Source organism: Oratosquilla oratoria, chromosome 17 (assembly GCF_046742065.1).
Source record: "Oratosquilla oratoria isolate Oo_2021 chromosome 17, ASM4674206v1, whole genome shotgun sequence".
NCBI classification, from domain to species: domain Eukaryota; kingdom Metazoa; phylum Arthropoda; class Malacostraca; order Stomatopoda; family Squillidae; genus Oratosquilla; species Oratosquilla oratoria.
In genome coordinates, this window is record NC_134793.1 from 11,209,060 (window position 1) to 11,353,238 (window position 144,179).

General features: G+C 40.1%; 6 protein-coding genes across 16 annotated transcripts in view; 2 read left to right on the top strand and 4 right to left on the bottom strand.

Moving 5' to 3' along the window:
- Window positions 1-24,142: 24,142 nt before the first annotated feature.
- Window positions 24,143-32,304, bottom strand: LOC143034407 (protein GVQW3-like). 2 transcript variants are annotated; one of them, XM_076200409.1, is made up of 2 exons: window positions 31,789-32,304; window positions 24,143-27,530 (listed from the first exon to the last, which is right to left on the bottom strand). In XM_076200409.1, the coding sequence occupies exons 1-2, from the start codon at window positions 32,167-32,169 to the stop codon at window positions 27,144-27,146; spliced, it is 768 nt and encodes a 255-aa protein (XP_076056524.1). In that variant the 5' UTR covers window positions 32,170-32,304; the 3' UTR covers window positions 24,143-27,143. The 2 variants fall into 2 exon arrangements, with proteins under 2 accessions (XP_076056524.1, XP_076056525.1); XM_076200410.1 differs by lacking the exon at window positions 31,789-32,304 and adding an exon at window positions 29,457-31,710.
- Window positions 32,305-37,103: 4,799 nt separating this feature from the next.
- On the bottom strand, window positions 37,104-44,618 carry LOC143034405 (uncharacterized). 3 transcript variants are annotated; one of them, XM_076200408.1, is made up of 3 exons: window positions 42,195-42,288; window positions 40,876-40,962; window positions 37,104-38,076 (listed from the first exon to the last, which is right to left on the bottom strand). In XM_076200408.1, the coding sequence occupies exons 1-3, from the start codon at window positions 42,231-42,233 to the stop codon at window positions 37,660-37,662; spliced, it is 543 nt and encodes a 180-aa protein (XP_076056523.1). In that variant the 5' UTR covers window positions 42,234-42,288; the 3' UTR covers window positions 37,104-37,659. The 3 variants fall into 3 exon arrangements, with proteins under 3 accessions (XP_076056523.1, XP_076056521.1, XP_076056522.1); XM_076200406.1 differs by lacking the exon at window positions 42,195-42,288 and adding an exon at window positions 42,761-44,618 and having other exon boundaries at window positions 37,109-38,076; window positions 40,397-40,962; XM_076200407.1 differs by lacking the exon at window positions 42,195-42,288 and adding an exon at window positions 42,295-42,366 and having other exon boundaries at window positions 37,110-38,076; window positions 40,397-40,962.
- A 10,919-nt stretch (window positions 44,619-55,537) lies between these two features.
- On the bottom strand, window positions 55,538-61,069 carry LOC143034408 (protein GVQW3-like). Of its 2 annotated transcripts, none has more exons than XM_076200413.1 (2): window positions 58,791-59,884; window positions 55,538-56,494 (listed from the first exon to the last, which is right to left on the bottom strand). In XM_076200413.1, the coding sequence occupies exons 1-2, from the start codon at window positions 59,151-59,153 to the stop codon at window positions 56,108-56,110; spliced, it is 750 nt and encodes a 249-aa protein (XP_076056528.1). In that variant the 5' UTR covers window positions 59,154-59,884; the 3' UTR covers window positions 55,538-56,107. The 2 variants fall into 2 exon arrangements, with proteins under 2 accessions (XP_076056528.1, XP_076056526.1); XM_076200411.1 differs by lacking the exon at window positions 58,791-59,884 and adding an exon at window positions 60,611-61,069 and having other exon boundaries at window positions 55,540-56,494.
- Window positions 61,070-64,628: 3,559 nt separating this feature from the next.
- LOC143034409 (uncharacterized) lies at window positions 64,629-99,479 on the bottom strand. Of its 5 annotated transcripts, none has more exons than XM_076200414.1 (2): window positions 98,920-99,479; window positions 64,629-66,989 (listed from the first exon to the last, which is right to left on the bottom strand). In XM_076200414.1, the coding sequence occupies exons 1-2, from the start codon at window positions 99,409-99,411 to the stop codon at window positions 66,483-66,485; spliced, it is 999 nt and encodes a 332-aa protein (XP_076056529.1). In that variant the 5' UTR covers window positions 99,412-99,479; the 3' UTR covers window positions 64,629-66,482. The 5 variants fall into 5 exon arrangements, with proteins under 5 accessions (XP_076056529.1, XP_076056531.1, XP_076056530.1 ...); XM_076200416.1 differs by lacking the exon at window positions 98,920-99,479 and adding an exon at window positions 70,428-70,820; XM_076200415.1 differs by lacking the exon at window positions 98,920-99,479 and adding an exon at window positions 69,297-70,094 and having other exon boundaries at window positions 64,630-66,989.
- An 18,381-nt stretch (window positions 99,480-117,860) lies between these two features.
- On the top strand, window positions 117,861-124,878 carry LOC143034410 (uncharacterized). The gene is made up of 4 exons (XM_076200419.1): window positions 117,861-118,617; window positions 120,697-120,869; window positions 121,731-122,609; window positions 123,957-124,878. The coding sequence occupies exons 1-4, from the start codon at window positions 118,422-118,424 to the stop codon at window positions 124,278-124,280; spliced, it is 1,572 nt and encodes a 523-aa protein (XP_076056534.1). The 5' UTR covers window positions 117,861-118,421; the 3' UTR covers window positions 124,281-124,878.
- Window positions 124,879-135,292: 10,414 nt separating this feature from the next.
- Window positions 135,293-144,179, top strand: part of LOC143034411 (mitochondrial mRNA pseudouridine synthase Rpusd3-like) — a 10,967-nt gene continuing 2,080 nt past the window's right edge. The window contains exons 1-5 of one of the 3 annotated variants that reach the window (XM_076200420.1): window positions 135,293-135,424; window positions 136,433-136,626; window positions 138,965-139,061; window positions 139,429-139,627; window positions 143,197-143,392. In XM_076200420.1, coding sequence (XP_076056535.1) covers window positions 136,438-136,626; window positions 138,965-139,061; window positions 139,429-139,627; window positions 143,197-143,392 — 681 coding nt within the window. In that variant the 5' untranslated portion in view covers window positions 135,293-135,424; window positions 136,433-136,437. Of the gene's footprint in view, window positions 135,425-135,589; window positions 135,648-135,712; window positions 135,735-136,432; window positions 136,627-138,964; window positions 139,062-139,428; window positions 139,628-143,196; window positions 143,393-144,179 lie in introns of those variants that run through there. The other 2 variants (XM_076200421.1, XM_076200422.1) reach the window with 2 other exon arrangements.

Consider the following 144,179-nt stretch of genomic DNA (forward strand, 5'->3'; position numbering starts at 1 on the left):
TAGTAGATAAATCACTCATATGATATGAACCATTGGAACTGAAAAAATGCTTATACAACGCCCGGGCACCATAGGAAATAGCCTGTCGCTACCGGGCGTTGCCGGGCGTCATTTAGTAGCACCGCTGACGTTTTGTTTTACAGATTTGTTTTAGTTTAGTTTTCTTGTGTTTATTTTCTTTGCACAATGCCTTTACCGTAATAGAAATATATATGTCTTAATGTGTTATTACGAAGATACCAATAAATCAATATTTCTGCATTGCAATCACCGTACATGCTTGAAATTGGTGATTCGAGTTTGATTTTTAGTTGGTCTCCAATCTTGAAAGTCTACATTGTGGAGAGTTTGTACACGAGATTAGAAAAGTGTATACGTGAAATGTTCTTTTCAGGGGTCTCACTAATCGCCGACCAAACCAAAACCATGACGGTTTTTGCTCAAATGCACAATTTTATATAGAAATTTAGCATATGGTTACGTTATTTGACATATTTTCTTTAAAGTGTGTGATTCCCATGTAATTTGATCAGAGAAGTTACATTTTTATCCTCTACAAAATTACCGACTACAGCAACGAATGCCCTTCGACTCACTAATAGCCGACCAACCCCGATCAAGGACGGTTTTTGCTGAAATGCACTATTTTATATATATAAAAAATATATAGCATATGGTTGCATTACTTGACATATTTTTTTTTAAATGTGTGATTTCCATGTAATTTGATAAAAAAGAAGTTACGTTTTTATCCTCTACAAAATTACCGACCACAACTACGAATACCGTCAGACTCACTAATAGCCGTCCAACGCCGACCACACCCGAACAAAGACGGTTTTTGCTAAGCCTCCTTCTCTCTTATCGTGGCTCCTCATGGATGCCAGGTCAATCCTGCATCTCACCTTTTGCCCTGTCCAAGGACACTCCATGGTCTAGAAATTAATTTAAGGATGCTATCCTTGATGTCATACAAACAATATCAAGAATAGTATCCTTAAATTCATTTCTAGCCCTTGCAATGTCCTTGTCATTAGATTCAAACACCCAGTCCTAAGAAATGTCTAATCTTCTCATCAATGTCAAAGCACCATCGATTGAGGAGAAAAGCGACACACAAGACCAGTATCATATAATTTTGAAAATAGTAAAGATGTTTTGGATGATGAAAAGTGGTGAGGGTAAAGAAAGATAACAATTAAGAATTCACTAAGTACTGTAGTTTTATATATATATATATATATATATATATATATATATATATATATATATATATATATATATATATATATATATATATATTACAAGGAGAATCAAATGGATATTTTCTTTTTTGCCACAGAGAATAGGATACCTAGTCCCATCCCTCTCCCTTTATCACATATAAATTGATGTGTGGCTCTGGTCCATAGGGGCAAATACCTTCATAATAATTGCTCAGTATTTATATCATTTACAGTACCTAATTGGGGATGGTTCAAGGAGGGAGTCACAAAATGTGGAAAGATGGTGTGTAGAACAAGGAGGATGGGAGGAAATAGAAGGAAAGGTAGTGAGTGGTAGGATGAGGAAGCAAAGAAGGTTGTAGAAGAGAAATGAGTATTCACATATTGGTTACAAAATAGGACGAGGGAATCATATGAGAGGTACAAAGAGAAGAGAAGTAAAGCATATGATAAAGAGGAGAGCAGATGTGAAATGGGGTAAGAGTATTACAAAATTTTGAAAGTAATAAAAAGATGTTTTGGAAAGAAATTGAGAGAGGAAGAGGAGGTGAATGAAATAGAGAAAGGGTGCAGACGGAGAGATGATAATGGAAGAGACAGCAGTAAGAGGAAGATGGGCAGAGTATTTTAGGGAGTTGCTAAATTTGAAGGAGAATAGGGAGGATAAGGTAGTTGCAGTGGGAAATACTAAGAAAATAACAGTGATGAGTTAGGAAAATGGAGGAGAAATAAGGAAAGATGAAGTGAAGGCAGTTAAGATGACAGCAGGTAAGGCACCTGGGTTGGATGGGTCTCATGCAGAATGTCTAAAAAAGGAGGTAAAATCATGTTAGACTGGTTGTCGAGTTTAATTTTTGTTTAAGAGAGGGTAGAGTGCCAGAGGACTGGAGGAGTGCCTGTATAGTTCAACTTTACAAAGGAGAAGGGGACAAGTGTGAATGTAGTAGTTTCAGAGGGATCAGTTTAAGTGTAGTTGGGAATGCTTATGTGAGGGTCTTGATTAAGATGATTAGGAGAGGAACAGAGGGAGTAACTGGAACAGTGTGGGTTTAGGACAGGTAGGGGTTGCATAGATCAGATTTTTTAGATAAGTGAGAAAGCTTTAGGAAAAGGTAAGGATGTTCTTGGGCCTTTATGGATTTGGAAAAGGCTTATGATAGGGTAGACTTGAAGGCACTGTTGGAGGTATTGCAGATATATGGGATAGGAGGAAAGCTTTTAAGAGTAGTCAAGAGTTTTTATGACTCCCAGGAGGAAGTTGAAGATGATGCACCACGAGGTGGAGATGCAGTTGGTTTTCCTTCAGCCCATTCCAGGATCAAAGGCCAAGAGATTTCAAAACAGTATTCATAAAAGGTAGAAACCTCAACCCCATGAACTGTATGGAGAGGATTGGGAGAGGTACAGAAAGTAACTGAAGAAGAGCAGTGTGGGTTGAGAAGAAATGAAGATGCATAATAATACTGGTAGTATCATATAAAAGAGGGTGAAGTGAAACAAGGTGAAAGGCCAACAGAAGCGAACTTGGGAGGTGTTTGACATAACTTGGAAAAGAATAAAAAGATGTTTTAGAAGGAAGTAGAAAGTCTGAAGAGGAAAGGGTGGTAAACAGATTAAAGTGATTTTATTATTTTTTTCACTGATGGCCAGTGCTGTATTCATAGCTGTTTCATAATGTCTTTTTTTCTGCCTCGGATACATTTAATCAAATCAATGTACAAAATTACAGTATTATGAGGGTGAACTAAAATTAAAAAATAAAAACACTAGCAAAAGTATATTTTATCCTTAGCATCATAACTATACAATCATGTTCTCTTTTTACATGAAACTCTCATTCCTCCTTAACAAAGGTAAATACATATGATTAGATATGATTAATTGGATAACAGGAGATAGGATCCAACAAGCATTGCTCATTTCCCATATACAACAATTAGGTACAATTCAATAAATGAGATCTATTCTGACGGTCATTCACTCACTCTTATTTGGGAGTCTTGTACCATAACCTGTGGACCCAAGGTAGCCAACAACAGTCCTCAAACCACTCCATAGATCTTACAAAGGACTACAAAAGTGGATAGAAGATATTGTTCTATTGCTTGTACCGTGCTTGAGGCTACTTCTGTCTCTAATCTTGACAAGCAGTTGCTGACTCCTTGTATCTTAAGAAATAAAAAGAGCTACACTGCCAGGTGGAGGCTTTGGAGACGAGCAGGGGGGAGATGGTCCTCACAGGTATCTGTCCAAAAAGACCATGTGCAAGTACCGGTCATCAATCTTTTTTCTGTTAGTTCCACTAAATAAGGACTCATTCACACTCTACCATTGTCACCTGGTTCTTGTTTAATATACACTCTACCACTGTCATCTGGTTCTTGTTTAATATAAAAATTGGTGTCCATGGGTTCATTCCTGTTGTGCAGAATGCCCTCACCATTAGTTTCAACATATATGTATTCCTGGGAAATATCAATCTTTACATCAGTATCATCCTCAATTTTTATATATTTCCTCCAATCACTGGCACTGTGCTCCTCAGTATCACTCATGGCATGTTTTCCTCTTATTGAGTCTTCAGGATCCTCAGCCACATCAACATACACTTGTGGTTCACAGTCACCCAAACTAATGATACCATCTGCTCCTGCTCTGCTGACCCCTGCCTTATCCTGTAATACAAATACAATATGTTTAAAACATGAAGCAAATGTATATTATATGGTTTTGGCAAATTATTGGACTCCTAAGCAGTAAACAATCCACTGATGGCTGGTAATGAGTGATATGCTTATTGTCAACACCTGATTCTCCTTTGGTGTTAATGTTGCTAATTTTGAAGGTGAAAACATAAGGTATGACATGGTAAAGTTAGTTTCAAACAGTGTTCAAGGCATAGTAACCAAAAACATTGGCAAATGTTAGGCAAAAACTCTGATCTGTAATGTTTTAAGTGATGAGGATGATGTATCGGAGTCCATGATTGTGAGAAATTTATGCTTGGAATCTATCTGATATCAGGAATAAGCTGAAATTTGTGTGTGTGTGTGTGTGTGTATATATATACATATGTATATATATATACGTTATATATATATATGTATATATATATATATATATATATATATATATATATATATATATATAAAAGAGTTTGGTATTTTTAGAAGTGCACTCCTAAGTGATATGGCATTGGAAAATTATTCATTTTGCAAATTTGTAGTAGAAATTTGTCGAGTCGGTATGCAGATGAACATCAGCAATGACAAAATGCTAACAGCATTCCACTTGGGAAAGAAGAGTGGAAATGAAACTGCAGCACAGGCAAAACCACGTACATTACTTGTTGGTTTTGAAAGTCTGAGAACAAAAATTGAGGCACTAAGAAATTTGAAAGTGGGTAAAGAAATAGAAAAATATAGCCAAGTATATATGCAACAAGACCTATCTCCTGCCCAGATAACTGAACTGAAGCATCTGGTGGAGCAGGTCAAAGAAAGGGAAATGAATAGTACATCAGGATTTTTTTTATACAGAGTACAAGGACCCTCAGGACACATGTGGATGAAAAAATCAGGAAGCACCAAACCTAACATCAAGATCATCTAATATAGGATAACTAATGTGCACAAACTCTTATGCAGGTATAAAAAATGCAGACTCATTGGTAAACAAACCAGATATAGCAATAGTGAAAGTGAAACCTATGATGACAAGATCTAAATTGATTAAAGCTGAAATCCAAATACAATACAGACGCTCCTCTACTTTCATTCGTTTTACATTTGAACTGTTAAAAAAAAAAAAGTAAAATTTTGAGTTTAGCGCGCTCTCTGTAGTATGAGACGTTCAAACGATACTTACGCATGACGCTGTGTCCATTGATTACATGGCACAAACGACAGACTGAACGTGCCTTGCCTCCTTCTCCTCCACCATCTCACTTTATGTTGCTTGAATTTAATTTATTTGAAATTAATATTATTGTTTTACAATGTTATGTTTATAATTAATGATTTAGGGGTATTTTATAAGATACGGTAATAGAATTTATGGATGTATAGTACAGTATGAACGGTCTTACATTACCGGAACGTACAGTAACAACTAACGTTCATTTTCACGTTACGTTCGGCCGTTCGGAATGTAACTAAAACGGAAGTTGAGGAGCGTCTGTACACAGTTATTTATTCTATATGCGCACTCGTCTCACCTCTTCCTCCGACTCCCGGGCACTCGTCACCAGCCGCTCTTGTCCCCAGCCACTCTCCGGCTCACTTGCCTCTTCCTCAGACTCCCGCTGTCCTTCCTTGACCTGCTCTCCTTCCTCTTCCTTCACTGGCTTCATATTGAAGAACTGACTTTGTTTTGTCTGCGTTGTCACTTTTTTCTTTTGAGCTAGCATGATTTTGTAGCAGTTTATGTCAGCCATGACTTTTCTTGCAACTGTCGTACTTCTATCACAGTTCGGATCGTTGGCTTCTAGGATGTCAAGTGCGTCCCTTATCAATGAAAGAGCTTTCTCCAGATCCTTTCTGGTCAACACTCTCTCAGTCTCTGGGGTTTCTGGTGTAGACCGAGACTCTGCTGTAGACTGAGACTCTGCTGACTGTAGCTTCTCCCTCTCCAACAGTTCTTCATTTGACAAGTCCACACAGTGTGATTCTAGGAGTTCAGCGATGTCTTTCTCCTCAATTTCGTGAAATCCGACTTCCTTGGCCTTGGCGAGACATTCCCGGTTTGACTGGGAAACTGTTTCTTGGATGTAAAACCCGGTAAAATTGTAGACCAATTGAGGACAAAGATTTTTCCATACTCCGTTGAGGCACTTCCTTGGCACTTGCTCCCAAGATTCTTTGATGAATCCGATAGCATCTCTGATGGTAAAGTTCTTCCAATATTCCTTCACAGTCAGCTTGTATTTGTTTGTCCTCTCAACCATGTCAGTAAGAGTTGAGCGTAGGTAATATGACTTGAATGTCTTGATTACCCCCTGGTTCCATGGCTGAATCAGAGACGTGGTGTTTGGTGGCAAGTAAGCAAGCTGAATGTTGCTGGATAGGTTCTCTACAGATGGAGGATAGCTGGGGGCATTGTCCAGGATTAGGAGAATCTTGAAGGGCAGGTCTTTCCTCTTGCAGTAGAGTTCCAGTTCTTTCTCCATTTTCCGGAGGTAATCCTTGAATATGGTGCCCGTCATCCATCCTTTGGGGTTGGAGTACCAATGACAGGGGAGGCTCTTGACGTAGCCCTGCGAATACACAAGAACAAACAAAATTAGTTTACCCTTAATTGTGGGTTGGTGACACCGTTTTTTTCTTTTTTTCTTTTAGAACAGAATACAAGAGTTTACAATCTCGAACTAAATTATTAATTTCTCTGTAAAAATTTTTCAAGCTTTTATGACTTATAATTACGGTCCATACATTTAAAAATTAGTTTACCATTAATTGTGTGTTGGTGATGTCAGAATGAAAAGCTATCCTCCTAATATTTTAGATATACTTAGAAATTGATTCATCATCCAGCTCTAATATCTTTAAATTACTATTGTAATAATTAACATTAATTATAATGAAATTAATAAAAAAAAAGGACTTTATTAGTCAACAAACACATGTAAAAATTTTACTATGTCAAATATATATTCCTACTCGCTATCGGAAAGAAGGGATCAAAAAAGTTTTCGATGTTTTGATCAGACACACGTGGTCTGAGAGAGAGATGCCACGTAGGCACTCCAAAACAGCCAACCCAGGCTATTAAAATCTTCGTCAAATTATCCCTTTTAAAAGGGAACCAGTATTGGGGAACAGAACGAATCTGGTCTCAGAAACTAGTCTTGGAACTAGTAGGAGACTGAATGGGACATAAGTTCTCAATTCCCTCCCTTCCCCGGTTTGGGAAGCTTGTAGATGAGGTTAGAAGAATAAGGGTTGATTCACACTATCGGTCCGGTCGCGCTCCACTCCCGCTCCGCTCTCGGTCCGGTCCAATATTGTCTCATTGATTTCAATGGAAGCATTCACACTGGCGCTCTCGCTCCAGTCTCGCTCCGGTCACGGTTCCGTCAAAATATATTTTTACTGGAGCGAGACTGGACCGTGAGCGCCAGTGTGAACTCAGTTGCCACGGTCCTGCTCCACTCCAGTCGAGATTCAGCCTTCATATAAGCAAGTAGTGTTACCCTCTGTCCTACCAAACCATGGATAATTCAAAGGAAACACCACAATGGGATCATGAGAAAGTTAGAAAAATGATAAAAATACATTTTCTTTTTATTCATCACTGATACAATGACAATGCGTACATCGAGGCTATTCATAAGCACCAACTGAATACAATATAACCTACAGAACTTACTTTAATTTTGTGGATTTAGATGAAATGCTAATGGAATTAGTCAAAAGGTAAACCAGAGCTGTATGACCTGACTTCGCTGCACTACAGTGATAATGTTTGCATACTTATCATATTGCCAAGGTACTGAGAGAAAAAAATACACATTATTAACCGAAGAAAAAAATTCCATATGTATAATAACAACCTATTATCCACTGCGGAAATACATCTCCTTAGCTCACTCAACAAATATTCCTACACAAGTTTGTTTGTCTACTTATATTTTATCATTTTGCCAAGGCATTGAACCAGCTGGGGAGCTGAAATAATCTTTCAGTGTTTCTCTCGCGCCAAAAGCCTCCTTTGTAGCATTTCCCCCTCTTCCTCTCATTGGACGTATTGTGTTTGATGGAGGCATGACAACAGTATCTGGTAATGCAACAGCATTTGGGTGTATCAGATTGTGAAGTATGCATGTTGTTGTAATGATTGCATTAGCGTTAGAAGGCATAACTTTAAGTTTCCTTAAATATATTCTGAAGGTTTGCACTAGAATACCAAATGTGCACTCAACTATCCTCCTGGCTCTAGATAATCTATAATTAAAAATCCTCTTCTCTATCTTATGTTCAGTCTGTGAACCTGGGTAGGGCCTCATCAAATTTCTCTTCAGCGGGAAAGCCTCATCTCCCACTATAACGTATGGTGCAAGCACATCAGTGCCAGGAAGTGCAGCATCTTCTTGTACATTTCAAGTCATCCTCAATTTTGGATAGTATTTTCTCAAATGTTCCTTTGTTCATTCTGAAATAGCTGTGGAATTTACTCTCAACATCAATAAGACGAGGATACAGAGTATGAAATTCTCCTTCAGTCTTCCTATCTTGCAACATAGGATGAACCCACAATCTCTTTCTTTTTCTATTTTGTTTTCCTTCTTCTTCTTCTTCATCAAGTGCAATAGCGAATATTGCCAACTCGGCGTCAGAAAAGTCACACTTCCTTCGTAACTGATGGTAAGACTTCTACTGGTATCGAGGGAGGGGCGATGACGGGAGCGAGAGCGGACCGTACGTGTGAATGCCTCAGAACCGAGAGCAGACCGAGAGTGGAGCGTGACCGGACCGATAGTGTGAATCAACCCTAAACGAACCAATGACGGTCGAGTTTCCATTCAACCAAGAATGGAAAGCGGACTAGGGACCACATACCCACAGGTCCCATGCTCTACCAGACGACTAACCTGCAGCCTAGTACAACTCCTCATCCTTCGGTTTGTCATTGGCTGTCAAGGAGTGGCGGAAAAATGATCACTTCCTCCAGTAGATGGGTGGCAATCTGTAATATCTGAATTGTTGATCTACATTTTTTTTTGTCGCGGTTCGCCACGACAGAATGGTGGCAGCTGTTCGGATTCTTTAGCTTTATGCTATTGATTCCATCTTACCCACGAGACCTAATTACAGTAAAGAAGGTCACATAGTGTAGTAGTAGAAATTTCACAAATAGTTTTTCTTGAGCTTGATCATTGTGTTATGATTTATACTTTGTATTCCTCTCAAGTATTGTTATTGAATAGATGTCTTATGTTATATGTTCACCTTCTAAGGAAATTATTGGTATAAGTGGCACATGAAAAAAAATGATGCCTCATGGTTTGGATGACTCTTTTACGGAATTAATTCAATTGGAAAATGAAGTCCAACAAGCTGTAACAGAAACACAAAATCTTACACAGCCCCATCATGGAGTTTGTTCACAAGTAAGGAATTTAACACAACAGATTAACAATATGGACAGGGAGATGTCTTATCTACAGGGGACAATGCAACACTTAATACAAATACATAATAACGCAACCACTAGTAACACCAACACCACATACACCTCACAATCCATACAACCCCTCTGCAAGTGGACCCCTCAATACTGTAAAGGGCCCCATTCACGACAACGATTTTCAACCCCAACCCAGATTTCGAACATGGTCGGGGTTGGAGTTGTGGTTGGCGGCTTCGCCACTCACTGCAACAACCAATTGTCCAATTTTTCGCAGTTGATCCGCAGTTCTATTGTGATAAGATGTCTGATCTCGACTCTGGTGATCTTTTTAATATTGCTGTTTTTTAGAGGCAGATAGAAAGCGCAAAAAAAAAAAAAAAAAAGTCAAAGTGGTGTAGCTTCAAAAAAGAAACAAGCTATCCCATAATCAATTATTAGAGGAACTGAGACTAGAGCCTAAAGACTATATGAACTATTTAAGAATGGATGAATCCACATTTTTAGAACTTCTGTCCTTGGTAACACCAATCATAAAAAAAACAGGATACGATGATGAGGAAGGCTATTACACCTCATGAACGTCTCGTATGTACATTACGATTCCTAGCAACAGGGAGGTCATATGAAGACCTCAAATTTTCTTCACTCATATCGCCCCAAGCACTAGGAAGAATAATTCCTGAGACCTGTGATGCAATTTATAAGGTTCTTTTAACTTTCCATAGACATGGATGTTGACGGTATATCTCAATAATCTCTTACGAAATCTTTACTGTACGCTTCCATTTTTTTTAGTTAGGCAGCACAACTATAGCTATAAACGCACGGTACGAAATTTTGGGCACAAGTGATAGATTTGGTTGTCCGCACCCATCGACCACTCCAACCCCAACACAGACATAAAGCTCCGCCCACAAAATATCAGGAAAATCTGAACGACTCCAACCCCAACCACGACCTGCAAATCGGGGTTGCGATGTAGGTTGTTGGAGCCCATCCACGAGAAAATTTGGTCTGGGTTGGGGTTGGAAATCTGGGTTGGGGTTGAAAATCGTTGTCGTGAATGGGGCCCTTAACAGGGACACCACAATCCAGATCCCCAGGACCATCCCTCAGCAGGATGGGGAATCAAATCTGTTCCTAGTTGTAAGGATTTACTATTTTTGCACCTTTATACTTTTGTACTTGTTTGTATCTTCTGTGTAGTTTCATAGAATTATTCAAAGTGGATGATATTCTTTTAGGTTTATGTTGGAGGAAAAGAAGTCTGTAATAAGAATTTGTAATGTATGGCAGAAAAGTGTCATAAATGTGAATGTTTTAGTGATATTATGGATCTTGTCTTAAGTCTTGCTCTTGTAGTACCGGGTTGGTACATTTCCTAGGATGGAGTGCGCCCCTTTCCAAACCCCTTTGAAACTCAATTTTTACAAGTTGTTTCTGGCCAGGAAGTCTGGACAGATAGTCATTAGGACGCCTCGATAGGAGCCAAGTTTGTCTTCTTAAATGGAGAGCTCTTTTGAAGTAGAGTGACGTGATCTCCTGTGTAAGTGGAGTCAATCCAACCCCAGCATTAGGCCAGGCAAAGCTATTAGGAAAGCAGTTTGAATGCACACCCATAGGGTAGTGTCCACATTTAAGTGCTCCAATATATCCATGTTTTATGTTGTTACAAGAGTAAAATAATTTTTTGTGTTCTAGACTGAGATTGATAGACAAAGATCTGTATTCCACTGGGGCAGACACATAGTAAAGGTTATGCAAGTCCATGACGGAAAGTGGCTTGATATTAGAGTGGACATGAATCAATTTTTCCCCAAGAGAAAAACTATGTCAGAGTGAAAAGCTATCCTCCTAATATTTTGGATATACTTAGAAATTGATTCATCATCCAGCTCTAATATCTTTAAATTACTATTGTAATTAACATTAATTATAATGAAATTCATAAAAAAGGACTTTATTAGTCAACAAACACATGTAAAAATTTTACTATGTCAAATATATATTCTTACTCGCTATCGGAAAGAAGGGATCAAAAAACGTTTTCGATGTTTTGATCAGACACACGTACACACGTACACTAACCAGTCAGTACTGCAACTATCCTAAGGCCTAACTTAAATTTACGTTGAAATCGGTGAATTATTTTTTACACCAATTTACTGAAATAGAAAAATGAATAAAGTATTTTTACTTTCAAAGGAGTTATTTTGTTTAATCATGTTAGCTATAATCATGACAATTTGAATAAACAGCCTTATTTCAACACCTCATATCTGTTATCATCATGAAACCAAGAGGAAACTTTAAATCTAGCCTCTAGACCTCTACTAGTCTTGAGACTTCTCATGGTCATGGACATGGTCCATGACATGGAATACTGACTATATTATTAATAGTTATTTAATGTATTTGCTATAGCCAGCTATGTAATATGTATAGCATAGCCTGTCCATCTTAAAATTCATACCATAACAATATAAGTATTATTTGTGAACAACACCCTCTACGACTACTACACGTAGTATCCCCGACAAGTCATGTGTTACCAAACACGACTAAGTACAGGTAGTCCTCGATTTATACGGTAGATGCGTTCCAGAAGGTAGTGGTGGGCAGATACCGGTAAAGATACAGGTTTTATCGGTAACAACCATTAACGGTAGCTTACAGGTAAAAATTCTAGTACCGCTAAGGTCTCGGTAATTTTTTACCGTTAAAACCGTTTTTCGGCACTTTTTTCTCAATAGAATTAATATTATTTCTGTGATCAGCATACGAAACTATATTGATTGTTTAAGTTTCATCGAAAAATTCCGCGTGCCGCCAAACGAAGACCTGAAGTGGGTTTAGTTCGGTATGGACAAACCAGTGAAAATTACTCACAATAACACTTAAACTAAGGTTTAATGGTTACTATGCTCGGAGGGAACGGACGTAGTCTCGTTGGGAGAAGGTCCGGAGTGAAGGCCTCAACAAACGTCGTGGCTGTGGGCGAAGAGCCACAGGAGGGAATGAGACGACTTGCTGGAGAGGACTGGTCCCGAGGCCTCTTGCTGGAGGGAACTGCTGCTTGGAATTGAGCCCGGGAGAGATCTGTCCATCTCGGCGAAACGTCGACCTTTTAAAGGAGGCTGGCGGGAACGTGGGGAGCTTTTCAAGTTCCTGATTGGCTGACCAGCGGCGCGTCACCACAATACCTGATTGGCTGACCAGCGGCGCGTCACCACAATACCTGATTGGCTGACCAGCGGCGCGTCACCACAATACTCCCCCACTTCTTTGGGAGCGAGCGCCGCTGAGGTAGGGCGAGGCGCGAGTGATGTGGCAGAATCGGCTGCAATGGCGACAGCGGCGGTGGCTACGGCTGCAATGGTGACAGCGGAGGTAGGGCGAGGCGCGAGTGATGTGGCAGAATCGGTTGCAATGGCGACAGCGGAGGTGGCTACGGCTGCAATGGCGACAGCGGAGGTGGCTGCGGCTGCAGTGGCGACAGCGGAGTTGGCTGCGGCTGCAATGGCGACAGCGGAGGTGGCTGCGGCTGCAATGGCGACAGCGGAGGTGGCTGCGGATGCAATGGCGACAGCGGAGGTGGCTGCGGATGCAATGGCGACAGCGGAGGTGGCTGCGGCTGCAATGGCGACAGCGGAGGTGGCTGCGGCTGCAATGGCGACAGCGGAGGTGGCTGCGGCTGCAATGGCGACAGCGGAGGTGGCTGCGGCTGCAATGGCGACAGCGGAGGTGGCTGCGGCTGCAATGGCGACAGCGGAGGTGGCTGCGGCTGCAATGACGACAGTGGAGGTGGCTGCGGCTGCAATGGCGACAGCGGAGGTGGCTGCGGCTGCAATGGCGACAGCGGAGGTGGCTGCGGCTGCAGTGGCGGAGGCTGCGGCTGCAGTGGCGACAGCGGAGGTGGCTGCGGCTGTAGTGGCGAGAGCGGAGGTGGCTGCGGCTGCAATGGCGACAGCGGAGGTGGCTGCAGTGGCGACGCGGCGATGACTGCAGTGGCGGCAGCGGCGGTGACTACAGTGGCGGCAGCGGCGATGACTGCAGTGGCGGCTGGTGAGAGCAGTCCGGGCCTGGGCAGACCGGATCTGCGGGGCTGGGCATGCCTGGGCGTGAAGTTTAACTTGTGGGCCTGCCATCTTCCTGGTTGTCCTCACTCGGGGTCACCACTTTGTAGTGGGTTTAGTTCGGTATGGACAAGCCAGGGCAAATGAGACTCAATAACACTTAAACTAAGGTTTAATGGTTACTATGCTCGGAGGGAACGGTCGTAGTATCGTTGGGAGAAGGTTCGGAGTGAAGGCCTCATCAAGCGTCGTGGCTGTGGGCGAAGAGCCACAGGAGGGAATGAGACGACTTGCTGGAGCGAACTGGTCCCGAGGCAGCTTGCTGGAGAGGACTGGTCCCGAGGCCTCTTGCTGGAGAGAACTGCTGCTTGGAGTTTAGCCCGGGAGAGATCTGAATTCTGAATTCCTAGGAAAGACCACCCGCTTGCGCGGAATCGGATTTTGTGGGAGGGGAAGACTGTCTGTAAGAAAATGAAAAGATAGTAGTGTATAAAAGAGGGCTATTGCCACCGGGCGAATTAGCGAGCGATTAGGGGCTGCTGGTGGTCGTGGCTTGGGAGAAATGGACTGGGAACTTGGACGGCGGCGCCGACGCCGGGATTAGGATGACCAACAAAAGTGTAGAAAATGGTAGGAGGCGTAGTAGTAAAGGTGGAAAAACGGATTTTTTTTTAGTGGGAGGTGAACTGAAATGAGAAGATGTAGTATAAGAGAAAGTTAGAAAGGAAGCGAATTTTAGTCGAAGAAAAAGTAAGTGTAGATGTTTGTGCGTGTGTCGTGGCTATGTTCGTGAGAGGTGTGTGTGTGTGTATCTTACGAGAAGAGAGTAGAGTTCACTTCCCGCTTGTAGAGCGCGTTCCTGATAAGGCACAGGTGGGGCCTGAGTAACCTGCTTTTCCCCAGGTTGGGTTTGAGATCCTGTAGAGTTGATTCAGTGGCGGTGCGGGGGGGGGGGGGTTGCAGGCGGGCGGCGTCAATGAAGAGGTCGGCCTGTGCCAGACCGGCAGCAGCAAAGGAGATATATCTCCTCGCCACCACCGGCGAACGCGTAGAGCGCGTTCCTGATAAGCGACAGGTGGGGCCTGAGTAGCCTGCTTTTCCCCAAGGATGGGTTTGAGATCCTGTAGAGTTGATTCAGTGGCGGTGCGAGGGGGGGGAGGGCAGGCGGGCGGGTGTTGTATTATCTCTCTCCTGAGGGCGAAGAGCCACAGGGAATGAGACGACTTGCTGGAGCGAACTGGTCCCGAGGCAGCTTGCTGGAGAGAACTGGTCCCGAGGCCTCTTGCTGGAGAGAACTGCTGCTTGGAGTTGAGCCCAGGAGAGGAGTCGGGAGAGATCTGGATTCTGGATTCTGGATTCCAAGAAAAGACCACCTCGCTTGCGCGGGATCGGGTTTTGTGGGAGGGGAAGAATGTCTGTTAGAAAATGAAAAGATAGTAGTGTATAAAAGAGGGCTATTGCCACCGGGCGAATTGCGAGCGATTAGGGGCTAGTATGTTGTCGTGGCTTTAGGAGAACTGGGCTAGGAACTTGGACGGTGGCGCCAATGCCGGGAGGAAGAGCATATTATATCACCAACGAAAGTTTGGAAAATGGTAGGAGACGTAGTAGGAGAGAAAGGGGGAAAAACGGAAAAATCTTTAGTGGGAGGTAAACTGAAATGAGAAGATGTAGTATAAGAGAAAGTGAGAAAGGAAGCGAATTTTAGTCGAAGAAAAAGGAAGTGTATATGTTTGTGCGTGGGATGCGGCTATGTTCGTGAGAGGTGTATGTGTGTAATTTACGGTTAGTGAGTAGATTTCACTTCCCGCGTGTAGAGGGCGTTCCTGATTAGCCCCAGGTAAGGCATGAGAATTCCTGTTTTACCCCAGGTCGGGTTTGAGTACCGATATTATTATTATTATTATTATCATTATTATTACCATTACTATTATTATTATTACATCATTGCGGTTATCACCAGTCAAGCTGGTGAAGGGGTGTGTTACTTGTTGGTGCGGTTATACACGTTTTATCGTGTACACCGCACGTGGGACGGGCGCAGCTGACAGATAGTCTGTACGGTGTGGTCTAGGTGTAATATGTTGTATCAGATGTTTGTGTTTGGCGTGCAGTTTTTCTAGGTGTCTTGAGTGAAGTTTGAGTTTGTGTTGGTTGAGTGGACGGATGTTGGAAATTTGGTGTAGAGACTCAGTGGTTCTGAAGTCGCTCCATCGCGAGCCCGTGATGAACTGGACAGCGGCATTCTGAACCTTCTGATGCTCGTAGTTATTGGTGGCACATGTCAGCTGGCTTAGTCCCGGGGACTGGCACAGAATCGGTCTGACGAGGGCTAGGTACAATCGACGTTTGGTTCTCAGTGTTGCAGTTTTGAAGCGTCTGAGCTTACCCAGCACAGCCCTAGCCTTCGCTCCCTGCTTGCGGAAGTGTGGGGTCCAGGTAAGGCCATTATCAAGTGTGCTACCCAGCACACGGGTATGGTCCTTCGCTGGGATGTTTGTGTTGTTTATTTTAAGAGGAGTGTTTGTGATTGTTCTGTTGGTTCGTTTGCAGCGGAAGTGTACAGCATTGCATTTCGACGCGTTGGTCTTAATTAATGCGCCACTGTTGCTCCCACGCGTGTGCCCCGTCTAGGATGTTTTGCATTACGTGTAACGCTCCCTGCAGCGTTTTGTGTCTGCTTATGTGGTTAGTGTCGTCCGCATACGAAAGAGTTAGAGCCTGGTTGCGAGGATAAGCCGGCTCTGGCAGGTCATTCGTATATAGATTGTACAGAGTGGGGGCAAGGACTGACCCTTGCGGCACTCCAGCCTTCGGCACAAAAGGTTGGGACAGACAGCCCCGCCACTTTATTCTAATTGACCTGTCGTCCAGGTAGTTGCAGAGCAACCTTGTGAACGGCAGGGCAAAGTCGAAGTTGTGGTACAATTTGTACTTAAGACCTTCGTGCCAGACAGCATCGAATGCCTTCTCCACATCCTTACAAACCAAAATGGCCTTACCAGGGCGACCGTCTGGCGGTCTTTGAACCCATTGAGTGATTATGGATATTACGTCTTCTGCACCGCGCCCCGGCCGAAAACCAAACTGGCAGTCCCTCAGCACATTCTCCGTCTCTAGGTACACGGTCAGGCGGCGGCTTAAGACGTGCTCGAACACCTTTCCAAAGTACTCCAGAAGGGAGATGGGCCGATATGAAAGGGGGGCGGAGGCGGGTTTCTGGGGTTTAGGAATGAGGATGGTATGGGAGGCCTTGAATAGTTGTGGGAAGTACCCAGAGGCTAGTGAGCTGTTATATAGTGTCGTCATGTGTGAGATTATGTTGTCTGGTATACGTTTGAGTATGTGTGCATCGATGCCTGAAGGGCCAGGGGATTTTAGTTTTAATGCCGAGATAACCCCCTTTACCTCCTCCAAAACGATGGGGCAGATAAGGGGATCATCCTCATCTAACTGAGAGAGATCAACAGTCTCGTCGGGAATGAGGTCACTACAGCTGTTCATGAAGGAGTTAACTCTGTGCAAGGTGCTAAAGCAATGTGGTCCTTGCACAGGATGGGGCTTAAAGACCTCACTCCATGCTGACGCCAGAAGGTCAGCTTGGTGTTGGGGGGAGTGTGCAGAGTGGTTAAGATGGTTGATGACCTTGGGTGGAGGCACAGAGCACTCCTCCAGCTCACGTTTGAGGGACCTCCAGAACTTGGAAGGGTCCTTCTCACAGGCGCCGGAGAGCGAGGCCATCAGTTGTTCCTCCTCTCGATGTGAATCGATGTAGAGGGACTTCTTCAGGCTACTCTGTAGCCAGTGCATGTCTCTTAGGATGGCTACAAGGGCCTCTAGGGGTGCTTGTAATAGATCTGTAGATCTGTTCTGTACTGCAATGCGTAGTCTGTTAGTGCGCATAGAAGCGGTGAACGTGGCAATCTTTCGGTGCTTTGTTCTAGGAATGTGCTTTTTTACAGCGTTTTTGACAAACTTTGTAAGTGAGCGCCATTCCTGCTCTATCGCCGCTTGTGGAGTGTTGTCCATATTTGTGTTGGTGTATGTCGTGAGAGTGTTTTTGAAGCCTTCCCAGTCGGCCTGACTGTAACGTAACCGAGGCTCACTGGGGATAAGGAGAGATCTGCCCATCTCGGCAAAAAGCCGACCTTTTAAAGGAGGCTGGCGGGAACGTGGGGAGCTTTCCAAGTTCCTGATTGGCTTATCAGCGGCGCGTCACCACAATACCTGATTGGCTGACCAGCGGCGCGTCACCACAGACCCATATATGTATATAAAAAAAAAAAAAAAAAAAAAAAAAAAAAAAATATATATATATATATATATATATGTGTGTGTGTGTGTGTGTGTGTGTGTGTGTGTGTGTGTGTGTATGCTTAAGTGATGAAAATGCCAATATGCTTGTTTCTAAATAAGAATATGAACTAATATGTATGAAAAAATAATTGAGGAAATAAGTAAAAAACATGCTGACAATGAAATCTAATATATCCTTGAGTATTCACCTTGGTCTTTGGATCACGTGCTGGGCTAATTTGTTTGAAATAAGTATTAAAACCAGGGAGCATAAAAGTTTTTAGGAAAACATTTATTACAAATCAGTCAGGTTAAGTTAGGTTAGATTTATTTTGGGGGGAAAACATTTATTACAAATTAGTTAAAGCTCATTATATGTGTATGTGTATTAACAAAACTCCCACTCCCACATGCACCCTCCAAACATGAACCCATGCATGCAGACAGACGTGGATGAAAGTTTGTACACCACACCCACCCTCAGACACCCTCCATCGACTCGCGCGGTAGATAGCATACTATAGTAGCACCAATTAAAGTATGACCTTTTCCCTTTACAATGACATAACAATAAAAATAATATGTAAAATAGAACCAGAGATATAACTTATTAAAGGACAAAAACATTGATTTTTCGAACTCGACTCGAACTTGGGACGTCACTACTACTTGACGAGTCTTTTACCGGTAAAATGCCGGTAATTCCGGTAGCTGTCTTGTTGATTACAGGTAATTTCGGTATTGAAATTAGCGGTATTTGCCCAGCACTACCAGAGGGGACCGTATAAAGCAAACAAATCGTATAAAGTAAGGAATGCATACCCGGGTCCTACTAAATGCCGTCCAAATCTAAATTAAGCCATCTTTTTTCATCATAATGCCTTTAAATGGTATATTCTTCAATTCACTGCAAGTATGCCTAATTTCAGCGAGTTTGGTTGAAGATTGATAAAGCTATCTGCACCGATACCAAAGACCGTCCAACTCAACTGTCGGGGGGGGGGGTCTCACTAATTACCGACAAATCCCATACAAGGACGATTTTTGTTCAAATGTACAATTCTATATAAGGTGTGATTTAATGTAATTTGATCAAAGAGAAGTCACATTTCTAGCCTCTGCAAAATTACCCATCACACTACGCATACCGTCCGACTCACCGAATACCGACAAAACCCGAACAAGGACGGTTTTTGCTCGCATGCACAATTTTATATAAAAAATAGCATAAAGTTGCATTATTTCAACTATTTTGGTGAGCAAATGTCCTATTTGTCACTTGTCCGGTGAGCAACTGTCGTACACTCAATGATCATAGATGGCGGGCTGGACGAATCGTAGCTTTGGTCGGTAATTTTGCAGAGGATAAAAACGTAACTTCTCTTTGATCAAATTACATGGGAATTACACATCCTAAAGAAAATAGGTCAAATAATGCAACCATATGCTAATTTGTTATGGTATTCGTAGCTGTGGTCGGTCATTTTGCAGAGGCTAAAACAAATTCTCTTTGGTCAAATCACATGAAAATAACACATTTTAAAGAAAATAGTTGAAATTATTTATCCATACCACCAGCGATCATAGATGGCGGGCTGGACGAATCGTAGCTGTGGTCGGTAATTTTGCAGAGGAAAAAAAGACATAACTTCTCTTTGATCATATTACATGGAAATCACACATTTTAAAGAAAATTGTTGAAATAATGCAACCATTTGCTATTTTTTATATAAAATTATGCATTTGAGCAAAAACCGTCTTTGTTCGGGTTTTGTCGGTATTTAGTGAGTCGGACGGAATGCGTTGTGTGGTGGGTAATTTTGCAGAGGCTAAACGTGATTTCTCTTTTATCATATTACATGCAAGTCACACATTTAAAAAAAAATGTGTCAAATAATGCAACCATATATATAGAATTGTGCATTTGAACAACTATCGTCCTTGTTTGGGTTTTGTCGGTAATTAGTGAGACCCCCCCCGACAGTTGAGTTGGACGGTAAGCTGGTCTTCGGTATCGGTGCAGATAACTTTATTAATCTTCAACCAAACTCGCTGAAATTAGGTATACTTGCTGTAAATTGAAGAATACACAATTTAAAGGCATTATGGTAAAAGAAGATGGCTTAATTTAGAATTGGACGGCATTTAGTAGGACCGATGCATACCCAAGCCCGTAGAACAACTCTTACCTTGAGGGCTCTAGGATTCTCGGAGTGGTATACGAGCGCTGGCTTGAGCTTGCAATCGCCTTCCGCGTTTGCCCCCAGCAACAGCGTCAATCGGTCCTTAGAAGCTTTGAATCCTGGGGCAGAAGCTTCTTCTTTCGAGATGTATGTCCCATTTGGCAGTTTCTTCCAGTAGAGGCCAGTCTCATCAATGTTGAACACTTGCTTAGGGGAATACTCGCCGTCTTCTATAATTTTCTGCAGTTCAGCAGGATATTCCGCCGCAGCTCGAGCATCTGCTGAAGATGCTTCCCCTACCATCTTCAGATTGTGGAAACCGTGCCTCTTCTGGAAGTTGTTGAACCAGCCGTTACTGGCGAGGAAAGGCTTCTTCTCCCCTTCGATGGTGTCGTAGATTGACACAGCCTTTGCCTTAATTAGTGCCAAGCTGATGGGCACACGGGTCTTATTTTGGTGCTCAATCCATGTAGCTAGCATCTTCTCCATTCTCTGCATTTCCACAGGACGAGTGTAGGACGACTGGCTACCTTTGAGTGGAGTTCCTGCTTTAGCTGATTCTCGGATCTTCGTTGCGTTGCGTTTTATGCACCTTACTGTGGCTTCATTCATGCCCAATGCGGCCTGAATAACACTGTTCCGCTGGCCTTTTTCTACCCTGTCCAAGACTTCCAGCTTTTCCTCCAGTGTATAGGTCTTTCTTGCTCTCTTAGGCGTATCACCGCCAGCTGGAGATGTAGATGGGCGCTTGGGAGCCATGCTAAACACTGGACATTGAAATCACTTTTCACGAGAGAGAGAGAGAGAGAGAGAGAGAGAGAAAGAGAGAGAGAGAGACGTTGCCACAACCACGTGTAGGTGAACAATGAGCTTGGCGCGCGGCCAGGGTGAGAGGGATGCGGGTGGCGGGAAACAGCTAGCTAGCAACACCTTGTGGCTGCATTTCTGAACTAAATCGCCGCGCGAATTTTAACTTTCTTGAAACCGTATATTTCTGAGGAATTCGTACAATGTGATGAATAACCCCTATTTTTGGACACCGGGTAACTCTGAATTCGTATAAAGTAAACTCGTATAAATCAAGGATTGCCTGTACCGGAGAACATGTCTACATGTTGACAGTTTAGGCACAATGTCTTATTAGCAACGGTCTGAAAATCTTTCGTTTTAGCGACAAAATAGGCTAAGAAATACGAATATAACATTAAAATATTCATATATAAGTGCCTTATTTTTAAATGTTTACTTGAAAAACTAATTTGGAACGGGTCGCAAAAAGATGGCGGTGTTAACATTACATCCACGATAGTTTCGACGATCGTGGATTCGCGCATACATTCCAACATGTCACACGTTCAGGCTCATTTGTGCAAAGTTCCAACGCTCTTAAATTGCTCATTTCCAAGAAAAAACAACATGAATATAACAAAAACATATTTATATAGTTGCCTTGCCTTTGGGTTTTTACTCGGAAAACTAATTTGCCAAAGGTGCTTTTGAAGAATTGCGCATACACTTCCAGAAACGCAAGACAATTTGAATATCATGCGCATGCGCTGAATGCACCAAACATTCAAACTAAGCCAAACAAAATGCAACGGGCCGCAAAAGATGACGATGTAAACAGTACACGCGCGATGGTTCGCCGCGCGTTTCTCGCGCGTACCTATTTTATGACTTATTATCACGGTCCTTACCTTTAAAGCTCGTGGATTTTTGGAATGGTAGACAAGGGCAGGCTTCAATTTGTAGTCTCCTTCAGCATTGGCACCCAACAAGAGAGTAAGGCGATCCTTGGAGGCCTTAAATCCAGGCGCTGTCGACTCCTCTACCGAGATGTATGTCCGACCTGGCAGTTTTTTCCAATATAGACCAGTCTCATCTATATTAAATATCTGCTTGGAGGTGTAGCCACCTTCCTTGATGATGGTCTTGAGGGTAGCTGGATAAGCTTTAGCTGCTTCTACATCAGCAGAGGCAGCTTCCCCAGTCATCTTCAGATTGTGGAATCCATAGCATCGTTTGAAGTTGGAGAACCACCCAGAACTTCCTTGGAATGTCTTGCATTTGCCTTCCTCACTCTCGTCTTGTATATCCTTGTAGAGGCTTACAGCCTTAGCCTGTATAATGGCCATGCTGATGGGGACATTGGCCTTATTCTGGTGCTGTATCCACTGCATCAACATCTTCTCCATCCTCTCCATCTCTGTGGATCTTGCATGGGAGCACCATGTGGAAGAGACTACTGTACCTGCGACAGCACTAGCACGAATCTTGTCAGCATTTGCCCTGATGGTGTGCAACGTGCTCTCATTCAGTCCCACAGCATGCACAATCACAGAAGTCTTTTCTCCCCAAACATATCTATCCAACACTTCTATTTTCTTTCCAATTGTGAGAGTCTTTCTTGATTTCTTAGGAGCACTTTCCTGTGAGGTGGAAGGACGCTTGGGTGCCATAGTTACTAGTAACCTTGTAAACACACTTTCACTCACAGTGCGAGCTAGCTTCAGACTGAGATCAAAACAGAGCGTGTTAAATCGAAATTGTCGTGTTATTAAAGAAAAACTTAAAAATTAACTCGTGTTAAATTGAAAACACGTAAGTTAAACTCGTGTTAATTGAGAGTTGACTATATGGATTTGGGGGTCGTTCGTGAACAAACAGACAGACAGAGGCTACTTTACTATAGTAGATTCGGATTATTTATACTTTCACCCAACCAACGATTTTGTCATGTGGCTTATGTGTTTCTAGTGAGACTTTTTATGTATTGAATGATGGTGTACATCATTTCCGTCGCAAATGCGTACTTGTTAAGTAATGATTGATTGAAGTTATGCACTTTGGCCTACATCTCCCCAACGATATTGGGGGACCGGTGGGAAATCGGGGCTTTTGGGTGAGGAAAACCAATAAATCGAGCAATGCGCGTTGCCAAACAGGTCTAAAATCAACAAGAACACATAACAAATATATGAAAATACACAAATTTCACCTTTCAGGGCCGGACTGGCGTCGGCTCACGCGACCGCCATGTTATTGTTCAGCAACCATGCATACAATTTTTATATCAAATGTAGGAAGTTCAATAATTATAATAAAAAAAAGATATATGACATACAAAAATGAGTTTCTCTACCCTTAGGGTCCATGACCCGAAATTGTAACATGGTGGACCCTAAATATGTAACCATAAGACCTATTATAAAAGTCACTCACTGTTACCTTAAGATTTTCCAGTAATCGGTGAAATCAACATAAACACTCTTCAGACCATTCCAGAGATCTTCCAAAGGTTGTTGCTTATACTGCATGCATGGATATTTCATCTACAAAAAGTATGACAGCAATTCCTAACTGGCTGGCTTCCGTAATATATATATATATATATATATATATATATATATATATATATATATATATATATATATATATATATATATATATATATATATATATATATATATATATATATATATATATATATATATATATATATATATATATATATATATATATATATATATATATATATATATATATATATATATATATATTATATAAAAGGGGGACTTTCTCCCCCCTTACCAAGGAGGTAGCCAGAATCAAAAGGCATAATCCACTCACACCCATTCCTCTTCTATCTGCCAAGCCTCCATCCCTCTTATCTTGGCTCCTCATGGATGACAGGTCAATCCTGTATCTCATCTTTTGCCCTGTCCAAGGACACTCCATGGTCTAGAAATTAATTTAAGGATGCTATCCTTGATGTCATACAAACAATATCAAGAATAATATCCTTAAATAAATTTCTAGCACTTGCAATGTCCTTGTCATTAGATTCAAACACCCAGTCCTAAGAAATATCTAATCTTTTCATCAATATCAAAGCACCATGGACTGAGAAGAAATGAGACACACAAGACCAGTATCATGTAATTTTGAAAATAGTAAAGATGTTTTGGAAGATGAAAAGTGGTGAGGGTAAAGAAAGGTAACAATTAAGAATTCACTAAGCACCATAATTTTATATATACATATACATACATATATATATATATATATATATATATATATATATATATATATATATATATATATATATATATATATATATATATATATATATATTGTGGTTGAAATCAGCTGCACTAGTTGCTTTAACAATCTTCAAGACTGTATTCTTTAATCTGGAGAATACTTTCCTATTAGCAACTGAGAGGGACTGGAAGTAGTCATTCATGACTCTCAAAAGAATATACGCAGTGTATGCCAACTGTTATATTTTTGCATAGTAATAGTATTGAACAACTATTGACTCCACCGAAACTATAGTCTTTCGCCTCGTCGTGAGGCGTCTTCAGGGTGAGGGCTGCTTTGTAGGATGCTCTGCTATATTGAAGGTCTTCCAACGAATAATGACCGCTGGTTGGATGGGCTGGCTTATAAGGCTCAGCCTGCCTAGCTCAGATGGAATACTGGCCTCTCATTGGCTGAGAGGGGCAGTATGACATTTTGTCCCGGAGCCAAGGGGGTGGGATTTTGTCTGGGAGCCAAGGGGGTGGGATTTTGTCTGGGAGCCAAGGGGGTTGGATTTTTTTTTTTTTTTTTTTTTTTGACAAGGATACATTAATCAAATCAATATACTTTTTTTTTTTTTGTGCCACAGAGAATAGGATACCTAGTCCCATCCCTGTCCCTTTATCACATATAAAATGATGTGTGGTTCTGGCCTGCTGGGGCAAATACCTTCATAGTAATTGCTCAGTATTTGCCTGATTTACAGTACAGTACCTAATTGGGGATGGTTCAGGAAGGGAGTCACAAAATGTACAAAGATGGTGTGTGGAACAAGGAGGATGGGAGGAAATAGAAGAAAAGGTAGCAAGTGGTAGGATGAGGAAACAAAGAAGGTTCTAGAAGAGAAGTGAGCATTCACAGATTGATTACAAAATAGGATGAGGGAATCATATGAGAGGTACAAAGAAAAGAAAAGTAAAACATAATATAAAGAAGAGAGCAGATGTGAAATGGGGTAAGAGTATTACAAAATTTTGAAAGTAATGAAAAGATGTTTTGGAAAGAAATTAAGAGAGGAAGAGGAGATGAATGAAATGGAAAAAGGGTAAAGGGTGCAGATAGAGAGATGATAATGGAAGAGACAACAGTAAGAAGAAGATAGGCAGAGTATTTTAGGGAGTTGCTAAATGTGAAAGAGAATAGGGAGGGAAAGGTAGCTGCAGTGGGAAGCACTAAGAAAATGACAGTGATGAGTTAGGAAAATGGAGGAGAAATAAGGAAAGATGAAGTGAAGGCAGTTGTTAAGAAGATGAGAGCAGGAAAGGCACCTGGGTTGGATGGGTCTCATGCAGAATGTCTAAAAAAGGAGGTAAAGTGATTGTGGACTGGCCGGTGAGTATAATTTTTGTTTAAGAGAGGTTAGAGTGCCAGAGGACTGGAGGAGTGCCTGTATAATTCTACTTTACAAGGGAGAAGGGGACAAGTGTGAGTGTAGTAGTTTCAGAGGGATCAGTTAAGTGTAGTTGGGAATACTTATGTGAAGGTCTTGATTAAGATGATTAGGAGAGGAACATAGGGAGTAATTGGAACAGTGTGGGTTTAGGACAGGTAGGGGTTGCATAGATCAGATTTTTTAGATATGTGAGAAAACTTTAGGAGAAGGTAAGGATGTTCTTGGGCCTTTATGGATTTGGAAAAGGCTTATGACAGGGTAGACTTGAAGGGACTGTTGGAGGTAGTGCAGATATATGGGATAGGGGGAAAGCTTTTAAGAGTAGTCAAGAGTTTTTATGAGAGTAGTAGAGCTTGTGTTAGAATCAGAAATGGAGAGTGAGTAGTGAGGTAAAGGTGAGACGCCTACAGAATTCATGGCTAGGGCAAGTTGATTGAGCCTGTCAAGAGTTGTTTGGAGTGGGAAAGATGGTTGAATGGGAGCTTGCTCAGAGGGACTGGAGACTAGTACCAGCAAGTAAGTGAGGCATTGTGCTCTGTGACATATGCCCCAATTGATTATGATACTATCATTGTATGACTATGTTTTGGTAGAAAATAGGCCAGTCAATATTTTGTTTAATATGTTAAATTATAATAGGTTCTCAGGTATTGGCAGAGAATTCTCTCAGCATAAGCTCCCAGGAAGATGTTGAAGATGATGCACCACAAGGTGGAGATGTAATTGGTTTTTCTTCAGCCCATTCCAGGATCAAAGGCCAAGAGATCTCAAAACAGGAGTCATAATAGGTATGAAACCTCAACCCCATGAACTGTATGAAGAGGATTAGGAGAGGTACAGAGAGTAACTGAAGAAGAGCAGTGTGGGTTGAGAAGAAATGAAGATGCATAATAATACTGGTAGTATCATGTAAAAGAGGGTGAAGTGAAACAAGGTGAAAGGCCAACAGAAGAGCACTTGGGAGGTTTTTGACATAACTTGGAAAAGAATAAAAAGATGTTTTAGAAGGAAGTGAAAAGTATTAAGAGGAAAGGTGTAAAGGGTGGCAAACAGATTAAAATTATTTTATTATTTTTTTCACTGATGGCCAGTATATTCATACCTGCTTCATAATGTTTCTTTTTTTCTGCCTTGGATATATTTAATCAAATCAATGTACAAAATGACAATATTATGAGAGTGAACTAAAAAAAAAATAAAAACACTAGCAAAATTATATTTTATCCTTAGCATCATAACTATACAACCATGTTCTCTTTTAACATGAAACTCTCATTCATCCTTAACAAAGGTAAGTACATATGATTAGATATGATAAATTGGATAACAGGAGATAGGATCCAACAAGCATTGCTCCTGTCCCATATACTACAATTAGGTGCAATTCAATAAATGAAAATTTATTCTGACAGTCATTCCCTTATTGTTATTTGGGAGTCTTGTACCATAACCTGTGGACCCAAGGTAGCCAACAACAGTCCTCAAACCACTCCATAGATCTTACAAAGGACAACAAAGGTGGATAGAAGGTAAGTTGTTCTATTGTTTGTACTGTGCATGAGGCTACTTCTGTCTCTAATCTTGACAAGCAGTTGCTGGCTCCTTGTTTCTTGAGGAATAAAAAGAGCTACACTGCCAGGTGGAGGCTTTGGAGACAAGCAGAGGGGAGATGGTCCTCACAGGTATCTGTCCAAAAAGACCATGTGCAAGTTCCTGTCATCAATGTTTATTCAGTTAGTCCCACTAAATAAGGACTCATTCACACTCTACCATTGTCACCTGGTTCTTGTTTAATATACACTCTACCAGTGTCATCTGGTGCTTGTTTAACTCTACCACTGTCATCTGGTTCTTGTTTAATATAAAAATTGGTGTCCATGGGTTCATTCCTATTGTGCAAAATGCCCTCTTCATTAGTTTCAACATGTATGTGTTCCTGGGAAATATCAATCTTTACATCAGTATCATCCTCAATTTTGATCAATTTCTTCCTATCACTGGCACTGTGCTCCTCAGTATCACTCATGGCATGTTTTCCTCTTATTGAGTCTTCAGGATCCTCAGCCACATCGACATACACTTGTGGTTCACAGTCACCCAAACCAATGACACCATCTGCTCCTGCTCTGCTGACCCCTGCCTCATCCTGTAATACAAATACAATATGTTAGAAATATGAAGCAAATGTACACTGCATGCCAGAATTATATGCAAATCAATTTTTATGTCCTAACTCCGATAGTTTTTAATAAAAATTAGTGAAATTTGGCATGTTATATGGCAACACTAACACATGCGCAGATCTAAAATTTTAAGCTAATCTGCGCAATAGTAATCAAATGGCAGCCATTTTGGTGACTTGCAGCTTGTTTAAGCGTGCCAACTTTATATGCAAATCATTGTTAAAGTGTCAAATATGGTGAAGTGGTGACGGAAAATTAAAACATTGATTATTTTAGGAATATGTAATCTGAGAACAACAATAATACAGAGCAAACATGTTCAATATGGTTTCATAGTACAATCAATATTGTATGTAATTGACATTTTTATTAACAAGAGAAAAAAAACTTTGGTCCATTGAAGATGTCAAACTTTCGATTTCATCTGATGAAATTTCCTTGGCAGCAGTCATAACGGCATTCCAGAGGTCATCCTTGGAGGTGTACTGCCTTCCTCCAGAGTAAATCTTCCTTTTCAAGATGCTCCACAGATTTTCGATGGGATTTAAATCTGGAGAACAGGCTGGCCATTGCATTATTTTCCCATGTCTGGCAAAAATACTCTCCAAATATTCAGTGGTTATGCTTGCGGCATGAGATGGTGCATTATCATGCATGAATACCATCTTTTTCTGGAATGACAAATTCTTCTTCTTGTGCCAGGGTTCGAGGTGTTCCTTAATGAAGTCAATATAGAGTTTGGTGGTCATTTTCACTCCATCTGTGACTCTAGGGTTGCCAACTCTGTTAAGCTACAATAAAGGACATAAAAACTTTATTGATATTTATTTAAGTGGCTATAGATCATAATAGATGCCAATATTAAATGCAGTTCAAAATTACATTTCTCTTACCTAAATGAAAATACAAAAACAAGAATGAGAAGACATTTATTTTACCTTGATCAAAGGATTCTAATCTTTAAAACTATATTTGCCCTGGCTTTTTGCTGCCTTCAGAAAATTTGTATCATCTTTGCTGTTTTTTAGCAAATTCCAAACAACTATCTTTTCTGTTAAAATGTATGAGAAGCTCAATCTTAGTTCAACAGAGCATCAATTCCTATCGTATTGCCATTTAAATAACATTAAACTAAAAAGTCTCACAATAAGATGATGTTCCAGGAATTTATACAGTAGTACAAAAGAAACTATTTTGAAAACATTGATACATTTAAAGTCCATAGATTTAAAAATAAAATATCACTTTCTGGTTGTTGTTTTTGAGCTTATGAAGAGTCCAGAGCTTTTGATAGTGTTGAAGTGTCTTTGAATTAATACTACTTCATCAAAAAGTTCATCCATCTTTATGCTTTTCTTCTAGCTTCAAATGTTCTACTACTACAAATTTCTGAAACTTTGGGAAATGAATGGCCTAAGAAGGGTTTGATAATTTGCCAAATGTTGAATTTCATTGAAATGTATTCTGTTTTTCCAAATATCTGTAGAAAACATGAAATATTGGCACTACTATTACAAGTTTTCTCATAGATTTCATTATTCTTCTGGTGTTTATAACAAATCATGGCTCAATTTTGTGAAAGGTCTCATCATTACATTGTTGTATAATACATCATATTTGTTTTGGTTCTTAACAAGTTCAGTTGATAGGCGGAAGTATTGCCTTTCCAAATGTCCAATGGCAGAATGCAGAGTTGACAGAGTCTGCACTCTTACAAGAAGTAAACGCTTTTGCAACCATCACATTTTGAGAGCAGAAAATTGAACTACCATCAAACGATTTCAAAATAAAGGACAAATAGTGTCATTGCAAATTTCAATAAAGGACAAGGACAAATAGAGCTGAATAAAGGACTGTCCTTTGAAATAAAGGACAGTTGGCAACCCTACCTTTAATGGAGGGCGAACCTCTGGCTTTCCACATTTTGCAACCGTCCTCAGGATACGGCATCGAGTTGATTTGGGCACATCAGGAACGCCAGCGTTTTCAAAAACTTTTTTGCTAGTTTCAAGAGGGTTACAGTGGACTTCTCTCTCGATCCTACTCATGGCTCGACGCGACACAAGTGCTTTCTTATGAATTTTTCCTTTGTCAGAACGTCCGTTGCAAAGCTCAGGGTTAGTAACAAATTTTTTAATTGTACGATGATCACGGTCCAATTCTTTGGCTATTTCTAAGGTAGATATCTTATTATGAATACTTTGGACAATTTTAGACTTCTCAGCTTGACTCAAAGCACCTTTACGTCCCATCTTGCATATAAAGTTGGCACGCTTAAACAGGCTGCAAGTCACCAAAATGGCTGCCGTTTGATTACTATTGCGCAGATTAGCTTAAAATTTTAGATCTGCGCATGTGTTAGTGTTGCCATATAACACGCCAAATTTCACTAATTTTTATTAAAAACTATCGGAGTTAGAACAAAAATCGATTTGCATATAATTCTGGCACGCAGTGTATATGGTTTTGGCAAATGATTGGACTCCTAAGCAGTAAACAATCCACTGATGGTTGGTAATGAGTGATATGCTTATTGTCAACACCTGATTCTCCCTTGGTGGTAATGTTGCTAATTTTGAAGGTGAAAACATAAATGATGACATGGCAAGGTTAGTTTCAAACAGTGCTCAAGGAGTAGTAACCAAAAATTTTGGCAAATGTCAGGCAAAAACTCTGATGTGTAATGTTAAAGTGATGAGGATAATGAGAAACTTATGCTTGGAATCTACCTGATATCAGGAATAAGCTGAAATTTGTTAAAAAAAAGTGTGTTTTTTCTAAGTGCACACCTATGATACAGCATTGGTAAATTATTCATTTTGTAAATTTGCAGTGGAAATGTGATGCGCCAGTATGCAGATGAACATTAGCGATGACAATATACTAACAGCATTCCACTTGGAAAGGAAGAATAAAAATGAAACTGCAACACAGACAAAACCATGTTAATTACTTGTTGGTTTTGAAAGTCTAAGACAAGACCTGTCTCCTGCCCAGAGAACTGAACTGAGGCATCTGGTGGAGCAGGCCAAAGAACGGGAAACCAATGATACACCAGAAAATTTTCTATAGAGAGTACGAGGATCTCCAGGACACATGTGGATTAGAAATAAATAAATAAACAGGAGAACACCAAACCTAACAAGATTATTGAATATCAGACATAGGATAACTCATGTGCACAAACTCTTACAGATGTCGACTCATTGATAAACAAAATGGAAGAACTGAAGTTAAGAATAACAAATGCCCTTAGAAAACCAGACATAATAGCAATAGTAAAAGTGAAACCTATGATGACAAGACTTAAATTGGTTAAAGCTGAAATCCAAATACAAGGGTATGAATTGCTAACCCAAGACCTTGCACAAGGAACGGGTAGAGGGGTCATAATGGATGTAAAAAATGATATCTATGCAAAGGACATATAATACTTTTCCATGATTCACTATGGGCCACTAAATAATTGATGGTAAATGTTCAGTTGTGCACCTGGACTCGCTATTAATTTTGTAAATTATAATGTATGAACGTAATTTGCAATTTTCTTGGCGGAAAAAAAAAAGTTGCTAAAACAGATTTTTTAGCTAACGATGTCGCGCCGGACGAATGGTACGCTTTGTTTATGATAAATGCCGACGTCGAAGAAATGAAAGGTTGATAAATTCCTTTAACCTAACCTAACGTGTAATTAGTAAATCAGTAACTGCAATTTAAAGTCATCCAGATCGTCGTCGTCTTTACGGATGTTGGCGGCCTGTTCAATCACTCTCTGATTGCGGGGTATATAGGTTTTTCATAGCTTGAAGGGATGCATTGTTTCAACTCCTTAGCATTCCTTCAAGAATATAAATTTCGTGAAGTATTGGCAGATGTAGCAAGGGTGCACCAGGGCCCAACTGGACCGGGCAGACACTTCACAAACGACAAGATGGCATCCCGGTCCTATGCTAACGACTTCGTTCGTTAGTATATATGCTTGTAGCAAGGTATTTTTTATTTTTATTTCCGCCAAGAAAATCGCACATTGCGTTCATGTATTATAATTTACAAAATTGATATTTAATTTTCTATTGCTATATCGCGTCCATGTGCACAACTGAACAAAAACCCAAATGGTGATAATCTTTTGATTGGTGTAATATACAAGAGTCCTACAATTACTGTGAAGAGAGTCTGATGCATATGTTTAGAGGACTAGCAAATACTGAGTATTCTCACATTCTTCAGCAGCTTCGGCACGAATTTCGCCGCCACTCTCTTCATGGCCAAATCTTCGGTCACAATGGAATGTGCCGAAAAAGTGCTGATGCCCACCTCTTCTGCAATTTCTCGGATGGTCACACGACGGTCCCGCATCACCACAGCGTTCACTTTGGCAATGACCTGGTCATTTCGGCATGTTGATGGCCGACCGGAGCGTGTCTCGCTCTCCACCGTTGTACGGCCGTCTTTAAACCGGTTGTACCACTTCTTAATCTGTGTTATGCCCATTGCATCGTCACCGAAAGCCGTCTGAATCTTACGAATGGTTTCCACCTGGCTGTCGCCCAGTTTCTGGCAAAATTTGATGCAGTAGCGTTGTTCCAGTCGTTCCGTCATTTCCTTGCTATGAAAAACCGCCGAGAGCACTACACACTACCTCACGCAAATGCTGCTCGCCAGCAACTGACGCTATCGACAGGCAGGGAAAAAATCAGGCATGCGCACGAAGGTTCAAGGTCGGCTCATGCAAGCGCGCTTGATTCAAATCCATCAGGTTTTTGCAATAAATATATAGATAAATAAATAATAATAATAAATAGATAAATCAAAATAATCAATAGAATAAGTAAACAAATAAATAGAATAAAAAATAAAGTCGGATACTTTTCTAACAGACCTCGTCTGCATATTTTTTATGTCGGCCCTTCCTAAGTTTGCACGCCCGTCGTTTACATCTTTGTCAGTGTTTAGACTCAGGAGTATAGAGCCTACGTGTCACAAACTCTCCCTTCTCTGCTATTACCTTTCTCGGCTTGAGCCCAGTCGTGGGTTAAAGTTTCATCTAAATCAAATGTACGTGATCCATCAACGAAAGAAGGGTGTCGATTGTAGACCTCTCTGCTTTGCATAAACTAAAGTGTTCGTCTATTATGTTTGTTGAATACAGTAGATCTTGAAAGGCTGTGACTCTCAGGAATTCGTGTACTCAGTGAAGTGTCTCTTTTCATAAATCTCTTCTTCTTCATTTGAAAATACTCTGCGACATGCATAGTTTGGATGTAGTTTGGCAGTTTCACCTTCAGGCACATTTTTACCCTTTGCACATATCTATGCAATGTGTTCCGTTCTACATTATGCATCTCAGCAGCTTTTCTGATGCTTGATTCACTCATGACAATGGCTACATGCAGCTTGTTCCATTGTTTCAGCAGAATATTTTGCTATTGTGGTTTTCCCTTTTCTATTCCGAACCATGTGGACCTGAAATATGGGAAAATGATCATATAAACTTAGTAAACTGTAGTTATGATGTATCATAGCTGGCAGCAAGAAATAGAAATGACTATGCATGTGCTAATTTATAAATCAGCTACAAATTACTATGTATTAATAAACAGCTATGGTCCATGAAATATAATATATAAATGGTACTGTTACTAGTGCGTAAAATAAGAACTAATATGATGAACTTTTTTCCTATGGGTCATTGTAGCTGTCCCACATGAGTCTCACTAATTACCGACTAAACCCGAACAAGGACGATTTTTACTCAAATGCACAATTTTATATAAAAATTAGCATATGGTTGCATTAGTTGACATATTTTCTTAAAAATGTGTGATTTTCATGTAATTTGATCAAAGAGAAGTTACTTTTTAGCCACTCCAAAATTACCGACCACAGCTACGAATACAGTCCGTCTCACTAATTACCGACCAAAAGCGACCAAACTCGAACAAGGATGGTTTTTCCTCAAATGCACAATTTTATATAAAAATTAGCATATGGTTGCATTATTTGACATATTTTCTAAAATGTGTGATTTTCATGGCATTTGATCAAAGAGAAGTTACGTTTTTAGCCTCTGCAAAATTACCGACCACAGCTACGAATACCGTCCAGCCCGCCATTTACGATCACTTGTGGTATGGATCAAACTATACTCTATTAAATTTCTTACTATTATGTTATTAATGTAATAGATTGCATATAGTTGAATTATTTAAACTATTTTCTTTAAAATGTGTGATTTTCATGTAATTTGATCTAAGAGAACTTATTTTTTAGCCTCTGCAAAATGACCGACCATAGCTCAAATGCACAATTTTATATAGAAAATTAATATATGGTTGCATTATTTGAAATTTTTCTTTAAAATGTGTGATTTTCGTGTAATTTGATAAAAAAGAAGTTACATTTTTAGCCTCTGCAAAATTACCGACCACAACTACGAATACCGTCCAGATCTATGATCACTGGTGGTATGGAGCAAACTACACTCTATTAAGTTTCTTACTATTGTGTTATTAGTGTAACCATAATTGATTGCATATAGTTGAATTATTTTAATTTTTTTTTTTAAAATGTGTGATCAAATTTGATCAAACAGAAATTATGTTTTTAGCTTCTGCAAAATGACTGACCACAGCTACAAATACCGTAACAAATTAACATATGGTTGCATTATTTGAACTATTTTCTTTAAAATGTGTGTTGTTCATGTAATTTGATCAAAGAGAAGTTATGTTTTTAGCCTCTGCAAAATTACCGACCACAGCTACAAATTTACCGGCCAAACCCGACCAAAGACGGTTTTTGCTCAAAAGCACAATTTTATGTAAAAATTTAGCATATGATTGCATTGTTCGAACTATTTACTTTAAAATGTGTGATTTTCATGTAATTTGATCAAAGAGAAAATAGTTCAAATAATGCAACCATATGCTAATTTTTTACGGTATTCGTAGCTGTGGTTGATCATTTTGTAGAAGCTAAAAACATAATTTCTCTTTGTCAAAATACATGAAAATCACACATTTTAAAGACAATAGTTTAAATAATTCAAATATATGCAATCTATTACTCTAATAACACAATAATAGGTAACTTGATAGAGTGTAGTTTGATCCATACCACCAGTGATCATAGATGGCTGGCTGGACGGTATTCGTAGCTGTGGTCGGTAATATTGCAGAGGCTAAAAATGCAACTTCTCTTTGATCAAATGACATGACAGTCACACATTTTAAAGAAAATATGTCAATGCAACCATATGCTAATTTTTATATAAAATTGTGCACTTGAGGAAAAACAGTCCTCATTGGGGTTTTGTTGCTTTTGGTCGGTAATTAGTGAGACGGATGGTATCCGTAGCTGTGGTCGGTAAGCTAATTTTGTAGAGGCTAAAAAGTAACTTCTCTTTGATCAAATTACATGAAAATCATACATCTTAAAGAAAATTGATCAACTAATGCAACCACATGCTAATCTTTTATATAGAATTGTGCATTTGAGGAAAAACCGTCTTTGTTTGGGTTTGGTCGGTAATTAGTGAGACTGGCCCACAGTGCCCCAAGCGCACTTATTCATGTAAATGAAACTTTTGTCAACAATCATGGAAGCACATGGCTATACAAGGATTTCATATTGTAAACACAGAATTGTTGTATATAGCCAACAGACACATCTTCAAGATGCTGAATACACGTGACATAGAGACACTTCCATACCTACAGCCAAAAAAGAAAAAAAAATTGTCTGCAGAATCATGACATCAATCTATAACGTCAGAAGAGTTACTGGGAGATTTGTTTCCTGTTAGGAATTACCATATGCAAAGTTGCCAGATACCTGTAGAATCAGTGTTGTCCCACTGTGCCCCATCTTCTCCTACAGGTCTTCCACAGTGGAAAAAAAAAAAAATAGTAGTGTTTAGGATATTCACTTCCTGGTGCCATTTGCAGCCTCATCTAACATGTTCACATTTTTAGGTTCATAACAAGTGGAACTTTTCCACCAACCCTTACAGTGTAGGGAATCTTGAGGGCTGCAACGCCTATTTTCGTACCAGTTTCATAAATATTTTTGGCAGCATCCTTATTTTTGCGTGTGTCCACCACAAGCTTTCGTCTTGCTACTCTCTCCAGATAACATCATAGTAATATTTCAATTTTGCTTATATCCTTCACCTATGTAATGAGTACAATTGATCTTGGATACCTAAGGGTTTCTATGAATTTTGTCATCATCTCTTCATATATACAGTGAAAAACCACTATAAATATTCTTCAGCGGTCCATATGTCTTCTACAGTTCTGCTTCTGGGTAGGCAAGATACACATGGGCCCTGATGTGCTCACAGTTCTAGTTATCATCTCACATGATTGACTCATTAATCTCAAATCCTTAGCCTGCATTGCTTTTCATCTCACCCCTGTCTATCAACTTCACAATTTCCCTTACTATTGCTGGTGCATTAGGTTGGGCAATGATGGGTTGGGAACAGGGTATAGCAGCCACTGCTGCATTACTGCAAAAGGTTTGAAGTTTTCCATTGTTTTGTTGTGGAGCAATGTGCACTAACAATGACAGGGAAGGTAAGGTGTGTACACACATTAAGTGTGTTGCCAATTACAGTGACACTACCCATGTCATAATCAATTAGCATGTGAATTAGTGATTGCTAATCACCCAGATGCAATAGTGGTGTTTCAGAAGCCACAATAGCTGAAATACAACAGCTGGAGTTGTCTCTACAAAAGACAGCCCTTAATGGAGGAGATGACGGGGACAGCTACAGAATTCATGGCTAGGGCAAGTTGATTGAACATGTCAAGAGTTGTTTGGAATGGGAAAGATGGCTGAATGGGAGCTTGCTCAGAGGGACTGGAGACTAGCACCAGCAAGGCAGTGTGCTCCCTGTTGTATGCCCCCAATTCATGATGCTGTTTACACTGCATGACTATGTTTTGGTAGAAAATAGGCCAGTCAATATTTAGTTTAATATATTGAATTATAATAGGTTCTCAGGTATTGGCAGAGAATTCTTTCAACATAAGCTCCCAGGTTTAAGTTGAAGACAATGCATCATGAGGTGGAGACACATTTGGTTTTCCTTCAGCCCATTCCAAGATCAAAGGCCAAGAGATTTCAAAACAGGATTCACAAAAGGTATAAACCTCAACCCCATGAACTGATGGAGAGGATTAGGAGAGGTACAGAGAGTAACTGAAGAAGAGCAGAGTGGGTTGAGAAATAACTAAGATGCATAATAATACTGGTAGTATCATGTAAAAAGAGGGCGAAGTGAAACAAGGTAAAAGGCCAAACATAGGTGTTTGACACAACTAGGAAAAGAATAGATGTCTTAGAAGGAAGTGAAAGGTGTTTGGAAAGGGTAAAGGGTGGCAAACAGATTAATGTGATTTTATTTTTTTCACTGATGGGCAGTGATTTCTTTATAGATCTTTTATATACGTCTTTTTTTTCTGCCTTGGATACATTTAATAAAATAAATCAATGTACAAAATGACAATATTATGAGGGTGAATTAAAATAAAAAACACTAGCAAAATAATATTTTATCCTTAGCATCATAACTATACAACCATGTTCTCTTTTAACATGAAACTCTCATTCATCCTTAACAAAAGTAAGTACATATGATTAGATATGATAAATTGGACAACAGGAGATACGACCCAACAAGCATTGCTCCTTTCCTGTATACTACAACTAGGTACAATTCAATAAATGAGATTTATTCTGACAGTCATTCACTCACTGTTACTTGGGAGTCCTTTACCATAACCCAAGGTAGCCAACAACAGTCCTCAAGCCACTCCATAGATCTTACAAAGGATTACAAAGGTGGATAGAAGGTAGGTTGTTCTATTGTTTGTACTGTGCATGAGGCTACTTCTGTCTCTAGTCTTGACAAGCAGTTGCTGGCTCCTTGTTTCTTGAGAAATAAAAAGAGCTACACTGCCAGGTGGAGGCTTTGGAGACAAGCAGAGGGGAGATGGTCCTCACAGGTATCTGTCCAAAAAGACCATGTGCAAGTACCTGTCATCAATGTTTATTCAGTTAGTCCCACTAAATAAGGACTCACACTGTACCACTGTCACCTGGTTCTTGTTTAATATACAATCTACCACTGTCATCTGGTTCTTGTTTAACTCTACCACTGTCATCTGGTTCTTGTTTAACTCTACCACTGTCATCTGGTTCTTGTTTAATATAAAAACTGGTGTCCATGGGTTCATTCCTGTTGGGCAGAATGAACTCTTCATTAGTTTCAACATATATGCGTTCCTTGGAAATATCAATCTTTACATCAGTATCATCCTCAATTTTGGTCAATTTCCTCCTATCACTGGCACTGTGCTCCTCAGTATCACGCATGGCATGTTTTCCTCTTATTGAGTCTTTAGAATCCTCAGCCACATCGACATACACTTGTGGTTCACAGTCACCCAAACCAATGACACCATCTGCTCCTGCTCTGCTGACCCCTGCCTCATCCTGTAATACAAATACAATAAGTTTAAAACATGAAGCAAATGTATATGGTGTTGGCAAATTATTGGGCTACTAAGTAGTAAACAATCCACTGATGGCTGGTAATGAGTGATATGCTTATTGTCAACACCTGATTCTCCCTTGGTGGTAATGTTGCTAATTTTGAAGGTGAAAACAAAAGATGACATGACAAGGTTAGTTTCAAACAGTGTTCAAGGAATAGTAACCAAAAATGTTGGGAAATGTCAGGCACAACTGATCTTTAATGTTTAAAGTGATGAGGAGTCCATGATTGTGAGACCCTTATCATGCTAGAAATCTATCTGATATGAAGAATAAGCTGAAAAAAAAAATTGTTTAGAAGTACACCTATGTGATATCACATTAGAAAATTATTTTGTAAATTTGTAGAGGAAATATGTTGCATCAGTATGCAGATGAACATTAAAAATGACTATATACTAACAGGATTCACCTTGGGAAAGAATAAAAATGAAACTACCACAGACAAAACCATGTCCATTACTTGTTGGTTTTGAAAGTCTGTGAACAAAAATCAAGGTATTAAGAAATTTGATAATGGCTTAAGAAATAGAAAAATCTATATGCAACAAGAACTGTCTCCTGCCCAGAGAACTGAACTGAAGCAGCTGGTGGAGCAGGCCAGAGAACAGGAAAGCAATGATACATCAGGAAATCTTTTATACAGACTACAAGGACCTCCAGGACACATGTGGATAAAAACAAATCAGGAAGCACCAAACCTAAGAACAAGATCTTCGAGTATCAGACATAGGATAACTAATGTGCAAAAACTCTTATGCTGGCATACACATGTAGACTCATTGGTAAACAAAATGGAAGAACTCAAGTTTAAGAATAAAAAATGCCCTAAGAAAACCCAGATATAATAGCAATAGTGGAAGTGAAACCTAAGATGACAAGATTTAAACATGGATTCAGAAAAAGTAAACTGCCTACGGTACCTCAAGCCTGCGTTTATCAAACGCTGACCTCCTACTTTTCTTTTTTGGTTTCGGCGTGGAATGCTTTGTAGTGGCTGCAAAAATTGAGGGCACGGCATCAGGTTTTAGGTGTCTCCTGGTCTTCTCCATAAATCCAATCGATAACGCTAGATTCATTTCGAAGCATTCCTCTTCGAAGTGGTCAGAGCAAAGTTTTGAAAACTTCGAAGGCTCCCACAGTTTGCCCGGTCTTTTGCCTGCTCTGCTCACCTTTCTTATCCATTCCGATCGTCGGCCTGGCTCCGTAGGAAATTGAAAGAAACTCTTCCCACTTCCACTACCATTGTTGCAGCCTACAGCAATGCAGTACACCATTATTATCACAATTTTGTGACAATAAAATAAAAAATTAAATTGAGACACTCAAGAGATGACACACGACTGACAATGGCAAAATGCAAAAGCGATACAATGCACTCCCAGAATAGCAATATTGTTTGGCAACTGTGACATCACGAACACGGAATTCCCCGAACGTTTCCGAAGCGCACGGGCGGGTTGTTTCAAATAGCAGACGACGCAATGGAATAAAGACAAACAACTGTTTTTTGCCAAATTTGATAAGATGTAGATGGTGGAATTATATAGAATACTGTCAGAGGAACAGATATACCAAGCTTGTTGGATCTTGTAATTATAAATGAAGAAGATATGGTATACACTGTTGAGATTATGGCACCATTGGGCAAGAGGGATCACAGTATGTTCAAAATTAACTATAACTGCTACACTGAACGATATCGAAATACTCGTAGAATGTACCTATATGATAAAGGTAACTACTCTGCCATGAAGGATCTGTCAGGAGATTGGGTACACTAGATTAGGGAAGCAGATGGCCTAGAAAATCAGTGGCTGCTATTCAAGGAGAAAATTAAAGAAACAGGGACAAGACACATACCAACTAAAGTATTCTCTGAACTTTCAGTGATGAAAGACAAATCCAATTTAGACAAAATTACTATAGAAGCTATAAGAAACACAGATGCTGACAAAGATACATGGAAACTTGGGATTGTAACAATCAAGGAATATGCAAGGCAACAAAATAAAATTAAGAAATTGCTATGTAATAATAATAAGATAGAAAACTGTGTAGTGCAAGAAGCAAAAACAAATCTTAAGAAATTTCAGAGGTATGTCAAGGTTAAACTGAAGAACGCAACTAACATTCCTGACCTTGAAGATGAAACTGAAGGGAGTAAGAACCTGTACACAAATGATATACAGGAAGGAATAACATTATCCAAATTTTTTGCATCGGTCTTTACAAGGGAAAGTGACACTAATGATCTGACCTTTGAACAGCGAATTCCAGAATCATTCTGGGTTTTTCCCAGAAGGCACGCAGATAACAATTTGTCTGAGGTCAGCCTCTTAGGGTACGGAGCATACTGCATAGGGTTGATGCTAGGAGTGTTATACTTCTTGAGAACTTGCATTATTTCGCATCTGCATTCCAATTTCGCCGAGTCTGGGGCAGATTTCACATATGGTAGAAGGGACATGAGAAAATCTTTGTCTGCATCTTCCTTTGGCTCTTGAATCTGCTTATAGATGTTTGCTGAAAGTGCGCCAATTAAACTGTCCTCATGAGACACTTTCTTCTTTTTCGCTTGAATCTTCGGCAAATCCTGGCTGCACTCACTTCTTGCTGTTTGCACGTCAGTATCTTCCTCTACTTTATCGCTACTCTTTTGAGGCCTAGTCTCTACGGTCGACGACAAAAATGACAACTGGGAATAGTAGATATATTCTTTTTTCGCTGAAGACGCACCTGATCCACTCTTTTCAGTTTTCCTTCTAGCGCACTCCTTCCTGTAATGATCTCTGATGTTCTTCCACTTCTTCTGAAGAACAACCACTGTGGAAAAGAAAAGAAAATATAATTTTTCCAACAATTCAAATACAGATGACATTCATTCTGTGATATAAATGGTATATTTATACTTATATATATAGTGTATTTTGACCTCCTGAATCCGAATCCGTTTTTGGGGGTCGCCCCTAGTTTTTGAGTTATAGGGGAAAAACCGTAAAAATTACCCTAAAAAACGTTAAAAATGGACCGATCTTGATGAAATTTGCACAGTGTATGTAAAATTGAATTCTAAGAACATTTTATTCATGAACATTTTCCTGTTTTTTCAATATTTTTTGAGTTATAGGTTAGTTTAGGGTTAGGTTAGTTTAGGTCAGCTTAGGTTAGTTTAGGTTAGATTATTTTAGGTTAGTTTCATTTCATCGGGTAATTTCCTATGTAAATACAGTACATGGTAACTTGGCTATGACTTTAAAACTAGAGCCGACCCCCAAAAACTGATAACGGATTCGTAATCTACACCCAAAAATTAGTATATTAAAAAAAACACCCTTTTTTATGCCAATAAAGTAAAAAAATTCCATATAAATAACTAATTTTGCTTGTCCGTATGTTTTTTTTTTTGTTTGATCGATTATTGTTTGAAAAAAGAAGCCTGCAATTTGAACGGGTTCTGCTAGTATGTATAATTTATTTACTAAAAATGTTGAGCTATTCATAATTTCGTTATGAAATAAATTTGATAGTTTATATCATATCCTTTATATCGTCATGTTTTTATATTAATCATATTTCGTATTTCAGGTATCTAGCTTCAGGATGTTCCTTCACTGATCTTCACTACATATACAGATGTGGAAGAACGACAGCAGCTGAAGTTGTGAAAGAAGTGTGCGTCAACATTTGGATAATTTTGAAGGAAAAGTGCATCCCGACCTTGACACAAGAAGACTGGCTCCACATCTCAGATGAATTCCAACAGAACGCAAATTTCCCTAATTGTTTGGGGGCCCTCGACGGGAAACACATTCGAATGAAGCAACCTAGTGACACGGGTAGTTTGTACTATAACTATAAGAATTTTTTTTCCATTGTATTGTTTGCCTCATGCGATGCTAATTATCGCTTTACATTTGTAGATGTAGGTTCTTATGGAAAGTGCTCGGATTCAAGTATTTTCAAAAATAGTGAGTTGTATAAAAAGGCTTCAGAATATTACTTTAAACGTGCCAAATAGTAAGCCAATATGTAGCAATGGTGAAGCTATGCCTTACGTCTTTGTGGGAGACGAAGCTTTCGGGATTTCTGATCATGTTCAACGCCCTTAAGGAGGAAAGAACTTTAATCACAAGAAAAAAAAAAAAAATCAATTACCGTCTCTCGCGCGCTCGACGCTATATCGAGTGTACATTCGGTATTCTCAGCAATAAATGGCGAATATTTCACAGGCCTATTGACGTGTCGTGCGATTTTGCAGAAATACTAGTCAAATCTTGTTGCGTGCTCCACAATTTTGTCCATGTAAGGGACGGGCACAATTTCGAGGAAACTTTGAGAATAGTGGGATTTGAAGATACAAATGATGTAATCAATATTGGACCTGGTCGTGCCACAGCAGTTCGTGATAAATTTGCTACGTACTTTGTCAGTGAGGAGGGAGCAACACCTTGGCAAAATAACATGATTTAGTCCACAAAAACCATTACATGTCTATGTATGTATGGCAAAATTGTACAATTTAATTAAAAAACCGGAATCTACACCGGAAATTACACATGATAAGTCTGAAAACAGTTATCTTTTGTGTACTAATCAATAATAAAGGTGAAAAATTACATACCTTCTTTATTTTTGTCATCCTTCTCCATATCTTGGAATCCATCAATAAAAAGTTCACACAGTTCTTCCCAAGCTTTATTTTTTTCACATTTGTTTGAATAAGATTTCGAGCTCACATCCCAAATGGTAGGACGCAGCTCTATTTCGCATATAAACTTTTCAGTATCGAACATAGTTGCTCACAACACAGCCACGTCTTCCCTCTCCTGTGGTTCAGCCAGCACTGGCGGCCGCGGCGGGTAAACCTCTCGTCTGACATAGCCAGGCAGGCTGGCCGCGGCGGTTTCAAGTGGGGAAATGCGTCTCACCCGCCGCGGTCAGGCGGGTAGACCGCCCGTGTGACATCAGCCAGTGTTTTACATAGGAATCAATATAAAGCGGTTCCGCGGCGGCTGACCCGCTTTGCACCCGCGGCGGCCAACCCGCTCGTCTGATAGGGCCTTTATATTCACCCAACACTCTCTGACGTAGTTCACTTGGTAATACGAAGCTCACTTTCATAGTTTTGTGGGATGGAATGGGCTGGTCATTTGCAATTGCTCTTTGATAGAAACAATAACTGTCTTTTGATTGAGGGCATAATTGTTGTGCGTTACTGTCTGAGGAAGAACAGTGCAGGAATGACGCTAATATGTCCCTTCTCATACCCTCTACACTCCCTCCAACGTGTCGCCTAATTGCTGCACTGTAATATTTTTGCGATTTCATTATTACCACATCAGTGAGCTTCCCTTTACCTCCCATCTCTTTCACTCGTCTTATTTTTCCCTTTTCTTTTTCTTTTCTGCCACAACTTGATCACGTATTTTTCTCAGTGCTGTGCCTAATCTTTTTCCTACGTGATTGATACATTCTCCTTTCTCCACATTTACACCGTCATATGGTCCTTTTCCATCATTCATTGCACAGACAGCATTATAGGCTGAACTATCACTATCTGATATGAAAACAGTGTGCTATCTAATATTTCTATCTAAACTTCTACTGAACAGAGTCACAGCTGCTGCAGCTTCCATCCCACCAGAACTACCTACATAATTTTTCAGGCACGCACTCTTATGATCAGACAGCCACTTATCACGCTGTTCTTTGCTTATTTTTCCATGTTTCATACTATTTCTTTCTTTGTACACTGTTCGCAGAGTTTACTAATTGTCTCATAATCAAGAACACACCCAGTTTCGGCTTCTATCACAGCCCCGACTCCCAGCTTGCTTGTATGCCCACATTTTTGCCACGACCCGTCAAAAATCACGTTCATATAATAAATCCCATTTTGGTCAGCAGAATAATGCTGTTTAGTAGTTTCTATACTACTGTTCAACACTTCTTTCACCTTTTCTTTTGTACAATCAATTACTACTGACTAATATTTTGTATACTGATCAGGAGCGCTTTTCATGCTCATGTTTCCAGAGAAATTGTTATATCCAACCCTCCCTAATCCTACGTCCATTGTGCTATATACCACCAATGTTGTAATAGGAGTTTCATTCACCTGTGAGTCTATCAGTCTTTTTTTACAGTCTTGACACTGTAAATCAATTTTATAATCCATATATTTATTATGGAAGCTTAAGTTCAGCTTCCCAAAGCATTCACTGCACACGACTTTCGAAAACACTTCCTGGAGGTAGCTTTTCCTAAATATAATGTTTTCGTCTTCAACTACTCTCTTTTTCTCTGTGTTTGATGAATGTGAAATTGCCAATTTCCTCTTCGTAGCAGATGAGGTTGGGGTTTCAGCAGATATTGTTGAGCTGGACCCAGGGCGAGTGATAGAGATGTCTTCTCGTAAAGCTTTTTTTGCATTTCCTTGCAAACTCTGCTTTTTTTCTCAGCTGTAAAGTGCTCTTCTTCACCCCACCCATGGTTACTGTTGGTAGAATAAATGAATATTGGTTACTGATGGTATAATAAAATGAAGATTATGATATTGCATGGGATGCTAAAGGCAACTCCAGTTTGCCAGATGTCGCCAATAATTTATCTATTTCATTTTATATATAAAGAAAGAAACTTAATTGAGCTGTAATATTTTGTCAATGTGTTACCACTATTATAGAGAATCTTTTGAAATGCTTACCTGTTGGTAGAATGAAATAAGATGATACGATCGCGTGCGTGAATTGAAGTTTCGTAGGAAGCTACTGTTGTAAATATAGGTACGGGCACAAAAAACAAAACAAAAAATTAACCCTTAAATTATTGTTACATATGAAAGACAACTTTATCAGAAACAAAATGCTTTTTAAAATTTTGAAATGGCTTAGAAAATAAGGAAGATACGATTTTTTGAATTATTTTTTTAGCCCGCATTTTTGGCTAGACTTTACCATAACAAAATGTTAGAAGGGTGGTAATTTTTAAGGATTTCGGTAAAGAAATACACATTAACTCTAAACCACCGGTCCAATTTTATTAAAATTCGGAATACATGGGTTTTATGGATCAACAAATCACATGAGCATGTCAAAAACAATGTGAAACATCTCCATCATACCATATTTGCCTTTTCATGGCAACCATGAAGTTGTCAATTTTCAGATTATCATCAATAAAATCCAAACCACTGGTCCAATTGACATGCAACTTGGCATGTGAAGGTTTTATGGGCCAATAAATCACCTGAGCATGTCAACAGCATTGCAGGACCTTTTTCTTATACCACTCTTACTAACATCTATCATGTTGCCATGGCAACTGTTGTCAATTAAGAAATAATCAATAAAGTCCAAACAGCTGGCCCAATTGACATGCAACTTGGCATGTGAAGGTTTTATGGGTCAACAAATCACCTTGCAGGGCCTTCTTCTTATGCCATTCTTACTAACACCTATCATGTTGCCATGGCAACTGTTGTCAATTTAGAAATAATCTATAAAATCCAAACCGCTGGCCCAATTGACATGCAACTTGGCATGTGAAGGTTGTATGGGTTAACAAATCACCTGAGCATGTCATTGACATTGTAGGACCTTCTTCTTATACTATTCTTACTAACACCTATCATGTTGTCATGGCAACTGCTGTCAATTTAGAAATAATCAATAAAATCTGAACCGCTGGCCCAATTGACATACAACTTGACATGTGAAGGTTTTATGGGTCAATAAATCACCTGAGCATGTCAACAGCATTGCAGGACCTTCTTCTTATACCATTCTTACTAACACCGATCATGTTGCCATGGCAACTGTTGTCAATTTAGAAATAATCAATAAAATCCAAACCGCTGGCCCAATTGACATACAACTTGGCATGTGAAGGTTTTATGGGTCAATAAATCACCTGAGCATGTCAATAACATTGCAGGACCTTCTTCTTATACCATTCTTACTAACACCTATCATGTTACCATGGCAACTGTTGTAAATTTAGAAATAATAAAATCCAAACCGCTGGCCCAATTGACATGCAACTTGGCATGTGAAGATTTTCATAAAGCCCGATTCTTCAAAAGCAAACAAATATTCACTGATTCAAACGCAAATTTGGTTATCAACCTCGGCATATTAGTTTTCCGAGTAAAAATATCAAGGTAAGGCATCAATAAGATATTATTTTGATGTAAGAATTTTTTTAACCTATTTTCTCCCGGTTATGAGCAGCTCAAGATCGTTAGGTATTATACACTTGCAATTTGTTGACCCAGACACCTTCACATGCCTAGTTGCATGTCAATTGGGCCAGTGGTTTGGATTTTATTATTTCTAAATTGACAGCAGTTGCCATGGCAACATGATAGGTGTTAGTTAGAATGTTATAAGAAGAAGGTCCTGCAATGTTAATGACATGCTCAGGTGATTTGTCGACAAATAAAAACTTCATATGCCAAGTTGCATGTTAATTGGGCCAGCGGTTTGGATTTTATTGATTATTTCTAAATTAACAACCTATAATGTTACCATGGCAACTGTTGTCAATTTAAAAATAATCAATAAAATCCAAACCACTGGCCCAATTGACATGCAACTTGGTTGATTGATTGATTTATGGATTTTTTTGGCTTGAAGGCCAAATGCCGGAGCCGGTAGGCCATTCAGCGCACATGCAACTTGGCATGTGAAGATTTTTGGGTCATTTCTTGACCAAGTGTATATTACCCAACGATTTTGAGCTGCTCATATACGGAAGAAAATAGGTTAAAAAACAGTTGTCTTACATTACAATAGATTATTATTGATGTCTTACCTTAATATTTTTACTTGGAAAACTAGTTTGCCGAGGTTGATAACCAAATTTGCGTTGGAATCGGTGAATATTTATTTCCTTTGAAAGATTTGGGCATACACTTGTATAATAACAAGATAATTTGAATGTCCTGCGCATGCGCTGAATGCTCAAAACATTCAAACTAACCCACACAAAATCAAACTGGTCGCAAAAGATGGCTTTGTAAACAGAACCAGCGCGGTGATGACGTCATGATTGTTTTCGCGCGTACCTAGTAAATAGCTGATTATGAGTGTACAATTGGTCAAATTGTCAGATACCTCCATACAAGTTGTCAGATATCTCCATAGATATTAATTGCAATAAACAAAACAAAACTGGCTATTGAAATTTTGACTTTATTTCAATATACAGAATGTTTTTTCATGCAATGGGGTTGCCAGAGGTCGCCAAAAATTTATTTTTTTGTGGCTATGGCTCCCTAACCAGCTCAACCAAGTTGAAGTATAAGAGGAAGTAGTGCAGCAACACCTGACACACCTGAAAATTGACAAGTCACCAGGACCTCACTCAATTCATCCAAGAGTGCTTTGGGAGATAAGACATGAGATAAGTAAGGCTCTAACTATTATCTATAACAACACTCTCCTAACTGGCAAAATACCAATGGACTGAAAGACAGCCAATATTACTACTGAAAACTACAGATCAATAAGTCTCACATGCATTACTTGTAAAATATTAGAAAAACAATAATCAGATCAAATATACTTAATCATATGGAAAAAAATAATCTGCTAAGCATTGAACAATATGAATTTATTGAAGGGCATTCCATAACTACAATTACTTAAGGTGCTTGATATATGGACATTAACTCTAGAAAGTGGTAACAGTGTGGATGTGATGTATCTGGACTTTATGAAAACATTTGATGCAGTCTCCCACAACAGACTATTGACCAAACTAAAAATGTATGGAATAACTGGACAAATATACAGATGGCTTAAGACATTCTTACTTGGAAGAAAGTAAAGAGTTATTGTTAATGGAGAAGAATCTGAATGGCAAGAAGTGTTAAGTGGGATACCACAAGGAAGTGTTTTAAGGTCCTGTGCTTTTCATCATCTACATCAATGACTTGCCAGATGCCATAAAATCTGATGTTTATCTTTTTGCTGATGATACTAAACTTTTCAGAACTATATCAAGTCCAAATGACAATAACATATTCCAAAAAGACATAAAACACCTCTATAAATGGTCTGACAAGTGGCTGCTAAAACTACATCCAGGTAAATTTAAAATAATGTATTTAAGTGGGCAACAGACTGAAAACAATTATGATCACAGATATAGTACATATAACTGCTCAGATGGCATAATTCCATCAGAATTAAAATATACACAAGAAGAACAAGATCTAAAAGTATTAGTGGACAATGAATTAAAGTTTGAAGGCCATATACAATGCTAAGTCAACAAAGCCAATCAAACTCTGGGTGTGGTACTCCCCAAGGTAGGCGTAGCTCCCTCTTGGGGATCGGTGCCACCTGCGTAGAGCCGGTAGCCAGGGGTAGATGCTGCCGTTTGGCCCCCTGCATGGGCTCCTAATCTCAGTGAGACACACCACAACACCCTTCAAATCATACAAAACAAAGCCCTAAAAACAATTACAGGCTGCACAAATACAACACCTACAGACCATTTACACCATGAAACAAAAGTCCTCAAAGTCAAGGACCACCTCGACATGAGAGGCACACAAACACTTGCCGCAGCCACCACAAACACATTACACCCGCTACACTACATAGCAGAACACCCACACACACCAAGAAACATTAAAACAACACCCAAAGACCTTTATCACGCACAGATACTCTCTTCTCTTCCTCCACAACCACCAAATACCAGCCTCCAGAAACATATTCATAATCATATCACTCACCGCTCCATTAACACACTGAAAGACAACACACTGCTGCATGCCAGACCCCCTGATATCCACCCTTCTGAATCCTCTCTCGGGACTGCTCGGACAGACAGTCAAGGGAACGACAACAACAACAACAACAACAACTCTGGGTGTCAACACATGGATTTAAAAATGTTTCATTTGCTGTTTATAACTATGGTAAGACCCATCTTGGAATATGCCCAAGCAGCCTGGAGCCCTTGGAGGAAAAAAGATATTAGAGCTATAGAAAATGTCCAAAGAAGATCCACAAAGATGATTCCCGGTTTGAAGAACCTAACATATGAGGAAAGACTGAAAAAAATAGATTTACCATCATTAGTTTATAGAAGAGCTAAGAGAAATATGATAGAGGCATATAAGATGATGCATGGCAAATATGAATAAGAAGCAACACCACTTTTGATGACTAGGGAACAAGTAACAAGGGGACATGGTTACAAGCTGTACAAGAGGAGAGCCAAAAATATGTTGGGAAAGAAATATTTTACATATAGGATTATGGACGCCTGGAACAGCCTGCCTACCCATGTTGTACATGCTCCTACTAAAGCTTCCTTTGAATGTCGTCTGGACAAGTACTGGGACACACAAAATGTCAAGTTTAATTTTGAAGCAACTCTCAATGTCACCAGAAAAACGATCAACGAGGAACTGGATATAGGGGCCTAATGGTTTGCACCCAATAACAGCATAACCAATAGCGACAATTTTGCTTATTCACGCTTCTAGAAAGGTGGAAGTGGGCCTCGCCACTGCTGAAAAAAGTTGACGGTTCGGGGATGTGGTTCAACATTTCCTGGCAGCAATTCCTGCGATTTTCAAAGTCAATGAGCTTTAATTCTTGAACAATCATTATTTTGTATGGATGGAACGATAAATCGTAACGCAATATCCGCCTTAAAGATCGGTTAGACATGGCCAATGCAAGTGAATGCTTCCAGGCAGAGCGTCTTGGTGACTGTTTGACAGCTGTTTTAACTAAGGCCACATTTTCCGGTGTTCCTCAGTTTTTGGTCTTCCACTACCCCTAGATCTTCTTGTGGAACCAGTATCTTCCAATGCTTCAACCCAACGCCTGATTAGCTTGCCATCAGGGATGGGACCATGACGTGGAATGTTGAAGTGCAGGCGGAAGGCGCGCTGGGTGGCGACGACAGAACGGCCATTTTCGAGATACGTGCGTACTGCAAAGCTGCGATGTTCACCCAAGGCATGGCTGCTACTGAAAACGGCGGGGTTTGGTGGTCACAACGAGACCACACACATCTTACTATCACCACCACAGCCGTTTCGCGCGCCTTTCAAAACTCGGGCATTTGATTTGCCCCACCCTGTATTAATAAGTAAACACAGCAAAGTAATATAATTTTTTCATGACAAAAATCAATAACAAAAAACCTTGTTGAAAGGAAATATACTACCGAACGAAACAGCGAGCATAGCATCGAGACGCCATGTTGTCTGTCCAGTCCACATTGTGCACCGGCTATTCTCCAACTCCAGGTGACGTTAATAAGCGCTGTTACATAGGCAATAGGGCTTCCTTCAAGGTATGCAGCAACTCTATTTCCCACAGTCCGATCGAATAATTAATCAGGTCGTCAGCATCCGTGACGACGACAACGACCCGGATGATCTTTAGAATTATTGGTACCGCATTACTAAATACCGATTAAGTTACATAAGTTAGGTAGGTTAGAATAGACGAATTTGTCATAATTTCATTCTTCGATCTCGGCATCTATCAACACAAACATGGTGTATCATTCTCCCACCGCGACTTTTACTAACGAACGAAGTCGCGGCAGCTGAATGATTTGCCAAGTTTGTTTTGATAGATGCAGAGGTCGAAATGAAAGGATGATAAATTAGTATATTCTAACCTAACCTACCTTGCCTAAACTGCGTAACCTAACCTGTATTAACTAATTCGGTAACTGAAATTCTAAACATCATCCTGGTCGTCGTCGTCACGGATGTTGACGGCCTGAATATTATTGTACCTCGAGCAATTAACAGACGATAGCAGAACCCTGAATTCTCTCATAAAGTCCAAGGAAGCCCTATTGCTTTTGTAACAGCGCTTATTAACGTCACCTGGAGTTGGAGAACACCCGGACCACAACGTGAAAGCTATCATCTGATAGTGACTGGACTGGCATGGCGTCCGTACCGTATCCTAGCGGCTTCGTTCGTTAGTAAATTTGCTTGTAGATTTTTTTTTTTCCGCCAAGAAAATCTCATATTACGTTCATGTATTATAATTTACAAAGTTAATATTTAATTTTCTAATTCTATATCGCGTAGGTGTGCACAACTACAATAATACCATAAATCTGTTTTAGCAACTTTTATGTTATTAATTCCCGCCAAGAAAAACGTATATTATGTTGATGTATTATAATTTACAAAATTAATTTTCTATTGTTATATCGCTGAGGTGTGCACTTTAAAATTTTACCAAAGGTTCTCACATTTATGGGCTCCGTAAGATTAAAACGCGTACAGCTTCGATATTCTGTGAAGTACGAGCATCTCTCGGTCGTCCAGTCGGTTTCTTTATTACTAAGAGCAGATCCAGTCTCTTCAAAGTGTTCAATCCAAGTTTTTATCTCCTGTTTCGAGGGAACCCGACCATGACGTCCTAGGCTGAAAAAACGTCGAAACTCCCTTTGCGCCCCTTCCAAACTATCATTGTTTTTGTAAAACATTTTTATGGCGTAAGCACGATGTTCACCGTTCCACTGCTCCATGATTACTAGATGGAGTGTGTCTGTTTAGTGTTTACTGTTCAAGGCTCCTGTTCCGCAGTGCTGCCAACTGTACATGGCTGCCACTACGCATTTCAAAAGTTCCTGTTTTTCTGTGTCGCCCTCACCTTGTCTGTGTGTGCGTATATATATATATATACATATATATATATATATATATATGTATATGTATATACATATATATATATGTATATATATATATATATATATATATATATATATATATATATATATATGTATATATATATATATATATATGGGGTGGAAGGATGGGTAAAGTGGCCACTCTAAAGGTTTAATGAATTTTGTGAACGTTTTAACCAACAATATGATATAAAACATACCAATAGTAAATTCAACATCTGAAGTTTCAATGGCTATTGTATTTTTCATGTTTATATTTGTTTCGGTGTACATGTTACTTAAAAAAAACTATAAAGTGGCCACTTTGCCCATCTAGGTCGGGTAAAGTGGCCAGAGTGTGGCCACTTTACCCGCATAGGTTAATGAAAAACTCAGCCCCGCCACTGCCACCACTTCAGCCACAGCCCCGCCACTGGGTCCAGCCACTGCCACCTCTACAGCCAAAGCTCCGCCACTGGGTCCAGCCACAGCTCTGCCACTGAGCCCATCCACTGCCACCTCTTCAGCCAAAGCTCCGCCACTAGGTCCAGCCACTTCTTCCTCTTCTGTTGAAATTTGTTCATTTTCACAGTCTGCTTCGTCTTCAGCAACAATGAGATCATTGTTCTGAGGGTTCATCAGAATGTCAGACACTTCTGCAGCTACAACATCAACATCAGAAAACACACCAGGCTCCAAAGGGAAGGATTCCGCTCTTGCGAAACCCATTGAGAGCTGTAGCAGGAACAGCTGCGCGCAAAAATGCCTCTGCAAGAAGTCTACTAAATTGGAACTGTGTTATGGTCCTTCCAGGGTTGTTGCAGAGGAACTTCTCACAAGTTTGAATATAAACCTTGAAGGGAGCTATAAAAGACACATCTAGTGGTTGCAGCTTATGGCTACAGTGGGGAGGCAAACATACCACTGTTGTGTGATTTTCCCTGGCCTTTTCAATAAACACCATGTTCTTAGTGTGGCTGGCATGACCATCCAAAATTAGAAGAGCTGGATCTTCTGCTGAAGGCTTGGCATATTTCAAAAAATGGTCAAACCATTGCAAAAATATATCTGTTTTCATCCAGCCACTGGGATTGCAGGCAAACTCACAACCAGGGGGAGCTCCATCTGTAAGCTCTGCCTTCATTTTTTTCTTGGGAATATAACAAATGGAGGAATAAAAGTGCCCCCAGCAGACATGTAGACTGCAAATGTCGAGAGTAAGCCTTTCTCTGCAGAAGTTATTGCCCCAACCTACCTTCTTCCTTTCAAAGAGAATACTTTGGAGTTATGAGTTTGAACAGTCAGAAGGCCGTTCTCATCGACATTGTACATCCTATGAGGAGGATGGAAGTGGTTGTCTTGCACTGTTTTAAGAATGTTAAAAAAAAATTACATAATGTTTATTAAAACCTTGTGATGTTGCCATGGTAGTAGCTTCTGGTTTTCTCAGAGTTAGGTTAGGATGCCTCTTTCTAAACGAAGCTACCCAATCCTTGCCTGCCATCTCTCTGTTAATTGGGTGAGGAATATTTTTTTTCTAGAGAACACGCCAAGTAGCGTAAATCATTGAAGGAAATACCAGAGAATCGTCGTTCCATGTCAAATAAATGCTAACAAAATTCCATTTCCTGTTGGTCAGTACACATTTTTCTTTATTTACCTAGAATTTTCTTATCTTCAATTGCATCATGATTTTTCTTCAGAACTCTCTTTTTGAGGGTGTTTCTTGAAACATTGAACTGTTTTGCTGCATAGCATATGGCATCTTGTCTCTTCTTACAGCTTCTATAGCATGTTGCATCGCCTCCACATCCCAGGACTGTTGTATTGATTTTCTGACGTATTTGTAGGGCATTTTGGTGTCCTGCAACAATGGAAAATGGGTGTAATTCGATTTTGCACTGTAAAAATATTATTAGGTCTATAGGCTTAATTTAACTCACATTCAACTGTAAGTATATGTATTTTCAAATGATTAGAAACATGAAATCACATTTACATAAATGCTATTTCACTGTTACATAGTATAATGTTGTAATATCAGTTGCTAAAAATGAGTTGAGTAACATTTTATTATGTGTTGTAAATAAAAAAATGTTGTCGGGCAAAGTGGCCATCTGGCAGTCTGTGTTGTGGCCACTTTGCCCGGAATGACGCTATTACGAAAACTCTGGTCCACTCACACCTACACCAAGATCTAAGAATATAAGGTCTAACCACTTCCGACCGAATTTCGAGGGAGTTGGCGCAGCGGGCCCGTGAACGTCACCTGGCTGTTCAAAGTGGGGTTAGCGGGTCCTATAGCTGTCAGTTGAAGCTGGTCCGTCGTTCGAAAATGACGTCGCCTTCGCTCGCATCGCTCCACGCAATTAGTTATATTCTGACAAATATTATATAAAATATATATATAAATATATATAAAATATTATAGTTCCTGTCTATATATATGAATATATAATATATATGATATATAATATATATAATATATAAAATATTATAGTTCCTGTCTTCCTTGGCGTTTCACAGTTTTCTTTAGTGTATCACAAAGAGAAAATGGACTCAGCCAAATGACGTCAGAAGCTGCGCAGAAGAATGTAAACGGTCTGACCTGTATATTTAGACCTTGACCTACACAACTTAGCATTTTCAAACCATCGAACAGCACAAGAGCAAATAATTATAACACTACTTATTATTTAGCTATAATCAACAATTTGTACCATGCATACATATGGATATACCAAGGCTTTTTCCCCCTTTCAAAGAAGGTAGCCGAAAAGAAAAAGGCATAAAATTATTCCCACCCATTCCATCCCTAAATACACTCCCCTCCACCCTCCCTCTTATCTTAGCACCTCCTGGATGACGGGTTATCCCTGCACCTTGTCCACTGCCCTGGGTTAGAGGCAGTGTCGCAAGTCACAGCACATCAACAGTGCCTCTGACCCAGGGCAGTGGTGCCAAGATAAGAGGGAGGGTGGAGGGGAGTGGAGTGTATTTACGGATGGAATAGGTGGGAATGATTTTATGCCTTTTTCTTTTTGGCTACCTCCCTTGAAAGGGGGAACAAGCCTTGGTATGTATGTATGGTACCACTTACCTAAAATCAGACATCCGAAAAACGTAAACATACGTAAACAATCCTTTGTAATACTGACAGCATCAGCTGCGACTGTTTCGCACGGCTCTATGCAGTGGAGAAAAATGAAATGGCCAGTTTTCCCGCACTGGCCACTTTACCCACCTTTCCCTTGTGTGTGTGTGTATATATATATATATATATACACACACACACATACTGTATATTCTTATGTCGGCCATTCATAAGTTTGCACGCCCATCATTGACAGTGTTAAGAATGGTAGAGAATATAGAGCCTACGCGTCACTAACTCTCAGTGTGGGTTGAGAAGAAATGAAGATGCATAATAATACTGGTAGTATCATGTAAAAGAGGGTGAAGTGAAACAAGGTGAAAGGCCAACAGAAGAGCACTTGGGAGGTTTTTGACATAACTTGGAAAAGAATAAAAAGATGTTTTAGAAGGAAGTGAAAAGTATTAAGAGGAAAGGTGTAAAGGGTGGCAAACAGATTAAAATTATTTTATTATTTTTTTCACTGATGGCCAGTATATTCATACCTGCTTCATAATGTTTATTTTTTTCTGCCTTGGATATATTTAATCAAATCAATGTACAAAATGACAATATTATGAGGGTGAACTAAAAAAACAAAGAAAAACACTAGCAAAATTATATTTTATCCTTAGCATCATAACTATACAACCATGTTCTCTTTTAACATGAAACTCTCATTCATCCTTAACAAAGGTAAGTACATATGATTAGATATGATAAATTGGATAACAGGAGATAGGATCCAACAAGCATTGCTCCTGTCCCATATACTACAATTAGGTACAATTCAATAAATGAAAATTTATTCTGACAGTCATTCACTTATTGTTATTTGGGAGTCTTGTACCATAACCTGTGGACCCAAGGTAGCCAACAACAGTCCTCAAACCACTCCATAGATCTTACAAAGGATTACAAAGGTGGATAGAAGGTAAGTTGTTCTATTGTTTGTACTGTGCATGAGGCTACTTCTGTCTCTAATCTTGACAAGCAGTTGCTGGCTCCTTGTTTCTTGAGGAATAAAAAGAGCTACACTGCCAGGTGGAGGCTTTGGAGACAAGCAGAGGGGAGATGGTCCTCACAGGTATCTGTCCAAAAAGACCATGTGCAAGTTCCTGTCATCAATGTTTATTCAGTTAGTCCCACTAAATAAGGACTCATTCACACTCTACCATTGTCACCTGGTTCTTGTTTAATATACACTCTACCAGTGTCATCTGGTGCTTGTTTAACTCTACCACTGTCATCTGGTTCTTGTTTAATATAAAAATTGGTGTCCATGGGTTCATTCCTATTGTGCAAAATGCCCTCTTCATTAGTTTCAACATGTATGTGTTCCTGGGAAATATCAATCTTTACATCAGTATCATCCTCAATTTTGATCAATTTCTTCCTATCACTGGCACTGTGCTCCTCAGTATCACTCATGGCATGTTTTCCTCTTATTGAGTCTTCAGGATCCTCAGCCACATCGACATACACTTGTGGTTCACAGTCACCCAAACCAATGACACCATCTGCTCCTGCTCTGCTGACCCCTGCCTCATCCTGTAATACAAATACAATATGTTAGAAATATGAAGCAAATGTACACTGCATGCCAGAATTATATGCAAATAGATTTTTATGTCCTAACTCCGATAGTTTTTAATAAAAATTAGTGAAATTTGGCATGTTATATGGCAACACTAACACATGCGATGATCTAAAATTTTAAGCTAATCTGCGCAATAGTAATTAAATGGCAGCCATTTTGGTGACTTGCAGCTTGTTTAAGCGTGCCAACTTTATATGCAAATCATTGTTAAAGTGTCAAATATGGTGAAGTGGTGACGGAAAATTAAAACATTGATTATTTTAGGAATATGTAATCTGAGAACAACAATAATACAGAGCAAACATGTTCAATATGGTTTCATAGTACAATCAATATTGTATGTAATTGACATTTTTATTAACAAGAGAAAAAAAACTTTGGTCCATTGAAGATGTCAAACTTTCGATTTCATCTGATGAAATTTCCTTGGCAGCAGTCATAACGGCATTCCAGAGGTCATCCTTGGAGGTGTACTGCCTTCCTCCAGAGTAAATCTTCCTTTTCAAGATGCTCCACAGATTTTCGATGGGATTTAAATCTGGAGAACAGGCTGGCCATTGCATTATTTTCCCATGTCTGGCAAAAATACTCTCCAAATATTCAGTGGTAATGCTTGTGGCATGAGACGGTGCATTATCATGCATGAATACCATCTTTTTCCAGAATGACAAATTCTTCTTCTTGTGCCAGGGTTCAAGGTGTTCCTTAATGAAGTCAATATAGAGTTTGTTGGTCATTTTCACTCCATCTGTGACTCTAGGGTTGCCAACTCTGTTAAGCTACAATAAAGGACATAAAAACTTTTTTGATATTTATTTAAGTGGCTATAGATCATAATAGATGCCAATATTAAATGCAGTTCAAAAGTACATTTCTCTTACCTAAATGAAAATATAAAAACAAGAATGAGAAGACATTTATTTTACCTTGATCAAAGGATTCTAATCTTTAAAACTATATTTGCCCTGGCTTTTTGCTGCCTTCAGAAAATTTGTACAAATTCCAAACAACTATCTTTTATGTTAAAATGTATGAGAAGCTCATTCTTAATTCAACAGAGCATCAGTTCCTATCGTATTGCCATTTAAATAACATTAAACTAAAAAGTCTCACAATAAGATGATGTTCCAGGAATTTATACAGTAGTACAAAAGAAACTATTTTGAAAACATTGATACATTTAAAGTCCATAGATTTAAAAATAAAATATCACTTTCTGGTTGTTGTTTTTGAGCTTATGAAGAGTCCAGAGCTTTTGATATTGTTGAAGTGTCTTTGAATTAATACTACTTCATCAAAAAGTTCATCCATCTTTATGCTTTTCTTCTAGCTTTTAATGGTCTACTACTTCTACAAATTTCTGAAACTTTGGGAAATGAATGGCCTAAGAAGGGTTTGATAATTTGCCAAATGTTGAATTTCATCGAAATGTATTCTGTTTTTCCAAATATCTGTTAATAACATGAAATATTGGCACTACTATTACAAGTTTTCTCATAGATTTCACTATTCTTTCAATTTTGTGAAAGGTCTCATCATTACATTGTTGTATAATACACCATATTTGTTTTGGTTCTTAACAAGTTCAGTTGATAGGCGGAAGTATTGCCTTTCCAAATGTCCAATGGCATTCTGTTTTTCCAAATATCTGTTAATAACATGAAATATTGGCACTACTATTACAAGTTTTCTCATAGATTTCACTATTCTTCTGGTGTTTATAACAAATTACGGCTCAATTTTGTGAAAGGTCTCATCATTACATTGTTGTATAATACACCATATTTGTTTTGGTTCTTAACAAGTTCAGTTGATAGGCGGAAGTATTGCCTTTCCAAATGTCCAATGGCACCTCCTTTCTTTCTCTAATGTTTTTCTTTTCTTTTTTCTTGGTAGTGGTATATTTAGTAACAAGTTTACTATTTTCTGGTTTTCCCAAAATGAGTGCCTTTTTTTAACGGAAAATTGAGTTATACATAAAATGAGTCTAATTTAACACCCTGGTCTGCAGTCTGTTGCTCTCTGCATTTGGTATTGTGCAGAATGCAGAGTTGACAGAGTCTGCACTCTTACAAGAAGTAAACGCTTTTGCAACCATCACATTTTGAGAGCAGAAAATTGAACTACCATCAAACGATTTCAAAATAAAGGACAAATAGTGTCATTGCAAATTTCAATAAAGGACACGGACAAATAGAGCTGAATAAAGGACTGTCCTTTGAAATAAAGGACAGTTGGCAACCCTACCTTTAATGGAGGGCGAACCTCTGGCTTTCCACATTTTGCAACCGTCCTCAGGATACGGCATCGAGTTGATTTGGGCACATCAGGAACGCCAGCGTTTTCAAAAACTTTTTTGCTAGTTTCAAGAGGGTTACAGTGGACTTCTCTCTCGATCCTACTCATGGCTCGACGCGACACAAGTGCTTTCTTATGAATTTTTCCTTTGTCAGAACGTCCGTTGCAAAGCTCAGGGTTAGTAACAAATTTTTTAATTGTACGATGATCACGGTCCAATTCTTTGGCTATTTCTAAGGTATATATCTTATTATGAATACTTTGGACAATTTTAGACTTCTCAGCTTGTCTCAAAGCACCTTTACGTCCCATCTTGCATATAAAGTTGGCACGCTTAAACAGGCTGCAAGTCACCAAAATGGCTGCCGTTTGATTACTATTGCGCAGATTAGCTTAAAATTGCAGTGTAAATTTGCAGTGGAAATGTGATGCGCCAGTATGCAGATGAACATTAGCGATGACAATATACTAACAGCATTCCACTTGGAAAGGAAGAATAAAAATGAAACTGCAACACAGACAAAACCATGTTAATTACTTGTTGGTTTTGAAAGTCTAAGACAAGACCTGTCTCCTGCCCAGAGAACTGAACTGAGGCATCTGGTGGAGCAGGCCAAAGAACGGGAAACCAATGATACATCAGAAAATTTTCTATAGAGAGTACGAGGATCTCCAGGACACATGTGGATTAGAAATAAATAAATAAACAGGAGAACACCAAACCTAACAAGATTATTGAATATCAGACATAGGATAACTCATGTGCACAAACTCTTACAGATGTCGACTCATTGATAAACAAAATGGAAGAACTGAAGCTAAGAATAACAAATGCCCTTAGAAAACCAGACATAATAGCAATAGTAAAAGTGAAACCTATGATGACAAGACTTAAATTGGTTAAAGCTGAAATCCAAATACAAGGGTATGAATTGCTAACCCAAGACCTTGCACATGGAACGGGTAGAGGGGTCATAATGGATGTAAAAAATGATATCTATGCAAAGGACATATAATACTTTTCCATGATTCACTATGGGCCACTAAATAATTGATGGTGAATGTTCAGTTGTGCACCTGGACTCGCTATGGCAATAGAAAATTAATCATTAATTTTGTAAATTATAATGTATGAACGTAATTTGCAATTTTCTTGGCGGAAAAAAAAAGTTGCTAAAACAGATTTTTTAGCTAACGATGTCGCGCCGGACGAATGGTACGCTTTGTTTATGATAAAAGCCGACGTCGAAGAAATGAAAGGTTGATAAATTCCTTTAACCTAACCTAACGTGTAATTAGTAAATCAGTAACTGCAATTTAAAGTCATCCAGATCGTCGTCGTCTTTACGGATGTTGGCGGCCTGTTCAATCACTCTCTGATTGCGGGGTATATAGGTTTTTCATAGCTTGAAGGGATGCATTGTTTCAACTCCTTAGCATTCCTTCAAGAATATAAATTTCGTGAAGTATTGGCAGATGTAGCAAGGGTGCACCAGGGCCCAACTGGACCGGGCAGACACTTCACAAACGACAAGATGGCATCCCGGTCCTATGCTAACGACTTCGTTCGTTAGTATATATGCTTGTAGCAAGGTATTTTTTATTTTTATTTCCGCCAAGAAAATCGCACATTGCGTTCATGTATTATAATTTACAAAATTGATATTTAATTTTCTATTGCTATATCGCGTCCATGTGCACAACTGAACAAAAACCCAGAGAGTCTGATGCATATGTTTAGAGGACTAGCAAATACTGAGTATTCTCACATTCTTCAGCAGCTTCGGCACGAATTTCGCCGCCACTCTCTTCATGGCCAAATCTTCGGTCACAATGGAATGTGCCGAAAAAGTGCTGATGCCCACCTCTTCCGCAATTTCTCGGATAGTCACACGACGGTCCCGCATCACCACAGCGTTCACTTTGGCAATGACCTGGTCATTTCGGCATGTTGATGGCCGACCGGAGCGTGGCTCGCTCTCCACCGTTGTGCGGCCGTCTTTAAACCGGTTGTACCACTCCTTAATCTGTGTGATGCCCATAGCATCGTCACCGAAAGCCGTCTGAATCTTCCGAATGGTTTCCACCTGGCTGTCGCCCAGTTTCTGGCAAAATTTGATGCAGTAGCGCTGCTCCAGTCGTTCCGTCATTTTCCTTGCAATGAAAAACCGCCGAGAGCACTACACACTACCTCACGCAAATGCTGCTTGCCAGCAACTGACGCTATCGACAGGCAGGAAAAAAATCACGCATGCGCACGAAGGTTCAAGGTTGTCTCTTGCAAGCGCGCTTGATTCAAATCCATCAGATTTTTGAAAAAATAAAAAAATAAATAAATAATAATAATAATAAATAGATAAATCAAAATAATCAATAGAATAAGTAAACAAATAAATAGAATAAAAAATAAAGTCGGATACTTTTCTAACAGACCTCGTCTGCATATTTTTTATGTCGGCCCTTCCTAAGTTTGCACGCCCGTCGTTTACATCTTTGTCAGTGTTTAGACTCAGGAGTATAGAGCCTACGTGTCACAAACTCTCCCTTCTCTGCTATTACCTTTCTCGGCTTGAGCCCAGTCGTGGGTTAAAGTTTCATCTAAATCAAATGTACGTGATCCATCAACGAAAGAAGGGTGTCGATTGTAGACCTCTCTGCTTTGCATAAACTAAAGTGTTCGTGTATTATGTTTGTTGAATACAGTAGATCTTGAAAGGCTGTAACTCTCAGGAATTCGTGTACTCAGTGAAGTGTCTCTTTTCATAAATCTCTTCTTCTTCATTTGAAAATACTCTGCGACATGCATAGTTTGGATGTAGTTTGGCAGTTTCACCTTCAGGCGCATTTTTGCCCTTTGCACATATCTATGCAATGTGTTCCGTTCTACATTATGCATCTCAGCAGCTTTTCTGATGCTTGATTCACTCATGACAATGGCTACATGCAGCTTGTTCCATTGTTTCAGCAGAATATTTTGCTATTGTGGTTTTCCCTTTTCTATTCCGAACCATGTGGACCTAAAATATGGGAAAATGATCATATAAACTTAGTAAACTGTAGTTATGATGTATCATAGCTGGTAGCAAGAAATAGAAATGACTATGCATGTGCTAATTTATAAATCAGCTACAAATTACTATGTATTAATAAACAGCTATGGTCCATGAAATATAATATATAAATGGTACTGTTACTAGTGCGTAAAATAAGAACTAATATGATGAACTTTTTTCCTATGGGTCATTGTAGCTGTCCCACATGAGTCTCACTAATTACCGACTAAACCCGAACAAGGACGATTTTTACTCAAATGCACAATTTTATATAAAAATTAGCATATGGTTGCATTAGTTGACCTATTTTCTTAAAAATGTGTGATTTTCATGTAATTTGATCAAAGAGAAGTTACTTTTTAGCCATTCCAAAATTACTGACCACAGCTACGAATACAGTCCGTCTCACTAATTACCGACCAAAAGCGACCAAACTCGAACAAGGATGGTTTTTCCTCAAATGTACAATTTTATATAAAAATTAGCATATGGTTGCATTATTTGACATATTTTCTTTAAAATGTGTGATTTTCATGGCATTTGATCAAAGAGAAGTTACGTTTTTAGCCTCTGCAAAATTACCGACCACAGCTATGAATACCGTCCAGCCCGCCATTTACGATCACTTGTGGTATGGATCAAACTATACTCTATTAAGTTTCTTACTAGTATGTTATTAATGTAATAGATTACATATAGTTGAATTATTTAAACTATTTTCTTTAAAATGTATGATTTTCATGTATTTGATCTAAGAGAACTTATTTTTTAGCCTCTGCAAAATGACCGACCATAGCTGAAATGCACAATTTTATATAGAAAATTAGTTTATGGTTGCATTATTTGACATTTTTCTTTAAAATGTGTGATTTTCCTGTAATTTGATCAAAAAGAAGTTACATTTTTAGCCTCTGCAAAATTACCGACCACAACTACGAATACCGTCCAGATCTATGATCACTGGTGGTATGGAGCAAACTACACTCTATTAAGTTTCTTACTATTGTGTTATTAGTGTAACCATAATTGATTGCATATAGTTGAATTATTTTAATTATTTTCTTTAAAATGTGTGATCAAATGTGATCAAAGAGAAATTATGTTTTTAGCTTCTGCAAAATGACCGACCACAGCTACGAATACTGTACCGTAAAAAAGATAGCATATGGTTGCATTATTTGAACTATTTTCTTTAAAATGTGTGATTTTCATGTAATTTGATCAAAGAGAAGTTACGTTTTTAGCCTCTGCAAAATTACTGACCACAGCTACGAATTTACTGACCAAGGACTGTTTTTGCTCAAATGCACAATTTTATGTAAAAAAAAGATAGCATATGGTTGCATTATTTGAACTTTTCTATTAGATATGTGATTTTCATGTAATTTGATCAAAGAGAATAGTTCAAATAATGCAACTATATGATTTTTTACGGTATTCGTAGCTGTAGAAGCTAAAAACATAATTTCTCTTTGGTCAAATTACATGAAACTCACATTTTTAAAGAAAATAGTTTAAATAATTCAAATATATGCAATCTATTACTCTAATAACACAATAATAGGTAACTTGATAGAGTGTAGTTTGATCCATACCACCAGTGATCATAGATGGCTGGCTGGACGGTATTCGTAGCTGTGTGTCGGTAATATTGCAGAGGCTAAAAATGCAACTTCTCTTCGATCAAATGACATGACAGTCACACATTTTAAAGAAAATATGTCAATGCAACCATATGCTAATTTTTATATAAAATTGTGCACTTGACGAAAAACCGTCCTTATTGGGGTTTGGTCACTTTTGGTCGGTAATTAGTGAGACGGATGGTATCCGTAGCTGTGGTCGGTAAGCTAATTTTGTAGAGGCTAAAAAGTAACTTCTCTTTGATCAAATTACATGAAAATCATACATTTTAAAGAAAATTGATCAACTAATGCAACCACATGCTAATCTTTTATATAGAATTGTGCATTTGAGGAAAAACCGTCCTTGTTTGGGTTTGATCGGTAATTAGTGAGACTGGCCCACAGTGCCCCAAGCGCACTTATTCACGTAAATGAAACTTTTGTCAACAATCATGGAAGCACATGGCTATACAAGGATTTCATATTGTAAACACAGAATTGTTGTATATAGCCAACAGACACATCTTCAAGATGCTGAATACACGTGACATAGAGACACTTCCATACCTACAGCCAAAAAAGAAAAAAAAAAAAAAAAAAAAAATTGTCTGCAGAATCATGACATCCATCTATAACGTCAGAAGAGTTACTGGGAGATTTGTTTCCTGATAGGAATTACCATATACAAAGTTGCCAGATACCTGTAGAATCAGTGTTGTCCCACTGTGCCCCATCTTCTCCTACAGGTCTTCCACAGTGGAAAAAAAAAAATAGTAGTGTTTAGGATATTCACTTCCTGGTGCCATTTGCAGCCTCATCTAACATGTTCACATTTTTAGGTTCATAACAAGAGGAACTTTTCCACCAACCCTTACAGTGTAGGGAATCTTGAGGGCTGCAACGCCTATTTTCGTACCAGTTTCATAAATATTTTTGGCAGCATCCTTATTTTTGCGTGTGTCCACCACAAGCTTTCGTATTGCTACCCTCTCCAGATAACATCATAGTAATATTTCAATTTTGCTTATATCCTTCACCTATGTAATGAGTACAATTGATCTTGGATACCTAAGGGTTTCTATGAATTCTATGAATTTTGTCATCATCTCTTCATATATACAGTGAAAAACCACTATAAATATTCTTCAGCGGTCCATATGTCTTCTACAGTTCTGCTTCTGGGTAGGCAAGATACACATGGGCCCTGATGTGCTCACAGTTCTAGTTATCATCTCACATGATTGACTCATTAATCTCAAATCCTTTGCCTGCATTGCTTTTCATCTCACCCCTGTCTATCAACTTCACAATTTCCCTTACTATTGCTGGTGCATTAGGTTGGGCAATGATGGGTTGGGAACAGGGTATAGCAGCCACTGCTGCATTACTGCAAAAGGTTTGAAGTTTTCCATTGTTTTGTTGTGGAGCAATGTGCACTAACAATGACAGGGAAGGTAAGGTGTGTACACACATTAAGTGTGTTGCCAATTACAGTGACACTACCCATGTCATAATCAATTAGCATGTGAATTAGTGATTGCTAATCACCCAGATGCAATAGTGGTGTTTCAGAAGCCACAATAGCTGAAATACAACAGCTGGAGTTGTCTCTACAAAAGACAGCCCTTAATGGAGGAGATGACGGGGACAGCTACAGAATTCATGGCTAGGGCAAGTTGATTGAACATGTCAAGAGTTGTTTGGAATGGGAAAGATGGCTGAATGGGAGCTTGCTCAGAGGGACTGGAGACTAGCACCAGCAAGGCAGTGTGCTCCCTGTTGTATGCCCCCAATTCATGATGCTGTTTACACTGCATGACTATGTTTTGGTAGAAAATAGGCCAGTCAATATTTAGTTTAATATATTGAATTATAATAGGTTCTCAGGTATTGGCAGAGAATTCTTTCAACATAAGCTCCCAGGTTTAAGTTGAAGACAATGCATCATGAGGTGGAGACACATTTGGTTTTCCTTCAGCCCATTCCAAGATCAAAGGCCAAGAGATTTCAAAACAGGATTCACAAAAGGTATAAACCTCAACCCCATGAACTGATGGAGAGGGTTAGGAGAGGTACAGAGAGTAACTGAAGAAGAGCAGAGTGGGTTAAGAAATAACTAAGATGCATAATAATACTGGTAGTATCATGTAAAAAGAGGGCGAAGTGAAACAAGGTAAAAGGCCAAACATAGGTGTTTGACACAACTAGGAAAAGAATAGATGTCTTAGAAGGAAGTGAAAGGTGTTTGGAAAGGGTAAAGGGTGGCAAACAGATTAATGTGATTTTATTTTTTTCACTGATGGGCAGTGATTTCTTTATAGATCTTTTATATACGTCTTTTTTTCTGCCTTGGATACATTTAATAAAATAAATCAATGTACAAAATGACAATATTATGAGGGTGAATTAAAATAAAAAACACTAGCAAAATTATATTTTATCCTTAGCATCATAACTATACAACCATGTTCTCTTTTAACATGAAACTCTCATTCATCCTTAACAAAGGTAAGTACATATGATTAGATATGATAAATTGGACAACAGGAGATACGACCCAACAAGCATCGCTCCTTTCCTGTATACTACAACTAGGTACAATTCAATAAATGAGATTTATTCTGACAGTCATTCACTCACTGTTACTTGGGAGTCCTTTACCATAACCCAAGGTAGCCAACAACAGTCCTCAAGCCACTCCATAGATCTTACAAAGGATTACAAAGGTGGATAGAAGGTAGGTTGTTCTATTGTTTGTACTGTGCATGAGGCTACTTCTGTCTCTAGTCTTGACAAGCAGTTGCTGGCTCCTTGTTTCTTGAGAAATAAAAAGAGCTACACTGCCAGGTGGAGGCTTTGGAGACAAGCAGAGGGGAGATGGTCCTCACAGGTATCTGTCCAAAAAGACCATGTGCAAGTACCTGTCATCAATGTTTATTCAGTTAGTCCCACTAAATAAGGACTCACACTGTACCACTGTCACCTGGTTCTTGTTTAATATACAATCTACCACTGTCATCTGGTTCTTGTTTAACTCTACCACTGTCATCTGGTTCTTGTTTAACTCTACCACTGTCATCTGGTTCTTGTTTAACTCTACCACTGTCATCTGGTTCTTGTTTAACTCTACCACTGTCATCTGGTTCTTGTTTAACTCTACCACTGTCATCTGGTTCTTGTTTAATATAAAAATTGGTGTCCATGGGTTCATTCCTGTTGGGCAGAATGAACTCTTCATTAGTTTCAACATATATGTGTTCCTTGGAAATATCAATCTTTACATCAGTATCATCCTCAATTTTGATATATTTCCTCCTATCACTGGCACTGTGCTCCTCAGTATCACTCATGGCATGTTTTCCTCTTATTGAGTCTTCAGGATCCTCAGCCACATCGACATACACTTGTGGTTCACAGTCACCCAAACCAATGACACCATCTGCTCCTGCTCTGCTGACCCCTGCCTCATCCTGTAATACAAATACAATAAGTTTAAAACATGAAGCAAATGTATATGGTGTTGGCAAATTATTGGGCTACTAAGTAGTAAACAATCCACTGATGGCTGGTAATGAGTGATATGCTTATTGTCAACACCTGATTCTCCCTTGGTGGTAATGTTGCTAATTTTGAAGGTGAAAACAAAAGATGACATGACAAGGTTAGTTTCAAACAGTGTTCAAGGAATAGTAACCAAAAATGTTGGGAAATGTCAGGCACAACTGATCTTTAATGTTTAAAGTGATGAGGAGTCCATGATTGTGAGACCCTTATCATGCTAGAAATCTATCTGATATGAAGAATAAGCTGAAAAAAAAAAAATTGTTTAGAAGTACACCTATGTGATATCACATTAGAAAATTATTTTGTAAATTTGTAGAGGAAATATGTTGCATCAGTATGCAGATGAACATTAAAAATGACTATATACTAACAGCATTCACCTTGGGAAAGAATAAAAATGAAACTACCACAGACAAAACCATGTCCATTACTTGTTGGTTTTGAAAGTCTGTGAACAAAAATCAAGGTATTAAGAAATTTGAGAATGGCTTAAGAAATAGAAAAATCTATATGCAACAAGAACTGTCTCCTGCCCAGAGAACTGAACTGAAGCAGCTGGTGGAGCAGGCCAGAGAACAGGAAAGCAATGATACATCAGGAAATCTTTTATACAGACTACAAGGACCTCCAGGACACATGTGGATAAAAACAAATCAGGAAGCACCAAACCTAAGAACAAAATCTTCGAGTATCAGACATAGGATAACTGGCATACACATGTAGACTCATTGGTAAACAAAATGGAAGAACTCAAGTTTAAGAATAAAAAATGCCCTAAGAAAACCCAGATATAATAGCAATAGTGGAAGTGAAACCTAAGATGACAAGATTTAAACATGGATTCAGAAAAAGTAAACTGCCTACGGTACCTCAAGCCTGCGTTTATCAAACGCTGACCTCCTACTTTTCTTTTTTGGTTTCGGCGTGGAATGCTTTGTAGTGGCTGCAAAAATTGAGGGCACGGCATCAGGTTTTAGGTGTCTCCTGGTCTTCTCCATAAATCCAATCGATAACGCTAGATTCATTTCGAAGCATTCCTCTTCGAAGTGGTCAGAGCAAAGTTTTGAAAACTTCGAAGGCTCCCACAGTTTGCCCGGTCTTTTGCCTGCTCTGTTCACCTTTCTTATCCATTCCGATCGTCGGCCTGGCTCCGTAGGAAATTGAAAGAAACTCTTCCCACTTCCACTACCATTGTTGCAGCCTACGGCAACGCAGTACACCATTATTATCACAATTTTGTGACAATAAAATAAAAAATTAAATTGAGACACTCAAGAGACGACACACGACTGACAATGGCAAAATGCAAAAGCGATACAATGCACTCCCAGAATAGCAATATTGTTTGGCAACTGTGACATCACGAACGCGGAATTCCCCCGAACGTTTCCGAAGCGCATGGGCGGGTTGTTTCAAATAGCAGACGACGCAATGGAATAAAGACAAACAACTGTTTTTGCCAAATTTGATCAGATGTAGATGGTGGAATTATATAGAATACTGTCAGAGGAACAGATATACCAAGCTTGTTGGATCTTGTAATTATAAATGAAGAAGATTTGGTATACACTGTTGAGATTATGGCACCATTGGGCAAGAGGGATCACAGTATGTTCAAAATTAACTATAACTGCTACACTGAACGATATCGAAATACTCGTAGAATGTACCTACATGATAAAGGTAACTACTCTGCCATGAAGGATCTGTCAGGAGATTGGGTACACTAGATTAGGGAAGCAGATGGCCTAGAAAATCAGTGGCTGCTATTCAAGGAGAAAATTAAAGAAACAGGGACAAGACACATACCAACTAAAGTATTCTCTGAACTTTCAGTGATGAAAGACAAATCCAATTTAGACAAAATTACTATAGAAGCTATAAGAAAGAAACACAGATGCTGACAAAGATACATGGAAACTCGGGATTGTAACAAACAAGGAATATGCAAGGCAACAAAATAAAATTAAGAAATTGCTATGTAATAATAATAATAAGATAGAAAACTGTGTAGTGCAAGAAGCAAAAACAAATCTTTAGAAATTTCAGAGGTATGTCAAGGTTAAACTGAAGAACGCAACTAACATCCCTGACCTTGAAGATGAAACTGAAGGGAGTAAGAACCTGTACACAAATGATATACAGGAAGGAATAACATTATCCAATTTTTTTGCATCGGTCTTTACAAGGGAAAGTGACACTAATGATCTGACCTTTGAACAGCGAATTCCAGAATCATTCTGGGTTTTTCCCAGAAGGCACGCAGATAACAATTTGTCTGAGGTCAGCCTCTTATATTCACCCAACACTCTCTGACGTAGTTCACTTGGTAATACGAAGCTCACTTTCATAGTTTTGTGGGATGGAATGGGCTGGTCATTTGCAATTGCTCTTTGATAGAAACAATAACTGTCTTTTGATTGAGGGCATAATTGTTGTGCGTTACTGTCTGAGGAAGAACAGTGCAGGAATGACGCTAATATGTCCCTTCTCATACCCTCTACACTCCCTCCAACGTGTCGCCTAATTGCTGCACTGTAATATTTTTGCAATTTCATTATTACCACATCAGTGAGCTTCCCTTTACCTCCCATCTCTTTCACTCGTCTTATTTTTCCCTTTTTTTTTTTCTTTCTGCCACAACTTGATCACGTATTTTTCTCAGTGCTGTGCCTAATCTTTTTCCTACGTGATTGATACATTCTCCTTTCTCCACATTTACACCGTCATATGGTCCTTTTCCATCATTGCACAGACAGCATTATAGGCTGAACTATCACCATCTGATATGAAAACAGTGTACTATCTAATATTTCTATCTAAACTTCTACTGAACAGTGTCACGGCTGCTGCAGCTTCCATCCCACCAGAACTACCTACATAATTTTTCAGGCACGCACTCTTATGATCAGACAGCCACTTATCATACTGTTCTTTGCTTATTTTTCCATGTTTCATACTATTTCTTTCTTTATACACTGTTCGCAGAGTTTACTAATTGTCTCATAATCAAGAACACACCCCGTTTCGGCTTCTATCACAGCCCCGACTCCCAGCTTGCTTGTATGCCCACGTTTTTGCCACGACCCGTCAAAAATCACGTTCATATAATAAATCCCATTTTGGTCAGCAGAATAATGCTGTTTAGCAGTTTCTATACTACTGTTCAACACTTCTTTCACCTTTTCTTTTGTACAATCAATTACTACTGACTAATATTTTGTATACTGATCAGGAGCGCTTTTCATGCTCATGTTTCCAGAGAAATTGTTATATCCAACCCTCCCTAATCCTACGTCCATTGTGCTATATACCACCAATGTTGTAATAGGAGTTTCATTCACCTGTGAGTCTATCAGTCTTTTTTTACAGTCTTGACACTGTAAATCAATTTTATAATCCATATATTTATTATGGAAGCTTAGGTTCAGCTTCCCAAAGCATTCACTGCACACGACTTTCGAAAACACTTCCTGGAGGTAGCTTTTCCTAAATATAATGTTTTCGTCTTCAACTACTCTCTTTTTCTCTGTGTTTGATGAATGTGAAATTGCCAATTTCCTCTTCGTAGCAGATGAGGTTGGGGTTTCAGCAGATATTGTTGAGCTGGACCCAGGGCGAGTGATAGAGATGTCTTCTCGTAAAGCTTTTTTGCATTTCCTTGCAAACTCTGCTTTTTTTCTCTGCTGTAAAGTGCTCTTCTTCACCCCACCCATGGTTACTGTTGGTAGAATAAATGAATATTGGTTACTGATGGTATAATAAAATGAAGATTATGATATTGCATGGGATGCTAAAGGCAACTCCAGTTTGCCAGATGTCGCCAATAATTTATCTATTTCATTTTATATATAAAGAAAGAAACTGAATTGAGCTGTAATATTTTGTCAATGTGTTACCACTATTATAGAGAATCTTTTGAAATGCTTACCTGTTGGTAGAATGAAATAAGATGATACGATCGCGTGCGTGAATTGAAGTTTCGTAGGAAGCTACTGTTGTAAATATAGGTACGGGCACAAAATAAAAAAAAAATTAACCCTTAAATTATTGTTACATATGAAAGACAACTTTATCAGAAACAAAATGCTTTTTAAATTTTTGAAATAGCTTAGAAAATAAGGGAGATACGATTTTTTGAATTATTTTTTTAGCCCGCATTTTTGGCTAGACTTTACCATAACAAAATGTTAGAATTAAGGGTGGTAATTTTTAAGGATTTCGGTAAAGAAATACACATTAACTCTAAACCACTGGTCCAATTTTATTAAAATTCGGAATACATGGGTTTTATGGATCAACAAATCACATGAGCATGTCAAAAACAATGTGAGACATCTCCATCATACCATATTTGCCTTTTCATGGCAACCATGAAGTTGTCAATTTTCAGATTATCATCAATAAAATCCAAACCACTGGTCCAATTGACATGCAACTTGGCATGTGAAGGTTTTATGGGCCAATAAATCACCTGAGCATGTCAACAACATTGCAGGACCTTTTTCTTATACCACTCTTACTAACATCTATCATGTTGCCATGGCAACTGTTGTCAATTAAGAAATAATCAATAAAGTCCAAACAGCTGGCCCAATTGACATGCAACTTGGCATGTGAAGGTTTTATGGGTCAACAAATCACCTTGCAGGGCCTTCTTCTTATGCCATTCTTACTAACACCTATCATGTTGCCATGGCAACTGTTGTCAATTTAGAAATAATCTATAAAATCCAAACCGCTGGCCCAATTGACATGCAACTTGGCATGTGAAGGTTGTATGGGTTAACAAATCACCTGAGCATGTCATTGACATTGTAGGACCTTCTTCTTATACTATTCTTACTAACACCTATCATGTTGTCATGGCAACTGCTGTCAATTTAGAAATAATCAATAAAATCTGAACCGCTGGCCCAATTGACATACAACTTGACATGTGAAGGTTTTATGGGTCAATAAATCACCTGAGCATGTCAACAGCATTGCAGGACCTTCTTCTTATACCATTCTTACTAACACCGATCATGTTGCCATGGCAACTGTTGTCAATTTAGAAATAATCAATAAAATCCAAACCGCTGGCCCAATTGACATACAACTTGGCATGTGAAGGTTTTATGGGTCAATAAATCACCTGAGCATGTCAATAACATTGCAGGACCTTCTTCTTATACCATTCTTACTAACACCTATCATGTTACCATGGCAACTGTTGTAAATTTAGAAATAATAAAATCCAAACCGCTGGCCCAATTGACATGCAACTTGGCATGTGAAGATTTTCATAAAGCCCGATTCTTCAAAAGCAAACAAATATTCACTGATTCAAACGCAAATTTGGTTATCAACCTCGGCATATTAGTTTTCCGAGTAAAAATATCAAGGTAAGGCATCAATAAGATATTATTTTGATGTAAGAATTTTTTTAACCTATTTTCTCCCGGTTATGAGCAGCTCAAGATCGTTAGGTATTATACACTTGCAATTTGTTGACCCAGACACCTTCACATGCCTAGTTGCATGTCAATTGGGCCAGTGGTTTGGATTTTATTATTTCTAAATTGACAGCAGTTGCCATGGCAACATGATAGGTGTTAGTTAGAATGTTATAAGAAGAAGGTCCTGCAATGTTAATGACATGCTCAGGTGATTTGTCGACAAATAAAACCTTCACATGCCAAGTTGCATGTTAATTGGGCCAGCGGTTTGGATTTTATTGATTATTTCTAAATTAACAACCTATAATGTTACCATGGCAACTGTTGTCAATTTAAAAATAATCAATAAAATCCAAACCACGGGCCCAATTGACATGCAACTTGGTTGATTGATTGATTTATGGATTTTTTGGCTTGAAGGCCAAATGCCGGAGCCGGTAGGCCATTCAGCGCACATGCAACTTGGCATGTGAAGATTTTTGGGTCATTTCTTGACCAAGTGTATATTACCCAACGATTTTGAGCTGCTCATATACGGAAGAAAATAGGTTAAAAAACAGTTGTCTTACATTACAATAGATTATTATTGATGTCTTACCTTAATATTTTTACTTGGAAAACTAGTTTGCCGAGGTTGATAACCAAATTTGCGTTCGAATCGGTGAATATTTATTTCCTTTGAAAGATTTGGGCATACACTTGTATAATAACAAGATAATTTGAATGTCCTGCGCATGCGCTGAATGCTCAAAACATTCAAACTAACCCACACAAAATCAAACTGGTCGCAAAAGATGGCTTTGTAAACAGAACCAGCGCGGTGATGACGTCATGATTGTTTTCGCGCGTACCTAGTAAATAGCTGATTATGAGTGTACAATTGGTCAAATTGTCAGATACCTCCATACAAGTTGTCAGATATCTCCATAGATATTAATTGCAATAAACAAAACAAAACTGGCTATTGAAATTTTGACTTTATTTCAATATACAGAATGTTTTTTCATGCAATGGGGTTGCCAGAGGTCGCCAAAAATTTATTTTTTTGTGGCTATGGCTCCCTAACCAGCTCAACCAAGTTGAAGTATAAGAGGAAGTAGTGCAGCAACACCTGACACACCTGAAATTGACAAGTCACCAGGACCTCACTCAATTCATCCAAGAGTGCTTTGGGAGATGAGACATGAGATAAGTAAGGCTCTAACTATTATCTATAACAACACTCTCCTAACTGGCAAAATACCAATGGACTGAAAGACAGCCAATATTAGTGCTGAAAACTACAGATCAATAAGTCTCACATGCATTACTTGTAAAATATTAGAAAAACAATAATCAGATCAAATATACTTAATCATATGGAAAAAAATAATCTGCTAAGCATTGAACAATATGAATTTATTGAAGGGCATTCCATAACTACAATTACTTAAGGTGCTTGATATATGGACATTAACTCTAGAAAGTGGTAACAGTGTGGATGTGATGTATCTGGACTTTATGAAAACATTTGATGCAGTCTCCCACAACAGACTATTGACCAAACTAAAAATGTATGGAATAACTGGACAAATATACAGATGGCTTAAGACATTCTTACTTGGAAGAAAGTAAAGAGTTATTGTTAATGGAGAAGAATCTGAATGGCAAGAAGTGTTAAGTGGGATACCACAAGGAAGTGTTTTAAGGTCCTGTGCTTTTCATCATCTACATCAATGACTTGCCAGATGCCATAAAATCTGATGTTTATCTTTTTGCTGATGATACTAAACTTTTCAGAACTATATCAAGTCCAAATGACAATAACATATTCCAAAAAGACATAAAACACCTCTATAAATGGTCTGACAAGTGGCTGCTAAAACTACATCCAGGTAAATTTAAAATAATGTATTTAAGTGGGCAACAGACTGAAAACAATTATGATCACAGATATAGTACATATAACTGCTCAGATGGCATAATTCCATCAGAATTAAAATATACACAAGAAGAACAAGATCTAAAAGTATTAGTGGACAATGAATTAAAGTTTGAAGGCCATATACAATGCTAAGTCAACAAAGCCAATCAAACTCTGGGTGTGGTACTCCCCAAGGTAGGCGTAGCTCCTCTTGGGGATCGGTGCCACCTGCGTAGAGCCGGTAGCCAGGGGTAGATGCTGCCGTTTGGCCCCCTGCATGGGCTCCTAATCTCAGTGAGACACACCACAACACCCTTCAAATCATACAAAACAAAGCCCTAAAAACAATTACAGGCTGCACAAATACAACACCTACAGACCATTTACACCATGAAACAAAAGTCCTCAAAGTCAAGGACCACCTCGACATGAGAGGCACACAAACACTTGCCGCAGCCACCACAAACACATTACACCCGCTACACTACATAGCAGAACACCCACACACACCAAGAAACATTAAAACAACACCCAAAGACCTTTATCACGCACAGATACTCTCTTCTCTTCCTCCACAACCACCAAATACCAGCCTCCAGAAACATATTCATAATCATATCACTCACCGCTCCATTAACACACTGAAAGACAACACACTGCTGCATGCCAGACCCCCTGATATCCACCCTTCTGAATCCTCTCTCCCACGAAAGGACAGAGTCCACTTGGCCAGACTGCGGTGCGGTCACCACCCAGCACTTCTAAGCTACCAGAAGAGGCTGGATGACCGCATTGTGAACAGCTGCCCAGGATGTAACACTTCACCCCATACCATACAACACATAATGGAAGACTGCATTATACACAATCATGCACGCAAACAACACAACATACGCTCTATAAAGGATTTGTGGGAAAACCCAGTTTCGGCTATGGCATTCCTTGGGGAGACGGGACTGCTCGGACAGACAGTCAAGGGAACGACAACATCAACAACAACAACTCTGGGTGTCAACACATGGATTTAAAAATGTTTCATTTGCTGTTTATAACTATGGTAAGACCCATCTTGGAATATGCCCAAGCAGCCTGGAGCCCTTGGAGGAAAAAAGATATTAGAGCTATAGAAAATGTCCAAAGAAGATCCACAAAGATGATTCCCGGTTTGAAGAACCTAACATATGAGGAAAGACTGAAAAAAATAGATTTACCATCATTAGTTTATAGAAGAGCTAAGAGAAATATGATAGAGGCATATAAGATGATGCATGGCAAATATGAATAAGAAGCAACACCACTTTTGATGACTAGGGAACAAGTAACAAGGGGACATGGTTACAAGCTGTACAAGAGGAGAGCCAAAAATATGTTGGGAAAGAAATATTTTACATATAGGATTGTGGACGCCTGGAACAGCCTGCCTACCCATGTTGTACATGCTCCTACTAAAGCTTCCTTTGAATGTCGTCTGGACAAGTACTGGGACACACAAAATATCAAGTTTGATTTTGAAGCAACTCTCAATGTCACCAGAAAAACGATCAACGAGGAACTGGATATAGGGGCCTAATGGTTTGCATCCAATAACAGCATAACCAATAGCGACAATTTTGCTTATTCACGCTTCCAGAAAGGTGGAAGTGGGCCTCGCCACTGCTGAAAAAAGTTGACGGTTCGGGGATGCGGTTCAACATTTCCTGGCAGTAATTCCTGCGATTTTCAAAGTCAATGAGCTTTAATTCTTGAACAATCATTATTTTGTATGGATGGAACGATAAATCGTAACGCAATATCCGCCTTAAAGATCGGTTAGACATGGCCAATGCAAGTGAATGCTTCCAGGCAGAGCGTCTTGGTGACTGTTTGACAGCTGTTTTAACTAAGGCCACATTTTCCGGTGTTCCTCAGTTTTTGGTCTTCCACTACCCCTAGATCTTCTTGTGGAACCAGTATCTTCCAATGCTTCAACTCAACGCCTGATTAGCTTGCCATCAGGGATGGGACCATGACGTGGAATGTTGAAGTGCAGGCGGAAGGCGCGCTGGGTGGCGACGACAGAACGGCCATTTTCGAGATACGTGCGTACTGCAAAGCTGCGATGTTCACCCAAGGCATGGCTGCTACTGAAAACGACGGGGTTTGGTGGTCACAACGAGACCACACACATCTTACTATCACCACCACAGCCGTTTCGCGCGCCTTTCAAAACTCGGGCATTTGATTTGCCCCACCCTGTATTAATAAGTAAACACAGCAAAGTAATATAATTTTTTCATGACAGAAATCAATAACAAAAAACCTTGTTGAAAGGAAATATACTACCGAACGAAACAGCGAGCATAGCATCGAGACGCCATGTTGTCTGTCCAGTCCACATTGTGCACCGGCTATTCTCCAACTCCAGGTGACGTTAATAAGCGCTGTTACATAGGCAATAGGGCTTCCTTCAAGGTATGCAGCAACTCTATTTCCCACAGTCCGATCGAATAATTAATCAGGTCGTCAGCATCCGTGACGACGACAACGACCCGGATGATCTTTAGAATTATTGGTACCGCATTACTAAATACCGATTAAGTTACATAAGTTAGGTAGGTTAGAATAGACGAATTTGTCATAATTTCATTCTTCGATCTCGGCATCTATCAACACAAACATGGTGTATCATTCTCCCACCGCGACTTTTACTAACGAACGAAGTTGCGGCAGCTGAATGATTTGCCAAGTTTGTTTTGATAGATGCAGAGGTCGAAATGAAAGGATGATAAATTAGTATATTCTAACCTAACCTACCTTGCCTAAACTGCGTAACCTAACCTATATTAACCAATTCGGTAACTGAAATTCTAAACATCATCCTGGTCGTCGTCGTCACGGATGTTGACGGCCTGAATATTATTGTACCTCGAGCAATTAACAGACGATAGCAGAACCCTGAATTCTCTCATAAAGTCCAAGGAAGCCCTATTGCTTTTGTAACAGCGCTTATTAACGTCACCTGGAGTTGGAGAACACCCGGACCACAACGTGAAAGCTATCATCTGATAGTGACTGGACTGGCATGGCGTCCGTACCGTATCCTAGCGGCTTCGTTCGTTAGTAAATTTGCTTGTAGATTTTTTTTTCCGTCAAGAAAATCTCATATTACGTTCATGTATTATAATTTACAAAGTTAATATTTAATTTTCTAATTCTATATCGCGTAGGTGTGCACAACTACAATAATACCATAAATCTGTTTTAGCAACTTTTATGTTATTAATTCCCGCCAAGAAAAACGTATATTATGTTGATGTATTATAATTTACAAAATTAATTTTCTATTGTTATATCGCGGAGGTGTGCACTTTAAAATTTTACCAAAGGTTCTCACATTTATGGGCTCCGTAAGATTAAAACGCGTACAGCTTCGATATTCTGTGAAGTACGAGCATCTCTCGGTCGTCCAGTCGGTTTCTTTATTACTAAGAGCAGATCCAGTCTCTTCAAAGTGTTCAATCCAAGTTTTTATCTCCTGTTTCGAGGGAACCCGACCATGACGTCCTAGGCTGGAAAAACGTCGAAACTCCCTTTGCGCCCCTTCCAAACTATCATTGTTTTTGTAAAACATTTTTATAGCGTAAGCACGATGTTCACCGTTCCACTGCTCCATAATTACTAGATGGAGTGTGTCTGTTTAGTGTTTACTGTTCAAGGCTCCTGTTCCGCAGTGCTGCCAATTGTACATGGCTGCCACTACGCATTTCAAAAGTTCCTGTTTTTCTGTGTCGCCCTCACCTTGTCTGTGTGTGCGTATATATATATATATATATATATATATATATATATATATATATATATATGTATGTATATATATATATATATGTATGTATATACACACACACACACATATATATATATATATATATATATATATATATATATATATATATATATATATATATATATATATATGGGGGGGGGGAAGGATGGGTAAAGTGGCCACTCTAAAGGTTTAATGAATTTTGTGAACGTTTTAACCAACAATATGATATAAAACATACCAATAGTAAATTCAACATCTGAAGTTTCAATTGCTATTGTATTTTTTATGTTAATATTTGTTTCGGTGTACATGTTACTTAAAAATATATATAAAGTGGCCACTTTGCCCATCTAGGTCGGGTAAAGTGGCCAGAGTGTGGCCACTTTACCCGCATAGGTTAATGAAAAACTCAGCCCCGCCACTGCCACCACTTCAGCCACAGCCCCGCCACTGGGTCCAGCCACTGCCACCTCTACAGCCAAAGCTCCGCCACTGGGTCCAGCCACAGCTCTGCCACTGAGTCCAGCCACTGCCACCTCTTCAGCCAAAGCTCCGCCACTGGGTCCAGCTACTTCTTCCTCTTCTGTTGAAATTTGTTCATTTTCACAGTCTGCTTCGTCTTCAGCAACAATGAGATCATTGTTCTGAGGGTTCATCAGAATGTCAGACACTTCTGCAGCTACAAAATCAACATCAGAAAACACACCAGGCTCCAAAGGGAAGGATTCCGCACTTGCGAAACCCATTGAGAGCTGTAGCAGGAACAGCTGCGCACAAAAATGCCTCTGCAAGAAGTCTACTAATTTGGAACTGTGTAATGGTCCTCCCAGGGTTGTTGCAGAGGAACTTCTCACAAGTTTGAATAGCCTTGAAGGGAGTTATAAGACACATCTAGTGGTTGCAGCTTATGGCTACAGTGGGGAGGCAAACATACCACTGTTGTGTGATTTTCCCTGGCCTTTTCAATAAACACCATGTTCTTAGTGTGGCTGGCATGACCATCCAAAATTAGAAGAGCTGGATCTTCTGCTGAAGGCTTGGCATATTTCAAAAAATGGTCAAACAATTGCAAAAATATATCTGTTTTCATCCAGCCACTGGGATTGCAGGCAAACTCACAACCAGGGGGAGTTCCATCTTTAAGCTCTGCCTTCATTTTTTTCTTGGGAATATAACAAATGGAGGAATAAAAGTGCGCCCAGCAGACATGTAGACTGCAAATGTCGAGAGTAAGCCTTTCTCTACAGAAGTTATTGCCCCAACCTGCCTTCTTCCTTTCAAAGAGAATACTATGGAGTTACGAGTTTGAACAGTCAGAAGGCCGTTCTCATCGACATTGTACATCCTATGAGGAGGATGGAAGTGGTTGTCTTGCACTGTTTTAAGAATATTAAAAAAAATTACATTGTGCCGTTACGAGAGGTAACGGGGCTTTTTTATACGTCCGTGTATCCCCATGTTTACATATCTTTTTGTCGTAAGGCTCGTTTCCCCTCGGAAGAGGTTTTCAAGTTTGTTTTTCGTAATGCTTTAATTTAAGTATGCTGCGAGCAGAAGCTTCGTCTGCTTAAGAATACTATCGTTGTAAGTTGTCTGCAAGCTGTGCTGCAAGATAACATCTCATTATTTGTGCAACGTGCACTTAAAGAATTAGACTTAAGAAGGTGTGTAAGAACCGGCTACTGTGGTGTGATGTCACGTCACCTCTAGGCGCCAGTCTTGGTCCGATCTAGAAAGATGTACACACCCCACGCCTAGCCAAACAATGTAAGTCTTAAAACTCTTTGTATTTGAGGTTTAGAGTATTCTAGTGCATCCTTTGTAATACCCTCTTCTTGTGTAGCCTTTAGCCTATAGTAATTATAGTACTTTTTACAGTTTTTCATCAATTCCAACGTATTATCGAACGATGGATCAGATCTGCATTAAATACGCATCAAATATCCCCGTGATTCTATAACCTTCAGTCCCAAGTCTGTCTACGTCACGGACGCTATGATGTTGACTGTCTATTTGATCTGCGGAGTCCCAGTTGACTCCGCCAAAATGAAAAAATGGTTCGATAGAAACGAACAGATGAAGAAAGCATAGGAATGAGGTTTCGGCCAGACCACGCCCTGCACGCCGTTGCCACGTCTAGATTCCCCTCGTCGTCACCACATGAACTTGATGTGCCGCCTTCCCGGCATAAGTTGCGTGTGTACACTTAAGTGTAGTGGCGCAGATTAAGTGTAGTGGCGCAAGTTAAGTGTAATGGCGCAAGTTAAGTGTAGTGGCGCCAAAGTGTAGTGATCTTGTGTCGTCTTAGTGATCGTATCGGCGCGCGAGTGTGATGTGGCAACAACGTATGGTTGCCAAGTCCCAACAGTGTTTACATAACAAACCTGGTCGCAGTTAAGCATGTGTTTTTCCTTTGAAGGCAAGCTACCTTGCCTAAAATCCTGTCATATGTTAATATAAGCATGCGACTAATGTGCATTTTTAGATTGAACCAAATGTAGGGTTTAATCTGTTGTTGTCTACCTCAATAGTCGTATAGTTAGGAGTGTGGTAACGTACTCCGTGGTTTTCGATTAAGTTCGAGTTTTCCTTGTCTTCTTTATCATATTACTGTCTTGTCTCTCACTGTTTCTCTCGCTTGGCAATATGTCTTCCAACCACAGTATAGATGAAGGACCCGTCTCCGGTAGGGTCAGAGTACTCACGGCTGAAGGGCAAGAGGCCTTTCAGAGAGCGTCTGATCAGCATGAAGAGAGGGTAAGGGCGAGTAGAGAAGGAGTACAAGCCTTATTGGAAGAACCGAATCATAGTCCTTGGTTGTATAAGGCCCATGCTGTGTACCAGGATACTGTAAAAAGGTATCTGGAATTCTTAATGCGTGAACGTACTTCAGAAAGTCTGGCTCGTGCTGAATCAGTGAAGCACGAAGACAGGGATTTTCAGGCATCTTTTCGTCAGGTAATCAGTAATTATGCTTCCTCTTCCTCAGTTGAAGTCACGGAAGAGGAACACCACACTGAACCGTTTTTACAAGATGACCCGAAGTCCAGTCAAGTTCCTTTATCCCTCGTCGACCACTCTGAGTTTTGTATGCCCCCTTCCATGAAGGGCAGTTCAAGAAGGTCGGTTAGGTCAGGTCGTTCCAGTAGCACCAATGTTAGTATTGCAAGGAAGCAACGAGCCAAGGTGGAGACCGCTCGTATCAGAGTCAAGTTTGCCGAACAGGAGGGTCAGCTTATGCAAGAGAAGGCTGAATTGCAGACCAAGTTCAAAGTTATGACACAGCAAAAGGAGTTAGAAGAAGCCGAAGCCGAACTTAGGCACTTAGGAGCCGACGATGATTGGGAAACATGCAGTGACTGGGACCAATTAAAAGGTACAGTCGCTACCCGCACCCAACTATATGTGGAGCAACAGGGTGGTATAGTCGAAGTTTCCGCTAGTCAGAAGGATCCGGTAGGCTTGAATCCTGAAAGCCCTGTTTTCAAGCCCTGTTCTGATTTCAGAGTTAACTCACAGCCTGCTAACAATGTTCCATTCAGTTTTGAACCTCGTATCGAAAAAGTAAAGGTGAGGTCTGTGCAACCTGCGCAGCAACCTGTTGCTAACCATGTTTCTTATGCGTCACCACCTGTAGTAAAACCTCCTCGGAGTGCATCTCCTAGATTGGGGACAACCTCCAATTCTGCCGATTTGAGCAAGTTCTTCTTGCGGAAGGATTTACTTCTTAGCAGGCTGTCTACGTTTGATGATACTGCGGAAGATTATGCTGTTTGGAAAGAGAGTTTCAAGGAAGTCGTGCAAGAGTTAGGCACCTCATGTAAGGAGGAAATAGACCTGTTAGTTAAGTACCTAGGTCCTGAGTCTAAAGAATGGGCCCGTACAACTAGAAACTCAAATGCCAAGAATCCAACCCTGGCGTGCAGTAGAATTTGGGAGCGCTTGGATGACAGGTTTGCTGCCCCTTCGATCATTGAGACTTCAATTAAAAAGAAGCTCACCAACTTCTCTAGGATTTCACCTAGAGACACCTTAAGGTTATACGACCTGTGTGACATTCTGTACCAGATAGAAGCCTTGAAGGCTAACCCTGTATACAGTACACTGTTTGCATATTATGACGCCTCGTCAGGCATCAATCCCATTGTCGCAAAACTTCCACCCTGTATACAGAAAGCGTGGACTGGCAGAGCCATGAACTACAAGACTGCTCACGGTGTGCCGTACCCACCTTTCTCCTTCTTCATTGAGTTTGTGAAGGAGATGGCAAGGGTCGAGAATGATCCATGTTTCTCTTATCAAAGCCTTGGAGCCGATGGTTTTGTGAAACCAGAGAAGCCACCTCCCTCTAAGTTTCCTCAAGTGCGTGTGAAGAAGACTGACACCATGTTGTCCAGTGGCAGTAAGTCGACCACGGGCGCTGACAGGTATGTTGGCGCCGCTAGTCCTACCGAGCAAAGAAAGGCAGAAAAGGGAGATTTTTGCGTCTACCATGATGCCTACGTACACCATTTGGATTTCTGCAGGGCTTTTCGCACCATGTCTGTGAGCGAGAGGAAGGTTTTCTTAAACGATAAAGGAGTGTGCAACAAATGTTGCAAAGGTAACCATCCTCCTTCCAGCTGTAAGGAGAAGACCTTCTGCAAACTCTGTAAGGCCCATACTCATGTGACTGCCTTACATCACGATGAACCCAGGTCGAAGAGGAGTTCGACTCAAGCGGTTACACAGCATGGAAGGGAGGTTGCTCAAGATAAAACACCTCGCTCCCCTGTAGTCAATCAAGTGCCGCTTCCAAATGTTCTTACCCCCATAGTAAAGACTCAGGGAGGGGAGGATGCTGCGGTCAATTCCAAATGTACCTTGATATGCAGTAACCCCACCTCCATGAGTAAGTCCTGCGCCAAGACCTTCTTGGTAAAGGTCTATCCTGAAAGTAAGCCAGAGCTCGGAGTGTGGTGTTATGCCATCCTAGACGATCAGTGCAATTGCTCTTTAGCAAGGTCTGAGTTTTTCGATTTGTTTGACAAGCTGAGCAAACGGGTTTCATATCGTCTAGCTACCTGTGCAGGTGTAACGGGCGCTTCTGGGCGCACCACCAAAAATTACACCATCGTGTCTAAGCATAACTCACAAGAGGTACATATCCCTCAGTTAGTGGAATGCGACAGCATTCCCAATGTAAGAGAAGAGATACCCACCCCCGCCATAGCTCGTGGTTATCCCCATCTGTCCGACCTGGCCGAATGTATTCCACCTCTGGTTCCTGAAGCTGAGATTCTACTCATCATTGGTCGAGATGTGCCTTCAGCTCATTACATTTTTGACCAGAGAATTGGACCTGTCAATGCCCCTCTAGCTCAACAGACCAGTCTGGGTTGGGCAATCATTGGGGAAGTGTGTCTCCATGGCACTTGTAGGCCTCCTGTCATTAGCAGTTTCAAAACATCCTTTGTACATGATAGACGTCCCTCTATAGTCGCACCATGTGGTAACCAGATTCATGTTTCTGAAGTAAAGGATGATTTGTTCAAGGTAACCAAAGATGATGACAAGGCTGCCCTGTCGATTGAAGACAGGAAGTTCTTGGATGTTATGAACTCAGAGTTCCGCAAGGATCAAAGTGGTCATTGGGTCGCGCCACTGCCTTTCCGTCCCAATGTTGTAGCCACCAGTAATAATAGAGACTTTGTGTGGCACCGCACACTGTCTCTCCATCGTAGCCTCAGCACAAAGCCTGAAAAACGTCAGCATATGATGGCCTTCATGCAAAAGATGTTAGATCGTGGGCATGCTGAGGTTGCACCACCATTGAAGTCTGATCAGAAGTGCTGGTATCTTCCATTGTTTGGGGTGTACCACCCTAAGAAACCTGACAAGATCAGGGTTGTGTTCGACTCTTCTGCCAAATCCAGAGAGTTCTCCCTAAATGATATGCTGATGTCAGGTCCTGATATGACAAACAGTATTCTCGGGATTCTTCTACGTTTCCGTCAGGAAGCTGTAGCAGTGGCAGCTGATGTAGAACAGATGTTCTACAATTTCAAAGTGAAGACTGAGCAAAGAGATTACCTCAGATTCTTCTGGTACAAGAATAATGACCCTGATGAAAGGTTGATTGAGTATAGGATGACTGTTCACGTTTTTGGGAACACGCCATCTCCCGCCATTGCCACCTATGGCTTGCGTAAGTCTGTAGAAGATGCCTCTCCTGAAGTTCGCTATTTCATAGAGAACAATTTCTACGTGGATGATGGGTTAGCATCTCTGCCAGATGCGGAGACTGCTTACAAGTTAATCCAAGACTCTAAGTCAGCACTCCAAGAAGGAGGACGCCTGCGCTTGCACAAGATCACTTCCAACAGTAAGGAAGTGCTGGAAAAGTTTGCCACCAGTGAGCTGGCTGATAACCTTCAGGAGCTGAACCTAACTTCTGACTCTATGCCTATGCAGTCTAGCCTGGGCCTCTTATGGGACATCCAAAGAGACGTTTTCGTCTATAAGTTCATGGATTCAGACAAGCCTTCGACAAAAAGAGGGATACTGTCTGTTGTAAATAGTCTGTTTGACCCCATGGGATTCTTAGCTCCAGTAATAATAGTGGGAAAACTACTCCTAAGAGAGATAACCAATCTAAAGTGTGGTTGGGATGAACCCATACCAGCTAAGATCCATACCAAATGGTCCAGATGGCTAACGTCCTTAAGGGACCTCAAGGACATAAGCATCAATCGTCAGTTTGCTAGTATTTCTTTGTCTCAAGCTCACAGGATAGAGCTTCATACCTTTTCAGATGCTTCCAGAGTAGCAGTAGGAGCTGTATCATATCTTAAGGTATTCAGTGATACCAAAAGCTACCAGGTGTGTTTTGTGAGGGGACAAGCTAAAGTAGCTCCCAACCATGGTCATACTATTCCCAGGTTAGAGTTGTGTGCTGCAGTGATGGCAGTTAATCTCAGCAATTCCATCTCGGATTGCTTGGACAAACCCTTAGACGCAAGGCATTTCTATTCTGACAGCATGATTGTCTTGGGCTATATTCATAATGAAAGGCGTAGATTTCATGTCTACGTGAGTAACAGAGTAGACCACATTAGGTCGTCCACCGAACCTAACCAATGGCATTATGTACCTACAGATTGTAATCCAGCAGACCTGGCTACCCGTGGTCTTGAAATAACCGACCTAAATCAGAGTGATTGGTTGTCAGGTCCCTCAAGCTTATTTGAGGATGTTGTATCCACCAGTGGAAGTTTTCCTCTTGTAAGCCCTGAGACAGATAAAGAAGTAAAGGTATCAGACTACACAATTGAGTCTGAACCCCTTGTTAGTGCAAACAAAAGCAATGTAGAGCCTGCAATTGCGTCATTAGCTCAGAGGTTCTCTAATTTCTCCTGTTGGAGGAGACTTGTAAGAGCGGTAGCTCTCCTTAAGCATATAGCCCGTTCTTTCAAACAAGGTAACAAGTGTTGTTCAGGTTGGCATATGTGCAACAAACATAAGTCACCCGATCAACTAGAAGATGCAGCTGATTTCATTGTTCAGACATACCAAAAGGATTATTTCTCGTCTGCCATGACTAAATTGCAAGGTGAAGTTTGTTTACCTCCTTCCAGTCCCATTGCATCTCTGTCTCCTTATTTAGACCAGAAGGGCCTACTTCGTGTAGGAGGCAGGTTGAGTCAAGGCGGTGATATACTGGGTATGCTTGCAAGGCCTATTATTATTCCAAAGGAATCCCATTTAGGCTTGTTGTTGATCCGTCACTACCATGAGACAGTGCACCACCAAGGGAGAGTGATTACAGAAGGAGCCGTCCGTACAGGTGGTTTCTGGATTTTGGGAGGGAAACGTACCATTTCTAAGGTCATTTCCAAATGCGTCACCTGTAAAAGGGTAAGAGGTAAGGTGTGTGTTCAGTAGATGGGAGACTTACCCGTCGATAGACTTACTCCCAATCCGCCATTTTCCTATGTAGGAGTTGACCTTTTTGGCCCCTGGCATGTAAAAACTCGGCGCACTAGAAGTTCCTTCCTCGAAAGTAAAAGATGGGGCGTTCTGTTCACCTGTCTTGTTTCCAGAGCTATCCACATAGAGACTGTAGAAGAATTGAGTACTTCTTCCTTCATTAATGCCTTAAAGAGATTCATCTGTATTCGTGGCCCAGTTAAGATGATGCGTTCTGACAGAGGCACGAACTTTGTAGGTGCTGTCAAAGCACTGAACTTGCTTGCCATTACCGATGAAGGTGGTGATGTCAATAGTTTCTTGACAAGTCAAGGTTGCACTTGGTTGTTTAACCCTCCTCATGCTTCTCACATGGGTGGAGCATGGGAGCGTATGGTGGGGATAGTCCGCAACATCATGAATGTGATACTGACTAACCATCACCCCAAGGCATTATCACATGAGGTGTTAGTAACCTTCTTTGCAGAAGTATGTAAGATCGTGAATTCCAGACCTTTAGTTCCTGTTTCCTCGGACCCTAGTAGTCCTTTCATTTTGTCTCCGTCCATCCTTCTCACTCAGAAAACTGATATTCCTGTAACTCTTCCTGAAGAGATAGATATTAAGGCAGTATACAAATCTCAATGGAAGCATGTCCATCACCTTGCTGAGGAATTCTGGAAGAGATGGAAGAAAGAGTATCTTTCCTCTTTGCAACCCAGAAGAAAGTGGGTCACTTCCTCTCCAAATGTAAAGGTGGATGATGTAGTGTTGGTAAAAAATCAAGAGTGTCCCCAAGGACAGTGGCCCTTGGGTATTGTAAACAAAGTATTCCCTAGCAAGGATGATTTAGTCAGGAAGGTCCAAGTAAGAGTTGTGGTAAACAACAAAGCCCATGAATATGTAAGACCCATTTCTGAGCTTGTGTTGCTAGGTCAATAGATTTGGTAATTTTTCCCCCTAGAAAATTAGGAAGGGAGTGTGCCGTTACGAGAGGTAACGGGGCTTTTTTATACGTCCGTGTATCCCCATGTTTACATATCTTTTTGTCGTAAGGCTCGTTTCCCCTCGGAAGAGGTTTTCAAGTTTGTTTTTCGTAATGCTTTAATTTAAGTATGCTGCGAGCAGAAGCTTCGTCTGCTTAAGAATACTATCGTTGTAAGTTGTCTGCAAGCTGTGCTGCAAGATAACATCTCATTATTTGTGCAACGTGCACTTAAAGAATTAGACTTAAGAAGGTGTGTAAGAACCGGCTACTGTGGTGTGATGTCACGTCACCTCTAGGCGCCAGTCTTGGTCCGATCTAGAAAGATGTACACACCCCACGCCTAGCCAAACAATGTAAGTCTTAAAACTCTTTGTATTTGAGGTTTAGAGTATTCTAGTGCATCCTTTGTAATACCCTCTTCTTGTGTAGCCTTTAGCCTATAGTAATTATAGTACTTTTTACAGTTTTTCATCAATTCCAACGTATTATCGAACGATGGATCAGATCTGCATTAAATACGCATCAAATATCCCCGTGATTCTATAACCTTCAGTCCCAAGTCTGTCTACGTCACGGACGCTATGATGTTGACTGTCTATTTGATCTGCGGAGTCCCAGTTGACTCCGCCAAATACATAATGTTTATTAAAACCTTGTGATGTTGCCGTGGAAGTAGCTTCTGGTTTTCTCAGAGTTAGGTTAGGATGCCTCTTTCTAAACGAAGCTACCCAATCCTTGCCTGTCATCTTCTCTCTGTTAAATGGGTGAGGAATATTGTTTTTCTAGAGAATACGCCAAGTAGCGTAAATCATTGAAGGAAATACCAGAGAATCGTCGTTCCATGTCAAATAAATGCTAACAAAATTCCATTTCCTGTTGGTCAGTACACACTTTTCTTTATTTACCTAGAATTTTCTTATCTTTAATTGCATCATGATTTTTCTTCAGAACTCTCTTTTTGAGGGTGTTTCTGGGAACATTAAACTGTTTTGCTGCATAGCATATGGCATCTTGTCTCTTCTTACAGCTTCTATAGCATGTTGCATCGCCTCCACATCCCAGGACTGTTGTATTGATTTTCTGGCGTATTTGTAGGGCATTTTGGTGTCCTGCAACAATGGAAAATGGGTGTAATTAGATTTTGCACTGTAAGAATATTATTAGGTCTATAGGCTTAATTTAACTCACATTCAACTGTAAGTATATGTATTTTCAAATGATTAGAAACATGAAATCACATTTACATACATGCTATTTCACTGTTACATAGTATAATGTTGTAATATCAGTTGCTAAAAATGAGTTGAGTAACATTTTATTATGTGTTGTAAATAAAAAATGTTGTCGGGCAAAGTGGCCATCTGGCAGTCTGTGTTGTGGCTACTTTGCCCGGAATGACGCCATTACGAAAACTCTGGTCTACTCATACCTACACAACTTAGCGTTTTCAAACCACATAATTTAAAAGCCTATTTCACGCTGATTGTACAGCACTAGAGCAAATAATTATAACACTACTTATTATTTAGCTATAATCAATTTGTACCATACATACATACATACATATAGATATACCAAGGCTTTTTCCCCTTTTCAAAGAAGGTAGTCGAAAAGTAAAAGGCATAAAATTATTCCCACCCATTCCATCCCTAAATACACTCCCCTCCACCCTCCCTCTTATCTTAGCACCTCTTGGATGACGGGTTATCCCTGCACCTTGTCCACTGCCCTGGGTCATAGGTAGTGTCGCAAGTCACAGCACATCCACAGTGTCTCTGACCCAGGGCAGTGGTGCTAAGATAAGAGGGAGGGTGGAGGGGAGTGGAGTGTATTTACGGATGGAATAGGCGGGAATGATTCTATGCCTTTTTCCCTTTGGCTACCTCCCTTGAAAGGGGGAACAAGCCTTGGTATGTATGTATGGTACCACTTACCTAAAATCAGACATCCGAAAAACGTAAACAATCCTTTGTAATACTGACACCATCAGCTGCGACAGTTTCGCGCGGCTCTATGCAGTGGAGAAAAATGAAATGGCCAGTTTTCCCGCACTGGCCACTTTACCCACCTTTCCCTTGTGTGTGTGTGTGTGTATATATATACATATATAGTTATACATATAATATATATATATATACATATATATATATATATATATATATATATATACACACACACACACACATACTGTATATTCTTATGTCGGCCATTCATAAGTTTGCACGCCCATTGTTGACAGTGTAGAACGGTAGAGAATATAGAGCCTACGCGTCACTAACTCTCCTCGTTCAGCACCAACTACCCGACTCGCTTGTTTTTTACCCTTCTCTCCACAGTCGTGGTTGAAGTTTCATCTATTTTAAATGTACGTGATCCACCAGCGAAAGGAGGATGTCAATTGTAGACCTCTTTCTGCTTTGCATAATATGCTCGTGCTTCATGTTTGTTGAATGCAGTAGATCTGGAAAGGCTGCAACTCTCAGGAGTTCGTGCACTCAGTGAAGGGTTTCTTTTCATAAGTCCATACAACCAGTCTTCTCAAGCCATCTTGTTCTCATGCCACACATCAGTGACTTTTACTCCATTTTTTAGTGCAACCTTATGAGCCAGGACACGGAAATTTTTCTTTTACAGTCCATAATTCATTTTAGAGCAACTGATCAAGTACTCCTGGTCTCTTCCTCTTCATTTGAAAATACTCAGCGAGATGCATAGTTTGGCTGTAGTTTCGCAGTTTCAGTTTCTCCTTCAGGCGCATTTTTTTTTTTTTCCCTTTGCGCATATCTATGCAATGTGTTCCGTGCTACATTATGCATTTCGGCAGCCTTTCTGATACTTGATCTACTTATGACCATGTCTACATGCAGCTTGTTCTATTGTTTCAGCAGAAATTTTTGCTATTGTGGTTTTCCCTTTTCAATTCCGAACCATGGTGGGTCTGAAATATAGGAAAAAGTTGTGGTGATCATGTAGGCTTCATAGAATGTAGTCATGATGTATTATAGCTTGCAGCAAGAAATAGAAATGACGGCATGTGCTACTTTATAAACCAGCAACAAGTTACTATGCCTTAATAAACAGCAGTATAAAAAAAACTGTGGTCCATAAAATATAATGTATAACTGGTACTGTTATTAGTGCGTAAAATAAGAACTACCATGATGAACTTATTTCAATTCCTATGGGGCACAGTGGGACAGTGTCCCACTGTGCCCCATTTTAGCTGTCCCACAGTGCCACTGTCACGGCGAACCGCGACAGAAAAAAAAAAATGTATATAGATTAACAATTCAGATGCTACAGATTGCCACCCATATTCGTGATGAAGTGAGCGTTATTCCGCTACTCCTTGACTGCCAATGACACAAACCGAAGGATGAGGAGTTGTACTGGGCTGCAGGTTAGTCGTCTGGTAGAACATGGGACTTGTGGGTATGTGGGTCCTACTCCAGCTTTCCATTCTTGGTTGAAAGGAAACTCGACCTTCTTGGTTCATTTATTCTTCCAACATTCTTCCAAAAGCTTCCCAAACCGGGGAAGGGAGAGAATTGAGAACTTGCGTCCCATCCGGTCTTCCAGACCGGTTCCAAGACTAGTTCTGAGACCAGACTAGTTTCTATTCTCCAAAACTAGTTCCCTGTAAATTTACAACTTATTCAGAAAAAATACCACATCAATGTGAAAATGGAGTAGGGTATCTGAAAGATTCGTGAGGCAGAAGAAATCCTTATAGGATTAAAGCGAGGTAACATGAGGTTAATATGCCTCTTCCTGTAATATAACATAGTATAGGCCTCTTCAGAAATCTTCAAATTACCCTACTTAAGGTTTACAAATGATTTTAGGCTAGGTGAGGCTAACCCCCTAAACGGAAGCCATTTCGTGACAACCTAATGTACAAAAAGAAAAAAATACTTTTCATAAAACAGAGAACATAGTTATGAGAACGTAAAGGGTTATCCAAACACGTAGCAACAACACAAGGCATGGGGTTATTGCCAGCATCCGTGTAACTTGCATTCCCCTTTTACGTCTCATTTCCTTTCTCTATATCGGACGTGGGCTCTTTTTAAATGTTAATAACTGGTTCTGAATTTAACTCTTACCTTTTAAAAGGGATAATTTGGAGAAACCATTAATAGCTTTGTTAGACCGTTTGGTAATGTTTACGTGGCATCTTTCTCTCAGACCACGTGGGTGTGAGCAAAAAATTGAAAACGTTTTTGATCCTTTCTTTCCGATAGCGAGTAGGAATATAATTGACATAGTAACATTTTTACATGTGTTTGTTGACGAATAAAGTCCTTTTTATGGATTTCATTATAATTAATGTTAATGATTACAATAGTAATTTAAAGATATTAGAGCTGGATGATGAATCAATTTCTAAGTAGATCCAAAATTTTAGAAGGATAGCTTTTCACTCTGACACCACAAGTGCACTTTTTCACGTATGTGAAACTTGTCATCAATCATGAAAGCACATGGCTATACAAGGATTTCATATTGTAAACACAGAATTGTTGTACATAGCCTACAGACACATCATCAGGATGCTGAATACACGTGACGTAGAGACACTTCCATACTTACAGAAAAAAAAAATACTTTGGTCTGCAGAACCTTGACATCCATCTATAACGTCAGTAGAGTCACTGAGAGATTAGTTTCATGATAGGAATTACCATATGCAACGGTGCCAGATATCTGTAGAATCAGTGTTGTCCCACTATGCCCCATGTCCCACTGTGCCCCACCTTCCCCTACTCGTCTTCTAAAGTGGAAAAATATAGTAGTGTTCAGGATATTCACTTCCTGATGTGGAGCCATTTGCAGCCTCATCTAACATGTTCACATTTTTAGCTTCATAACGAGAGGAACTTTTCCTCCAACCCTTACAGTGTAGGGAATCTTAGAGGGCTGTAACGCCTATTTTCGTACTAGTTTCATAAATATTTTTGGCAGCATCCTTATTTTCGCGTGTGTCCACCACAAACTTTCGTCTCGCTACCCTCTCCTGATACCATCATAGTAATTGTTCAGTATTTACCTGATTTACCTAACCTCAAATTCATGTACAGTTCCAACTTACTCCATATCCTTAATTTCCAATTGTATATAAATTTGAATACACGTATTGTTCCAGTTTGAGCTATATCACCTACCAAGGTTTTCAAAGTATGCATATACTGTATATATGATGACCATAAAGCCCTCTCATCCCTAATCAAGAGTTCTTTTCCGCCATTGTGTTCTGTTCCCTTTAGTGGCCTGTATACTGTAATCACATCACCTTTCTCTTCAGACCCAGTGCTTTTAGTTTCTCATCAAATATTTTACCTGCCAGGCTGGAAACCAGTTTGGTTGCTGCCCTTTGTGATCTTTCAATCTTGCTTATATCCTTCACCCATGTAAATAGTACAATTGATCTTGGATACCTAAGGGTTTCTATGAATTTTGTCATCACCTCTTCATCCATACACTGAAAAACCACTAATATTCTTCAGCAGTCCATATGTCTTCTACAATTCTGCTTCTGGGTAGGCAAGATACACATGGGCCCTGATGTGCTCACAGTTCTGGTAATCATCTCACACGATTGACTCATTAATCTCAAATTCTTTGCCTGCATTGCTTTTCATCTCACCCCTGTCTATCAACTTCACAATTTTCTTTACTAGTGCTGGTGCATTAAGTTGGGAACAGGGTATATCAGTCATTGCTGCATCAGTACAAAAGGTTTGAAGTTTTCCATTGTTTTGTTGTGGAGCAATGTGCACTAACAATGACAGGGAAGGTAAGGTGTGTAGACACAGTTGCCAATTACAGTGCCCCTACCCCATCTCATAATCAGTCAGCATGTGAATTAGTGATGGCTGAACACCCAGGTGCCATAGTGGTGTATGTGCACTTATCTTAAGAAGTCACAATAGCTGAAATACAACAGCTGGAGTTGTCTTCACAAAAGAGCCCTTAATGGAGGAGATGAAGGGGACAGCTACAGAATTCATGGCTAGGGCAAGTTGACTGAACTTATCAAGAGTTGTTTGGAGTGGGAAAGATGGCTGATTAGGAGCTTGCTCAGAGGGACTGGAGACTAGTACCACCAAGTAAGTAAGGCAGTGTGCTCTGTGACATATGCCCCAATTGATGATGATGCTATTTACACTGTATGACTATGTTTTGCTAGAAAATAGGCCAGTCAATAGTTTGTTTAATATGTTAAATTATAATAGGTTCTCAGGTATTGGCAGAGAATTCTTTCAGCATAAGCTCCTAGGAGGAAGTTGAAGACGATGCACCACAAGGTAGAGATGTAGTTGGTTTTCCCTCAGCCCATTCCAGGATCAAAGGCCAAGAGATCTCAAAACAGGATTCATAAAAGGTAGAAACCTCAACCCCATAAACTGTATGGAGAGGATTAGGAGAGGAACAGAGAGTAACTGAAGAAGAGCATTGTTGGTTAAGAAGAAACGAAGATGCATAATAATACTGGTAGTATCATGATGTGGATGAAGGTGAAGCTGGGAAGGGAGAGGTGGGTTTTTGTAAGTGCGTATGGGCCTGGTAGTGAGAAGAGCGTAAAGGAAAGGGAGGATTTTTGGGTAGATATAAATGAGTGCATAGAGGGATTAGGGAGAAATGTCAATCTAGTTGTATTGGGAGACCTTAATGCTAGGGTAGGAAATGAACCAATAGATGGAGTGATTGGTAAGTATGGAAGTTCCAGGTAAAAATATGTAGTGGAGAATTGATGGTGGAGATGTGTCTTGAAAGAGAGTTGATGATAGCAAATACAGTGTTTAGGAAGAAAGCCAAGCATAAGTACACATGGAAGAGGGTGGTGGATGGAAGGGTGGCAGATAGTGTTAATGGACTATATAGTGGTGACCAGGAGTATGGTAGGAAGAGTTAAGGATGTACATGTTCTAAGGGGAGAGTGGGGGAATATCAGATCATTTTCTGGTGGAAGGTAAATTGAGAGTGGTGAAAAAGAGGAAAAGGGCAGAAGGGAGGTACTTAAGAGTGAACTGCTTAAATGAGAAAAGAAAAGGAGAATGAGTATAAGAAGAAGCTGAGAGAATGGGAGGGAGTGAAGGATATAGTAGAACTAGGAGTGGAGGAGGAATAGGGATGGTTCAAGGAGGGAGTCATAAGGTGTGCAAAGATGGTGTGTGGAACAAGGAGGGTGGGAGGAAATAGAAGGAAAGGAAGTGAGTGGTGGGATGAGGAAGCAAAGAAGGGTGTAGAAGAGAAGAAGCAGGGATTCATAGATTGGCTACAAATTAGGACAAGGGAATTGTATGAGAGGTACAAAGTAAAGAGAAGGGAAGTTAAGCACAAGATAAAGGAAGCAATGAGGAGAGCAGATGTGAAATGGGGTAAGAGTATGACAGAAAATTTTGAAAGTAATAAAATATGTTTTGGAAAGAAAATAAAAGAGGAAGAGGAGGCAAATCAAGTAGAGAAGAAAAGGTAAAAGGTGCAGATGGAGAGATGATAATGGAAGAGAAAGTAGTGAGAGGAAGGTGGGCAGAGTATTTTAGGGAGGTGCTAAATGTGAAGGAGGATAGGGAGGGAAAGGTAGTTGCAGTGGGAAGCGCTAAGAAAATGACTGTGATGAGTGAGGAAAATGGAGAAATACGGAAGGATGAAGTTAAAGCAGCTGTTAAGATGATGAGAGCAGAATGTCTGAAGAAAGGAGGTACAGTTATGGTGGACTGGCTGGTGAGGTTATTTAATGTTTGTTTAAAAGAGGGTAGAGTGCTGCTAGAAGACTGGAGGAGTGCCTGTATAGTTCCGCTTTACAAGGGAAAGGGGGACAAGTGTGAGTGTAGTAGATTCAGAGGGAGCAGCTTGTTGAGTGTAGGTGGGAAGGCTTATGGGAGGGTCTTGATTGAGAGGATTAGGAGAGGAACAGAGGGAGTAATTGGTGAGGAACAGTGTGGTTTTAGGACAGGTAGGGGTTGTGTAGATCAGATTTTTGTGGTAAGACAGATATGTGAGAATGCTATAGGAAAAGGTAAGGATGTTTTTTGGCTTTTATGGATCTGGAAAAGGCTTACGACAGGGTAGACAGGAAGGCACTGTGAGAGGTACTGCAGATATATGGGATAGGAGGAAAGCTGTTAAGAGCAATCAAGAGTTTTTATGAGAGTAGTAGAGCTTGTGTTAGGATTAGAAATGGAGAGAAAGAATGGTTTGAGGTAAAGGTGGGACTTCGTCAGGGATGTGTTATGTCGCCCTGGCTGTTCAATCTATATGTGGATGGGGTGGTGCGATAAGTGAATGCAAGGGTAGTGGGTCAGGGGTTAGAGATGGTTAAAGAAAAAGGAGAAAAGTGGGAAATAAGCCAGTTGTTGTTTGCTGATGACACTGCGCTTATAGCAGGATCGGAGGAGGGATTAAGGAAGTTCGTGACAGAGTTTGAGAAGGTGCGTGAAAGAAGGAAGCTGAAGATAAATGTGGGTAAAATTAAGGTGATGAGATGTACAAGGGGAGAGAGTGGCAGCAGGCTGGAAGTGAGCATAAAGGGTGAAAGACTGGAGGAAGTGGATAGTTTTAGATACTTGGGTGCAAATGTGGCAGGAAAGGGAGGAGTGGAGGTAGAATGTAGATTGAGAGAAGCGAGTAAATGCCTTGGTGGATTAAAAAGTGTAATAAGGAATAGACATTTGGGAATGGATGCTAAGAGGAGACTGTATGAAGGAGTGATTGTGCCAACAGCACTGTACAGGGCAGAAATATGAAACATAAAAGAAGAAGAGAGGAATTTGAATGTGTTTGAGGTGAAATGTTTGAGAAGTATGATAGGGGTTACTAGGCTAGATAGAGTGAGAAATGAGGTGAGGAGAACAGGGGTGGAAAGGGAGCTGGGAGATAGGGTTGATGAAAAAGTATTAGGATGGTTTGGACATATGGAAAGAATGAAGAAAAATTAGTAAATGAATTGTGGAAGGAGTGAATATGAGGGGGCGTCCTAGGATGAGATGGATGAATGGGATGAAAGGGGCATTACAAAAGAGAGGAATGTCTGTGGAGGAAGGACAGGAGAGGACAGAAGATAGGGGTGAATGGAGAAGGGTTGTGTATGGATGATACTGTGATGCATGAGGGATGGGGGGTGAGGAAGCATGTATGAGAAAAAATTTTGACGCAGCCCAATGGGATTTCTTCCTGTCTTCTTTTCTGCATGAGGGGACAGAGTGGGGGGGTCACCGAATTTTTGAAGCGGCCTTGCTGTGGATGTGCTGTGTCTTGCAACACTGCCTCTGACCCAGGGCAGTGGACAGGATGCAGGGATGACCCATCATCCAGGAGGTGCCAAGATAAGAGGGAGGGAGGAGAGTGGAGGGAAATGGAATATGTAGGGAATAGAATGGGTGGGAGTGGTTTCTATGCCTTTTTCTTTTTGGCTACCCCCTATGTAAGGGGGAAAAAGCTGTTGATATACAGGTATGTATCATGTAAAAGGTGACGTGAGACAAGGCCAAACATAAGGGGTGTTTGACACAACTTGGAAAAGAATAGATGTTTTAAAAGGAAGTGAACTGTTAGGAAATGGTAAAGGGTGGCAAACTGATGAAAGTGATTTTATTTTTATTCTTTTCACTGATGGGCATTGATTTATTATAGATATTTCATACATTTCTTTTTCTGCCTTGGATATATTTAATCAAATTAATCAATGTACAAAATTACAATATTATGAGGGTGAATTAAAATAAAAAACACTAGCATCACAAGTACTGTATACAACCCTGGTCTCTTTTAATATGAAACTCTCATTCCTCCTTAAGAAAGGTATACACATGACTAGATATGATAAATTGGATAACAGGAGATAGGATCCAACAAGCATTGCTCCTTTCCCATATACTACAATTAGGTACAATTCAATAAATGAGATTTATTCTGACAGTCATGCACTCAGTTACTTGGGAGTCATGTACCATAACCTGTGGACCCAAACTAGCCAACAACAGTCCTCAAGCCACTCTATAGATCTTTTAAAGAAGATAGGCTGTTCTATTGTTTGTACTCTGCATGAGGCTACATCTGTCTCTAATCTTGACAAGCAGTTGCTGGCGCCTTGGTTTCTTGAGAAATAAAAAGAGCTACACTGCCAGGTGGAGGCTTTGGAGACAAGCAGAGGGGAGATGGTCCTCAAAGGTATCTGTCCAAAAAGACTACTGTATATGCATGTACTTATCATCAATCTTTATTCAGATAGTCCCACTAAATAAGGGTGCATTCACACTCTACCCCTGTCATGTAGTTCTTGTTTAACTCTACCATTGTCACCTGGTTCGTGTTTAATATAAAAACTGGTGTCCATGGGTTCATTCCTGTTGGGCAGAATGAACTCTTCATTAGTTTCAACATATACACGTTCCTGGGAAATGTCAATCTTTACATCAGTATCATCCTCAATTTTGATATATTTCCTCCTATCACTGGCACTTTGCTCCTCAGTATCACTCATAGTAGGTTTTCCTCTTATTGAGTCTTCAGGATCCTCAGCCACATCAACATACACTTGTGGTTCACAGTCACCCAAACCAATGACACCATCTGCTCCTGTTCTGCTGAGCCCTGCCTCATCCTGTAATACAAATTCAATATGTTTAAAACATGAAGCAAATGTATATGGTTTTGGCAAATGATTGGACTACTAAGCAGTAAACAATCCACTGATGGCTGGTAATGAGTGATATGCTTATTGTCAACACCTGATTCTCCCTTGGAGTAAATGTTGCTAATTTTGAAGGTGAAAACATAAGATAAGACATGGCAAGGTTAGTTTCAAACAGTGTTCAAGGAAAAGTAACCAAAAATGTTGGCAAATGTCAGGCAAAATCTCTGATCTGTAATGTTTAATGTGATAAGGATGATGTGTTGGAGTCATGATTGTGAGAAGCTTATGCTTGGAATATGATATCAAAAATAGGCTGAAATTTGTTTAAAAATATATATATATATATATTTTTAGAAGTGCACACCTATGTGATATTGCATTAGAAAATTATTCATTTTGTAAATTTGTAGTGGAAATGTGTGGCATCAGTATGCAGATGAACATTAGTAATGACAATATACTAAGAGCATTTTGCTTGGGAAAGAAGAATAGAAATGAAACTGCAGCACAGACAAAACCATGTCCATAACTTGTTGGTTTTGAAAGTCTGAGAACAAAAATTGTGGCACAAAGAAATTTGAAAGTGGCTAAAGAAATAGAAAAATATAGCCAAATATATATGCAACTTGAGACCTGTTTCTTGCCCAGAAAACTGAACTGAAGCATCTGGTGGAGCAGGCCAAAGAACGGGAAACCAAAGATACATCAGGGAATTTTCTATACAAACTACGAGGACCTTCAGGACACATGTGGATTAAAGAAAGAAAGAAAAAAAAAAAAAAATCAGGAAGCACCAAACCTAACAACAAGATCTTCGAGTATCAGACATTGGATAACTAATGTGCACAAACTCTTATGCAGGTATACAAATACAGACTCATTGGTAAATAGAATGGAAGAACTCAAGTTAAGAATAAAAAATGTCTTAAGAAAAACAGATATAACATCAATAGTAGAAATTAAACCTGAGATGACAAGATTTAAATTGATTAAAGCTGAAATCCAAATACAAGGGGTATATGGTAGATATGGGTATGAACTGCTAAACCAAGACCTTACACAGGGAATGGGTCATTATCTACATAAAAAATTATATCTATGCACTAAACCTACATTCACTGTACTGTACACTAGGGTGTTTGTCACTGGAGTATTTTTCACATTTGAATCACCACACTTTTTGCCACACTCTGCACACTCCAAGTCAATTTTTTGGTCCATGAATTTTCTAACAAAGTTTACATTTAGTTTCCCAAAGCAGTAACCACACGCAACATGTGTAAACAATTCTTCAAGATAACTTTTTTTCAAAATAAAGTTCTCGTCATCAACTGTTCTCTTGTTTGATGGTTGCGATGTATAGCAAATCTCCAATTTCTTCTTTGCTGATGAGGTGCGAGGTGAGGGTGAGTGGTGTGGCGTGGGTGGAGGAGGTGTAAGGTCACGGTGGGCGTGGCTAGTAGATGCTTGCGGAGTGCTAGGGGCAGCTGTAGTGCTTTCCTCCTCTTTCTTTATTTTTCCTTGCTCTTGTTTCTCTTTCAGGCACTGACGGGCCCTCTCTATATTCTGACGCTTCACTTTCTTGCTTCTTGTTAATTTTCCCATGATCACAGCAACAATACAGGGCTAGGAATCAAAATTGTAGCGTACGGTGAGAGATTCAGGAACTATGACACCACACCTTGACCTTTTGAAGAGTACATGAGCTCTGTCCACTGTCTTTGTGGGGTATGCTGGTGAGAGGAGTTGCCAAATATCTCTATAAACACAATTCTCAGAAAAAAACATCGGTAAATAAGAAACGTAGTTCGAATGTTTTCGTCAAGATATCAAGGGATATCTCCATAAACGCAATTCTCAGAAAAAAAAAAAACACTGGTAAATAAGAAACGTAGTCCGAACGTTTTTGTCTACTTAAAACGTCATCAAGGGAATAGACGAAAACGTTCGGACTACGTTTCTTATTCACCAGTGTTTTTTTTTTTCTGTGCATTATATTCACATGTCATGTGTGAAATACTGCAAAACACAATTCTGTAGCAAAACACGAAATAGCTATAGAAATGTTGACGCTATTTCAATATACAGAATATTTTTATGCAATGGGGTTGCCAGAGGTTTCCAATATTTTATCTATTTTGTTCTGTATGAAAAATAGAAACGGAATACAGCTGTTTAACTCTGAGTATTGCCACTATCAGAGATTATTTTGAAAGGTTTACCTATAATTCGCTCATATACCAGAATTTTTCGAGTGATCGCTGGCGACACAGCCTAAAATGATGAGGATAATGTAATGAGTCCATAATTGTGAGAAGCTTATGCTTGGAATATCTGATATCAGGAATAATCCGAAATTTGTTTAAAAATCTGTATTTTTAGAAGTGCATACCTTTGTGATATAGCATTAGAAAATTAATTATTCATTTTGTAAATTTGCAGTGGAAATGTGTCGAGTCGGTGTCATATCAATAAGAGACTTGGCTGCTACTCCGAAGTTTTAATCAACTAGAACACCAATAGACCTGAAAATCCGTTACAGAATGTAACTTACAAAATATAGTTTACACAATATATCTTACACGTAACTTATCATGTGAGTAGACAACATAATATATAAGACATAATATAAGTCGTCCACATTGTAATTGAACAAGTAAAGGAAAGGAATTAATTTACATGGAGTCACAACTGTTATTCTGACCGGTCCCAAACAAAATGTGACGATAGAACCAGACAACTCCGTCAACAGTTTACAGGGTATGACGCGCGAAAAAAAAAAAAAAAAAATCAAAGTATGAAAAAGTTCAATGACAAAATATGACACTCTCTCCCCCTAAAAATAATAATAGTAATAATAATAATGATAATAAATTAATTAATACATAAATAAAATAAAACAACGTATTCTACAGATATGAATCCCATCCATATCTGTCCGGAGCCTTCGACACATGGGTGTACTAGAGGTGTTGACGCATTCGCCTCTACTGTACATCAGCCTCGTCACGAAGACAACGAAGAAACGTAGAGACTGAACAACTTCACATTAGCCTTAATGGGTCGATAAAAAAAAAACAGCCTCTCGATGAAGTTCAGTGTTCTCTGGAACGTCTGGGAGTGTAGCAGTAGGTACAGCCTCTGGTGATAAGGTAGAAGAGGATGATTCCTGATTTCCAGCTGGGGAGTAGTTGACCTGTCTTTTGGGATAAGGAGCCAAGTCGCGAACAGAAACTGTTGACTCCCGTCCATCCTGATGTCTAATATTAGCATAAGTTGGATTAACATCCAGTAGTTCGACTTGATCAACCAAAGGTTCATTTTTGTTTGCCATAATCTGCTGGAAAGAGATGGCAGTGAAGGGTGGAGATGACCTATGGGGAAATGTATTACTTGGTATGATTATTGAACATACAATGACACAATGGACACAAGAGAATAGTTGGTATAGAGATGAGGAAGAACCATCGAGACTGGACCTAATAATCACATCAGAACTCGAAATAGTGGACAAGATCGAATGTAAAACACCAATAAGTAAAAGTGACCACATATTGGTTGAACTGAACTGGAACTAAATGAGGAAAAATACATAAAAAAAACGAACAATATAGAAAGGGAAGATTGATGTATGAAAAAAAAATTGACAAAATAAAAGAATTCTTTCAGAAAGCTGACTGGGAAAAAATACACAAGGAGAAAACAACAGTAGAAGAGAAATGGAGTATTTTGACAAAAAATGATAAAGGAGTCGAAAAGTATGTGCCAAGACAAAAGCAAGAAAAAGGATATGTAAAGTACTGGTACAACAAAAGATGTAGGGAGTTAAAAGACAAAAGGGATAAAGCTTGGATAAAATTTAAAACAAAAAACCTGAAAAATGGAAAATATATACTAGTTATAGAAATGAATATGTACAAGTGTGCAGAGAAGAAAAGATAAAATACGAAAAAGATATCATAGGAAAGTGTAAAGATCAACCAAAACTATTTTATAGATTTGTAAACAACAAACTGAAAAGCAAAGAAGAATTAGAGAAACTACGACAAGTAGTCGAATACACAGAGGAAATAGAAATGACAGAAAATACGAATATGCATTTTAAATCGGTGTTTACAAGGGAGAGCATACAACCTAGAGATATCGAATGGGAGGAGAGAGTACCCCCCATGAGAGATAGAAGTATCAAGGAATGAAATAATGAAACACTTGAGTAATCTCGATGTCAGAAAATCGCATGGACCGGATGGAATGGCAAACTGGATTTTGAAAGAATGCAGGAATGAACTAACAGACAAAATACATAGCCTAATAAACAGTTCATTGAAAGGGAAAAGTTCCAAAAGATTTGAAAAGAGCAAATATAGTACCAATATATAAAGGGGAAACAAGGAAGACCCTACTAACTATAGACCGGTCTCTCTTACAAGTACGATTGCTAAAATCTGTGAAAGAATGATCAAAACTAGATGGGTAAAGCATTTGAAAACAAACAAAAAGTCACAAACTTGACGTGTTTCTATTCAAGGCTAATAGATGTAATACAAGAAAGAGATGGATAGGCTGATTGTGCATTTCTAGACCTGAAAAAAGCTTTTGATAAGGTGCCATATAAGAAGTTGCTTCAGAAATTAGAAACTGCAGGAGGAATACAGGGCAAACTACTGAAGTGGATGGAAGACTTCTTGCATGAAAGAAAAATGAGTGTTGAAAAGGGACAAACACTCTAATTGGGATGAAGTGATAAGTGGAGTTCTACAAGGAACAGTTTTAGCCCCATTAATGCTTGCTATATATATTAATGATATGGATGAAGGAATTGAAAGTTATATGAGCTTCTTTGCGGATGATGCAAAATTGTTGAAAAAAAGTGAACACTGAAGATTGTGAGTCGCTACATAGTGATCTCTTGTGAGTCGCTACAGAGTGATCTCAATAAAATATGGGAATGGAGTAGTATAATTGAATTTGAACGAAGCAAAAAAAAAAAAATAGTGAGATCATATAAATTGGGAAAAGAAATAAAAAAGTAGAAAATGGGAAGGACCTGGGAGTCATTATTATGAATATGTCCCCTGAGAAGCATATAATTTTTTTTTTTTTTAGAAACTTATAATCCAATAAGAACAATCAAAATGGCTTTTACATACCTGGACGAAGAAATGGTGAAGAAAATACTAGTTATTTTGATAAGACCAAGATTGGAATATGCAGCGACGATGTGGTCACCAAATACAAAAAAAAAAAAAATGTATAACAAAACTTGAAAGAATACAAAGAGCAATTACAAAATCAGCACCAACACACTCAGAACTATCATATGAAGAGAGACTAACAAAACTTGAACTACAGACATTAGAACAAAGAAGAGAGGAGACTTGATAACTATTTATAGAATCATGAAATGCATCGAAACTATTGATAGAGAAGATCTAATAAAATGGGATAGTAGAAATACAAGAGGGCACGGAAAGAAAACCAAAACAGTTGTAGAAGGGACCTGAAAAAGAACAGCTTTCCCCACAGAGAATGGACATCTGGAACAAGTTGGACGAAAAAGTGGCGTGTGCAAAAAAATTCATGAATTTAAAAAGTTGAGATAAAATGAGATATGAAGACGGGACACCACAAGCATTGCTCCCCTTCCCGTAAAATACAACTAGGTAAATACACCACACCAGACACATGATTTCATTAGTTTGTCATGAGACATGCGGATGAAGGTCTGAAAACATGAAATGGTAGCCCTAATACCTAGCAGACGTTGATGGGCCTGACCCTACCTGTCAGGCCCCAGCATGCCCAGGAAGGGTGGTTTTGATTTTATTTTGTTGGAAAAACATCAACACGACCACCAAGCTGGCCACGTCCACAGTGCATGGATAGTTCATCTATTCATGGAAGAGGAATTAATTTGTTTTACTATCCTTGTTTTGGTTTGTTTAAAAAAGTCGGTGATAGTCAAAACCTACAAGTCAGGTTCGTCAAAATCCATGTGCCCAGTATCTGGCATGTCTGGTTCTCAATCAAGATCGGTGTCCATCATGTTATCCACCACTGGATCCTCCTCACTACTACTACATCCAAGACTCAAGGATTTGTTCCACTTTGGATCAGATAAGGCAACTGCCTTGGGTGGGGACACAGAGACATCTGTAACAAGGTCATTCTGGGTTGATGCCACCTCCTTCAACCAAAATGGGCAACCAATCATTTGGACACCGACATCTTTGATCATGGCTCTGTTCATTTGTGTCCCTCTGTTCACTGCTCCTGGCCTTATGGAAATATGTACAGGTTTGTGAAACTTCGGACTTGGTGGTAAAAACGCTCGAGTTGCAACAGAGGTGGATTTCAAAGGCTGAAATGAGTAACACCCAAACTTTCAAGAAAGTCTGTGCATGGATGAATCATCTCCTGATCTATGCCAACATCCATATTTACAGGCAAAAGTTTCAAGGATTCATGAATTACAAATTATTTTTATGAGCGATAAGGTACAATAAAACAGGCCTATGTAGTGAAGAGAACAGAGAACTCATTTGACTAAAGGGGAGAGGAAGGCTAGCAAAAGATACTACATGTCTATAAAATTATTTGTCAAAGGTAATGGTTGCTGTGAGGAAGAGAAGCCAACATATGCATGGCACTGTCACCATGGTCACTTTCACATTCCATCTCAATTTCGCTGGTAGTGGTACTTGCAGAAGGTGAATATTCACCATAGGCACTTTGTAACAGCTGAGAAAAATCACTAGGTCTATATCAGTACGAATTCCTCCTTCCTGGTCAAGGATAATTAGGCTCAAGTTCTGCTGGGTGGTGGTGGCCACTTGTTCGACTCTGTTAGGCTAGTTGAAGGCGAACCCTGATGGAAAGTTGGGTTTAACAATGAATATTGGATGCCGGGGGGGGGGGGGGGTCGAGACAGTGAGGGAGGTGACGACTGTGTTTCAAGTCGTGTCCCCGGGCGATCTGCTTGCGAGGGAGCAGGGAGTGGGGAAGGCGAGGAAGCAAGGAGCAGCAAGCTATGCTCACGAATGCTTCTCCGAGGCTATCTGAATCTTCGAAGTCCGTTCAGCTCTTATATACACGGGCAGGTCATGACCTATGCTCCTAATTGGCGTGAGGTCATGTGTGCTACGTGGGGAAATCGGAGGCAAAACGTTCTGACGCCAGTGACTCACGAAGACGGTGTGCGCTCCTCACTGGATCCAGTTGTTTATCACGTGGCTGGCCGAGGTGTGGTTAGTCATGGCTGGTCGATTTTTCTTCAAGGAGGTTTTGTGGTCACATGGCAGACCCTAGCACAGGTTAGTCACTCTGGGGGCCCACGAGTGATTCCCTTGGGAGGCCTCAGAGGTCAAATGTTGCGGACAGAGAAGAGGTGAGGAGTGAAGTGGAGACTACTCCTAACACGCCCTCACAGAAATCGAGGCTGGAAGTGAAGTCGTGTGGAGCCTCGACAAGAAATCGTCAAGGGAGTTGTCCTCACGACTGGACCGGAACTTGAAGTTGGGGGTGGAGCTGGCCCTCAGACTGCAGGAGTAGCACCAGGTGGCAGTCCGTTTGCCACAGGGATGACGTCGAAGAGGTTGGTGCATATCGGGAGGCTGCTCAGGGGATCTTGTACCTTGAACACGTCCTGAGATCACGTTGAATGGTGGCATTGGAACGTGGTTACATCTCTCTTAAAATATAGACACTTGAAAAATAGTCATGGTTAGTGGGTGGGGCGTTGGACCACCCAGGGCATCGTGGACTTGACAGTCGATGTTGCTATTCATTAGCTTTACCGGAGTCGAGGTACAGGGCCTTGTGATCTCCGTTGAGCGTGTGGGTGGGTCAAAGTGGTGGTGCTCACAGCTCTGGTTGCAAAATGACCAAGTGGCGGTGGCGGTAGTCCACGAATGTACCTGAGTTAGGTGAGGGAGTAGGCAATCTGCAGACCTGGTAGGCGAACTGGCAGTCGTGGCGGCAGTCGATCTGGCAGACAAGTGAAGGCAGATACCTGTGGTAGGCGAGAATGTAGGCAAACGACCTGGCAGGCAGCGACGTCAGTCGAATTGGTGGACAGGTGAGCTAGCAGATGGTAGACCTGGTAGGCGAACTGGCAGACAAATGGCGGCAGACGATCTGGCAGTGACGACAGATACCTGTGGTAGGCGCGAGAGTGTGTGGAGTCAAGTTGGCAGTCGGCAGACCTGGCAGGCAGCGACGGCAGTTGAGCTGGCAGGTAAACTGGCAGGCAGCGGCGGCAGACGACCTGGCAAGCACGTGGCGGCAAATACCTGTGGCAGACGAGAGTGTAGGCAGCCGATTGGCAGCGGTGGCAGATGATCTGTCAGATAAAGCGACGGCTGGCAGCAGTCGAGTGGCAGACGATCTGGCAGATCAGGTGGTGGCTTGTGATCGGCAGAGCGGGATCGGGGCCCCCAAACGTTGGGCAGCTATGTGTTAGGCTGGTAGTCATCCCCACGTTGGGCAGCCACGCAGCAGACGTGACCTCACGCCAATTAGGAGCACGGTTCATGACCTGCCCATGTATGTAAGAGCTGAATGGACGCCGAAGATTCAGATAGCCTCGGAGAAGCATATGTGAGCATAGCTCGCTGCTCCTTGCTTTCTCGCCTCCTCCCCCACCCCCACCCCCCTTTTGCTCCCTTGCAAGCAGATTCCCTGGGGACACTTGAAATATAGTCGTCACCTCTCTCGCCGTCTTGTCCCCACCCTTAGCACCCAACATTCATAATTAAATAAACCCAACTTTCCATCAGAGTTTGCCTTCAACCAGCCTAACACTCAAAAAAAAAAAAAAAAAAAAAAAAAAAAAAAAAAAAAAAAAAAATTAATTTGGTTGACTCCAACTGAAAAGAAGTGGTCATAGGCCTATTGTGGAAGCCCCTGTCATCATGGTCATGCCTGTCACTCTGGTAGAGTGGTGTGATCATATTCATAGGCCTACAGTCCTAGCTAGCCTGTCATGACTGTACCCCTAATCTGCTTAGGCCAAGCCCAAAAATCGTCAGTAAAGCCTATCCATGCTTGTTAATGATTGTCAGTGATGGCATAGATAACACAGGCCTACCTATACACATGATACAGACTGATACACCTACCTCCCGGCATTCTTTTTTCAACAGCAGTGCTCCTTCGCCGGCGTTTGCTTGCCAAACCTGGGGTCTCTTCAATGACAAAAATTGTCAGTGTTGCATCTTCTTTTATAATGGGATTCATGATAATGCCTAGTGATTCAGCAAGGCCATGGTTCCGAGTGTACTTTTTTTATATTTTGAACAGAGTTTAGCTTTCAATCCAGGCTTCCATGACTCATACTTTCTGCACTGAATGATCAAGTCCTTTTTGCAAACAGGATCTTTTGGAAAAGAATGAAAATTAATTCCATCCGCAGCAGAAAGTTTCATTGAATCACTATTGCAATTTGTGGCAACACAATAAACCATTTTCAAAATAAATACTTGATAATACCTTGATAACACATGAAATATGACAGATCACTGATGAAGTTGACAGTGTAGCACGGTATTTTAGTGCATGCACATGGCATGCATCAGAATGTAAACAGCAAGATTTATGTCACAGCCAATAGAGTGTTACAAGAACAGCCAAAGATTGAAGGGAAAGTAAGTCTGGTACTGATATTTTGATAGGCCTTTTTATCACATTGCATAATAATTAGAATTTATTTTTGCATTACTTTATCAAAAAGTGACAAAGCCATATATCTTGCAAATATTCACCACCTCTTTGAAAACCTTCTCAGTTGACTTGAAACTGCTACTGTTTGATGCTGAAGTAGAAAATCTGGAAAGGGTATAATGAAGAACTGCTAAAATGATTCCTCATTTATATAATAAACCCTATAAACTTTGTTTAGCTTATCCAAATTTAGAATGTGGGGTGATTTATCTGAAGTCTTTAAAATGTTCCATGGCTCCATGAATATGAACATAGATGATTATATTATTTAGGACTAGTAATATCACAAGAAATTATGTTACAAAATATTCTATCAGAGACCAAACACCCATGAATCAAGCATTGTAAATGTATGGAACAAACTACCTGTTCAGAATGTCAGTTCAAATACAATCGCCACTTTTAAAAAACACCTAGGTAAGTATATGGAGTTCAACCCCAACCTAACTTATTTTTTAGAATCATGAGCTCATACACTTAAATCAATGGTTCAATTCATAAGCAGCCCTGTAAGGACCAATAGGTCTGTTGCTGTTTACATTTCTTTTGTATTCATTTATAACCTATTACTGTACATTCACAGAGTACAGCACAGCCAATTACATTTTGTTTTAATACATTTCAGGTGACAATGATTGGTTGAATATTGCATCTGATGCTGATGGTACCAGCTCTGGTGAAAATAATGATGCAGAAAGCATTACTATGTCAAGAGAAAATGTAACTGCTATCAGAATATACAATGGCTCCTGTAAACCCAATTGCCGAGTTGTGGAAAACTGCTGAGGACAATAAAACTTCTCAAAAAAAAAAAGGATTGCAAAAGAATAAAAAGAAAAATATAAAGTTGCAAGGGAAAAAGCTGCTCTGGAAAATAACCTGGCAAAGGTCTTTAGCACCAACCAGATAGCCAGTCTAAGCTGTGGTTTGCAGGGTGGCAATAGTAAAGGGGTGAGATGGTCAAATGAGACAAATAAGAAGAGCCTTCAACTGAGATTGTCTTGGGGGTCAACAGGCTATAATTTGCTTTTACAACAAAACCTGCCACTACCTTCCCTTCGCTCACTGAGAAGGCTTGAGTTTGTAGGTATGGAGCCTGGTATATTAGAGGAAGTGTGTCACGTCACACTGGGTTCATACTCGTGATGTGACATATTTATTCCTTGAGCATAATTACACTGTGTTATGCTACCCCTTTGTGTGAGAATGAACAATGACTCCTTGTCCGCTAAGGCCGTTGACCTGGAACGCGCGCGAAAGCTCTCGTAAGCAAGCGGCGGAGTGATACGAAGCCAACGCCGCCCGCTAGCTGAGGTCAAGGGGCGCGTGAATCGAGAAGGCGAAGTAGTGCCTCCCCTCCCTTCTACCTCATTATCTTGTAGGTTAAGGTATAAGCTAGGGAATTATTGTGAACCCTCTCCATACATAAATAAAGGAAGTAATGGATGTGTGGAGTTGGGTGGATAGGGATAGGAAATGTATTTTAAGATAAGTTGGCATTGGGCAATAGCACTTGTGTTGTGCGGTTGGGGTATAAATCAGGGGGTGAGGTCACCCACGCTGCTCCCTCCGCACTCGACCTCTGCGCATTGTCGGTACTTGTAAGTAAGAGATATTCTCATTAGTTGTGTTAATAAATATTTCGGTGATTTTGTATATCTTCTTTCTTTATCCTGGCGTGTTGGACGTATCTATAAAGAGGCGATTATTCTCTGAGACTCTGGATTGTATGAATTACTCAAACTCTGTTTTAGAGTTTGATGTAACACACAAAAACTGAGCTTAGGGCATGACATAAATGGGGGCCCGGGTGTTTTTATTTCTAAAGACAAAGGTTGTTCCCATGAAACCAGGAGAGAGTACTGCTTGATTTTAGATAAAATGTGCTTTCAAGTTGGTCTTCACTATGAACAATCTTCAAGCTGTTTAAGGGGTGATGTAGCTCTTCTTGAACACAATGGCATAACAACTCATGTGCTTGTCTTTCAAAGTACTAAAGAGTAGTAAACAAAATTCCTTGTTCATGTAGCAGAGAATTCCCTTTTTCATTTGTGATGTGCCTTGTCGGGTGCGGCAGAATTATGGCAACCAAATTAAATTTGTCCTACCGCGAACATATTTTATTGCAGCCAAATAATTTTTGTTATACTGAATTCTCCGTACTTTTTTGTGCTAGTTATGTTTATCTCAAGTTTGTAATGCTTAATTCCTATTTTTTTCAGAATGGCAAACAAACGTAACGCAATTTTGGAGCTGCATCGTCAAGGAAAACGTCAATGTGACATTGTTCGTTTGCTCGGTGTTCGTAAAGATGTCATTTCAAAAGCAGTCAAGCGGTTCAAGGAGCTTGGTCATGAAGGCGACCGTCCAGGAAGAGGAAGAAAACGCACCGTCAACACTCCCAGGAACAGGCAGATCATCAAGAAGCGAGTCCAGTGAAATTCGAGGGTCTCCATGAGGAAAATCGCCCGTGAAACTGGCATCAGCGACCGATCAGTGCGACGAATGGCGAAACAGGAGCTCGAACTCAAGCCCTACAAGATCCAAAAAGCTCAGCTCCTGACGGACGAAAACAAGCGCGTACGGCTGCAACGATGTCGCCAGCTCATTCGCCGGGCCGCAGGTCAGCAGTGGGAGCGGATCGTCTTCACGGATGAGAAGCTGTTCACCGTGGAACAAGCACACAACCGCCAAAACGACAGGAGCTGGTCCGCAGAGGCTCCCGGCACCTCGGCCATCATCGAACACCGCCAAAATCCGCACTCCGTCATGGTATGGGGCGGAATTTGCGCGAGCCGCAAGACACCCCTGGTTTTCGTGGAACAGGGGGTCAAAATCGACAAGGACGTGTACCGACGCGACATCCTCGAGGCCGTGGTACTTCCGTGGACCCAGCAGCACTTTGGCGATGCGGAATGGACGTTCCAGCAGGATTCCGCTCCGGCCCACAGGGCGAAAACGACTCAGGAGTGGTGCAAAGCCCATTTTCCGGGTTTCATCACATCTGCGGAATGGCCGCCGTACTCTCCGGATCTAAACCCGATGGACTACAGCGTATGGTCGATTTTGGAGGCCAGGGCCTGTGCTAAGCCCCACAAAAGTTTGGAGTCGCTGAAGCAATCGTTGCGCCGGGAGTGGGACAGAATCACGCCGGAGGAGCTGCGGCCCATCGCCGAAAATTTCAAGAAGCGTTTGAGGCTTTGTATCGCCGCCAAAGGAGGCCACTTTGAAACCGCTTGAATATGATAGTGCCAAAGGTCCATATTAATGTTATTTGTTGTCGTTCTTTGAAATTTCTTTGTTTCAATAAAATTATATGCAAATGAATGAGTTGCCATAATTTTGAGTGATACTTTCATAGAGTTTTCACTGCCATCCAAGTCTTGACAGAGCAGGTCAGCAAGTTATCTTTTCACAGTGACAAAGGCTTGAAGCTTGCCCCTAATATAACAGAACCACTTATTAATCCATCTCAATATCTTCAGGACTTCATTACTGTGAAGGCTATAGTACTCTAATGATTTACTTACAACAGCATGGTTCATTGATGTGATCAACAAGTGGTTTGACTTAATGTGTAGTAGACATCCAAGTGTGGTACTAAGTTAAACTCCATTAAACTTGTTATGAGCAAGGAAGTAATATGGGTGTTCAATTATATAATTATTTGGGCTAAGGCACAGTGGAAGCCAGTTCAAATGGGCATGATTTTGGTGATTTTTGAGTGTTTAGCCTATAAGTTTGGGCATACTGGCAACATCTTGTTTGTAATGTAGTTTATGTGATACATTTGAGTTGGACCCAGAAGCTTGATTTAATGGAATGGAAAATCCTAGTATGGTACATACATATACCAAAGGCTTTTTCCCCACTTTCTAGGGAGGTACCCAAAAAACAAAGGCATAAATCCACTCCCACCCATTCCATCCCCACATAATTCCCTCCCTCTTATCTTGGCTCCTCCTGGATGACTGGTCATCCCTGCACCTCGCCCATCACCTTGGATCAGAAGCAGTGTCACAAGACACTCCACATCCACAGCAAGGCTGATTTATTTAATCAGTGACCCCCCCCTCTCCGTCCCCTCGTGCAGAAATAGTGTCTTCAGAAATTGGATTTCATTGTTTGGTGCTCTGAGGAAACTTCTCTCTGACAATGGGCTTGAATTTAATAATAGTGACATGAGAGAACTTGGCAATCTGTTAGGTGTTAGAAATTTTAGCCACTGCTGCAGAAAGTCTGTGGAGCAATGGCACATGTGAACAATTGAATGCTATAATTGGTGACACAGAGCTAAAAGTGTTTGAGGATATGAAGTATGATATCAATGTAGCCTTAGCTTGGGTAGTGTGAGACCATAATGCATTGGTGAATAATTCCAGCTTTAGGCCAAACCAATTAGTATTTGGTTTCAATCCTGCAGTGGCATCTGTCACCAGTAGCTCCTTGCTTGCTCTAGTCAGTTTCTGGCTCAAATATTGTGTGACAAAACTTGAATACACTACACTCTGCTCGCAGGGAATACCTCAAGAACGAGTCTAGTGAAGGGATCAAGAGAACCTTGCGTCATACTGTGTCCACAACAGAAATAAGTGATCTTCACAATGGTGATGAGGTGTACTTTAAGTATAATGATGGTCAGCGATGGCATGGTCCAGGCATAGTTATTGGCAGGGATGGCAAGCAGGTTCTGGTTCGTCATGGGGGTGATTACATCAGAGCCCATATCTGCCAATTATCTAAACTTCCCCTGAGGTCTCAGACAGATTGCCCTCAGACTTGTGGTGGATCATCCGTTGGCATTTGGTACACATTGAGGAATATGGAGGGCATATGTGATCAGGAGGTGGATGAGGATTCAGAGGGGTTTGCTTCATCTGCATCAACATCTGAAAACACTGAAAAAGTAGATGATAGTGGTGAGGTACATAAGGTAGAACAAGGACAAAATGATATTGTAAGCAACTTTGATTTGCCAGAGAACTGTTGAAAAGAAACAAGACCATTTAAACTGTTAGTGGGACAAAGGATCCGAGGACTGAATGAAAAAACTGGTGAGCACATGTCTGGAAGAATAATGAGCAGAGGGGGTAAAGCTAAAGGAAAATATAAAAATTGGTTCATCTTCTAAAAAGATTCTGATGGGAGTGTAGTGTGGATTTTTCAGAAGTTGCATAATTGGAAGTGAACCCTGATGAATTGGAGATGTTCTTGGTTTATTCCAATGAAGAAATGGTAAAAGCAAAGGAGCTGGAAGTAAAAAATTTGCAAAAAAAAAACAAAAAAAAAAAAAAAACAATGTTTATGAGGAGGTGGAGGACAGAAGACAGGAATTTATATCTGTGCAGTGGGTTATCATGCCTTGTAGCAAGGGTTTTTGAGGAGAACACAGCCAGATTGTTCTAAAGAATCTATCCAACTGGCTCTGGTAATGACTTCTGTGTTTGGTGTCACAGCCTGGATGTGAAGTCAGCTTACCTTCAGGGCAACTATATAGAGCAAGAGGTTTACTTGCGTACTCCCCCAGAATATTATAGGGGTCAGCTTTGGAGACTGAAAAAGACAGTGTACAATCTATGTTATACAGCTAGAGCATAGTACTTGTGTGTCAAGAGTAAGCTACTGTCTCTGTCAGCTGAGGTGTGTCCACTCAAACCATCCTTGTTTTCTTGGTATTATGGTGGTGACCGTCATGGTATCATATATGTATATGTGGGTGATTTTCTCTGAATGGACGCTGTGGTGTTCCAGAAGGTTATTGATGTTCTTCAAGGAGAGTTCTGTATTTCTGTATTGGGAGCATGTCATCATCTACCTTCAAGTACACAGGTTTGGAAGTGGGCACTGCAGCTGAAGGTATAATGGTTGGCCAGTATAGCTATGCCAGTCTGCTCACACCACTAATTTTGGGATGTTGCAGGTTGGCAGCCAAGTCCAGTGAGATTTCAGACAATGAGAAGGAATTCAGTGCTCTGATTGGTCACCTGAGCTAGATAACTACACAAATAAGACCTGACAATGCCTTTGATGTGTGTAAACTGAGCAGACATTGTTAAAATGCGACAGTGGTTGATGTTGAGAGACTCAATAATATTACCAACTGAGTTGTGAGTGACCATTTTTGCTTTGCTGTCAGCTGTGGAGGACTGTATAATTGAGTGGTTCTCATATGCTTCCTTTGGGAACCTACCTGATGGTGGCTCCCAGGGAGGATTTGTGATTTTCCTCAAGGATGGGGAAGGAAGAAGATGCCGATTTATTGGCAATTTAGGAAATTGCACCAAGTGGTGACATCCACATTGTCTGCTGAGACCTTGGTGCTCATTGAGTGCACTGAGGCTGGTTCCCATCTTGGATGGATTATCAGAGACATTGTCAAATGTCAGACCTTAGCTGTACACTGCTTGGCTGACAACAAGAGTTTGGTGGAGGCCTTGCTTTCTTTTCATGATGTGGAGGATTGTCGTCTTTGCATTGACATTGCACTGCTAAAGGATATGTTGTTGCATGGTGAGATTAACCTCTGAGCAGCTTGCTGACTGCCTTACTAAGAGGGGGACCTTGGCTCAGCACTTGCAAGCAGTCCTCTCTGGTCAACAGGATTCCTTGGCTTATAAATACTTTGGAGAAAAATAGAAAAGACCAAGCATTGTTGGAATGTTCATTTGTTGTCATTTGGCTGAGGGCAGCAACATTGGATTTATGTGGTTCAGTGAACATACACCAGGTGGCAGTGTTGTTGAGCTGCTGTGTGGAGTGCTGGGTCCCCAATATAAAGGAAGAGGTGACCAGAGCAAGATTGGTTTAATAATTATCATTATTATTATCAACAGGTTCTGTCACTAGACCAGTAGCATGCAGAGATCACTTATGGTAGGCCTGTATAAGCCAATTTTTAATAACCAGTTTGCAGAGATCACAAAATTCCAAGAACTTCATAGGAATGGGTTGAACCCCACCACTGGGTTAAACCAGACCTAATCTAACCATATATATATATATATATATATATATATATATATATATATATATATATATATATATATATATATATATATATATATATATATATATAAATTAGATGGGACCATTATTCTTCAAAAGGGTAAAACTGGGACCACTATTGCTCAAAGGGGACAACTGGCTAATTTTGACAGCTGGAGACAGTGAAACAGGACACATGATTGTAGTAGGGGAACAATTATTTTGTAAAGTTTCTGGAGAGAATTACTGTACTAAAAATGGGATTTCAATCATACTATATTTTTTTTCTATTATTATCAAACTAAACAAGGTTAAATCATGCTGTGTTTACTTCATATTAAGGGTTTTGTGCTCACCTCCAACAGACTATGTGTCACTGCTGGAACAACCTTCTGTAAATCCAGACTCTTCCAAAAGACTCATTTTGGGCCAATCACCAACATAGTTGGAAGATATGAACTCCTGCTTTAAGGGCATATGGTACATTCTCCTGATTTTAATTACACTCACAGGACTATATCCAAAAGCAGACCCATAAGGATCAGTAGGTCTGTTGCTGTTTGCATCTCCTTTTTTGTACAAAAGACAAATCCACAATGGAGATGAAGATACCCAAGAAGACTAAAAAAATTATTATAATCACTATTTAGCTCTTATCATTTTCATTTTTTAATCCCATATATAAGTACCACAATGTCGGTAGCTATGTTTACATAATTAAGATGAGCACACATATATTCACCAAAAGTATGGTTAGATTGGGTCTCACATCTGCAATTCTTACCTAATTCACTGGCTAGTTCATATCATTCTAAGAATTTTGAATCCTATACATAAATACTGCAAAGTAATAGTAATGTCCTTTTCTGCATGAGGGGATGGAGAGGGGGGGTCACCGATTTAATGAAGCGACCTTGCTGTGGATGTGCAGTGTCTTGCGACACTGCTTCTGACCCAGGGCAGTGGACAAGTTCAGGGACGACCCGTCATCCAGGAGGTGCCAAGATAAGAAGGAGGGTAGAGGGGAGTGGAGTGTATTTAGGGATGGAATGGGTGGGAATGGTTTTTATGCCTTTCTTTTTTTTGGCTACCTCCCATGTAAGGGGTGAAAAGCCTTTGGTATATGTATGTAATAGTAATGTCGGAAGTGGTTTTTAGAAAATTGAGATAGGTGGATATATTCATATATCAAAAGCTGTTAGCCAGTCTGCAATTTTTACCTTTGATATTAGAAGTGGTTTCACTGCTACACAACAAGAAGGGAAACCCAGGTCCTGAAGCCTTCGTCACACGGTGCGCAAGCTCAAGTTTTTTAACATTTGAGAGTGCTTTTGGATTAATTCTGGGGTCAAAATGAAGGGATTTTTTATCACTTCACTCTTCAGCACCAAATCCTTTCTCTCACTTGTCTTCTTAGAAGGTCCAGGACGAGGTTTTGGGGTGGTATAATGCCTGGTGGGAGCTCATGGGAAGCTGCCAAAATGCGCAGGACAGTAGCTGTGTGGTGACCAGTTCTCCAGCAAATTTCCTTAATAGGTACATTTCCCTCTCTTAGGGTGATTATCCTAGCCCTTTCCTCCTTGCTTGTGGTTGTTGCACCCATGTCATGTGTTCAGTAGAGGTAATGTGTGGGAGGGCCAACTGAACACAAAAATAACTAGCTTCATGCAAAGAGTAAACACATACACCACTTCTCTGCGTGACTGCCTGAGGCGCACAAAGGTGTGGGAGGGGTAGCAACATGTGGCTGGAGTTCAGCTTACATGCCAAAAGTCACTTGCCAAATGATACAGATGATTCCTTGGGTTCTTTGGCCACGAGAGTTGCAACCACCATCCGCATTGATTTCTATGGGCAGGTTGCATCACCCACGACCAGTGCTGAAGATGAAGACAGGATCCACCCCTTCATTTCAATTTCTGCTAGAAAATATAATTATACTATATCAATGCCAAAAGTTATGCAAAAATTACTCAGAGATATATAGTAACAACTACCAATGCCTAACTAAAACTGTCCATATCTTAAAACCCCTAATCCTATCTTACATGAGGATAATAAAATACTCAATCAATTAATAAAGGTGTCTGGATTTTGGAAATGACTTTCAATCCTAAATTCAATAGCCTGGAAGTAGTGTGAAATATCTGTTTTTGGAATAGAAAGGGCCTTTTTTTTTTTGTTTCATGTTATTTACTGCAGTCAGTTTACTTTTCTAGCACGTATTGCAAAGCTGGGAGACAAATTATCCCATGAATACTTGGACAATCCATAACAATGAGGATCTGAATATAGAGGCCTAATGTGACGTCCTATATTGGATATCCAGTAGCAACATAAGTAAGGTTACTAGAACATTTTGTTGATAGTAACTCAAACAATAGAAATAAGAATAGAAATAAACAATGAAACAAATTAACACCATTAATTAGCAAGCTGATATTCATATTGCTACAAATTGGCAGTGTCATAATATTACCACAAGATAATTCCAAATCCAATATAATTTGGAAAATATAATTGTAACTTGTTACTGTGGTAGACTATGTTCACTGCATGGTGACTTTGGATTATTCTGTTATTTTTATTGTACGGTGATTTTAGAAACCCATCCTATTTCCACTGCATGGTGACATTAGAATGGCTTGATGTTTACACTTTTGTAAATATCGCTTGTCAGGCGATCTTTCTGCCACATTGCTGATGGTGGGTGTAGGGTCTTAGAAAGATTAGTTAATACCGAAGTGTGTACAAAGTCGTGCAATCAATTAGTTATCGCACAGCTCCAGTTTGTTTACATCTGTTATCATACAGTGATTTTTCCTCCCACATCCTACCTCCAACCTTCATTTGAATAACTAGAACATGACTTCGCTTACATATTATTAGACTTCTCTAATAACATTTCAACAGTCTGTCTAACAGTCATATAGGTTTACAATGTCTTAGTTCAACATTCACCTTTGCTTTATATGACGGGAAGATAATCTGATATTTGGAGATTTGAAGAATACAGTCTTGCAACTAAAGTCGTTTTTATTCAAACGAACTCTGCGGTCGGCGCTGTTAAAGCCAGTGCGAGTGTGGTTAAAATTGGGATAAACTTAACATGACATTATAAAGTGTAGATTTTTGCTATAAACAGTTCAACGTAATTTAGTAAAAGAAATAAGTACATAAATGTCAGAAGGAAAAGCAAACTTATGATGTGTATTTTTGTCTATAAATAACAACTTTAGTGTGTATTGTGGATAGATAAAATAGAGAAAAATAGTGTGAAGAGGTAGACTATAAAGGTAGTGAAACTTCATCTCTATGAGCTGATTGAGAGGATTAAGGGATATTTTTCTTTCAACCTGCCACACTGGGCTATTTTTCCTCCATTTGAATAAGTGAATTGCGACTTCGCTTCCAGAAATCTAGACTACCCTACGAATATTTCTACAGTATGTCTAACATTCGTATCTCCTAGTTCTCCATTCAGATTTATTATATACGACGGAAAGATAATTTGATATTTGGAGATCTGAAAAATGAAATGTAACCGAAGTCATTTTCACTCAAACGAACTCTCAAGTGTCGGTGCTGGTGAAGTCCGTGGAAGCCCAATGTGATAACCCCTTTAATCGGCGGTACCGCCCACCTACGGCACTTTTTCCGCCAACTGATGAAGCCCGCAGCTTTCAGGAAGAAATTTGATATGTTCCAGGAAATTTCCAAATCAAATGACATCCTATGTAAATTGTAGAGAGAACAAAATAATTTAACATAGTGATTTTATTACATGCATAACTTGCAACAGAATAAAGACCATGAATAAGAAGAAAAGAAAAAACAAAACTTTAAGATAAAACAACAAGTTGTCAGTTAACCTCCAATATAAACAAACACCAGCACCGTAAAGTGCAGCAATGGCCAGCCACGGGACTCGAATTTTTTGGACAAGAGAAGCAGAGACGAGCCTCATAGAGGCAGTGAGTTATCATCCAACCCTATGGGATGCGCAAAATGAAAATTATAAACTGAAAGGTCTCCGCAAAAACCTGTTCGCATCAGTGGCTGATATCATGAATTCAATGTACCCCCAATTAGGAACATTTACCTCAGGTAAGTTGTAATATATATATATTATTTAAATTTATATATATTATTGAAATACACCTATAGTGACTTCACTAAGCCTCTGACTCTGAGGGAGCCCCGCATGGTTAGGCTAAGTTAGGTTAGTTCAAGTCATTCATTCACTTTATTGACCCAATTGTTCAGTCAGAATTTTAAAATTAAATTAGTAGGTTAGGCTTATTTTATTAATCCTCAAAGATAGAATAATCATAGTCTGCTACTGACCAGTTGTTTAATGGTTAATGAACAGATGATTGTCACATTGTGCATCATAATCATGGTTAGAAGTGTTATGAATGTTAGAGGAAAGTATTTTCAAAATTTTGTGATTAACTGTCTTTTCAACTGCAACTTCACTTTAACATGGTGCATAAATGAACACAAAGTTGACATAAAATTAATTAGATTTTCACCATAAACATTACATTGTATGCTAATACATATACATACATACATATACCAAGGCTTTTTTTCCCCCTTACCAGGGGGGTAGCCAAAAAGGACAAGGCACAAAAACATTCCCACCCATTTCATCCCCGAAAACACTCCACACCCCTCCACCCTCCCTCCCATCTTAGCACCTCCTAGATGACGGGTCATCCCTGCACCCTGTCCACTGCCCTGGGTCAGAAGCAGTGTTGCAGGACACAGCACATCCACAGCAAGGCCGCTTCATTAAATCGGCGACCCCCCCTCTCCGTCCCCCCATATAAAGGAGAGGACGGGGAGAAATCCCTTCGGGCTGCGTCAAAAATTTTTGCTCACACACACTACCTCACCCCCATTCCCCCGTCCAATCCACCTCATGCATCACAACATTTTCCATATACAACCATTCTCCATTCACCCCTGTCTTCTGTCCTCTCCCGTCCTTCCTCAACCGACATTCCCCTCTTCCCCAAAGCCCCCTTCACCCCATCCATCCATCTCATCCTAGGACATCCCCTCATGTTCACTCCCTCCACATCTGCCCTCCATACCTCCTTTACTAGTCTTTCTTCACTCATTCTTTCCATGTGTCCAAACCATCCTAATACTCTTTCATCCACCCTATCTCCCAGCTCCCTTTCCACCCCTGTTCTCCTCCTCACTTCCTCATTTCTCACTCTATCCAGCCTAGTAACCCACATCATACTTCTCAGACACTTCATCTCAAACACATTCAAGTTCCTTCTCTCTTCCTCTCTCATGTTCCATGTTTCTGCTCCATACAGTGCTGTTGGCACAATCACTCCTTCAATTTTCCACATAGAGTTTTGGACACTTGGAACAAACTGGATAATGAAATAGTATGCGCAAAAACCATTCATGAGTTTAAAAACAAACTAGACACTGCGAGATACAATGGCGGGACAACACGAGCATAGCTCCCCTTCCCGCAAAATACAACTAGGTAAAAATACAGTCTCCTCTTAGCATCCATTCCCAGATTCCTATTCCTCATTACACTTTTTAAACCACCAAGGCATTTACTCGCTTCTCTCAATCTACATTCTACCTCCACCTTCACTCCACCCTTTCCTGCCACATTTGCACCCAAATATCTAAAACTATCCACTTCCTCCAGTTGCTCTCCCTTAATGCTCACTTCCAGATTACTGCCACTTTCACCCCTTGTACATCTCATCACCTTACTTTTACCCACATTTATCTTCAGCTTTCTTCTATCACACACTCTCCCAAACTCTGTCACCAGCTTCCTCAATCCCTCCTCCGATCCTGCCACAAGCGCAGTGTCGTCCGCAAACAACAGCTGGCTCACCTCCCACTTTTCTCCATTTTCCTTAACCATCTCCAATCCCTGACCCACTACCCTTGCATTCACCTCTCACACCACCCCATCCATGTATAAGTTGAACAGCCAGAGTGACATAACGCATCCCTGATGAAGTCCCACCTTTACCTCGAACCACTCACTCTCTCCATTTCTAATCCTGACACAAGCTCTACTACTCTCATAAAAAATCTTGACATCTCCCAGAAGCTTTCCTCCTATCCCGTATATCCGCATAACCTCCCACAGTGCCTTTCTGTATGCTAATATAAAGCTGTTATCTCTTTCAGATATTGTACGCAAGAAATTTGGAAATTTGAAAGATTATTACATCAGAGAAAAGAAAAAGCGTGCTGGAGGAGAGGCAGTACCAAAGTGGGAGCTGTACAAGTTACTGGAGTTTCTGGACAAGTGCTCTGCATACAGCTCATCATGTGACAACCTTACAAATAACCCTGATAATGTAAGTACAGAATAAATCACATCTGTGATGTACTGATCTAATAATGCATTTTTTATTCTAGCTTTTCTTATTGTGTAGTGTGTATAACATCATGGAATAAAAGTAGTGTTGTTGATGGCCACTTAATCATGTAGAGCACAATAATGATAGTGCGTTGATTAGGCTGGTTTCAAAATAGATTGGTATTGTTTGTCAAAGTGAATGTATCATGGTATCACTCATAATATATTACACTCATTTCTATTATGGATACCTGTACACAGATCACTATTATTGGCCTTCTACACTCTCCATCCATTCTTGCACTTATACCTTCCACTCCTCCAATCTCCATCTGAGACACCTTTTCAATCTACAGAAATTTCCTCCAAACTCTTCATCCATTCACACTTCAGATTAATCTGCTACTTCATTTTTTATTTTATTAGTTAATTATCATTCCAGCTTCCTATTCATTTCTGGCCCACCTTTTGCAGCAAATCCTGATATGCCCTCTTTTTTCCCATCTACTGCATCCTGTGTCATATATCTACTATGCATTCTCCCTTTTGTACCTTTGCCTCCTCTAAAACTATTTACTTTTGCTGTAGCTTGAGACACTACACCCATAATCTAGGTGTAGTAGATCTAACATCTTAAATTCTTATCCCAACTACTCATACTTTCATTATACACACTTCTCTCACATCTTTCTTTCTCAGCTTTTCATTTGCTATCATCTCACTAGCCCTTCCTCCATCATTGCTCCTATCAGACTTCCATCTATCTTTAACCTTCTCATAGTCAATCAAATATTTTCAAACTTATCAAATACTTACATATTAAGTAAATAGTATTAACTCTCATTATTTCATATTTCAGTACAGTGTGTCACCTGAGTGCATGGTTCTGTTGTCTGTCAACAGTTCAGATACCGAGGACTTCAGTTCAAGCCCAGCCAACACAGGGAACAGTCAAATTGCAGAGAATGCAATACCCCACCAGGAAGATGTCAGAACCAATGCATTGCCTCTTAATGAATTTACTCAGATGTCTCAGCTCACCAATGGGATTTGTAGTTCATCAGGTGACACAAGTTCTATAAGTAATGCACCCACCACAAGTACTCCCCTAACACAAAAGAAACATACAAGGGCACTAAATACTCACCCTAAAGATTCCAATACTTCTAAGTTTTATGAGCAATTAAATGACATTATTTCACCTGAACAGGATTTTGGGTATTGCACAAAAGAGCAAGGCAGTGAACAGGACGGTGAAAAAGATGATGAGGATGATGCTGCTAGAAAAATTCCACTCCCTCAGCAAGAATGCCATAGACGTAAAAGAAAAAACAGTAAGGAAAATCACAACAATTCATTAGATACTCTTATGAGATACTTAGTAGAAAAAAAGAAGGAAGAACATGCTCCTGAACCAATTGATACTTTCTTTTCATTGATGGCAGCTACTGTAAAGAAATTCAGTCCAGCTGATCAACATTTCATGAAAACAAAAGTGTTTACATTAGTAAGTGAAATTGAAGGAAGATACATTTATAATCAAAATGCACAGACCCATGCACCACAGACACAAAATATATGCCCAATACCTACGCCATCACATGCTCTGTCACAGTACTCTACTTCCTCTTCCACAAGATTGAAGCAACGTGCTGTCATCGAATTCTTGACAGCAGAGGGTGTCACTTCAAAGGAAATTCATCGAAGAATGCAAGCCGTGTATGGTGCCTGCATTGATGTAAGTACTGTGTTGTTGGATCAATGGGTGTAAAAGTGTTGAGGTGGGAACACTGATTTGCATGACAAAGAGTTGGACAATCATTGACTCCAATACATCAGCATCATCACTTTGAACTTTGTTTTTGGCTGAGCATTACAAAGGATTACAAAAGCGGAGCATGTCGACAGGAGACCTTTTGGTCCATATATAGGTCGGATGTGAAAAAAAATCATAATGATAAATAAAAACTAATAAAGTACATAAATGCATAGGTATAGTTAAATGATAAACAGTTAAATAGTAAATAATAATAAATTGACATATAACTAATAATAAATGAGAAGCAAATAATAATAAACAGACAAATGATATCAAAACAAACAATATAAAATAAATTATAATCATTACAGCATCTGGCTTAGGTGTTTATCTAAATGATTCTTAAAGCTTCAAACTGAACTACATTGCACTGCCTCTGCAGGAAGTTTATTCCATTCATTAACTACATGGTTGGCAAAGTTGTTTCTACCCACTTCCAAATTAAATCTATTTCTGGACAGTTTAAGACCATTGTTTCTTGTCTGATTCTGGTTCTGTGTGAAAATTGTGTCACTTTTGATGTTGTGAATACGCTTTAGAATTTTAAAGACCTATATCAAGTCACCTCTAAGTCTATGCTTTTTTAAGGAAAACATTCATATGTTGTAGTTGATTTTCGTTTGATTTATTTTTTATATTTCGAATCAGTTTTGTGGCTTGCCGTTATACTTTTTCCAATCTGTCATTGTCTTTAATGAGATTCGGTGACCATATGGAAACAGCATATTCCAAATGTGAACGAACTAACGATTTATATATCTTGTTAATGAGTGATGGACTTTTTAAGTCAAAAGATTGCACAATCAGTCCTAGAAACTTATTTGCTTTTTCAGAGGCTGAAATACACTGCTTAGATGGTTTGAGGTCATTACTGATAATAACGCCAAGATCTTTTTCACTATCCTCTTTTGTTAATGAATTTCCAAATAACTTGTAATCGTACTTACTGTTATTTTTACCTATGTGCATTACCTTGCATTTACTTGTGTTAAATTTCATTAGCCACTTTTCAGACCATTGCCAACATTATTATTATTATTATTTTATTTATTTATTTATTTTTTACTACACCTTGAACACAATTTTGAACTAACCTTTGCCACATATGTTTTCACCCTCAAAATTACGACCAAGGGAGAATCTGGTGTCAACAATAGGCATATCACTCATTCCCAGTCATCAGGGGATTGTTTACTGCTTAGTAGCCCAATCATTTGCCAAAACCACATACATTTACTTCATGTTTTAAATGTATTTGTATTACAGGATGAGGCAGGGGTCGGCAGAGCAGGAGCAGATGGCGTCATTGGTTTGGGCGACAGTGAACCAAAAGTGTACGTTGATGTGGCTGAACATTCTGAAAACTCAACAAAAGGAAAACAAGCTACAAGTGATACTCGGGAATGGCACAGTGCCAGTGATAGGAGGAAATATATGAAGATTGAGGATGATACTGATGAAAAGATTGACATTTCCCAGGAACATACAAGTGTTGAAACTAATGAAGAGGACATTCTGCAGAACCGGAATGAATCCATGGATACTAGTGTTTATATTAAAGAAGAACCAGATGAAAGCAGTAGTGTGTGAATGAGTCCTAATTTAGTGGGACTATCTGAATAAAGATTGACAGTATGTACCAGCACATGGAAATTTTGGACAGCTATCAGTGAGGACCGTCTCCCCTATGTTTGTCTCCTATAAACACCCGCCTCCACCTGTAGCTCTTTTTATTTCTTAAGAAAATGGGCAGCCTGTAACTGCCTGCTATGTTTAAAGACAGAAATATTCCCATGTGGAGTACAAGCAATACAACAACCAATCTTTGAAAGATCTATGGAGTGGCTTGAGGACTTGTTAGCTACATTGGGTCCATAGATTACTGTTAGGAGACTCTTAAAATAACTGAGTGAATGATTGTTGGAAGGCTCATGCAATTAATTGTACCTAATTGTAGTATACAGGAAAGGAGCAATTCTCATTAGGTCCTGTCTCCTCCGATTTATCATACCTAGCCTCATATTCATGTAGTTCGAACTTAATCTACATACTTGATTTCAAACTACATATTGATCTAAATTTATGTGTTGTGTATTGACCTTCATAAAGGAGAAACGTGTGGTGTACTTTCAGAGAGAACATGGATGTATATTAATGATTCAAAGGATAAAATATAATTTTGCTAGTGTTTTTTATCTTTATTTACCTTCATATAGCTTGTGAGAACACAAAATATTGTAACTTTTTAAATATGTTAATTTCAAGAAATATACAGGTTGAGTCCCAATTTAACGGCAGCCTTGGAACTTTGGGAATGCCATTAAAACGATTTTGCTATTAAACCCATTAATTATTTTTAGATACTGGTACAGAAATACAGGTAATAGGAGGTGCTAAGATGAGAGGGTAGTGGAGTGTATTCAGGGATGGAATGGGTGGGAATGATTTTATCCCTTTTCCTGTTTGGCTACCTCCCTTGTAAGGGGGAAAAAGCCTTGGTACATGTATGTATGTAGGAAAAAATTAACTATACTTACATTGTTTAGCTGGCTTCTTCCACTTTCAAAGTGAGGATTCTTCATGCTGTACAAGATGATTATGTACATGGAGGACTGGGATGCAAGGCTGATGTCTTGACTGGCTTCAGGGCTGATGTCAGCAGGCTCAGTGATGTCTGGGGTCTGGTGGGATGGAACTGACTGGAGTACTGCTCATGACAGACACATTGTCTGGAGTAGATGGCCCAGGGAGTGGCTCAATGTCTGGAGCACATGAAGGGCCTGGTAAAGGCTGAACGTCTGAAGTTTTGTCACACATTTTCTTAAAAAAATGTCCTGGATCTTTGTTTACTTCAAGTATTTTGGCTTCTTAATCAAACAGCTCTGTATGTTATACGTCTACATAATTTGGTGTTCTGTGATGAAAGAGCACTGCTCCAGAGTAGTGATTAATTGTTCTGTCAGCTCAATGGTCCTGTCGATGGAAATCTCAGGGGGGTCATCATTAAGCTTGTCATTGTCACTCCTCGTGTTAGAACTCCTCTGGTGTCGTAACCATTCTCATTATTTCTGCCAAAGATAACTGGTGGATAAGAGGAGCATCGTCATCTACATCAAGCCACTCAAGTTTCTGTGCCACTGAGCTGGTGTGTACTTTGACATACTCCATAATCTCCCCCACAGTCTGCTTTGCCTCAGACACACGAAAACCTTCTGAGATACTATGTCGCTTCTTAAACCTATCAAGATATCCGGTTGACAAATTAGATTTACCTTTGATGTTCATTTCTTCAAAAAAAAAAAAAAAAAAAAGAGCTGGCCTGCTCTAGGATCATGTCTCCATAAACTTTTACACCCTCAATATGTACCTGCTGAAACCACTCCGTCAGACATTTTTCTAAGTACTCATATTTCCCAGGCTTCATGTGTTTATACATGCTCATTTGTGTTTTACTTTCACTTTTGGCAAAATACGACAATAACTGCACTTTGTTCTTTCAGATCATAAATAGTAGATGAGCCAACACCATAAATATCACATACCTTCTGGCGCTGTGGTTAGAGTTCTCGCCAGCCACTACGGCGGTCCGGGTTCCACTCCTGCCCAGGGCTGAAATAATTTCAGTATCTCTTCGCAGTGGGGTGTTACTCCAACTCTCGTGGGCAAGGAGTTGGGTGTATGTATGGACACATTATTACCCATAGATCGGTCATACGAACTCTGAACTCTCATCCGGGAGGTTTATAACTGTCGATCACGAGTCCAACACGTGAGCTAAGACCATGGTGAATCATAGCTTTCGGACCGACACATCACTGTCTAATTTCTTCAATAACTCCACTTTTAGCACAATTGTGAGGGACATCCGCTTTTAGCATCTTGACCACATTTACCGCCAACTAATGGTCGTAAAAATAAGTCAGTATCCACGAGAGACGCTCCTCACAAAATTCGAATCTGGTAAACACAGTGCTGCCAAGTTTTCCTGACGAAATTTCCCTAGCTGCGCATTCAAATTTTCCCTGTTTGCCTCAGAATTCCTCTATATACTCTAGAAAATAAAAGACTAATAAGTTTAATCCTGGGAAAATTTCCCTAGTTAATCTTGAAAATAGTTTACTATATTTCCCTGTGCAAGACAGAATTTCCTTAACTTTATCTGGTAGCACTGTGATTAACAGCGTCCCTGTTATGATGCTGCGTCAGCGGTAAACACACGCTCTGTTCGGTCGCCTTTGCCGAGCGCTCACAGTACGGTACACTATACCGCTAAACGTGGGGATGACGTTAAGCCCTACGCCTATTGCCATAATAGTAATTTGTGCCACTAGACCCGGGATTCCGATAAATGCCGTATCGTAAAATCGGGACTCAACCTGTAACATGACAGAAAAAAACAAAAAAACACATTAAACCACTAATGCCCGTTTAGGGAAAAAATCACTTAAACATGTTTATCGTTAAAATTAATTGCCACCTCCCATTACCCTCTACATTTTTCACTTCCATGCAAAACTTCTTACTCTCTTCAAAATTTGCTGTCAATCCACTCCCACATGCCCTTCTCTTGGCCTGTCGCCTGGTTTCCCTTCATCTTTACATGATATTACTTTTATGTATCTTCGACTCTTCGTTTCCCTTCAAACCTACGCTGTTTTCTTCCAGCTATTCTCTACTCCAAATCGTTTCAATCGGCTCATGGAGATCAGGTTTCTCTGCCTTTTTATTCTATCTCTTCTCAGGACTCGCCGCTAGAGGGCCAACGCAAGCAGACGTGTAGAGAGAGCTCTACCGATTTCGGAAAAATTCCAGAATCTACGCTGCAACCACCCACCAGCAGTCGCAGAGAACGATATAAAGGTACAGTGCATAACCAGACAAAATTTGGGAATCCGTGGTGCTTGGACTTAGGCTGTAGAATTGGGAAAAGTTCAGTCCTACCTGGCCAAACAATCCATATCAGGGGTTGCCATTGTTGCGCATGCGCACTGGTGCTGGTGTGACATAGATATGTCACATCAACCACCACAGTAATTTTACGTCACACCCTTGAGCCCAATCTGCCTACCTACCAAGGTAGGCAGCATGGAACCTTCTGGTCCAATCTCCCTCGAGGCCATTGAGGCCGACCTAGCATTGAGCGATGAGGATGAGATGAGTGAGGAAGACAGTCACTGGCCACGGTTACCTAGACACGAACTCCGTAACCCATTAGCTCTAATGTCTGCGCTAGACATGTCACGCCCCACAACTACTCCCAAACGTTCCATAACCCACACCTCGGACAGCAATAGTGCGCCTTCTTCCCCTTCTGCCAAATCCTCAAAACGATTTGAGACATCTACTGCCCAGGGCAGCATATCTACATCAGACCATAGCGATCCACGCCCTGTAGCACAGGAGGCACCCACAAGGGGGACCTCATCGCTGCGTGATCCTCCATCCCCAGCATTTGCTCCCAGGGCTGACTATATCAAATTCCGGTTCAAGACTAACCCCTCAGTGGACATAAAACTTCGATGGCTGAATGAAATAAACAAAGCCTTCAAACTTGACCGTAAACTAGCTGAGGTGAAGATGGCAGCAATTACATCTCAGTTTGTTTACATCTCTCGTAACCGCACAGATATTGTCAACAGTGTTACGAAAGGAGAGGTACTGTCCATCTACCTTGAGGCTCAGGACTCGCAGGAAAGGCCTCGCAAATATCCCACATACCTCTTAACACGTTACCCGGTCAATATTGAACCAGCCTTGGCCAAAGAGCTGCCGGGCACCCACTCAGTCAGAAGATTCCACCATAATGGCACACCCATCAACCGCCTGGTAGTGACTTGGAGCCTTATAAAGCCACCACCACCGAGTGTCTACTTCAGCTTCCTTCCATGCCTACCACCCTGTGAACTTCGTAGGATGAAAGACGAACAGCCATGGTGTTACCGGTGCTGGGGCATCGGTCATATCTCACGGTATTGCGCCGCGACCGAACGGTGTGCATGGTGTTCGGGCCCTCATGACTCCCGCACTTGTTCACACCGCGCCCCTCCACCAACTGCTGCTACCTCTGACTCGGCTTCATCACAATCCCAGCCTCCCCCACCAGACACCTCGTGCTGGAAATGTCCACGATGTCATCAGACAGGGGTCAACGCCTGGCATGGTTGTGCAAAGCGTCAGCAAACCACCAATGCACCGGTTGTTAAACACACGGGTCACACTGAGTCACCACCACCTCCTCCCTCCGTCGGTAACCTCCACTCTACTTCTACTGCCTCCTCGGACTCCAAGCAAGTAGCTGCACTTCGCGATGCAGTGGCAGCCCTTAAGACTCGGGTCGCGACAATGACCGCACGTTTCGATGCAATCGAAACGTGCCTGGATAGTTTGGTTAAAAAACAGGCCACATGTGAGGTGACACTGAACTCGTTGGTTGAATCACAACAGGTAATTATTAACACCATTAGCACCATCACGGAGAAGATGGATTTTATTGCTGCAAGATTCGGCAATCTAATGGGACCTTTCGCAGTGAGCAAATTGATACCAGACACCGCCAGATTTTGTAATTCTTGCCGGAAAATAAATACTTTTTTGGGCAAGTTTTATAAGCTTACAGAGGTGTATCGTTGTACATTATTGTGTCTGAAATTTAAGTCAATTAATTTCATGATTGCAAACGGCATATAGCATTGTTTGAGCCTCTATTTATAATCACAGATGATATTCGTAAAACAGCCTATAATTGTATCAAGCCAAGCAATTTGTCATTTTCTACCGACTTCATTGGACGTATACTGATATATACTTTCATTTGAGTGCACCAAGCAATAGGCAAATCCATGTAATGTATCGAAAATATAATTTTGCATCGAAGACTTAATTTTTTCGCTACGATAAACTTTGTCTTTCTCTTATTTTTTCTTGAATCTGACGTGCAGTTTGCCACGGCATACGTAAAATTAGTCATATTTGTTTGAAAATAGCTCCCAGCAGATCTAAGAGGCTATTCTTTACAAAAATGTCGTTAACTTCGTACGTCCGCCACCACTGTTGTTATCTTTTATCTCACTGATTATCTTCATATACAGGACGTGACAGTGATATCCATTATTTTTCAACACTCTCAGATAAAATGCACAAACCGAAATCAACATCCTCTTATTTTTACTGCTCATAGTTACTTCAGTAAAAATAATTACCTATTTTTAGTTTTACCTTATAATTAAATTAACAAAGCCTTATCACACACCAGTAAGTAAAAATTATAACATTAAGAGTCATGTTTTTAATTTTAAATACATTTATGCAGCAATTTATGGCGTATCTTTTTTAGATATCGGTCTCCAAATTAGCTAAGTCACCCCTTTGCCTCGTGAAATCCGAGACAATTGAAAATTCTAGCGCTAATAGTCTACGAGCCTGACTGCGAAAGGTCCCATTGCAACCCCACACAGGGAGTCTCCCCTACGTGACACAACACCCAGTGACCCCCCCCCCCACACACACACCACCACCACTACCCCCCACACCACCACTGCCGGCCGAACCACCACCGTTGCTCATACCTCCACAACCGCCCGAACCACCACTTCTTCATCACTTGGTCGCCGATACCATAGAACTAAAATTCAATAATCAAATGAAGCTACACGTCATCTCATGGAACGCCTGCGGTATCGCAAACTGGGCCAAACGTACAACACTTAAAGGGTACGTGCACTGTCACCACCCAGACATTATCTTCATACAGGAAGCATTTATAGGCCTCGCTCCACCAAACAGGGATGCACCTTTGCTCAACCAATACGTATCGTATGTACATCAGATCCGAAACGGATTAATTACGTATGTCCACACCACCGTCCAGCATAGCTTTCTTCAAAATTCTATGGACAATAACACGACTTATCAGCTTCTAGAGGTAACAGTTGGCTCCGGTACCATAAGGTTATGCAATGTGTACGCTGCACCGAACGGCCTGAATCCAGCTATATTTCCAACCCCCACCACCCACGGTATGATTTATCTAGGAGATTTTAATAGTCGACACCCTGCTCTAGGAGATCTCACAGGCATTATAAATCGCAACGGGACTCGACTTCTGGAATGCATTCAACGCAACAGGCTAACTCGCTGGGACACGGCTGGCGCCACGCATGCTCGAGGTGGTACCTTAGATCACGTCCTTACGTTTGGATTGGTGGCCTCCCAAGTCCGGTGTTCAACGATACCGACACTATTCTCCGACCACGTAGCACTCGGCGTCCAATACACCCTTCCTACCACGCCATCCCCAGTGCACACCCGTACACGCATCGTACTCCCACCTAAGTACTGTCCCACATATATTTCATACATGACAAACCTCCTACCCACATTTAACCACCACTGTCCTGAACAGTTATATTCCTCCCTCGTTAACGCCACACATACTTTCTACACCCAATACGTCAAAAAGCCACACATCACACGTCATCCGAATACACACACTTGGACACTAGACAACCACATCGTTCAGGCGGAGAGGAAAGCGATGGAGGATGGCCTTGCCTTTCAGAAAAGACCAAGTCCAGAAACTCTACACCAGTATCAACTATCAAGAGATGAGTTGGTTGCTCTACAGCGTTGTGTTCAAACGGATTCCTGGAAAAAACTAACGGACAGCATTAACCATCAAACGAGCGTTGGTACCATGTGGCACCTCATCAACAAGGTGGTGAAGAAAAAACATCACAGTGCCCTCCATCATAGTCCTACACAGTTTGCACAAGACCTTGTTGATGCCTGGTCAGCACAGGCACGAACCTTCAACCTCCCACCATACATACACGACGCTCTCTCCACCCACAAAAACTATCGTGCACTCCGACTAGCCTCTGCCTTGCAGAAGACCGATGAAGAAGAGGAGATAACCCAACAAGAGCTGCGAAGAGCCCTCGCCAAGGGTAAGGCGACCTCCTGGCGATGATGCATCACCTACGCCGTCCTCCGAGTGCTCCTGGACGTACCTGGTAATCCCCTCCTCCAGCTGTATAATCTCTGCTACAACTTGGGATATGCACCACGGGACTGGACTTACAGCACGATAGTACCGATTCCTAAACCTGGCACTGACAAATTCCGACCTGTATCTCTCACCTCTTGTTTCTGTAAAGTATTGCAATGCATTCTTCTATCACGTCTGATGTTCCGGATACAAGATAAGCTCTCGCCCCGACTGTACGGCTTCCTGCCCCAACGAGGAACACACCACTGCCTCATGGAACTCTACACACGCCTCTGTTCCACCAGTGTAGTGGCTTTCATTGATTTGAAAAGCGCATTCAACATCGCCAACAGGGACATTATCCTCGACCAACTTGTTGACTTTGGCATCAAAGGAAATTTACTGAGGTGGATAAGAGGATACCTGCGGAACAGGAACACACGTGTATTGTGGGAGCGTACAGCCATACCAGAGTTTGAACTCGGTACTCCACAAGGAGGAGTACTCAGTCCATTTTTATTTAACATCCTTATGCATCGCTTTCTCTCTCTGCTTCCTGACATAGACGGTACAACAATCACTTGCTATGCAGACGACATATGCATTCATTCAAGATCACCACAAGACATGCAACGTTTCCTTCAATCATTTAATTTGTCATCCTCCTCATGTGGGCTGGTCATCTCACCAGAAAAGAGCAGAATTTTATCTTTTCGCCCAGCAAGAACTTTACCAGAATTCACTATTGGCAACACCATCGTGCCATTGTGCTCACAGTACCTTTACCTGGGGGCACCAGTTCGTATCACACCTTCTATCCCAGCAAGACAACGCGTACATCCAATTGTCCAAGACCTGATAACCCGGCTACAGAGACGACTGACTCCTCTTAGGTGGTAAGCCAACAATATTGCTGGAGTGTCCATCCCTGTCGCCAGAACTATATACATCACGTTCATTCGATCAGTGGTTGATTACCTCTCTCCCGCACTTATTCAGCTTTCCAAAACTACTTTGCAACCACTTGAAAAATCCCAAAACCAGGCAATGAGGCTCATCTTAGGCTGCCCTACCTCAACCAGGATCGCCAATATGCAGCAAGAACTTCGTCTACCACCAATTGTAGAGATAATATACTCAAATGTTACCTACTTCACTATCAAGTGCCTGCACTACCCCCACTTATCTCCCCACTTTTGTCACACAATCCAGACCTCGATTGATTTGACAGAGCCTCGACCTCAGCTTCGTCCCGGTGGCTGCTCACTGGGCCACATCAGTTCAAACATTCGGAGGCTTAACATAAACATTTTAACAGAGAACGAGGACCCTGGCCTCCCACCTTGGCAGACACCCATGCTAACAGTCACCTATACTCCAACTACCAAGTCCGACCTACCACGGCTCCAGAAACAACTAGCCTTAGAAACTATCGCCGGTCGGTCATCTTCTCTAAATGCGGCCCATCATCTCTTCACTGACGGTTCTTTGCAGGAGGATGTGCTGTGTATTTCCCCAGCATAGAGCCACCACTAGGGGGCTGGGCAGGCCGTCGACTCCCTAATTCGTCAAGCTCCACGTATTGTGAGTTGCATGGGCTCCTGGACGCTGTTACTTTGCTGACACGGACTGGAGAAAAACGGCTTGATCATCTGCGTCTCTCAGTCAACCCTCCGCGCGCTCTCATTTACCAAGCCTGAACACCAAAAAGTGGTAACACAAATAATGCGACAACTGGCCACAACTCACGAAAACTCACAGATGGTACACTTCCTGTGGATTCCATCCCATATTGAACTCCTAGGCAATGACACCGCTGATCGGCTAGCAAGGACAACTTGTAGTATGGATCCACCAGCTGCCACTTCTACTACTGCCTTCCTACCTTCTTACAAGCGAACGGTGAGACAAGCTGCCTACTCCCCTACTCGCCACCGTAGCAATGCTGAGAGGGCTACAAGTGTATCCATCCAACACTACGAGAATTTTCTTCCTCTTCCCTATAAGTATAGACGTAATGGACTTATTGTGAGTGCCCGACTCAGGTTCGGCTACAGACCAGTGTGGCAAGTGGGTGAGACCGAAGGTGTACCGAGGTACTCTTCGTGCAGGCTGTGCAACACCCCTAATGCCAACAGTCTAGAGCACTACTGCATTGATTGCCCCACGATAGCCCCTTTAATACCTCATCGACAATCAGTTCTTGATGTCTGTAAATATTTGCTTGAAGGTGATAAATTAGAATTAATCCTATTGCAACACCTTCACTTTGGTGGGTGTTAAACTGTACATAAATAAATCAGTCAGTTATGATTCGGAAATGTTTTAAGTATCACTAATAATCTGTATATAGTTATCTTTTGCACTAGGTTTGTTGTTCCCTGGACATAATAACAAGGAATATCTGTAGTATGGATCTGCCAGCTGCTACTACTATTGCCCTATTATAAATGGATGGTACGATAAGCCACCTACTTCCCTACACGTCACCGTGGTAATGCTGAGAGGACTTCAAGTGTAACCATCCAACACCACAAGAACGTCCTTCCACTTCCACATGCATACAGATGCAGCGAACTTCTGGTGAGACCAAGGTCTAAATATACAGGTCAGACCGTTTAAATTATTGTGCGCAGCTTCTGACGTCATTAGGCTGGGTCCGTTTTCTCTTTGTGAAACACTGAAGAAAACTGTGAAACGCCAAGGAAGACAGGAACTATAATATTTTATATATTATATATCATATATATTATATATTCATATATATAGACAGGAACATTTTATTAGACAGGATATATTTAGACAGGATATTTTATATATATTTATATATATATTTCATATAATATTTGTCAGAATATAACTAATTGCGTGGAGCGGTGCGAGCGAAGACAACGACATTCTCGAACGACGGACCAGCTTCAACTGACAGCTATAGGACCCGCCAACCCCACTTTGAACAGCCAGGTGACGTTCACGGGCCCGCTGCGCCAACTCCCTCGAAATTCGGTCGGAAGTGGTTAGACCTTATACCCTTAGATCTTGGGTGAGACTACACATGCTATGCGTGCCCGACGCAAATCCGGCCACCGCACGGTGTAGATGGGTGAGACCAGACAGGTGCCGAGGTACACATCGTGGAGGCTAGGCTACACCCTATATCCCAACAACTTTGTTACCTCATCGACGATTACTTATAATATATGTAAATATTTGCCAGAAGGTGATCACTGTATATATACTTTTGTATCACCCGCACTAGTGGGTGATAAATTACAAATAATTCCTTTAGTTATGATTCGAGAGTGTCCTGTGTGTCACTAGTACTCTGGACATACTTTTGTACTAGGTTTGACGCTCCTTGAGCGTTATAAATTGATTAAAACAAATCTCTCCTCAATTCTTCTCTATTATTTGATTTATTTACACTGTAGGCCCCAGCTATTAGCAAATTTAAAGAAAGACTCGATCAGTGCCCCTGTACTACTGAATAGTGATTGTGGTATTAGATGTGCAAAGATCAAACACGCACCAAAGAAATTTACCATAATTTATGTAGATTAATGATATCAACTCAACACGTACCAAAATAATAATAAACATTGTCATTAGCGACATAGAAAGGGTACAGAATTAAGTAATCTGGTCAAATTTATTACATTATCAACTTTCACATCCAAGATATGTTTGGGAAATGGTTTAAATAAGCTAGCTTGAAGTTTTGTGATATGCCATAACACGATTTGACTAAGTATGCGTGTTATTACTTCTGACGGTTATGTAGGCATTTATTTTTGTCAGATAAACTACAGTGAAGTATTGAAAACGAATATGTACAGTTTGATATATGGGATTATATTGTGATTTTTCTTAAGTCATTTCCATCTAGTCCATCACATTTTTAGCCATTTTCTCTTATGCTACGTTGGAGCAGGTAAACATAAACAAGCTGCAACCAAACTAGTTTCGCACGTGTGTGTGCATTTTACGCTTCGATGTAACCTCGCCTTTCAAAAAACCAATATCCCCCATCAGCAAGGTGTCAGCTTTGAAATAGAAAGGTCCCCTGACTATTAATAGAATGAAAATAACAAACGATTCCAATTTCACTTTCCAGTGAAAATAGCAAAGGAATCTAAGGTCACCGTGTAGTAAACATAGACCAATCACTAATAGTTCTATCTATAGTAAAAATTGTATCGTCCAGCTTCTTATTTTGGACTTGGAAGTTATCTTATGGTCAAAGTGTGACATTTTGTCAAATCTAGGCAATTTAACTTGCTTTTTTATTATTTTATTTTATTTTTATTTTTTCTCTTGTTTTGAGTATCAATTCCCTCCCACATGCACATCTGACTTTGACCCATGAAAGGTTTAAGTAATTTAAATTTTAATAATGATTGTCCAAAATATTTATGGGATGACCTGTCTCCCAGCTTTGCAATAAGTGCTAGAGAAGTAAAGTGGCTGTATTAAACTAATGTGAAACAAAAATGCCGCAACCTATACCTTTCTCTTCCAAATGACCAAAAGCAGATATTTTGCACTGCTTTCAGTTTCAGGCAACTAAAGATAGGATGGAGAGCTATTTTCAGTAGCCTCACACCTTTATTAATAATTAGGAATTTCGTTATTTTCATGTATGATATGATTAGGGAATTTAAGATATGGAGATAGCTTTGGTTAGCCACTTGTAGTTGATGACATTTGAGCAATTGTTGTATAAAATTTGGCATTGATACAGTATAATATTTTCCAGCAAAAATGGAAATGAAGTTGTGGGTTCTGTCTTCATTTAGAAAGCATTGTTGTTTGCCATGTGCAAGTTTAAGGCATCTATCAATAGCTGTCAAAGCAAAGAGGTATACAAAGCAGAAAAGCAAGAAGAAAAAGGAGACCCAGGAAGTTTTAAGTAGCCATGAAGAAAAGAGAATTCGCAAAAAGTTGTTAACAGTAAGCAGTATTTGTGTCTGTTGTAATTATTATATCATTTTCTCTTTAGATTGGAGAATAGGATGTCAGTAAATATACAGGTCAGTGGGAGATATTTATAAATACATTGTAAGAAAAGGGCCATGAAAGATTTTCATATCTGTATTTCACATCTCTGTTGATGCAGATAATCTTGCCTGATATGGCTAATGTACATAATAGAAGCTAGATTATTTTCAAGATATTTACACAGAAGATAATAGTTATGATAACAAGTTTAGACAAGTCAGCATGAGTTCACTTGTAAATACCTCAGCAGGCAAGTTAATCCATTTGTGTCTGTTACACATTAGATATTTCAATAATGGGTAATTAGACACCAAATATAGGGTCTACACCTGAACATTAGCATTTTCCCATCCTACATTCATCCAAACCCATTTGTCACCTTTCCCATCTAAACACCTTGTAGATGAAGAGCCCTGTTCCCTGTTACAAATCTTGGGTTAAAGATACATAAGAACATAAGAATGAAGGAGACTGCAACAGACCATAAGGCCTACACTAGGCAGCTCTGTATCCATCACCACCTGTTATCCCCATCCATAAAGTTGTCTAATTGTTTCTTTAAACAACTGATAGTTTCAGCCCTTACAACATGGTTACTAAGTGTATTCCATTTATTGACCACCCTATTAGTAAACCAATTCTTGTCTATTTCCTTCTTAAATCTAAATTTGTCCAGTTTAAATCCATTACTGCGAGTCCTGCCCTGTTGTTTTAATATGATGACCTTGTTTGCATCACCCTTGTTAAAGCCTTTGATCCACTTGAACACCTCTATTAGGTCACCCCGTACTCTGTGTCTTTCCAGAGAGTGTAAGTTAAGGTGCCTAAGCCTTTCTTCATAAGGCAAATTTCTGAGTCTATGTATCATTTTGGTTATTCTTCTCTGTACTGATTCTAGTGAATTGATGTCTACTCTGTAGGACGGAAACCAAAACTATACTGCAAAGTCAAGGATGGGTGTAACTATTACTAGATAGAGTTTGATAATTACCACTGCACTTCTATTCATTACCATCCTAGCAATGAAACCCATCGCTCTGTTAGCTTTATTCCTGGCACTAATGCACTGTTTCCTGGTTTTAAGGTCTGGACTCGCTAGAACTCCCAAGTCTCTCTCGCACTCAGTTTTCTCTAAAATCATGTTATCTAAGCTACACTTAGAGATTTTGAAGTTCATTTGCCATTTCACCAACCATGTGAACAATTTGTTAAGATCATCCTGCAGAATCTGAGTTGTCTCCTGACCTGATTTGGCATCCTATTTTAGTGTTGTCCACAAATTTACTAAGTTATTTATGTACATAGTGAACAACAAGGGACCCAAAACTGAGCTTTGGGGGACCCCATTAGTAACATTGCCCCACCTAGATTTTACTCCATTTATGGTAACCCGCTGTTTTCTGTTACTAATCCAAGCTCTAATCCGTTCTAACAATTTTCCTCCTATGCCATAGGCTTTGATTTTATTTAGTAGTCTCTGGTGTGGCACCTTGTCGAACGCTTTGCTAAAGTCAAGGTAAATAACATCGTAATTATCATTGTTATCTGACAGCACTTTCACAGCAGAGCCTGACAGCCAGAGATGATTTACATCCATTGCTTCATTATATGGCAACCTGTTCTACTCAGGTCCATTCAGACATAGTTTCATTATACTTGATTCCAAGGAGAATATCCTCCATAGCAGCAAAGCTGGGAAGAGATTTTGTGCTTGAGCTGCAAATTTGCTAGGGCAATGCAGTGCAACAGGAAGGGGACCATGGCAAGCAGCCAGACTGCTCATGCTCTCCTTAGCACACCAGACAACCAAGTCTTATCTAACAGTGTTTTACAAGGGAATGAATGTATGTGGGAGCTGAGGACAATTTTGCACCTTCCACACCCACACCTTCACACCATTTACAGAGTGACAGGGTACAGGAATGACCTTTCATTTGTGATCTGTTAAGATGGGAAAGGCAATGAACTGGTTTTGGATTGATATGGGGTTTGTGCCCCTCTTTTAAGGAGAAAGGAGTCCTTTGGTATGTGTGTATGTATATTGTCTTGATTAAATATTAGGAGTTGGAGTTCATTATGTAAAAAGAATCATCAAAGTGAAGGGCATAATGTGTATTGATTGAGCTCATCTCATGTCAGTTGTCACTGTTCATTTTTAATGGAAAAAAGTAATTTGATACTTCATCTTCACCACAGGGTATTGCAGATGTATAGTCTGTATTACGAATGATATACAAAAAGAGGAAAGTGTCATGTTTGTATCTAATGGAGGTGATGACATTGATTTCAGGAAACAGAAAAAAAACACACATTCCGTCAGTTGTATCCATGGAAAACTAAGTTAGAATTTGCTCAGCATTTGAAGCAAAGCCAGACATATTATCAAGGTAAAAGATTTTGTTGCATGTTTAGTTCATGGATTTTTTCTTTATGAAGTACTTGTGATATTCAGCTTATTGATTATATAAAATTTATAGTTGTATAAAGTAATTTTATATGATTTTTACCAAAGAATTTTTTTTTTTTTTTTTTTCACAGTTCTAATATTAAGGACTGGATAACTTACCAGTGATCATTCAAATTAAGATCCTTTATCTGGGAAAAGTGCTGCAGATTGGTAAAATAAAATAATATCACATTTGGAAAGATGGTCCTAAAACAGCTCAAATGAAAAAAGAATTAATCCAGAAAGTTGTATGCATTCCCATAGGGATAAACTTCAGGTTGACAGATATGTTTACATCTGTTTTTCAGATGGACTATTAGCAGTGAACAAGCCCTATGGCATTCCTATCCTGGGTCATCTGACGGATTTGGAAACCAGGCAAAACATTATTCAGACTCTTAGCTCAGGAGTAACTCCTGAAGGTATTCCATCCTTGCAAGATGCTCTACCTCTTCTCAAGGATCTGTATGATGTACCACACATGGAAATCATCAAGGCTCCAGAAAGGTATATTATTGTTTATTATAATTGAGAAGTATCCAAGTGTTTCCATACAGTGAAGAATATAATTTAGTTGTACTAGTGGAAGGCACTCCCATGGCTGCCTGAAATTATTTGGTATCAGAAGAATGGCAAAAATCTTGTGAGTCAAAACATGGGAAAATAGCCATGAACACAATACATTAGAAATATATTGCCTCCAAGTCTCTCATGTAGAACACCCATGGCTCCCAGGTGGCTAGCAACAGTCACCAGATTGGCCCATTCATCACACCATGGAAGAGATATTGTGTTATTGTCTGGATGAGGCTAAAGCAGGACAGTGTTAGATGAGGTGTTCAGTGTCTGTTTGGCGAGTTCATTTTGGGTAATTTGTATTCAACTAGACATGGTCTGTGTTGGTATTCTTAAATCTAGAAGGTGACCTGAATACAAATATGCTAATGTGGGTCTTAGTTGCCATTTAAGGGGTTTCTCTGTAGGGTTAGTGTCTGGGGGAGTTGACTGGAATAGAGAATTTGATGGCCAGCCTTGGAGTTCTTGTTTTGTTATCTGAGTCTGTAACCATTTAGGCCAAGAGGCTACTGAAAAAAACACAACCCAACTACACATTGGAGATATTCATAAAAAAAAGTACTACAATGATTAAATAAAGACTGCAAAATTATGAACAACAAGAAGAAAGAAATTGTAAAAGCATACAAATACAATGAATAGGGAAACAAAAACAAAAATGGAGGGATCTGTGAAACATCAAAAATAAAATTGAATGCACCTTTTACACATGAAGCAGTTGGAGTAACCTAAGGGAAAATGCCTTCACCAAAACAATAACTGAATGTCGTAAACAAACACTTTTCTAAATCTAAGTTTCAAACCCATTTATCTAGAAAACAGAAATATAATAATATATCATCTGAAAACCCAGCATCCGACAGACCAATCCCACTACTGTCCACTATACCCAAGCTGATGGAAAGATAAGTAGGAGAAAGAAACCGCCCCAAACTAACATAGATTCAAAGATGTTCACTCCACCAGCACACTTCCTACAATCGCCACCCAAGTGTTGAAGGAGTTCAAAAAGAAAATGCCTGAAAGCATAGTTATGGTATCATTAGTCATTAAAAGGTATTTGGTAAAATTTCTAGACATATGTTATCAGAAAAGGTTGTAGTGTTGAATCACAAAAAAATTCTTAGCTGACAGATAGTGCAGAGAAAACCAAATCACCCAAATTTCAGGGACCAAAAAAGTGTACAGTGGAGTTGTGGAAGGAGCATTACTCTCATCTATACTATTTAACTTCTTCACAAACTATTTCCCAACACCAGATTCAGAACATAACACCTTAGCACTCACCTATGCATATGACCAAATGATAACAATCTAACATAGCAACTACAAAATAATTGCTAAGAATGCACAAGCTAAATTAGATAAATTAGAACAGTGGCTTAAAGATAATAGAATGGAAATTTCACTCCAGAAATCATCATTAAATTGCTCATTCCAGACAATCATGAATCTAAGAGGTATCTAATACATATACTAACAGCTTTTTCCCCTTTACAAGGGAGGTGGCCATAGTCAAAGGCATAAATCCACTCCCACCCATTTCTACTCCACTCCCATTCACCATCCCTCCCTCCCTCTTTTCTTGGCTCCTTGTGGATGATGGGTCATCTCTGCATCTTGTCCACAGCACTGGGTTAGAAGCAGTGTAGCAAGACACAGCACATCCAAAGCAAGGCCACTTCATTTAACTGGTGACCCCCTTTCCATCCCCTCATGCAGAAAAAGAGAAGATGGGGAGAAATCCCTTTGCTCTGCATCAAATTATTTTTCATACATACTCCCTCACCCCCCACCCCCCACCCACTTCCTTCCATGCATCACAGAATCATCCATGCATAACCATTCTCCATTCACCCCTATCTTCTTTTACCCTATCCATCCATCTCATCCTTGGTCGTCCCCTGATGTTCTGTCCTTCCACCTCTGCTTTCCACACCTCTTTTATTAATCTTTCTTCATTCAGTCTTTCCATGTGTCCAAAATATCACAATACTCTTTCAACAGTTCTATTTCCCAACTCCCATTCCACCCCCATTCTCCTCTTCACCTCCTCATTTCTCATTCTATCCAGCCTAGTAACCCCTATTATATTTCTCAGGCACCTCATCTCAAACACATTCAAATTCCTCCTCACTTATGTTCCACATTTCTGTCCCATACAATACTGTCGGCACAATCATTCCTTCATACAATCTCCTCTTAGCATCCATTCCTAAATGTTTCTTGTTAAACTTTTTAATCCCCCAAGGCATTTATTTGCTTCTCTCACTCTTCACTCTACCTCCACCTCCATGCCTTCCTCTCCCACTTATTCCTTTTTTTCACATTTAAGCAGTTCACTTTAAGCACCTTCCTACCTTCTGTCCTTTTCCTTTTTCTCCATCTATCCTCCACTCTCAACTTACCTTCCACCAAAAAATTATCTGATATATCCCCACTCTCTCCCCTTAGAACACGTACATCCTTAACTCTTCCTACTATACTCCTGATTACCACTACATAGTCCATTAATGCTCTACTACCCTCTCCCATGTGTACTTATGCTGGACTTTCTTCCTAAACACTGTATTTGCTATCATCAGCTCTCTAGACATATCTTCACCATCAACTCTCCACTATGATTTTTTCCTGGAACTCCACACTTCCCAAGCACTCCGTCAATTAGTTAATTTCCTACCCTAGCATTAAGGTCTCCCAAATAGCACTACATTGACATTTCTCTCTAAACCCTCTATGCACTCATTTAAATCTAACCAAAAAGCCTCCCTTTCCTCTACACTCTTCTCACTACCAGGCCCATTCACTTACAAAAACCCAAATCTCCCTTCCCAGCTTCACCTTCATCCACATTCACCTTGAAGAAACCTCCTTCCACTCCACCACACATTTTCCTATCTCTTCACTTACTAGTATAGCCACCCCTTCTCTCCTTCATCCTTTCTTCACTCCTGAGACCCCCAAATACATTCCCAAACTCAAACTCATCCCACCCTTTCAACTTAGTTTCACTCAATGCCAACACATCCATCTTTCTTCTCACAAATATACTGCTTATCTCTTCCCTTTTACTCTCATCTGTTTCACATTAATGCTCATTGAAAGACCCAAACCTTAGGGTTCTGATAGGAAAATTCCTCCCAGACCCTCTTAAGCCTTTGCTTTTTTTTTTTAGGAATGTCCCCTTTGGTGCTACAGGGAGAAGGATGCTTAGTCCTATCCCCATCCCGTTTTTGTCGCCTTTTATGACTGAAGTGGGAAGACTTGGTGGCAGTATTCTTTTTCCCCACCACAGATCATAATGGTTTTAGTAAATGTTGACCTGTAAACAGAAGGATCTGCTAACTCATCCAAGGCATTCCTGTGGGATGTGCATTACAATACATTATTGTATGACAGATCATACATTATGTAGGCATACATTGTCAAACAAATACATCTTCCAGGGACCATTAAATAAGATATGTAAATAAGCACTGTTTGAAACTAAATACTTTTAGGTGGACTAGTGGTGTGACTCTCCTTGGGACCCAGCCAGAGACAAAGGCAAAAGTGCAGAAGAGCCTGCGAAGATCCCTTGCTGCCCAGATACCTCCTCTGACCTATTGGGCCATTGTCCTTGGCAAAACCAATCCTGAGACCTATACTGGCAAAGTTGGCATGGCACTGGAAGATGTGAAAGAGAAAGGCAAAGTGGTAGGTGAAGTTATGCAATAGCAGATGTTTACTCTGATTTTCACACTAATTTGACTGAAATTTATGGTAATTAAAGAATTAGGTTATTCCCCTGGACCATGATCACAGTCCTGGGGTATCATATGGGGGAGCTATAACATCTGTAATAAATAATCCCTGAGGTGGTTGGCCCACCAGTCTCTGCTTACAAGACAGAGTTGATGTAAATGACCATCTGTTATGTGATATTATTTATACACACATACATAAACCAAGTTACCATCCAGCATTCAGTTTCAGTCCAGAATAGGCCTGGCCATAGAACCAAACTACCCTAGATGCCACCATCACACAGAAGACACTAAACTCCTCATCCTACAGTGCCTTACACTAACAATCCCTAGACAACAGCACTGTATTTCTTCCTTGAATGACCTATGGTCCTGCCTGGTTGGCCATAGCCATATATCAGGAAGCCATGGGTCTACTGCAAAAGAGACCTGGGATACTATACAAAAGTAGAACATTGGCAGAATACATACATACATACATACATATATTAAAGGCTTTCTTCCCCCTTACACAAGAGGTAGCCAAAAAACAAAGGCATAGAAAGCACTCCCACCCATTCCATCCCCTACATACTCCACTCCCCTCTACCCTCTTCCCTCCCTCTTATCTTGGCACCTCCTGGATGACAGGTCATCCCTGCATCTTGTCCACTACCCTGGGTCAGAAACAGTGTCGCAAGACACTGCACATCCACAGTAAGGCGCTTCATTAATTCGGCGACCCCCCTCTCTGTCCC

Excerpts from the sequence above, each read along its gene's own strand:
- LOC143034407 (XM_076200409.1), bottom strand. The coding sequence starts at position 32,169 with ATGACGGAACGACTGGAACAACGCTACTGCATCAAATTTTGCCAGAAA. Across the intron at positions 27,531-31,788 it reads TGCCGAAGCTGCTGAAGAAT|GATGAGGCAGGGGTCAGCAG; the intron begins GTGAGAATACTC and ends TTTGTATTACAG.
- LOC143034405 (XM_076200406.1), bottom strand. The coding sequence starts at position 42,932 with ATGTTCGATACTGAAAAGTTTATATGCGAAATAGAGCTGCGTCCTACC. Across the intron at positions 40,963-42,760 it reads GGATGACAAAAATAAAGAAG|TGGTTGTTCTTCAGAAGAAG; the intron begins GTATGTAATTTT and ends TCTTTTCCACAG. Across the intron at positions 38,077-40,396 it reads CTGGAATTCGCTGTTCAAAG|GATGAGGCAGGGGTCAGCAG; the intron begins GTCAGATCATTA and ends TTTGTATTACAG.
- LOC143034410 (XM_076200419.1), top strand. The coding sequence starts at position 118,422 with ATGGCCAGCCACGGGACTCGAATTTTTTGGACAAGAGAAGCAGAGACG. Across the intron at positions 118,618-120,696 it reads ATTAGGAACATTTACCTCAG|ATATTGTACGCAAGAAATTT; the intron begins GTAAGTTGTAAT and ends TATCTCTTTCAG. Across the intron at positions 120,870-121,730 it reads TTACAAATAACCCTGATAAT|TACAGTGTGTCACCTGAGTG; the intron begins GTAAGTACAGAA and ends TTCATATTTCAG.
- LOC143034408 (XM_076200411.1), bottom strand. The coding sequence starts at position 60,991 with ATGACGGAACGACTGGAGCAGCGCTACTGCATCAAATTTTGCCAGAAA. Across the intron at positions 56,495-60,610 it reads TGCCGAAGCTGCTGAAGAAT|GATGAGGCAGGGGTCAGCAG; the intron begins GTGAGAATACTC and ends TTTGTATTACAG.
- LOC143034409 (XM_076200414.1), bottom strand. The coding sequence starts at position 99,411 with ATGGGAAAATTAACAAGAAGCAAGAAAGTGAAGCGTCAGAATATAGAG. Across the intron at positions 66,990-98,919 it reads TAGTGTACAGTACAGTGAAT|GATGAGGCAGGGGTCAGCAG; the intron begins GTAGGTTTAGTG and ends TTTGTATTACAG.